Here is a 144179-nt window from a genome sequence, read left to right as displayed (position 1 = left end):
CAATTAGCTGAAAGTCCTTAACCTACAATTTGGAAACTGTCCAAGCCAGCTCCTAAAATTGTACAAACAAATTCCTGCAATATGTCTCAGTTCTCTTAATATATAATCTTCCAGTTTAAATTTCTGGTGTATCATTGATTTATAAATCTATGTAGTATGCTTTTTGTTTGTTTGCTACTTATTTTTTCTCTGAGATACCTATGAATCTCATGAATAAGCCAAATATCTGAAAGCTGAATCTAAATGTCATGGACAATGTGTAGGCTAGAGAATTACATATTAGATTTATCAGTCTACAGATCATTGTTACGGGTCAAAATATGATCCTCCAAAATATATCCACTGGAACCTGTGAATAATAACTTGTTTGGAAACAAAAGATCTTTACAAATAGATTTAAACTAAAATTTTAATATAAAGAGATTATCCTGATTTATCAAATTGGGCCAAAAATCCACTGGCAATTGCCCTTAAAAGAGACACACAAAGAACATACATAGAAAGAGAGGTGAAATGACTCCAGGGGCATGGGATGGAGTCATGAAGTGACAAGTCATGGCCATGCCAGCACAGAATCAGACCTCTGGCCTTCAGAACTGTGAGAAAATGCATTTATATCGTTTTAACCCACCCATTTTGTGATGAATTGTTGAGAAGTAATACAATCATGTTTAAAGCAGTGTTGTAAGGAGGAGTGGGCAACTCCACCAAATTCAGACAGGTCAAAGGACAGGAATGTTGAGAATTGACATTTATATTTGGTGAGTTGAAGTTAGTGATAATAATTGATTAAAATTTTTATAATAAAGACTCTTGTTTGGCAGTTAAGAGCTGATTTCAGTGTTCAACAGAAAATGGCCAGAGTGAAAGTAAATGCAGTGAGTAATGACATCTCCTGTGGCATTTTTGCTTTAAAGGGAAGCAGCAGAAGAAAACAATGGATAGCTAGAATAGTGAGGTCAGGATGTGTGTATATGTGTGAGTGTATGTGTGTCTCATGGGAGACAATGTATTATATTGGCTCACTGGTGAGCTGCCATCCTTACAGAGGAAATTATAAAATAATAAGCAACAAAAGCAAAAACAATGAAAACCTGTCCTGAATGTGTTATTAGAATTGATTTATTGAGATCCTGGGGAAAGAGGAAACTGCTATTTGACTGAGATAACTGGCAAATGGACATTAAAAACAGAGGCTTCTGGAACTTCTCTGTCTCACTATATTATGAAACAGCTTTTCTTTCTGAGAAGAGTAAATGATTTTGCTACTTTAATTATGTAATCAGACAAGCTAAGAGTTATCTGCCTCCATTTTCTACTTCAAATGCCCAATTTGTCCAATTCAAGAAAGGTGTGGTGTGTGCAAATTAGTTGTGGGTTATTGACAAATAAATAAGGTTGTAACAATGGTGACTTGTATTGTCTGCTTTGTTTCTATAATGGACAAGTCATCAATGTTTGTTTTTTTGGTCACTGAACTGGCTGGGCATATATTTCTCTATCTTAAAAGGTAAAAGTTCTGTGATAAGAAGAAAGACGAACATAAATATATTATTATTTGCCAACTGACTTCAGCATGTTTCATAAAGGGAGTTGACTCTGTTCTTTGGCCTAAGTTTAATGTTTATTACAAAAAAAAAGTAATGGGGTACACTTTAGGGCACCAAAAATAGATACTGTAATAAACCTTTTCTAGTAACCCTTTAATCTCTACTTAAAATAATCTTAAATATTTTTCATGGTGTAATATTGTTTCATGCTCTGCTAATGTGATTTCAGTGTTTTTTAATTCTTTTTCTTTCTTCCTTACTTCTTTCATCTCTCTCCTGGAGTTCCCCCTCTTCTCATTTCTCCTTTCTTTTATTCCTTTATTTCAGAATTTATGGGGCGCGGTAGAAAATATGCAAAATAATTTTTCCTTACACTTATATTCTTTCAGAAAAATAGGAATTTTTCAAAGGGGAAAACATGTTGACCTCATTTTATATCTTTTTCTGGAAATGGTAATGCTCAATAATGCCAAATTCCTATTATACATTTTCTTACCCTGTTAAACACTGAGAGCAAGACTTTTATTTTGCTGTCAAACTATCAAAGGACAAAAGAATATCTGTTTCAGAGAAAAGTATCATAAGAAACCCCTAAAATTGCATGTACCTCTTTCCTTTCCTTGTCCTCACACGAATCTATTCTTCCTGGGAAAGGTGTGGTCACTCTCAGTTCTGAATTTCAGAACTACTAGTGACTGTATATCAATCCTGTCTTTTCATAGACAAAGAAAGCATTGACATATGGCCAATATCCAGAGAGCTCTTTGGCCTGAAATCTGGATCATTCAAGTATTTCCTGGAATGGATTTAATGTATTGTAATGGCCCTAACTCAGGCCTAAAAGCTAGATAACAATACTATGGGCAGCAATAGCTTTTTAATTGGTAGATGATACAACTCTCTCCCTTGTGAGAAAAGGTAAAGGTTCTGCGGTGAGAATAAGAATACTGAACATAAATATGTGCGGTTAAAGGGAAAGTGGTGTCTATATGAATGCTAAAAACTCAGGCATGTTAATCATGGCCAGTGAGCTGAGGAGTAATGTGGCACTTTCCTTGTGCTTGGAAGTATACTGTTTTTTTGCCACATGATGCAAGAAAGGCAGAAGGCAGGAAAGAATCCTATTAAGAAACTTCCATGTCCCACCATTTATTCTTTTATCTTTAGGCATGTGGATTTTCCCTATACTTATTTTCTTTTTAAAATTCCCAGTAGTGTGACTATGCTAAACCTCCGCTGTGTTCTCTTCTCCAAAATACTGTATTTGGATAATATGTAAAATTTCTTAAGGAGCTTACAGTGGCAGATTATCCAAACTCTCTACATTTTTAGCCCACTGAATGTCCATAACAATTTAAGAGGGAGACCATTTTTAAAGTGCTAAAACAGTGAGACTGAAGAGTTTTCATATGATTCCACAGAACGTCAGTTGCATACCTGGGGTTGTATTCAAGGTGGGACTAGAATTCCAGTGTTCTTAATAGCTATAGTCAATGTCTGTGGGATCAATCTTTGTAAGAGAAATTTGTGTCCTTTTTACACAACTGTGGTTTTTATTTCACTAATATCTTGTTCTTTAAAAAGTTTCCAGTTTTTCCTTCTTCTACTCTTTAGGCATTGTGTATTCCAAGAGATGCCTCAGTATGCCTGCAAAAGGCCACATAACAGTTTCCTTTCAATCTGAAGGTTTGTTTTCCCAGAATAAAAGGAAATCTTCCAGGGTCAATGTTAACACTGATCCAACCATCATTATATGATATACTTCAAAAACACTTCAGTGACCTATAATTTATATTATGTTTTCCTGATCATTTCTCAAGAAATCCACATCTTGAATACTAGATTGATGATCAGACCCAAATTTCCTTATATTTCTGTGGTTCCCTAAACTGTACTATTGATTATTGTGAAACAAGGTCCATCCTCAGAAGCAATGTAATTGTGTGTAGCCACCTTACTTACATCATGATCAAAGGTTACACCTTGGGGTTGAAGAATGAAGTTCACTGAGATTGAGATTCTTTTTCTATTAAAATGAGGTGCTGAAATATACAAACTTTAAAATTATTTTTAGTTCAAACCATACACACCTTATATCATTTAGTATTGCTTTATAGATATGCAAATAATCACTGATTTTTCTTATATGGCTTTAGAACAACAAAACAAGCAGACAAACAAAACATTCTCTACTTTTGTATTAGCCAGATACTTGAATATGGGCCTTATTTGGTGAAAGCAAACTTACAGTAAAGAGACTATGTATACAATATTCTCTGTGGTTTTTTTTTTCAGCACTTTTACTTTTAATCAAAATTTTCATTTGAGGAAAGGTTTGATTCCCATCATACATTTAAAAATTAATAAAATTGTTATTTAAATATAATAATCTATAATATTTGAACATTGTGATGAGTGAAAAGTTTACCTTATTCATATTAGTGTATCTGTAAATAAAACCAATTTGGTATATCTCTAAACTATGCTTTGAGTGAAAATAAGTTTCTGGTACACTATTTCCTATAATTCTTTGTTATATTTGAAATAATTTACAAATAAAATACAACTTAAAACTTTTAGAAAGTAGGCATGAAAATATAATTAGGGGCAGAATTATATTTTAAGAGTAACTGGGTAAAAAACTGCAAATCCTCTAAAAATATTTATAGGGATTAGAAAGAAGGAGTAGCACAGAGACATTTTTTTTAAATGGATGAACAAAAACATAAATATGGACCACATGTATCCTAAATCATTTCAGAATATTGCTAAATATAATACAAAGTCCTTCAATTCACATCAAATTACATAACGTAAAAATAAATTGAACATAAAAGGAAATAAAGTGGAAAAAAACACCACACAAATGCACACTTCCCAGAAAGAAAGTCAGAAGGTTAAAACAGGCTATAACCAGAAAACTGTTGGGTAAAAGAGTTATTGAGCAGGTGCATATATCTTCTTCAATGCTGACCACATACATTTAAATTTCTAAATAGATCTTTTCCCTGTAATCCATTCAGAAATACATTTCTTGCTGTTTTTACCTCCCATAGATACTATTTTATACTGAAAGTGGTGCTTAGGAGACTATGAATAATTGAAAAGGAAGGATAAGGCATACAATAAAAAAGAAAAGCTGGCCAGTGTTCAGAAATAATTTTTTACAACACTGAATAAGAAACACTTGAATGCACTTGTGACGTTCCATTTGTATTAATATCTTAGAGCAAGAGTTTTCCATTTTTTTATAGACTTGACATCGTCTCCTCAAATAAAGCTTTACCCAGAAGCATAAACAAAAAAATATAAAAGCAGTATAATGTTTGTTTTAAAGATATTTTGTGGGAGAGTAGATCCCACTCATGTATAGGTAGACAGAAATACACACACACACACACACACACCCATGCACACACACACAAATAGTACCAAGAGGCCTAGTTTATCACTACCACTAAATTTTTCAAATATTTCATTTTATATTCTTATTTATCTCAATGCTTAAAAGCTAAGGGGAAAATACACATTCAGTGTAAAATAGGAAGTGAGAATTTTACAGTTGAAAAGTAAATGCTGAGTTATATATGCAGGAAATCAATTTACCTGTTAAAATATCAAGATATCAGAGATGAGGCATTAGTTAAATGATTCTTCACTTTTACCAAAAAGTCATATTAAAAAAATAAATAAATACTGTGTAGTGTGTAGTACTTAAGCACAACACGTGACATTATACATTAAATCACACTTTTTGCCAGAAAAAGTCCATACAAGTTTCCAAATAACATTTATGAATGCAGTCAAAATCTAATTTGAATTTCTATGTGTAAAAGTCATTTTCATGCAATGTCGTGAGTATAGATTCAGTTCATAAATTCTAAGAATTATATTTTGTACGTGTGTCACTTGTCTCAAGATTGTATCAATAGCTGAGAGGATGCATGTGAAGCACAACATTCATGCAAACTATCCACAGTAAGAATGCAATTATTGTTCAGTAAGGGACTGCACCACAAAATAATTCGGTAGAAACTGAACTAGTTAATACAACTATTTCTGGCAACATTCCCATGTGCAGTAATTTCTAGAAAAAAGTCTTGCGGTTTGTTTAAAATGGTGTGAGCACTTGGTAATGTAAAAAAACATAAACACAATAAAGAAAAGTATATTCTGCACAAGGAAAATGTTGATAGGCTCAAGAACTTTTTTCACATTATTTCCTTTCTGCAAATTCTTACCATTGGAGGCAGAATATAACCATGCTCAAAAGAATTTTTTTTTTTTTTTTTTTTGTCTTTTGTCTTTTTGTTGTTGTTGTTGCTATTTCTTGGGCCGCTCTGGCGGCATATGGAGATTCCCAGGCTAGGGGTTGAATCAGAGCTGTAGCCACCAGCCTACGCCAGAGCCACAGCAACGCAGGATCCGAGCCGTGTCTGCAACCTACACCACAGCTCACGGCAACGCCGGATCGTTAACCCACTGAGCAAGGGCAGGGACCGAACCCGCAACCTCATGGTTCCTAGTCGGATTCGTTAACCACTGCGCCACGACGGAAACTCCAAAAGAAGAATTTTTTATAATACTTTTAACATTCGAAAGTAGTATATAAATATCTCCAAAAATTTTTAATTTAAAATTTTTAGAAAAGGCATAGCATCTGCAAATTAGTTCAACAAAGACCTTATCAAAGAGAACAAATAAACCCAATTATATTTCCAGAAGCAATGACTATTTACCTAAATTACAGTCATCAGGAACACCAGCTGCGACTATACTCCTTAGAATTTGCTCTAGGCAACTTAAAGCTTAGAACTACTTTTGGGAAGGGGATCCAAGAAAATGAAATAAGATCACTAATTGTTGCATTAAGCTTATTGTGGTACAGGAAAAAAAAAGAAAAGTCATTGGTAAGAAGACATGTCCCACTAAAAGCCTGTATTATCTAAGTTTTAAAGGATCATATCCATAAATCTTTTATGCACTTTCCTGTTTTATTTAATAATGTTGCCTGTTTATGTCATTATGTTGTCCTGTGTTTATTGAGAACTCTTACTATTCTCATTCTCTTGCCCGCACATGACTCCTCTCCATATTCAGACTTTGCAGGGTCCTGAAAACTTTGCTACGTGTCAAAGTTACTTGAGAAGCTTGTAAATGATCCTCACTTTGAGGGTGCAACTCTAAAAATCCGATTCAGGAGCTCCGGGGCTGGGGGAACCAGAAAAAAACTATTCTAATAATAACAAACAACAATAGCTACAAAACAAAAATAACAAAAACACTCCAAATGATTCCGATACTCTTTGAAGTACAATCTTTGACATCTTCATACTGGTTTTCCCAGGTATACCTTTTACTTTTCACAAAATACAGTAATGTGTTTTTAAAAAAAATACCAAGTAATAGTAAGGACAATGTAAATAATCATTCTCCAGTCCACATTTCTGTACCTGAATGCTCTCTCCTTAGAAAGAACAGCTACTAATAAACACTTCAGCTCTTTTATCTCATCTCAGATTTTCTAATGGGTGCCTCTGTCTACAAAATAATGTGCCTATATTGATTTTCCTTTTCATCTTTAAGCATCATTGGTATAAATTATCCTATGATTGACAAAGGTGTAGTTCACTCAAATCATGCAAATTTCCTTAATCTCAAGAAGAGTAGATTACTAATTTAGTTCTGTGGGTCATTTTATTAATTCTATATTCAAATACTAGTTAAAATTTGGTCTGTTCTAGAAACATTTATGTATTTTCAGATCTACTTTATTCTTCTGTGTCAATTTGCTGCAAAGTTATTGGACAGGCTCTGTTTAAGTTTCCATTATTTGATTTAATTTTGAGGCCATGACCTCCTGAACAGAGGCAGCAAGTGTTGCAAGTGTCAGTCTTGGTAAATGCATGTGGTGAGCCTTCCTACACAGGCAGTGATAAGGCTGTGTACATGATCCATTACCAAACTCTGGATGAAGTGGAATAATTCCAATATATTATAAATATCTTGTATCTCATTTATCTATGTTAACTGGCTAAAGCTTTGTGCCTGGCTAGGACATAATTAACATGTCACAAAAACTTACTATAAAACTGTTCACTACTCGGAAGAATAAATTCACATTCCATTAAATAAGGATCATCACCACTTTAATGGTCTACATGTTGCATTTTAATAGCCATATAAGTAACCAGAAAATTAAAGAGGTCTTTTATCTAATATGTGTTTTCACATTTGAGTGTATTCCTGGCAGAAGATAACTGGGAGAGCTGCAACTGATCAGGTTCCATTAATGTGAGATTGCTTGTGAAGTAGTACATTTTCTAATATCTCGTGTGGGAATGTTATGCAAATTATTTGTAAATGTAAAATCCTCAAGAGCAAAGCTACATTAACTGTTCCTATTGCAAAGGTATGCTCAATAATTTACAACCCATCAATGGCTGAATTGGAAATAAATTGTTTCTCTGCAGTTCCAAAATGCAGTAGAAATGTAAACAGCACCATCTTCTGGATTAAACAAATTCTCATAATTGCTTTATAAGATGCAGTACACATGCTCTCTTTAACTGACATCTTACGTATTAAACATTACATGTGTATACTGTATGTTATATTTAAGTTTTACAGTTAATTTTAAAAATGACAATTAGAGGTACTAACTCAATAATGTATTGATGAAATATAAGTGCTTTTGTAAACATTAACTTGAATATTGAAGTATAATCCAAGTATACATACTTTAGAATATAATAAATAAGAGAATGCAGTTCTGAGCTTATTGACTTCATCCTCCTATAGCCATTGTCAATTTATGACATATCAGAAGTGGAGAAAAAAATCATTTCATAACTTTAACATTTCATTAAAATATAACATGGAAAACAGACACAATATCAATATGCAGAGTCAGTGCTCTCATCTCAAGAGGCAAACTCCAAAAAATGATTCCCTCAAACTCCAATAACAAAAAGAACATTATTTTACATTTTCCTAATCTCACTGATAATTAGCCTTAACAGGAAGAAAATACTTAAATTTGTGAGACCTTTATTCTTTGGCTCAAAGAGAGTTGTACCAAAAAACTAGGAAAATTAAGAGAGAAAATTAAGATGCAAATACTAGAAAGATAAATAACAATGAGAATATAACAAATAAAATATTTTATTTTTATTCACTCTGGTCATTCCCCAATGAATACTCTTCGCTTTCTTCGGTGTTCCATGGCTGGCCCTCACCTTTCTTCCAGTCATTAGGCATCTGCTGTTGCCAGTTTATTTCCACCTCAAGCTAGACAGTAGGACCTTGCCCTTTAAACACTGCCTTCTTAGTATTCTCAATGATATGTACGTGACTTTATCTATCTCAATTAAAAAAGCTAACATTAGATCAACTCAACCCTCCAACTACTTTCAGCTTTGACTGGGCTGAACAATGCAGTACAGAAGGATAAATATTATATGATATATATACCATTTTCATGTGGAATCTAAAAAGCCAAACTTACAGAAACAGAGTATAATGCTGGTTACCAGGAATTGGGGGTGGGGGAAATGGGAGATGCTGGTAAAAGGGTACAAACTTAATAGTTAGAAGATAAATAACTTCTGGAATTCTAATGTAAACCATTGAGATTATAGTTGGTAGCACTGGACTACATACTTTAAAGCTGCTGTAAGAGTAGATTTGAAATGTTCTCACCACAAAAAAGAGGTAACAATTATATAACATGATAGAGGTGTCAGCAACACTAAGGTGGTACGCATGTTGTAATATATCAATGTATCAAATCAACATGCTGCACCCTTAAAACTACACATTATTATATGTCAATAATACCTCAGAAAAGTTGAAAAAATAAAAGACGAAATTGTTAAAAATATTAAGTATGACCTTAATTCTTTGGGTTGAGTGTTACTGGCAAGAGATTTGAGGGCCTAGACCCCCATTTCCCTACCTTAGATGTGAATGTCTGAATGTAGAAGTTCTTTGGGTCTCTGATTCTGTCTCCAACTATTATTTCTTGAAGAAAGATCAAATGTAAAAAAAAGAAAAAAACATTACAGGGGAAAGCTGGGGGACAGAGGTTAGCTTGTGTATAGGCCCAAAGGGAAGATGATTTGCAGTAAATTTGAATACAAATAAATGTATATATGACAATGAGACCTAGGCATAAACAACAATTTAAATGAAAGCCTTAGAAATTTATACTTTTCTTTGAGGTCCATCAGAAGCCATTAAAGACATTTAAGCAAAGGAATTGAATTATAAAATTTTTGTTTCATGAAGACACTGTTTTCCAGTATAGAAATTTGAGTGAAACAAATTTGAGTGAAGTGAAGTAGGCTAGGAGAAAGAACCAGTGAGGAGTCTGTTTGGAGAATTATTAAGGTCTGTTGGTGATTTTGGCTTGATGATCGATGTAGGAAGAGGGTAGAGAAATGATCCTCAGATTTTAGTCCTATATATAGAGACAATGGTACCCTAAAATAAGTTAGGGAATGGAAAAAATGAAAATATATGGAGAACTCTGCTAATTCAATTTTGAAAATATGGAGCTTGACATAGACGCTATTGCTACTGTCTGCTGTAGATACTGCTAAAGTTGATACTGCCCCCCATAGATACCAGGAGAAAGGATCAAATGTCAGCGACAACATGGTTGTGAGTTCATTAAAACCATCTGGACCTCAGTTACAGAGAATTATGTCCATTTTGTTTGCTAACTGAATCCAGGAGAACAAATGAGGATCATCCACAGAGCATATCTGGGGCATATAAATGAAATGAGCATCATAGGTAACAGGCTAGCCAAAGAGAGATGGCCTCACAGGAAACCAGCTGCTGCCTCATGCTGGTGCTCTGTGTTAGCCATCAAACCTAAAGCCGTATTCTCCAATTTAGTTATTTTCCAGAAGGTGAAGTTTCAGCTCCTAAATATATTTTACACTTCTCAATTTGTTCAGAAGTCATGTAGGAAAAGATACTTATTTTTTTCCCTCAGAGTTCCCACATGTGGGAAGAATGTAGTTTGCAGAACTTGTAAGATCATCACAATGGCAGGTTAGAGCTGGTTTGTACATTTCATTACATTTTTAAGAACTCTGAGAGTTAACTGTTACATAACAGTTTTTATTAACATCTAACTCATAAAAGCTAGACAAATACAGCATATGGAAGTTCCCAGGCTAGGGGCTGAATCAGAGCTGCAGCTGCCTGCCTACGCCATAGCCACAGCAATGCAGGATCTGAGCCATAACTGTGACCTACACCACAGCTCACAACAATGCCAGTTCCTTAACCCACTGAGCAAGGTCAGGGATCAAAACCACATCCTCATGGACACTAGTCAGGTTCATTTCCTTTGAGCCACAATGGGAACTCCTATGCCATATTTAACAAGGCTTTCCCCATCAAAGTTTTCTACTGGTATTTTCATTCTTATTTTCCTTTTTATCTTTATTAATTTTTATAACTTTCTCCTTGAGTGACATGATAGTGATGTAGGTAAACCTGTTTTAACAAGTAGCTATATCTAATTCTTTTCTAAAAAGAAAAAAAAAATGATTCCTGAATGGATATATTTTTATTTATTTATTTATTTATTTTTATGCCCATACATGTTTCCATGGATAGGGGTCAATTTGGAGCTACAGCTGCTAGCCTATGCCACAGCCACAGCAATACTTTCTGAGCTGCTTTTGAGACCTAATGCTGAAGCTCACGGCAACACTGGATCCTTAATCCACTGAGTGAGGCAGGGATGGAAGTGTATCCTCAATGAGACTATGTTACATCCTTAACTCACTGAACCACAAGGGTAATTCCTGAGTGGATATATTTTGTCTTGAGACATCTTTGGAAATGCTATAAAATTTGGTTGTGATGATCACTGTACCACTATAAATGTAATTTAATAATAAAAAAATGCTGTAAAGATAAAAATAAATACATACACTTTTTTCAAATTGGTAGTGTATTTGCTAAAAAAGCAAAAGAATATCTAAAAGGGAACATATGATTTCTATAACTGTAATTGGGGCAACTGTATTTGAAATATAGTTTAATAGTTAAAACATAGGGATATTTTATATATACATAAATGTTTCTAATATATACAAACATAAATGTAAACAATTGTCTGGTTATACATATGCTGTAGCAGAGTGGTATCTAAGCAGCTGAGTGACATTTATGTTATTAATTTAATGGTTTTTAATTCCCATTTTCATGAAAATTTTTACTTTAGGATATACATTGAGGAAAATGCAAAAAATGCTAAGAACTAGGCAATAGGGAATATCTTGAAAATATGTCATAAGAAATTTTACTCTTACATTATCTCACATGATTTATGCTGTCTGAAAGAAAAAAATTAAAAACTTGAAAATTTGATAAATACAGATATTATAATTTCTAGGGCTATCCCTAAAATAAATAAAATCATTTAAATAACTGGTATTTATGTCATATTTAGAAATTTTAAGTTCAGAATAACTCCAGAATTTCCTTCAAAAAGACATTTTTAAGCCACTGACATCCATTATTTTTATCAAATCCTTTTTATAGAATACTTTGATCTTCTATTTTCCCAATTTTTATTTGGTTAAAGATAAAAGTTTTAACAATAAGCAGACATAATTAAAATAAAAAGAAATATTACCATCCAATATAGTTTCTAAATCAAGCATTGCTTGATTTGAATAAGCATCATTTTGGATAATTATGTCACCTATTAGACAGAAAATAGATTACAATTAAATAATATCATTGCTTATTATATCTCTGCCATTCTCTTTTCACAGGAAGTTCTTGACAAGGATAACTATTTTCTAAGCACAGATTTTTTTTTTTTATTGAACACATTTTCTTAACCATAATATTCAGTTTGTCTAAAAGATTGAACTTATAATAGTTTATATCTATTTTTACCTGTAGGTAGCAGCAAAATACTAATAAATCATGACAATTATCGTCTTTGCTATCAGGACTTTTATCATAAAACACATGCTTAAATGCAGGATTCCTTTATTCCTTAGAATAAAGTTACTTTGTTTTTCTGTAAGTTTATGCAAATGGATAAATAATTCTAAATTAATGGCTCTTAAATTGTGGTTTCCAAAGGAGTGACTTCAATCTTACCTTGGAATTTAATAGAAATGTAAATTCACAGGCCTCACCCTAGTTTTAGCACACTGTTTTACAAGCTTTTCAAGTGATTTTGGAGTATACCAAAGGTTGAGAACCACAGCTATAGGTCAGGGTTGAGCAATGGAACTTTTTCTTTGATGATGGAAATGAAAGTAGCCAGTAACCACAAATGCCAGTAAACTGCTAGTGTGACCAGAAACTAATTTTTAACATTATTTAATTTTAATTTAAGTCAAAAATTCAAATGTGAAAAATGGCTACTGTTTTGGACATCAGAAGCCCAAGTGAAACTCACAATCTAGGTGATTAGAATCATGGAAGATCAGATTCTAAAGGAAATACAAGCTTAATACGTCTTTCAACCACTACTAGAATCCTTGACGGTATCATTTACTAAAAGAAAAGAAATATAATAACCCATTACAATTTGATCTGAGCAAAATTATGATAATAGTAGAATTTATTACCCTGGAGAAATTTATGAAGTGAAATTGACTAAATAATGTTTATATTTTTTAACAAAAAAATTTATATCTGAGTGTTGGAGGCAGAAAGCTCAGATGATGCACAGACCATGTATAATACTCCCTCCTGAGTTGAGGATGGAGCCAGTGAATGTAATGAAATCATGTTTAGGGTTGGGATAAAGATAAAGGGATTTTGTTGATATAGTAAAGGTCCTTATACATTTGATAGTATGTTAATCAAAAGGGAGATTGTTCTGAATAAGCTTATTAGGTTTTAAGAAAGGGTCATAACCATGACCAAGTGGGATTTATTATTGGGATGCAGGAATGGTTCAATATATGAAAATCAATTAATATGATACATTACATTAAAATAATAAAGGGAAAAAACATGTGATTGTATCAATAGATGCATTTGACAATACTCTTTCATGATAAAAAATTTTCATCAGGGGAGGGAAGGGAGTGGGATAGACTTTGAATTTGGGGTTAATAGGTGCAAACTATCACCTTTGGAATGGATAAGCAATGAGATCCTACTGTATAGCACTGGGAACTATATCTAGTCACTTCTGATGGAGCATGATAATGTGAGAAAAAAGAACGTGTGCATTTATGTGACTGGGTCAACTTGCTGTATAGTAGAAAACTGACAGAACACTGTAAACCAGCTATCATGGAAAAAATCATTAAAATAAAAAAGAAATAAAACACATACAAGTCAAAAAGGAAGAAGTAAAATATTTTTTTCCACAGATGACATGTTCTTATTTATAGAAGATCCTAAAGACTCTACCAAAAAAGAAAACAAAAAACCTAAAAAAATGTTGGAATTAATAAACAAATTCAGTAAAGTTGCAGGATATAAAAAAAACAAACAAGAGTTCTCATCATGGCACAGTGGTTAATGACTCTAACTAGGAACCATGAGGTTTCAGATTTGATCCCTGGCCTCATTCAGTGGGTTAAGGATCCAGCATTGCCATGAGCCGTGGTGTAGGTCACAGACGCAGCTCGGATCCTGCGTTGCTATGGCTGTGGCGTAGGCCGGCAGCTACAGCTCTGATTAGACCCCTAGCCTGGGAACCTCCCAATGCCATGGGTGTGGCCCTAGAAAAGACAAAAAGACAAAAAACAAACAAACAAACAAAACAAACATTAGTTGCAGTTTCATATAGTTTAAAAAAAAACTCTGAGAAAATTAAGAAAGTAATCCCATTTACAATAACATCAAAGAGAATAAAATACTTAGGAATAAACTTAAACACACAAATTAACAACTAAGCATTGATGAAAGAAATTAGACACAAAACTATGGCAGGACATTTGTAATCATGGATCAGAAGATAATATATTCAATGCAATCCTTATCAAAATCCCAATGGTATTTTTTACAGACATATCCTAAAAGTCATATGGAACAAGAAAAGACCCGGAATAACCAAAGTAATCTTCAGCAAAAACAAAACTGGAGGCATTACATTTCCTAATTTCAAAATATATCACAAAATTATAGTAATTAAAACAACGATATTAGCATAAAGTCAGACATATAGATCAATGGAACAAGATAAAGAACCCAGAAAATAGCCACAAAGATACTATCAACTGATCTTTGACAAGGGTGCCAAAAATACATAATGGGGATCTTATGCTCTACATAACAAATGGTGTTAAGAAAATTGGATATTCATATGCAAAAGAAGGAAACTAGATGTTTATTTACACCATACACAGAAATTAACTCAAAATAGATTAAAGAAAACTGTAAGAAGTACAACATGAAACAAGAAACAATATCAAAAAATAAACAAGTGAAACCACATCAAACTAAAATCTTCTGCACAGCAAAGGAAATAATCAACAGAGTGAAATTAGAAAACAGCTGTTGTATAAGAGCATATATATAATGAACATTTAATATATACTGAACCTGCTGCTGAGTATTTTCTACTGATTAATCACTCATGAAAAACCACTGAATAAATACCACTGTTAAATTTTCTTCCTGCAGAGTGGGCAAAGAGATATAATGTAATTTATCCAAAATTACACAAGCAAGTAATGAGTCAAGGACTTGACAATAGGGAATGTATTTACAGAGCCTTGTGCTTACCTAGTTCTCTATTTTGCCTCTCAAAGGAACAGTTAATTTTTGGAATGTAGAATCAAAGCTCTCTCTCTCTCATTGAGAAAAGTGCTGAGATTATGTCTGAAGACAAAAAAAACATTTTAAATTGTAAAACATGGCATTTTAGGAGATGTTGATTTTTAGGAAGATTCTTGAAAGATGTAATTTTTGGATAAGTATAATGAATGAATGTTGCTTTAAGCCACCAGTTTTGCAGTAATTTTGTTATACAGTGATTAGTAATCAGTGCAGTAATAATCCTCCATATGAGTGTATCATAATTGGTTTAACTTTCCCCTCTAATTGGCCATTTAGGTTGTTTCTAGAAGAAGAAGGAGGAGGAGGAGAAAAAGAGGAAGAAGAAGAAGCAGGAAGAGAGGAAGAAAGCAATCAATAGGAAGGTGGAAGTTTTCAGGAAAAATACAGAATAGGAAAATAGTCTTATGAGATGTAAGCCACATTGAAAACAGAAAAATTCAATAAATATGAATAGAAACTTACAGCAATATAATATATAGACTTATGAAATGTGGTGATGGTTAATTTTATGCGTCAATTTAACTAGGCCACGTGGTACCAGATGTTTGGTCAAACATTCTGGGTGTTTTTGCAAGGGAGATTAACAATTTAATCAGTAGCATAAAGCAGATTATCCTGCATAAAGTGAGTGGGCCTCATTCAATCAATTGAAAGCATGAACAAAACAAAACAAAAAAAACCCTGATCCTCCCTGGAGTTAAGGAGAATTCTCCAGCAGACTGCCTTTGGAGTTCATCTGTATTGTTGACTCTTCTGGGTCTCTGTCTTCTGGCCTTCAGATTGGAATTGTATTATCAACTGTCTTGAGTCTTGACCCCAAACCACGGGCCCAAACTGCATGTTTAAAATTTCCAGTTTCTGCAATAGCGTGAATCATTTCCTTATGATGAACTCTCTCTCTCTCTCTCACACACACACACACACACACACACACACACCTCTTATTAGTTCTATTTCTCTAGAGAACGCTAATAAACACAATATCCAATGGAAAGGAAAGAAAAGCTTGAGCTATTTCCAGTTTTGAACATGAAGAATAGGCAAGTGACTTATTTTCCTACATAAGTATCAACCACAATATGGTATAAAATTTATGCATACACTGGCTTCAGGCATGAGACAACAAAAGGTAGAAGACTGTGATTCTAGAGAGAAAAGCATCACCAGAGGTAAGCTGCACATTCATAGCAATATTGTGCCTAGGGGCACTTTTCAAATTATAGTTAAGGAAATGACACTCAATCACAAGGCGATGTCCTTAATGGGTAAAATAAGTAGAGACTGGAGGCTGGGGTTCTTGAGGCTTCTAAAATTTGAGGGACAGTTAACCAAAGGAGTTAGTTGTACAAGTAGGCAGATCCTGAAAACTGTTTCCTTCAGGCTGTCTTTCAATGCCAAGTTACAATGAACAATATTCTTCAAAGTCTGGCAGAAAATTTTACTAGCAAGTTGTGAGTAAAATAGAAATTATGAAAGATGTACAAATGCATAGGTGATATCTTGTAACATTAGGTGAACTTGCTGTAGGACACAGAATTTTTTCAGTCACATTCACAATGATGAACCATTGTTTGGAACATGAAAGAAGTCTTGATAAAACTCAAAGAATTTTAATAACACTAAATCTGTATCCTGACAAAAATAAAATGAAATAAAAATCAACAGAAGTGGCACAGCAGAAACGAATCTGATTAGGAACCATGAGGTGGCAGGTTCTATCTCTGGCCGCCTTGCTCAGTGGGTTGAGGATCTGGCGTTGCTAGGAGCTGTGGTATAGGTCACAGACATGGCTCAGATCCTGTGTTGCTGTGTCTATGGTGTAGGTTGGCAGCTGAAGCTCCGATTGACCCCTAGCCAGGGAAACTCCATATGCAGCATGTGTGGCCACCACCCCCCAAAAAAAGAAAGAAAAGAAAAAAGCAAACAAAAAAATCAACAAAAGTATCTGGGAAATTCTGAAATAGTTAGAAATTAAGCAATACAGTACTATATAGTCATGAATAAATAATAATAATAGTTTTAAAACATTTGAACTGCATAAGAACATGATCAAAATTTGTGTGATGTATTTAAATTATTGCTTAAAGGAACTTTTATACTTTTAAGTATTAATATTAGATAAGAAGAAAATTTAAATCAATAGAGAAAGTTACCATCATTAGAAGCTAGGAAAGGGGAAGCAAATTAAACCAAAATTAAGTTAAAGTATGGAAGAAATAAATATGATCTGAAGTCAATAAGAAAAGGACAAATAAAACTGATAAAACTCTAGGAAGACTTAACAAGAAAAAACTGAAATCAAAGCCTCAATCAGGATCGTGATCTCAGTTAAGTTTCAACATCCACTTCCAACTTCACTGACCGTTGCTAGAATTACTAATAGAAAAAATAAAAACGGACATCACTACAAATCCTACAAAAATCAAAAAGGTAATGAGGAAAATTATGTATAACTTTATGCTAATTAGTTTTATGTTTAGAATACATGGATAAATTCCATGAAAGACACAAATTACCATACTAGCATGAGAAGAAAGACAAAGTCTTAGGTGTCATGTACCTATGAAAGAAATTGACATTCTAAAGAAAAAAAAAACTATTATTTCAAGGAAATTTTAGATCTATATTCTTTATAAGTAACTTATTTCAAATATTTAGTAAATATATAATGCCAACATTATACAAAGTAATTCAGGTACTGTAGGAAGAAGTGGAATCAGCAAAAAATTGACACCCATTACTTAAACTAAGATGATGTAGAAAATTGGATAAATATATGATGCTAATGGGCTGGAAGACTCAATATTTTTAAGATGTCTATTCTTCTTAAATCAACCTAACCATTAAAAAAAAAAATCCCATGCTAAACTGTGCAAAATTATGTGCTACAGAGAATTATATTAACTGGAAATATTTTAAATTAAAGTATAATTTCAAGTATAGTTAGGAAAAAAAAGGAATTAATTTATGTATATATATTGTTTTGAAACACAACAGATACTAGAGAATATCTGGCTGCTTTTAATAATATTAGGCATAATAACTGAATACTAATCAGGAATAGGTCAGTGTAAGGTTTTGGAGAAATCAAGTAGATTAGAGGTTAATGACAGTGAGTCTGGATTCCCAAATCCACCTTTGTCTAGTGTTACTGCAAGGAGTAAGGGAGATGGCTGTAAAGCACTTGGTCAATGTCCAGCACATACTACAGCCCCTTATATAGAGAGTTATCATTACTAATATTAATGTGAGAACAAAATGAGAGCATAGAGTTTTAAGGTTCACTTTAGTCAGACTTTGCTTTAGTTTGGGGAAGCAGAAAAAAGAAAGAAAACAAGGCCATTTGCATTAATCCAATGCATATTCTCTATCTGAATAAAATATATTCAGTAAAATTGTGTTTATTAATCATAATCAAATTCCTCACGATTTACCTGAATAAGTTTATCCATAATTCTACAGGGAAAACAACTCGGCATTTGTACAGAAGATTTTCTGCATGATTTTATTCATATTATTTCATTTGATCCAATTAAAATAATTATAAATCATGAAGATGTATTTTGAATTTGATGACACAAATTGGAGTATAACCTGTGTTTTATAATAACCTGTATTTTTCATTATTTAATTAAAGGCTGAGAATCAACTTACTTTGAAAAAGATTAAAGAAAATAAAAATTTTCTTTCATCAAGAAAACTTTTATCTTCCATAGCTCAATGCTTGCCCATTCCAAGAAAAGCCAAATGACCTTACCTTTTTCAGAAAGGCATTAATACCTGCTGTGAAAAATCTTTATTAGTGCTAATTGTTCCAGCAAGCAGTGAATAGGGAACAGCAGGCCTGGGGTTGAATGTGACTCTGTGTAATAAAAAGAAGTTCTATACTTCATAGGCCTCTAAGCATGCAGCTAACCCTCCTGATTACAAAAGGCACAGAGTGCCATTAAAAGGCATCAAGATTTCCTGAAGACAATTACAAAGGCGTATAACATCTGTTCTTAATCATGGACGACAGGAGAGAAAATGTGCTCCACATCATATGTTACATACAACAAAGGAGTCCAGCTGTGTGACGAAAAGTATGTGAAAAGGCAATGGCCAAGAAAGAACAGTGCAAAGGAAGCACTGTTACCACGACAGTGACCTATGGCAGTCTCTTCCAATATCTCCGTGGTGACAAGATCTGTTTGTTCTCCCACAAAAAGGGCCTGGGATATCTTCAATTATTGGTACTACTCATAAAAGACTACTATTTACAAGACAATTTTCATTTAACCTTCCAAATGACAATTTTTTTTAAAAAGTACACAGGGCAAAGCATTTTCTTGGCCCTTGATGCCAGGATCAAAATTACCTTTACCCCTTCCAGAAATCTACATCATTCCAAATTGTTTTGAATAATTCAAAACAGAACTATAATAGTCTAATAATAAATGTCAATATGAATAATTATTGCTGAAAATAATTACGTAAAATTGTATGACCATTAACACATCTGACCCCACTACTTCCCTCTCTTCCTTTCTCTGTCTCAATCTTCCTGAGTTTCAGCTACACTACCTCTTTGCTGTTCTTTCAACATAATATGCACATCCAATCTTTTGTGTAAGTTGTTCTGTCCACTTAGGATGTTCTTGACCCAGTCACCACCAAAGCTTGCTTCCTCATCACTTGCACACATTTACTAACATAGCACCTTTACAGTAAGGTCATTCCTGAAAAGCCAAATTATAACTGAACCAATTTCACACCCTGCCTGTCGTTTCTGATTTATTTTTTCACATAGCACTACTTGGCATCTAACATAATATTTTCTTATTTTGGTATTTATTATCTTTCCCTGGAAAACATAAGCTTTGTGATGTCAGGGGATTGGAGCTCTTTTGTTCAATGCTTTATCCTTCGCTCCCAATCATGCATGACACATGAAAAAAGCCAAAAAGTATTTCTCAAGCGACTGAATCACCTTAGGATTTTCTGAGTCCTATAAATTTTAATTGTCTAATAAAGGATTAATCCAGCATGTTTAAGGTACTTAAATAATGCACATTCCAATGACAAGACTGGCTCTTGACCTGCTCCAGGGTGATAACCCCTGAGCCATTTAAAATATCTGCCTGATGCGAATGTCTTTGTTGAGATGCTGGTCTATCTATAAATTATGCTGACCTGTAACTTGTAGTAAAAACTTATTTTTATGTACCTTGAATTTGGGGTCACTCTACATCAGTTTAACCTCTTGGGGATCTGGAATCCAGGTGCTTATTAGATCAGTCACATGGGTGTTCCATGTCTCCATAAGAGATGACCAACAAAAAACTGGCTTCAGGATCAGGAAGGACTGAGCTTCTCTGACAACAATTTCCAAGTGTCATCACATTGCTGCTGGGAGAATTAAATGTTGTCTATTTGATCCTACCCAGCGAGGAAAACTGGAAGTCAGCACCTGTTTTCTCCTGAGCTCTGCCCTAACATACCCTTTTTTCTTTTGCTGATTTTAATCTATTTGTGTCCTTGTACTGTAGCAAACTCTAATAGTGAGTATAACAGCTTTTTTAATTCTGTGGGTCTTTCTAGAAAATCATCAAATCTGAAGGTGATCTTGGAAACCTCAGAGACAAAAATTATATTTAAGCTTGGATAAAAACGAAATAATCATCACCTTGTACTCCAACTAAATATTTTTATTTATGAAACTCAATGTCTAAGATCCATTCTAGAAAAATTATAATTTATGTTAACTTAGGTAGGTGAAAAATGGTCTTCCTTGCAAAATAATAATTCATTGATTTTTGGTAAATAGGTATTACGGAATAATAAAATTTATATTAGTACAATAACAATATCATTAATTGATTAATTTCACTTTCTACCCTGAACTTATCTGGGAAATGTAATTTTCCATGCACATTCGAAATTAATCTAGGCCATACCATATGAAAAATAATGCAGAGTGCCTATTGCCATTTTCTCCCAATTTGAGTAATTTTCAAAACCAAAGTGGAAACATGTACCTAATAAAATATGTAAACTGCATTTTTGCAAATAATCTAGTCACTTATGATGGAGCATGATATAGTGAGAAAAAGAATCTATACATGTATGTGTAACTGGGTCACCATGCTGTACAGCAGAAAACTGACAGAACATTGTAAACCAGCTATAATGAAAAAAATAAAAATCATTATATTAAAAATATAAACTAACTAAATAAAAGAAATAAAAATCATCCTTGACTATGTCAGAATAACATATATGGGGTTTGTTTCTTTTTAAAATGGCTTATGTAATGTTCATGCAGTTCTCATACTTCTAAGGTAAAATAATTTCAATTGTCTTCATTGTGAACATAAAACACTGCACATCACTTTTCATTAAAACAATGCAGCAAAATCTCCCACTTCCAAGGGGGAAAACAACTGTATGCTAAGACTACTACATCATCGTGACTTACTGTTTTATAAACTTAGTGAATAAAGAGTTGAAATCCTCCCCCCAAAAAAACCCAGATATATACAATAGATAAATTTGTTGAAACTGTAAGACCACATTTTGTTTCAGCTTTTACACTAAGATCATGTGACTATGATACCATATAATCAGTGATGAGTCCAAAAGGGACTTGGATGTGCTACCTAGGTTTCAAGACCACATATATCATCTTGATTAATTTGAAGTAGCGAATGACTGTCTTAGATTGTTTGCATATATATAAAAATCCAATCAACTATATTTTGTATATTTGTGTGACACCTATACATTTGCTAAGCAAATTTGATTTTGTTGAATTGATTAAAACACAAATTATATAGCATGCTAATCTTGCAGACATGTGCATGCATTTGAGGAAACAAGTATTCTTAAGAACTTAGAATTTAATATGTTTCTTTTTTTCTTTTTATATTATAGTTGACTTACAATTTTTGTGCCATTTTCTGCTGTACAGCAGTGACCCAGTCATACATACATATATATATATACATATATATATATATTATTTTTCTATCATCATGTTCTGTTGCAAGAAATTGGACACAGTTCCCTGTGCTGACAATAGAACCTCATTGCCTGTCCATTCTAAATATAAGGGTTTGCATCCACTAACCACAAACTCCCAGTCCATCCCACTCCCTCCCCCTTGGCAACATAAGTCTGTTCTCCAGGTCTGTTAGTCCGTTTCTGTTCTGTAGGTAGGTTCATTTGTGCCATATTTTAGATTCCATATGAGTGACATCATATGGTATTTGTCTTTCTCTTTCTGACTTCATTTAATATGAGATTCTCTAGTTGCATCCATGAATATGTTCCCATAAAAATGAATGTATTTCATAATTATATGAATTAAAAATAGAGAAGCAAACATTCACAGGACTCTCTTTTTTCTAATTTTCCATAATACATCATAGACAACTTTTCTCACCTAACTCTATTGACCCTATAAGAAGGCAGAGGAAATAATTGTTTTTAAGCTCAGTAAAACTATAATGGTACATTAGTCTTATTTAGTATTTAGTGTATTTATACAAATACACTAAAAAAAGGGTGAAGGAGATTAAGAGGTATGAATTTTCACTTGCAAAACAAGGGAGTCACTGGTATGAAATGTACACTGTGGGGAATATAGCGAATAACTATGCAGGATCTTTATATGGTAACATAATTAGATTTATTCCAGTGATCATTTTGAATGTATAGAAATATTGAAACACTATGTTCGTAATAGAACAGTGCTGTAGATCAATTACACTTCCAAAACAAACAAACTCATAGAAAAAGAAATCAGATTTGTGGTTACCAGAAGCAAGAGGTGGTGGGAGGGGGGATTGGATGAAGGCTGTCAAAAGGTACAAAATTCCAGTTATGAGATAAATAAAAGATGTAATATGCATCATATATATAATTAACACTGCTGTATGTTATACATGAAAATTGCTAAAAGAGTAAATCCTAAGCATGCTCATCACAAAGAGAATATATGTTTTCTTTTTCTTTAATTTAGTTATCTATATGAGATGATGGGTATTCACTAAATTTACTGATAGTTATTTAATGATGTATGTAAGTCCAATTATTATGCTGTATACCTCAAACTTATATTGTGTCCATGTAAATTATACTTTAATAAAACTGGAAAAAAACATATAAAATCAATAAATATAAATAAACCGAGAGAGACAGTTTATTTATTTATTGGTTTCTTTATTCCTCTCTGTGTGTGAAGGCGCCCATACATGTGTGTATCCTCAGTTGAAAATTTAGAAATTTTGGAAGAGGAAAATTTAATTATCATTGTTTGAGAGCAGAAAACTGCTGACATAAATCCAAAATGTGAAAGACTCGGAATCCTGGAACATGTGAACAGTTACCTCAATAAAGGGATTCTAAGCCATTTATTCTTGCCAAATATCCTTCCAGATGTGGATACAGGTGAAAGTCTTTCTTATTGTCTGTAATTAATAAACCAAATTAGTCTTACATATAAACACAAAGATGCTGGCATGGGAGTTCCCATCATGGCTCAGTGGGTTAAGAACCTGACACAGTGTACATGAGGATGCAGGTTCAATTCCTGGCCACACTCAGTGGGTTAAGGATCCAGCATTGACACAAGCTGAGGTGTAGGTTGTAGATGTAGTTCAAATCCCTGCGTTGCTGTGGCTGTGCTGTAGGCCAGAAGTTGTGGCTCTGATTTGACCCCTGCCCTGGGAACTTCCACATACTGCAGGTGCAGCTGAAAAACAAACAAAAACAGTTTTACAGTAGTAATGAAAAACTCAAGACATGCCGCGGGAGCGGCCCAAGAAATAGTAACAACAACAACAACAACAAAAAAGACAAAAGACAAAAAACAAAAACAAAAACAAAAAAAACTCAAGACAAAACAAAACAAAAAACCATTTGGGGCCAAGGATTCATATACTTTTAAAATTAAATTATAAGGAAAAATGTTACTGAGAATACTGTGATTCCCACTCTTTTACCATAACTTCATATTATTTAAACAGGTACTGGAATGATGACATAATCTAAATTCAAGAAAAAACAAAATTCTACTCTGTATCAATCTATTCCTGCTGTCCTGGATAAAGAAAATTTAGGAGGACAAATAGCTGTTAGACTTTTCACATGTCTGAAGGGCTTCTAAATAATATTTACTTTTAAATCATTTCTAGGTATTTTATCTCCTCATCCCCAATAAAGCATAATTTGTACTACTGTCTTTAAATAATAACATTGACATATACATGACATATACATGGCAGACACTTTAATTTTATGGACATTCAAGAGATTCATGCACATTTCATAAAATAACATTAATGTTTTAATTTACATTATAATTTCTAGATTTTTGTCATAAACCATCATTCAAATATTATTTATGTTCCTTTTAAAAAGTGACGGTATTATTTTCAGTACAGGCATAACTCATTTTATTGCTCTTTGATTTAATATGTTTTGTACAAATTAAAGGTTTGTGACAACCTGGCTTCAATGGACGCCATTTCCCCAACAGTATTTTCTCACTTTGTGTTTCTGTGTCACATTTTGGTAATTCTATAAATATTTCAAAATTTTCATTACTGTTATATTTTTCATCATGATCTGTGGTCAGTGGCCTTTGATATTATTATTACAAAATGATTGTGACTAGCCAAAGGATCAAAGGCTTAGAGGATGGACAGAATTTTTTAGCAATAAAGTATTTTTAACCAAGATATCTACATTGTTTCTTTAGATATAATGCTGCTGCACATTTAATACATCACAGTGTAGTGGAAACGTAACTTTTAGATGCACAGAGAAATCCCCAATATTGTGTGAATCACTTTATTGCCATATTTGCTTTATTAGTGTGGTAATAACTAAAACCCACTAAGTTATAATTTAATGAGTATCATCATATTCTGTGTTGATATATTTATTGCTACATATTTTTTCAGGAAACACTAATGTATATATTTTCAGCTGTTTATCTGAAAATATCTGGATATATTCTTTCCAAGTTGAAATAATGTTAATTGCATAATCATAAAAGTTAATGTCATGAGTTTTACATATGATTACCTAATTAGCAATAAACATGTGTTCACAATGTTTCTTTTAGTAGGAATTTTTCTTAAAATATTTTTCAGGCAGTTTAAGAAAATTTCTTATTTAGAGAAAATTTTCTTATTTAGGTGTCATTAGAGCAATTATGAATGGATTCATTATTTATAGAATGATATTATTTTTCTCTGAGTTTATGTAATTTAAAGATGTTTTAAAAATAAAATTCAATTTCACATTTTGGTGCTGTGATTTTAATTGAAAAAAGTAAAGCATTAAAAATCATAATGAATAAGAGAAGGATTTCAGTTTACACCAAATGCTAAAAAAGAGATACGATTTTATTTTAGGAAAATATCATCCATATAAAAACAATTTTCTGTGGTCATACTGTGCACCTACAGGCACAATTAGAGAAAATGTATTTAAAGCAAGTAGTAAAAACTTGCAAAAGCTTTGAGTGAGGGGGAATACACTGACTTTTGTGCCACGAATACCATAACACGTGAAACGGTATCAACTCACTCCCCAATGTTCATATTTACATGTGACAAACATCCCTCTTTATTCATCTCCTTTTTCCTTATTAACTGATGGACCCGGTCCCCAATTCACAGATTAAAGAAAAGCTATGAGACAAGAGCTCAAATTTACAAACTTCTGTGTATCTGAACTCCTTATGTTCTCCTGGTTTTCAACAGAGATAATGTCCCTTACAGAGTTTAATGAAAATTCTTCTACTTTATATGAAGCATTACTCTACTGACTTCCTCTTGGTACCTTAGTATTTTTAAAAGTTTCATCTCTGAATTCCCTCCATTAAGCAGATAAATACATATAAGTATGCCCACCAGGAAAAAAAAACAACATGCAGTAGGAAAATGGATAAGCACATTGCAGAACATCCATACAATTAAATATTATTCAATATTCAAAGGATATGAGTTACAAAACCATGAAAAGACATGAAGGGATCTTAAATGCATATTTTCAAGTGAAAGAACTCAATCTGAAAAGGCCACATAACATTTGATTCCAACTACCAGGACATTGTGTAAAAGGCAAAACTATTGAGACAATACAATGATCAGTGGTTTCTAGGGACAGGGAGGGAGCAGAGCGAAGTAGAGTATAGGAACTTTTTAGGATAGTGAAACTGCATGATATTGCAATGGCAAATATATTCTATTACATATTTATCAAAACCCGTAGAACTTTACGACACAAAGAATTAACTCCAATATGAACTATGCATTTTAGTTAATAATAATGTATCAATATTTTCCCATCAATTATAACAAGTGTATCACACTAATGAAAGATGTTAATAACAGGGGAAAATATTGGGGGGAGGAGTATACGGGAACTTTCCTTTTTGATCAATTTTTCTGTAAATATAAAACTGTTCTAAAAATTAAACCATTAAGTGGAAATTAAAGACAAAATAACATATAACATTAAAACATAGCAACTTCTTTAAATTCCCAGATGTCTATAACTTGCACATCTTTTTCTTAACCGCCAAACCTATGTTGTTTCTATGTCCTCATTTTCTACTAAATTTTCAAATGCCTTTATGTGAGTTCTGATCCCTATTTTATTCATGGAAAAAACCTTTCTAAATTAGTGAACAGTTTAATTCTCATTTTATATAACCTAGCAACCAAATCTGGCAATACTGTTCTATTTTAAAAATTTCTTTCTATGTGTGTGTGTGAAATATCACATTCCCTTGCTTTTCTGTGAACATCATCTTTGGCCATTTCTCAGTAGTTTTCTTTTCAAGCTCATTACAAAAAAAAAAAAAAATGTTTACTACAGTAATATTAACCCTGGTATTTACGTGGAGTTCTCTTTTGGCACAGCATGTTAAGGATCCAGCCTTGTCACTAAAGCAGTCTAGATTACTGCTATGGTGTGGGTTCAGTCCCTAACCTGGGACTTCCACCTGCCATAGGCACAGCTAAAAACAAAGTTTACTCATAATCTTCCTCTCTATAAACTAATGTATTTCTATGTTGCTTATTCAAAGTGATTCTTTGTGTTTATTCTATAATTTTTCTTGAAAAAAATGCTTCTCATTATTTATGGGCTTGAACCATGCTACTCTTCTCATCTGAATTTTTGATCAATGATATGATTGACAGATCTACTTATGTGTTTCAAAGGAACATTAAATCAGGAAGTATATGCCAACCTTATTGTCTCTTTCAAAAGTCAGTCCTTTCTTTAGAAAAATCACCCTTTTTAATCACTCAAAAAAATAAAACAACAAAAGGTCATTCTGATAACATCTTTCCATTTTGATCCATATCTATCTAAAAGCTCTAGTTTCAAATAATGGAAAACTCTAGCTGGTTTAAACCAAGGAGTCAACATATTGACAGCTTTAACTTAATAGTTTGGAGGCTGGATGGAATATAGACATAGATCTTTTGAAGTATGATGTTTCTTAGTGAATATTTTTCTTTACCAGTACCCATCTGAGTTTCAACTGAAGATTGCAAAAAACACTAATAGCCATACACAGAAGTATATAGTTTAGTACTAGGACCAGGACAGAGGGAAAATAACTCTTCTGACAGCTTTTATGTAAAAGCTTTATTTTCTTCTGATTTGACGATGTCGGGTCACTTGAATAATCTTGGACCATAAACATACCCATGAGATAGTATTTTGTTAAACTAATCAAGGTGTATTCTTGCAATTATAACTGAGTTAATCATATGCAAGCAAAATAGCTGCTACAGAATATAGTAGGGCATGAGGACATTAAAAAGACAATAGCAATGTCCAGAATCTATCATTTGTCTGCTACTGATATATACCCTCCACATTCAAAGACCTATAAATTCTTTCATTATTTTAGTAGAATTTTTTCTCCTATTTATGTGTTATTAGTATATCAGTGATTATCCACTGGAACAGGAACATCTGATTTTCCAATATATGAAAATAGGTTGTGTATTTGCAGGAGCAATTTTATATTTTACACTAAATCGAGTAGTTTATTTTATTTTATTTTAGGGCTGTAGATGTGGCATATGGAATTTCCCAGGGAGGAGTCGAATTGTGCCATAGCCACAGCAACACCAGATCTGAGCCGTTTCTATGACCTACACCACAGCTCATGGCAACGCCAGATCCTTAACCTACTGAGAGAAGCCAGGGGTCAAACCTGCATTCTCATGGACACTAGTCACATTCATTTCTGCTGAGCCATGATGGAAACTTCTAAAGTTAGTATTTTAAATAAGAATATGTGTTACCATGTAAATAGGCAAGCATGATTGTAGAAAAATAAATATTCTCAAATATTAAGCAATTTTCTCCATATAATACTTGATAGTCCTTTAAAACACTTCAGAGGATATGTTATCAATAACATGTTAGCATAATTAATCAAAATCAGTGTAGCTTGGATATTATAAAAATTATGCTCCAATAGAACACCCTAGGGTGATCTTTATGGCTTAAACTGTGAAAAGGTATGAAATCATTTATAGTAAATCGTTTTTCAAAAGTAATTACCTTTTCCTTGTCAATTGGAAAAGTAGAAAGATAAGATCTATAATACATGAAATTAAATTTGACCTTCTTAGTGGATTACTAGCAATCTAGGATTTACTTTCAACATTTATTAAAAAGGTATTCCTTATACACCTATTTATAAAAAGTATTCAATATAGGAGAAACATAGTGACCCATTTTTTGAGTTCTGGACATCAGTTATCACATGCTTTTCAGATAGGCCCATGTGCATTTCCTAATTTCAACTCATACATAACAGATAAAAATGGGAATTCATTATTCTTCAGCTTCTTCTTTATATTAGTGATTGCATTTATCTTTCCATTCACAAAAAAATCTATTTCTCTTCAAATTTATTTATTCTTGTGTTATAAAGATGTTCAGAAGCCAGAAATAATATAAATGGACTAATTGCAAAACTGGCAATCATCTCAATTTTCTAATTCTTGCCAGATTCATAAGTTGATATTTTTTGCCAAAAAGAAATATTATTTTCCTTATTTTATTAATTGTAGATCACATGATTTAACAAAATATTTATATTTCATTGACAAACCAAAGCAATACTGCATGTGCCTCAAGGTATAAAATGTAATACACATTCTAGTAAAAGTATATTATAAAAGGTAACATTTATTGAGGATTTACATAAATTAGTTCAGGTCATTCTTTGATTAGGTTAAAAAAAAAAGTGAGCTTCTGAAAAATTTAAAGACCCAAGTATCAATGGCTTGGTTAACACAATATAATTCATATGAAGCCTAAATGAGAGATTCCTGATTAGGACTCAATTCCACTCAGTCATTCAGGGAACCAGGCTGATAAAACTTCTTCCCACTTTAACAGAGTATTGTCATGAGGATCAGTATCTAGCCAGCAGATGTAGAAGAGGGAGAGATTCACATACAGGAGGTTATGATGAACCAGCCTCTATTCACACTCCAGTGGCTCTAAATATGTCACGAGATAAGGCTTCAAAAATATGGAGATTTATTAGAAGAGGAAAAAAAAATGGTCTTTTTTGTGTGTGTGTTACTAGTTTCTACCACAGTTTGCCCTTCTATTCATCAAATATCAACTTCATCATTCTTTCTGCATACAAAACATTCTCCTTCTTTCCTTGATAAAGAATTAAGGTGTTTCCATCAAGTTGCTTCATCCAGTTAGATGCAGCTGTGGTGCTAGAACATATGAACCTAGACAACTTTGCTCTCAGCTTATACAATTTACAAAGGTGGGGCAGAAGTCATATCATGGTAATTAACTTCCCTATTTTGAAAATGAAATTTGGAGACTATATGGAAGAGTAAGGGTGAACTGAAAAGTGGAATAAGATTCTAGATTACAACCTAATTCTGCTCTATGGATAAAAAATATATATATCTTGTCTATTATTTTTGGATCCTTTGCTCAGCATTCTGGGACATGCTTTGCCCTTTTGTCTGAGCTTACATAAAGTGAGCATTGAGGCAGAAGGCTACCTCTGGTGGATGTCAGACATCTACAGACAGCCTCCTGTGCATGCAAATTTGAGATCTCAAGAGTATCTTTAAAATTGGTATAGTCAAGATATATTTCAGTTCCAGTTGCTAGTTTTGCTGGCATTAGAATTCCCTCAAAAGAATAGTATGCTTCTTATTTATTTGTTTTTAGCCAATACCTTGAGTCAGTAATCAGGACGGAATTCTCTGTTAGACAAATTTCTGAAATACATTTCATTTCCTTGTTTTGAGTTCTTTTTAACTCTTTTCCGAACAATTGACAGCTACTTTGAGACAATCCAGATTTGTGTGGGAAAGAAATACTCATAGTCATATTTTTGTCACAGGGATGATTCTTAATTGGCTGATTGTAAACATTTTTTTTTTCAATTTATTTTCTCTCTTCAGAGTGAAGGAGGAGACACTTTTTCTGTTGAGGCTGCACATGAACCGGTAGCTTCCTTTCCATTGGATGAGTTATTATCCCATTCATAGATGATAATAATGAGGCACAAACTATAGGTTATATAAAGTATCTTGTGTTCAACAGCTAGTGGTTTTGAAACTAAGATATAATGCAACCCATTTGCCTAAAAATAGTATTCCTTCCACACTGTCCCTTATATACATAATCTTCTGCCCAGAGAACTTTTATCTGTCAGGGTTCAAATACCCATCTATACAGTATAGAAGTGACAGATTTTATTAATCCTTACATAATCCTCATCAATTCTTACTATGGGTTTATTTAGATCTAATCCATCCTCTGTGTTTCAGTGAAAAACTTCAAATAAATGATATGCTTTGTATTATAAATATAGACAATACAATTTTCACTAAAAAATATGCATTTCAGTGTTAAAAAATTAAAATGTCCACATCTCATGCATGAGTATACAGTAAAAAAGTTAATTGTCTGGAAAGATAAGAAGGTCACAGTCAGATGTAATAATTACACAGACATGACTGAATTAACTGCTAATGATAATGAGGATAAACATGGACTTTTATTACTATGTGATATATGGTTTAAAATTGATTTTGCTTCACCACAGTTTTCAAAATGTCATATTTATAGTCAAGTGACCTTTTCTAGGAAACAAAGATATCTATGGTTATATAAATATTTTGCTAAATGATTTCATGCTTGGATAATTTTTTTTCTATTTGAAATTCATTACCTTGTATGCTTAAATGGCAAGAAATGTACTGTCTAAAAACTAGAAGTCACTTAAAATATTGATTATTTTCCAAAGTCAATATATGATACAAGATAATTAAACTGAAACAGAACAGTAGTTCAGAATTGAAGTTCTTAAATATACTTAGAATAAACACAAAATTACTAGCTTTTCAAACAATGCAGTATGATATGAGTGAGGTAGTTATATATGAGTTATATATATATATATATATATGAGGTAGTTACATAAATATATGATGATGACTCATTAATAAACAGTGTCAAAACCTGAGGAAATAAACATAGGAGTTCCTGCCATTGCTCAGCAGTTAATGAACCCAACAAGTATCCATGAGGATACATGTTCAATCCCTGGCCTTGCTCAGTGGGGTAAGGATCTGGCATTGCAGTGAGCTGTAGTGTAGGTTGCAGACACAGCTCGGATCCAACATTGCTGTGGCTGTGGCATAGGCCAGCAGCTACAGCTCCGATTTGACCCCTAGCCTGGGAACCTCCATATGCCACAGGTATGGCCCTAAAAAACAAACAAACAAAAAAGATAACAAAAGAAAATAAGCATATATTGGGAACATATCTAGGGAGATCATTTGGTGGCTCTGCTGAACTGGAGTGGATTTGATCAAGTCTGGAGAGGCTGAGAAATAATCTGGGATTGTGATGGTTTAGGCAATTGGGGAAACTCAATTTGTTATCTTTCTCCTTCCTGAAGCCACTGGAGTATCTTGAGAATATCCATCTCATAACAATGACAGGGAATAATTGCACAAGTACAAATGTGCAAGTCCTTTCTTAAAGTTTGTGCTTACAGCACATCTGACCAACAGTCCATTGACCAAAATAGGTCATAAGACAGGCCAGGGTCAAACTGGAAGAGCACCATGCATTTATAAGGAAAATTGTATATTATAAGGGTGAGATTTAGGGGCATTAAAATACCATGGTCACACCTCAGTTGAAATTATCCGTGCCCCTCCCACACTGTAAAATAGTCTTACACCTATTCCAGAAACCTCATCCGTCACTCTTCAGTATCACTGTCTGTGTGTGATTTACATCAGCTCTAGGTATAGCTTCTCTTGATCTGGAGATCTACAAACTAAAAGCACAAAATGTTGTCTTCAACAGCCAACAAATGGTGGCAAACAACTGTGATTAACACTTCTGTTTGAAACATAGAAGAATGGTAGCTACCTAGCCTAGCAACACTCCTCCACAGCAACTTTTCAATACCACCTGGCAACTGTTGCCAGGTATCCTACACCAGGGGTAGGATGTGCTTCTCATTTAGTTCTGCTTCTGCTTTCTGTGATTACATCCTCACTTCACTGGAAAAAATAGCTCTGCACCTTAGGATATTCTTTTCTTTTCCGTAACCCTTCTTAACTCTCCTTGACCAGTTGTGAAAATTATATTGAGAAATATGCCCTTGAGTGAACTTTCAGTGTATTTCTTACCAGTAGAAAACTAGAAATAACTATATTAGGCTTCTCTGGAGAAACAAAACAAAAAGGATATCATATATATATATATATATATATATATATATATATATATGATATGTGATATGTGTGCATGTATATGAGTGGGAGAAAGCTTTATAAAATATAAGGGATATTATTCATTTATGTCTAACACATTCTACAAATATTTCCTACCCAATTTATTTTATATTTTTTGGATTGCTTATAACTCTTGTTTTTCATATGAATTTTTGAATGTCTAATTTATATACTTTTTTTTTGCTATTGCATCTGAATTTTTTTATGTAGTTAGAAAGCATTTTTCAATATTTAAGTGATATAGAAATACTTTCACAGGAGATACTTGATAGGTAATTTTCCTAAGTTTTCTATAGACATAATTTTTTTTTGGCTGTGCCCATGGCATATAAAATTTCCAAGGCCAGAGATTGAATCCATGCTGGATTCTTAATCCACTAGGCCACCAGGTAACTCCCAATATAGTTTTTATTTATTGATTTTTTTTATTGAATGGGGTCAACTTTGCTAAACTATATATTCCTAGGAAATAATATACTTCATCTTTATTACAAATATACTTTCTTAGATTTCTACAATTCTCTTATACTTTCATTATTCTTTTTTTTTTCTGTACTGGATTTTCTCAATCCAGTAAAAACTTAGTTATTTTATTGACCATGTTGAAAAGTTTAACTATTCAAATTATAACAGAGCTAAACTTCTCTCATGATATTACCATCGCCAACATTCTTAGCTCCTTTTATACAACATAGAATAAAAGGATATATCTAAGAAGCAAAATATGGATGATAATCAAAGAGATAATAGAAGATTAAGGAATGTTCCAGATACTGGAATTGAAAGAAATAAATATTAACATAATTATAGTTAATATATGGGTGAAAATAAACAGAAAGATCAGCAACAGGGCTGAAAAAGAAAAGGATGTCTGAGAAATTACTGAATTCAAATTAAAAAATAATAAATTTGACAAATGATATTGAAGAAAGGATGAGACATCACTCCCAAGCACTTAGTGAGACATCACTAAATACACTGCACAGAAGCTGGCTGGAAGGAAAGATAACAGGTAGGTGATGTTCAATATTATTAAGTTGAAAGATTACAGAATTCTCTAGGATTACTACCATATGTTTTCTATGTAAGGATGCTATTCTTATAGAAACCTGAATGGCAAGTCCTCAGAGCCCACTGCTTCAAGAATAACCCTTGGTTATGCTGTGAGTGGATTGTTCTATATCCAGAATGAGGCTCTATTATTGTCTTTTGTTTGTCTATTTTGGGGAGAAGCTTGCATTCTTAATAAAGGTCAAGAATGTATAAACAAGGCAACACGTTTCCTTTAAAAGGCTTCATTCACTTTTCTTTGTATTACTGTGGAGCTAGAAGACATGACATTATTTATTCTAATTATTTTACCATACATTTTCTCTTTTTACAAGACCTCACACTATGGTAATGTCTTACACATTATATGACCAGGCTATGGTGCCCTTAGAAGAATCTAATATAATAACATGTTTAGCTAACTGTGTCTATCAGAGGAATGACTTGATAAAAACAGTTCATAAAACTCTAATAATCCAGTATTAAAATAAATGTATACTCTAAGAATTCATATTGCAATAGCAGAATAAAGTATGGTTGGTTATACACAGAACATTTGAATGGAAAATTTCCCCAAACCCCAAATCTTGAAAGTAATATGTATGAGTAATTAAAACTATACTCTGAAGTGTATTTTCATTAATGTCATAACTATGGTTCACATTATATTTTGTAGACTTCCCTAGAGGAGAAACTAACCCACATTGACCAGATGCATTCAAATTTCATTTGCAAATCACTCAGAGTAAACTCACAATTGAGCATAATAAAGTAAAACTGCAGTTAACTCCCTTATTTTGAATGGCTTTATTGAGGTTGATTGACATATATAAAGCTATAGATATTTAGTATACACTTGATATGTCTAGAGATAAGTATAAAATGATGAAACCATCATCACTATCATTGTTGTAAAGTCATCCATCACCTCTGAAAGTTTCCTTCCATCCCTTTGGTATGTTTGTTTGTTTGCTTGTTTGTATTTCCTTTTGTAGTAAGAGCAGAAAATAAAAGATATACACAAATATTTCAAAAATACAATACAGTAAATGTCTACTAACATTGATACTTAATTATTTAATAGGTAAATATCTGATTATAACTTAAAATATTAAAATTAATAGTTGCTAAGTAAAAAATGTGTCAGATTCAATGCTGGGTGTTGGAATCGGAGTTGCAGCTCTGTTTAGATCCCTAGCCTGGGCACTTCATATGCTGCAGGTGTGGCCTTAAAAAGCCAAAAAAAAAAAAGTGTCAGATTCAATGCTGGGTGTTAGAATACAAATTATGGAAATAATATATGCATCAAGATATATATTGTGTAGAGATCAGAATTCAGTTTTAGCAATTTTCATTTCAAGATGCTTTTGGAGATATCTAAAAGTATATGTTAATTATGAATTGATTATATGAGAAAAATCTCAAGAATAAAATGTAGTTAAGAAACAATGATTTACAAACCACACGACATGGATGACTTAGAAAAATTTGACTATGGATGAGATTGCTGTGGGAGACTATAGAAGAAAATAGAAGAGACTTAGAATCAAAATGTAAGGATTACTGGAGTTCCTGTCCTGGCTCAGCAGAAATGAATCCAACTAGGAACCATGAGGTTGCAAGTTTGATCCCTGGACTCGCTCAGTGGATTAAGGATCCAGCGTTGCTGTGAGCTGTGGTGTAGGTCGCAGATGAGGTTCGGATCTGGTGTTGCTGTGGCTCTGGCATAGGCCCGTGGCTACAGCTCTGATTAGACCCCTGGGAATCTCCATATGCTCTGGGTGTGACCCTCAAAAAAAAAAAAAGACCAAAAAAAAATAAGGATTACTGTTACTTGGGGATAGGTGCAAGTGATAGCAGTTAAAGAATAATAGAATGACCAAAAATAATAAATGAACTTACAAATCAATTTGTAAAAGAGATTTGCTTTTGAAATTTTTTTAACTTTATTTTTTTAAATTTTTTTATTTTTTGTCTTTTTTTTGCTATTTCTTGGGCCGCTCCCGCGGCATATGGAGGTTCCCAGGCTAGGGGTCGAATCGGAGCTGTAGCCACTGGCCTACGCCAGACCCACAGCAACGAGGGATCCGAGCCGCGTCTGAGACCTACACCACAGCTCACGGCAACGCCGGACCCTTAACCCACTGAGCAAGGGCAGGGACCGAACCCGCAACCTCATGGTTCCTAGTCGGATTGGTTAACCACTGCGCCACGACGGGAACTCCTGAAATTATTTTTACACTTAAATTTAGGAGAGGTGTGTGGGGCAGAAGCACAATTCAACTGAAATAAAGAGAAAGGGTAGACAGCCACTATGGTTTACTTTTTCAATATATTTATTTGTGGAGAATGGGGGAAAATAAAGTACCGAGCTTGAATACATCTGATTAGGGCATCTGGTTAGTGGCAGATACATTTTCCCTAATATTAAGAAAACATGGGGGAGTCCCCATCATGGCTCAGTGGTTAATGAATCTGACTAGGAATGAGGAGGTTGCGGGTTCAATCCCTGGCCTTGCTCAGTGGGTTAAGGATCCGGTGTTGCCGTGAGCTGTGGTGTAGGCTGCAGATGTGGCTTGGATCCTGCATTGCTGTGGCTCTGGCATAGGCCAGTGGCTATGGCTCTGATTAGACCCCTAGCCTGGGAAGCTCCATATACCGCAGCAGTGGCCCAAGAAATGGCAAAAAAAAAAAAAAAAAAAGACAAAAAAAAAAGTGAGTATATTCAACATAGATTGGAGAGAACTTATAAGGAGGTGATGTGAGGATTAAAGGAAGAAATAGTCAACAGAACAAAATAGAATGATCTATTTTATTAATCAATCAATAACAAATGATTTTATTAATCAATAATAAATCATCTTATCACATTGCTTTCTATCTGTGTTTAATCTATTTTATTTTCATTTGGTCTTTGTATTTGGATATTTGGAAAATGACCAAGGGTTTTGTAAAGTGTTTATGTAAATTTTAGACAATAACAAAATTGGCAAAACCAATTGCAGCTATTGTCCAAAATTTGAATAAACATTTCCCATAAGCTTTGGTTATTTATATTATAAAAAAGAAATGATTGTTGTGACTAATAGACATTAAAACAAAGCACATGTTGAAATGAGTCCATTTAAGTAATTAAAAGCAACATATAGAAAATATTTGAAAATGCTTTTTAATATTTTTTGATCTATATTGATTCTGCTAAGTGGCTTTTATCAAAGTTCCAAATTCAATTTGTATTTTGGAAGAAAAATAATCCATATGGTACTGAATTCTTTCCACTTATCTCATCACAATGTTTTGCATGAGATGTTTTCTATCTGTAAATATTCTAAACCTCTTAAAAGCCCTTTATTCCATGTTGCACAAAGCCATTTTATCTACAATTTAAGTCAAGGCTGAAAAGACTCAAATTTATTTGCAAATGAAAACCTTAGAGAGTTAGAATGAGTTAGAAATACTTCCTATTAAAATGTATTTGAATGTGTCTGAAAACTGTTATACCAGAGAACAATTTGTGACTTTTAACTTATTCTGATATGATTGCTAACTAGCAGTATGTATATTTCTTTGAAAGTATGAATATTTTCTCTCCTCAGTTCAAATATAGATGTTTCTGATTTATAATAATTGGCATCATTTTTGACAATGCATTGGGTTTCTCCGTATAAAATAGCAATAGTTTATAGGCTCTGCATATGTTTTTCTCTAGATTTATGAATGCAATATATTATACTACCTATGAACACTTATACATGCTCTTCAGACATTTTCCCTGTCTCAAGTTCTATATCATTTACTTATCTCATTGTTTTAGTTCTTATATAGATGATATTAAATTGTTAATTTTCCATCTCACACATTTGTTTCCTCCCCAAATATGTTAATTCCAAAAAGGTGTTATTCTTTACTTCTTTGTGTGTCACAAACTGACAAAGACCATGGTTTGTTTGGGAATGTGCACAATTACCATGTCACCAATTTCTTAATAACATATTTCTAGCCAAACAATTGAGTTTGGAATACAAGCATGAGAGTTTTACTTACCTGTGATCTATCAATAATGCCTCTCATCCAAGCAAAAGTTTTATTTATACTGTGATACAATCAATACAGGCCTGTGTGCAATACATTGACACACTACTATATTTGCATAAAGAAATGTGGAGACATATAGTAAAAGATTTCAGATTTCAAGAGACATGGACCAGGTTTCAGGGGGAAGTTATAAATATTTTTATATCATCACTACAAGTTTCTTGTTTATTTTCTGCCCTGTCCCCAGTGATTTATAATGTGGCAAATTTGTATGTGGGTTAAAATTATACACACACACACACACACAAACACACACATAGTAGTGAAAGAAAATTTTCTAGAATGTCAATGGTATTATGAGTTCAAAGTATCAGCAATAGTACCAGCAATAGCTTCAGAAGAAACTGGACATAAATCTTTGATATATGGAACAATTCTGCTGATATTACTCAACAGCAAATTATATCCACATGTCAAATGCAGCAAGAATATCAGTCAGCTCATATCTGTGCCATATACTTGACAAGGCCGAAAGATCAAGATATATTTAGGGGGAAATATCAGTGCTCTTTGTATCAAATATGGAAAACTCAGTGTGGATTCTATAATTTATCTGTTGCAATATTGGTTTCAGCAGTATAGATGTTGCTTTTGGTAATTGTAGTGACTGAAAATGCCACCCGATAATGATACAGATGGATAGAGGAAAGTAGCCAATATCACAAAACATCAAAAAGAACAATCTTTGAAAGTAAAAGGTAATATCTTCTATTTAATAATGATTTTAAAGAGGCAGGAACTTTTGAAGAGTAAATTAGGATGGAACTTCAAAATGTTAGTGATTATTTCAAGGCTCTATTTTTTTTTTCTTCAAGCTGTTGAGGACTGGGAAATATAGAATCATTTTAGTTCTATTCAGGAATTAAATTAAAAAGCTACAATTTACTAGGCACTCTTGGGGGTGTAAGAAATATGGAGATCAAATAGACTTATTCTCTGTTCCTCTGATAGTGTAGAGAGTCACTTAAAGAGATTGGTATTTATATAATGTTATATGTACTATAATTATTAAAATAGAATACAAATGTTTTTAGTCTTAGTGAAATGGTTACTTATCTGAGCCTTCGAAGATGAGTAGATGTTAGAAGGGGCAGAGTCCTACCTAATCAAAGTTGAAAGTAATAAGAATTAACATTTATTCAATGCTTTCTTATGGTTGATATTATTCTAAGTATTTTACAATGATTATTAAATCCTCAAAAAAACTCTATGAAGTGATCCTGTTAGGATATCAATTTTACATATGGGAAAACTATAGCTTAAAATAGTCATGTAAGTTGCACAAAATCAAATGCTAGTGGCAGAATTGGACTGAAAACCCAAGCAGATTGATCCTTGACTCAAAACTTTTAGAATATTAGTAAACAGGTGATGGTGAGCTGAGTACATTTACCTTATCCTAATTATTTCTTTCAATCATTTAAAATTTTGTTAAAGTATAGACAACACAGCAAGGTAGAGACTTAAGATCTGATTATCTTGTGCTGGAAAATTTTGAAATGATTTAGGATTAGAGGCTAGGACATCATTTAGAGATAATCACATGTGAAATATGAAAGGGTCTGACATGTGATGGATACAGCACTGAACAGAAAGGGGAACGTATTTGAGATACAGAGATTAAAATTTCCAGGAATCAATGTTTTATCAGTTACAGAAAGTAAGTAAGGGATAAAGTATGACTGTGTAGATGATGTTAACTTTAACGGAGAGGGGAAATAGAAGCATAACAAGCCTGCGGTGTGATTTGAAAGACTGGATAGAAGTAGATGCTTTGAGTAAGTTGAGATTGAAATGTCTCTTGAACATTTATATGGATGTGCCTAACACAATTGAATGTATATGTCTGAAGAAAAGGGAGAGAAAATGGTTTCTGAGTTAGATTTCAATTCCCTTTAGTTTAATTTGATGAATATTATTGAGCAAGTAGTATACTCTAGTCAAAAAAAAGAGATGAAAAGACTAATAGGAAATCATCCCTGCTCTCAAGGATCTAAATATCTATGAAGCTTCATCAGTATATGGGTAGAACATCAATTATATTACTCTATGATAACAGATTGAATGAAGAAATGGACCAGGGAGTTCCCGTCATGGCGCAGTGGTTAACGAATCCGACTAGGAACCATGAGGTTGCGGGTTCGGTCACTGCCCTTGCTCAGCGGGTTGACGATCCGGCGTTGCCGTGAGCTGTGGTGTAGGTTGCAGACGCGGCTCGAATCCCGCGTTGCTGTGCCTCTGGCGTAGGCCGGTGGCTACAGCTCAGATTCAACCCCTAGCCTGGGAACCTCCATATGCCGCGGGAGCGGCCCAAGAAATAGCAACAACAACAACAACAACAATAATGCCGAGGGAGCGGCCCAAGAAATAGCAACAACAACAACAATAACAACAACAACAAAAGACAAAAAAAAAAAAAAAAAAAAAAAAAAAAAGAAATGGACCAAGTCCCAAATGAAGTAGAAACAATGAGGAGATTGATTAAAATGGTTAAATGATTACGAGGAAGATCTAGAAAATGTAATGTTTGGGTATACGGTAGTGGAATTTCAATAAGGGAGAGGTCAACAGTGCCCTTCACCACACAATGTCGACTTGCAGCATGCTTTTTAATAATTCTCTGTAGTTGTTCCTCTTTAGCAACATTTGTTCACAATCTTAGAATCTATTTATCCAATAATGCACTCTAAGTATGTACCAAGAATAACACTGTTTATCCTGCTCCTTCTGGTTGTATTGGTATTCCATTGCTTTCAATGGAAGTAAATGCAGCCAAGGCCAAATTCCAGCTTGTGGGAAGAGTGTGTCCCCACAATATAACCTTTATCAAAAATCACATTAAGAAATGAAATCCTATTTCAGCTATGATCCAATTTCTTAGAGTCAACATGACTAGAAAAGCACATATGTAAGACTATTTTTTATAGAAATGTAATCTAATTGGGTAAAATAGTTTCTATCTAATTATAACTCTTATATTTATTCTAGCACTTTTAAGAAGGAAACATTAAAACTTCAGGTTATTATAGGATATATGAAAAGAAGATACATATTTTGAGCCTTTTGCACATATAGACTTATCAGGCATTTATAGAACTGAAATCTAAGATTGCGAGATAACATAAAGTAAAAGAAATGCATATATCAAGAGATAGGTATCCCCAAATATGCCAATTAAAATCTGTTACTGAGAAAAACTTAGCATTTTATTTGGCATTATATGTTATGTGGGGAAAAATATAAAGACTTAATAAATAATGAAATAATAACTTTTTCCAACATGGTAAAATTATATATATTTCTAGGTAATATAATACAATTAGTAATGGTAGTGAACATAATATTAATAATAATAAACTGAAATAATCAATTGTAAGGGCAGAGGAGGTCATTAAAACTAGCTTCTAGATATAACTTTGGCCAAATAATATGAGATTATTAAGTGTAATTGAATTATTTAATTTTACTTTATTATTATTTTTTAAATCAATTGCAGCAGCCAAAAAGAAAAAAAAATAACATTTACCGAAATAATTATTTTAAATACTTTTAAATTATTTTGAAAAAATAAAAGCTCAGAGTAGGTAGAGGTAGGTTGAAAATAAAAGCTCAATTAAAAATATTGTTTAAGGCATAGTAGAGAAGATAGTCAGAATTATAAGAAACTATGTTTCATTCATTCTTTCATTGATGAAGCACAATATAAGCATAAACAGACAAAGACAAAGGGATTTTAGCATTAAGATTAATGGTATGAGAGAATAAGAAGTCATGCATTGACTAAGTTTGTTTGAATGAAATACCATTGAAAGAGAAAATGCAACTTGATGTAATATGGCATAACAATGTCTATTTCAAAGGAGGTAAAATTGCTTTCTGTGTAGATTAAGCCATCTACAGAGTATCGTGTTCATTTTATATGCTGAGATTTGGAAGCAACTCAAGAAAGTGGACAAGTGAACAGATGGATAAAATTTTGGAAACAAGGTTGTTAATTGAGTTATGATGAGAAGGTTAGGGAAGTTAACATTTAGAATAAGTAGTTTCCTCCAAAATTGTGGATAAACTATGTAGGAAAGGAAAAGACTTATTCCTAGGAGTCCCTGTTGTGGCTCAGCAGGTAAGGACCCCATGCTCTCTCTGTGAGGATGCAGGTTTGATACCTGGCCTTGCTCAGTGGGTTAGGGTTCAAGCGTCGCTGCAAGCTGCAGCGTAGGTCACAGATGCAACTCAGATCCGGTGTTTCTATAGCAGCTCTGATTTCACCCCTACCCCAGGAACTTCCATATCCCACAGGCGTGGTCCTAAAAAGAATAGAAAGAAAAAAAAGAAAGGAAAAAAAGACTCATTCCTTTTTTCTCCAGAGGGAAGAATTAGAATGAGATTTGTAAGGAGGTATATAAAAAACTCATCATGAAAATTCTAAAATGACAGCCAACTAATAATAAAATGTATAACATGGAAAAATTGTAAATTTTCCTTTACTAAAAAGTGTTCAAATGAAATCAATTTAGTCTTTGTATTTGTAGAGGAGACATTAATTTTGAAATATTACCCTGTATGATTTGAAAGTTTCCACATTGAGAGCTGGTAAAAATCAAAAGGTATACATAAAAGTACTTTGATTTATGTTTATGTTTTATCTGGTACATGTGCTTTAATTTATATCAGTCAGTTTGAGGTGAGGGTTAATATATTAGTTATTGTCATTGATTGTTTAAAATTCTAGACACAGACTTGAATTTCTTCAATTTTCATTTAATGAATTTGAGCTGATTCTATTGAAAATTTAAATAAACAGTACACACTGAGTATTCAGAAAAAATGAGCTATATAGATATGTGTTTTACATTTACATAATATTTTCAGAGAAAATAAGAAAACATTCTGTAAAATGGAAAAATAAAGTGATGTAGCATGTCACCTCTATCCACAAGCAAATGGAAATAATATTTAAGATAATCTGTAATAAAAATATTTAGGTATAAAGAAATTGGGAACTCAGTGATGAATAAGCTGGAAGTTGACATCACGGGGACAAGGAGCTGATAACCAGGGGAAGGGTTTTGAGCACATGCTGGGACAAGAGAGTCAGCTAATGGCCAGGATAAGTCACAGAACAACAAACAAACTCATCCAAAAAAAGCTGGATCTCCAAAATATACTGCCATTTATATAACAGGAACTAAATATATCCCTACTCAGTGGGCCTGGTGAAGCAGCAAGAAGATATACTACACACAAAGAACTCTGAGAAAAAAAAAAATATATATATACATATATATATATATATATATATATGTATTTTTTATATATATAAAAATTCCTTGGAGTCAGAAAACTCAAATCTGTGCAGGAGGTAATGAACTGAATATATTCCACCCACGATTACAGAAATGCAAATGATGAAAAATTAACATAAAGTGGTCCAGTGTTGTTAAAAACTCCTGTGAGAATGCAAAGAAAGTCTATATCTACTTTACAAGACAAAAAAAAAAAAATTTGTCCAATAAATGTAGAAGACCCCATCAAAACAAATGGCAAGCAACCAAACAAATCCATGTAAACCACAAACTATGCTTGTAATAAAAATAATACATACTGATCCAGCAATCCTACTCTTGGACATATATCCAGAAAAAATCATAATTCCAAAAGATAGATGCACCCTAACGTTCACTGCAGCATTATTCACAATAGCCAAGACACAGAAGCAACCTAAATGTCCACTGACAGAGGAATGGATAAAGAAGGTGTGGTACATATATACATATATACAATGGAATATTACTCAGTAAAATAAAGGGTCAGTTAAAAACTTCCTGACATAAAAGAATCTGCCATCTTGTAAGAGAAATAGGACATGTTTACAAATAAACACAAAAGAAAGAAGAATGTGATCAATGTCCCTGACTGATTTGAGAAAGAATTAGTTAAGATTTCTCATGATATTACACTTAAATTACCTGACTTTGTCTGTTTAGGCAACTATGACAGAATAAACTGGGTGGCTTAAAAAACAGACATTTATTTCTCATAGTTCTGAAGACTGGGGAGATCAAAGTACTGACCTAACCAGTACCTGTTGACAGCTCTCTTCCTGACTAGCAGAGGGCCATCTTGCTATATCTTTACATGATGAAAAGAAAGAGGTCATGTCCCTCAAGTCTCTTCTTATAAGAGCACTAATCCCATAATTAAGGCTCCACACTCATAATGTAATTAACTCCCATGGGCCCAACATCCAAATATTACATTGGGCATTAAGGCTTCAACATATGAATGGGGGGTGTGCATAAATTTTCTGTCCATAGCACTGTCTTTCAACTAGATATATAATTTTGACAGGTGGAGAAGAGGGATAAAATCAGTTAAAGTAGGTGAAAACAGTAGATAACTACTAGCAACAATATTTTATATTCTACCTACACCTACCTCTCAAAATTGTGAAATATGAATTATTTAGCTATAAATAAGACTAAAACCATTACCAACTATCTAGAGTTAAATGAATACAGGTAACCTAATAATGTAAAAAGAATGAAAACCTTAAATGCATTTCAGAGAAGAATTTTTGTCTACAAAGATTTCCATGTGATACAATAATAGTGCTTTAAATGGAATTTTATATACAAATGATGTCTGTGCTTTCAAAATTATGTCTTATGCAAATGAATAGCATTTGAAAACAACACCTTAGAAAAAAGAAAGTAGAAAAATATCCAATATCTGTCTAAATTTTTTCAATTTTGCTTTAAGAAAGAAATTACTTTCAGAAACAATAATGCCACTAATGATTAAATCAATAAGAACATTTTGGAGAGTTAATAGAACCTTCAGTGAATAGCACTTCCAAATATCACTATTAGCTTAGTTCAATTCACATATAGAGTCATTACTGGTGGCTGAACCTATACTCATCACCTGATTCTAATGGATGGGAGGTGATAGAAAGTCAGTTTCAGAAAATGCTGCTGAGTAACTAATCGGATTGTATTAAAAGTATATAACATACCATCACAGCCAAAACCTCATTTCTGCACATTGACCTTCTCCTGCCAGATCTTATGGAAACATATTTCACACATATTCGTTGCTAATGAGAGATGTGATTTTTAAAACTGGTATCTCAGCAAAATGCAATTTAACACATAAAGGGTAATACTTTATATCTATTATCAATTTGACTCAAAGAAAACACTAAATAAAAATACTACCAAGATAATCATGTTTAACATAAGGTAAAAGAAAAAGCACTTAAAATGAAATGATAGGAGAAGGATAAAGATGGTGGAGGAATAAGATGCTGTACTCACCTTCTCCCACAAACACATCAAAAAAAAAAAAAAAAACACATCTACATGTAAAACAATTTGCACAGAACATTTACTGAATGCTGGCAGAAGAACACAAACCTCCAAAAAGGGCAAAAAACTCTTGACATAACTGGGTAAAACAAAAGAGAGAAAGAGAAAAGGAATCAGGATGGAAATAGCCGAGAGGGAGTTGTGAAAGAGCAAAGGAACCCACACCCTGGGAAGCCACCTAACTGACTGGGAGATTAGCTGAGATGGAAGGATCTCAAAGTTGCCAAGAAGAGCACAGCAGCTGGACTGAGGAGGGCAAAGTAGAGAGAGCCACACAGATCATCTGCACCACTGCCCCTGGACACCACAGACTGAGATGCTTGGGCAGGGGCTGGGTGCTGAGACTCAGTCTCTGGAGGTCAGTTCTGGGGAAAGGACTAGAGTTAGTTGTGTGGAGACAGCCTGAGGGGCTAAGGAGTGGTGTGCCACAGGCTGGAGAGCAGTGAGCTACCAGCTGGGGAGTGGAACACCACAGCTGAGGGAACCTAGGAGGAGGACTGGACCCTCAGGAGAAGCAAGGGGAAGGGGAGGGGGAGAGGGGGAGGGGCAGACCACCATAGGAATCTCCCTGTGCACAAGTGGGCTCACAGAGAGAAGGGTGCCTCTGGTGCAGGCAACAGTCAGTGAGAAGCCACTTGCTCAGGTGATGGAAGACCAGGCACTTCTGGTGGTGGCCAGGTACTTCTAGTGTGGATTAAGGGCAGCAGGGGGTTAAGTGTGATGTGGTGCCTCTTCTGTGTTCTACAGGTGGCAGGGACAAACCAAAGCAGTCATCTCAGGAACCAGATGGAGGCGTCATCTGCCACCACTAGGGGTCTGTGAACAGGCACCAGCTGTGACCCCAGTCACCTTAGAGCTTGGCAAAACAGAAGGCACTGCAACCAATCGCCACCCATTGTTGCTCTTAGTCCCATGGTAACATAGCCACCCTGCTGCTGCCACTTCCGAATACTCTGGGCAGCACCCAGATGCTTCATCACTGTCCCTTCCCAAGACCCTGCAACTAAGAGCAGCTGGTGTAGCACCTCCTGCATGGGCTAAGTGGGACAGGGTGCTTCTTGCATGGTCTACAGGTGTTGGGTGAAAACCACCACAGTTATCTCTGACTCCGGAAGTGGGCATGGGCCACTGACACAAGGGGCCCCTGAACAGGCACCACTTGCAGCTTCATCCAACTCAGAGGGCACCACAGAGGAGGGCATTGTGACTGAACACCACCTGTTGTTGCTCTCACTCTTCTGGAAGCATACCCACCCTGCTGCTGCCACTGCCAAATGCTCCGGGCAATGCCCACATGCTTGATCACTGTCACTTCTCAGTATCCTACAGCTAAGAGCTACCTGTGCAGCACCTCATGTGTGGACTAAACAGGATGAGGTGCTTCTTGCATGGTCTGCAGATAATGGGGGCACAGTTATCACTGACTCCAGAGGTGAGTGTGGCCAGCTACCACTAGAGATCCCTGAACAGACACCACTTGTGGCCCCAATAACCTCAGAGGGAACCACAGAGGAGGGCAAGTGACTGAACACTACCTGTTGTTGCTCTCACTCCCCTGGGAACTCACACACCCTGCTGCTGCCACTGCAAAATTCACTGGGCACCTTGTAAATCTGCCTAAGGCTCATTACCACTTCTCAGGGTCCTGCAACTAGGAGTATCCTGTGCCACTTTCCTGCAGGTCCTTGATGCTTTTAAGATCACAGCAAGAAGACACTGACTACTAACTCTACACATTGCTTCTGTCTCCCTGGATACACACTCAGCACCCTGATAATAACAGCCTGCTCACATCAAAGAAAGAGGGAGCAATTATCCAAACTCCAATCCCCAAAATGAATAGTAATTCCCCCCCAAAATACGAAGGGATGCTCTTGCATAGAAGTAGCCCTCCAAGACTACAGTTTGGCTTTCCTAAACTCACAGACAAAGAAAAACATAAGCAAGATGAAGAAGCTCAAGAACCGTTCTCAGTTAAAAGAACAGGAAAATTCACCTGAAGCAGTAATCAAGGAAACAGACCTCTGCAGTCTGATAGACAATGAGTTCAAAAGGGAGGTAGTGAAAATACTGAAGAATTCCTGAATATCAAGGAATTAAGAGCTGACATAAATACTAATGCATATTACTTTAGAAAGGAACTTGAAAATATAAGGAGGAACATAGAAAAAATTGAAAATTCATTTGCAGGAGTTCCCATAGTGGCTCAATGGCTAACGAATACAACTGGGAACCATGAGGTTACGGGTTTGATCCCTGGCCCTGCTCAGTGGGTTAAGGATCCAGTGTTGCCATGAGCTGTGGTGTAGGTCACAGATGTGGCTTGTTGCTCCGGTTGGACCCCTAGCCTGGGAACCTCCATATGCTGTGGGTGTGGCCCTAGAAAAGGCAAAAAGACAAAAAAAAAAAAAAAGAAAAGAAAAAAGAAAATTCATTTGCAGAGATGCAAACTGAGCTAAAGGCACAAAAGAGCAGAATGAATATTGCAGAGGAACGAGTTAGTGACTTGGAAGATGGAATAATGGAAATCACCAAATCAGGAGAGCAGACGGAAAACAAATGAAAAAATATGAAAGCAATATAAGAGACCTATGGGATAATGTAAAGCATGCCAATCTACACATAATGGGAGTTCTAGAAGGAGAAGAAAACGAAAAGCAGATTGAAAATATATTCGAAGAAATTATGTCTAAAAACTTAAAGGAAACAGATATCAAAATACAGGAAGCACAGAGGGCCCCAAACAAGTTGAAAACAAATACACCCACACCAAGCCATATTATAACAAAAATGGCAAAAGATAGAGGATTCTAAAGGCAGCAAGCGAAAAACAAGGCATTAATTATAAGGGAACCCCATAAGGCTATCAGCTGATTTCTCTGCAGAAACACTGCAGACCAGAAGAGAGTGGCAAGATATATTCAAAGTTCTGAAAGGAAAAAAATTTGCAGTGTAGAATACTCTATCCAGCAAGAATATCATTTAAAATAGAGGAGGAAATAAAGAATTTCTCCAACAAACAAAAGCTAAAAGAGTATAGCAATCCTAAACCCATTCTAAAAGATATACTGAAAGGACTCTCTAAATTTAAAAAAAAAAAAAAGAAGTAAAAAGAAATAGGATGGAGGAAACTGCAATTGAAAACTATCAATTAAATAATCCAGCATAAAGATCTAAGAGTGGAAAAAAAAAAAAAAAAAAAGAACCTCCTGTAATAGCAATGATAAACTCAAGGAACAGCAAAAGGACAAACATGAAGATGTTAAAAAAAGGACTTCGAAATCATAGAATGTGGGGAAGTAAAGTAAGAAAATATAGGCTCTTTTTTTTTTTTTTAATAATGTCTTTGAGCCTATATGACTATCAGGCTAAAGCAAGCAGATATAGGAAGGGGTTAACATACTTAAAAAACAGGACAACCACAAATCAAAACCAAATATTATATTCACAAAAACCAAAAAGAAAAGTACACAAGCATAAAATAAGTGGAAATTATCCAACCAAAAAAATAAAGGAACAAAGGAGAAACGCAAAATCAACTGAAAAACAAGGTTTAAAATGGTAATAAATACATATTTATCAATAATTACCTTAAATGTCAATTCACCGAATGCTCCAATCAAAAGACACAGAGTAGGAGTTCCCGTCGTGGCGCAGTGGTTAACGAATCCGACTAGGAACCATGAGGTTGCGGGTTCGGTCCCTGCCCTTGCTCAGGGGGTTAACGATCCGGCGTTGCCGTGAGCTGTGGTGTAGGTTGCAGACGCGGCTCAGATCCTGCGTTGCTGTGGCTCTGGTGTAGGCCGGTGGCTACAGCTCCGATTCAACCCCTAGCCTGGGAACCCCCATATGCCGCGGGAGCGGCCCAAGAAATAGCAACAACAAAAAGACAAAAAGACAAAAGACAAAAGGCAAAAAAAAAAAAAAAAAGACACAGAGTAGCAGATTGGATAAAAAAGGAAAAACCTACAATCTGCTTTCTACAAGAGACTTATTTTAGGGCAAAGGACACATATAGATTGAAAGTGAGGGGATGGGAAGAGATATTTCATGCCAATGGACAAGACAGGAAAGCAGGAGTTGCAATACTCATATCAGACAAAGTAGACCTTAAAATGAAGGCCATAAAGAAAGACAAAGAAGGACACTATTTAATGGTAAAAGGATCCATTCAGGAAGAAGCTATTACAATTGTCAATATATATGCCCCCCATAATAGAGAAGCACCCAGATACCTACAACAAATACCAACAGACATAAAAGGAGAAATTGATGGGAATACAATCATAGTAGGAGACTTTAACACTCACTCACATCAATGGACACACCCTCTAGACAGAAAATCAATAAGGTAACAGCAGTCCTAAAGGACACAATAGAAAAGTTAGACTTAATCAACATTTTCAGGACATTACATCCAAAAAAATCAGAATATACAGTCTTCTCAAGTGCACATGGAACATTCTCAAGAACTGATTACATACTGGGGCACAAAACTAACCTCAACAATTTTAAGAGTATAGAAATCTTCTCTGACCACAATGGCACAAAACTAGAAATCAACCACAGGAGGAGAAATTAGAAAAAACTAACTACATAGACAGTAAAAAACATGCTACTAAAAACCCAATGGGTCAATGAGGAATCAAGAAGGAAATTAAAAAATACCTCGAGACAAATGACAGTGAAGACACAACCATTCAAAATCTATGGGACACAGCAAAAGCAGTGCTCAGAGGGAAATTCATAGTGATATAGGCCTTCCTCAAAAAAAAAAGAAAAATCCCAAATTTACAACTTAACCCACCACTTAAATGAATTAGAAAAAGAACAAACAAAACCTAAAGTCAGCAGAAGGAAGGAAATCAAAGATTGAGAAAGGAAATCAATAAAATAGAGATTCAAAAAACAATTGAAGAAATCAATCAAACCAAGAGCTGGTTCTTTGAAAAGGTAAACAAAATTTACAAACCTCTGGCCAGGCTCACCAAGAAAAGGACAAGAAAAACCCAACTAAACAAAATAACAAATGAAAAAGGAGAAATCACAACAGCTACTGCAGAAATACAAACAACCATAAGAGGATACTATGAACAACTAGGCCAACAAATTTGACAATGTAGAAGAAATGGACAACTTTCTAGAGACTTACAGCATGCCAAAACTGAACCAAGAAGAAATAGATTGACTGAACAGACTGATCACTAGAAATGAAATTGAGTATGTCATAAAAACACTCCCCACAAATAAAACTCCAGGACCAGATGGCTTCACAGGCAAATTCTACCAAGCATACAAAGAGAAACTTATACCCATCCTCCTTAAACTTTTTCAAAAGGTTCAAGAAAAAGGAACACTCCCAAAGACATTCTATGATGCCACCATCACCCTCATTCCAAAAACAAAGATACTACCAAAAAAAGAAAACTATAGGCCAATATCTTTGGTGAATATAGATGCAAAAATTCTCAACAAAATTTTAGCCATCCGAATCCAACAACATATAAAAAAGATCATACACCACGATCAGGTGGGATTCATCCCAATGCACAAGGATGGTTCAACATACACACTCAATCAACATCATACACCACATTAACAAAAGAAAACTCAAAACCCACATGATCATCTCAATAGATGCAGAGAAACCATTTGACGAAGTCCAACATCCATTCATGATCAAAACTCTTACCAAAGTGAGTATAGAGGGAACATACCTTAACATAATCAAAGCCATTTATGACAAACCCACAGCCAATATAATACTCAATGGAGAAAAGCTGAAAGCCTTCCCACTAAAATCTGGAATAAGACAAGCATGCCCACTCTCACCACTGTTATTCAACATAGTATCGGAAGTCCTAGCCACAGCAATCAGACAAACAAAAGAAATAAAATGTATCCAAACTGGAAGAGATGAAATTGTCACTGTATGCAGATGACATGATACTATATTTAGAACACCCTAAGGACTCAACCCCCAAACTAATTGAACTGATCAACGAATTCAGCAAAGTAGCAGGATATAAGATTAACATTCAGAAATCAGTCACATTTTTGTAGACTAACAAGGAAATATTAGAAAAACACAAAATACAATATCTTTTAAAATTACACTCAAAACAATCAAATACCTGGGAATAAACATGACCAAGGAGGTGAAAGACTTATAAGATGAGCACTATAAAACATTAACCAAGGAAATTATTGAGGATTCAAAGAAATGGAAAGATATTCCATGCTCCTGGGTTGGAAGAATTAATATCACAAAAATGGCCATACTACCCAAAACAATCTGCAGATTCAATGCAATCCCTATCAAGTTACCCATAATTTTTTTTCACAGAAATAGAACAAACAATCCAGAAATTTAGATGGAACCACAAAAGACCCACAATTGCCAAAGCAATCCTGAGGAACAAAAACCAAGTAGGAGGTATAACTGTCCCAGACTTCAGGCAGTATTACAAAGCCGCAGTCATCAAGACAATGTGGTATTCGTACCAACACAGACATACAGACTAATGGAACAGCATAGAGAACCCAGAAACAAACACAGACACCTATGGTCAATTAATCTTAGACAAAAGAGGAAAGAATATAAAATGGGAAAAAAGACAGTCTTTTCAGAAAGTGGTGCTGGGAAAACTGGACAGCTGCATGCAAATCAATGAAGCTAGAACACACCCTCACACCATTCACAAAAATAAACACAAAATGGCTTAATGACTTAAATGTAAGACAAGAAACCATCAAACTCCTAGAAGAGAACAGAGACAAAACATTCTCTGACATCAGTCTTACAAATGTTTTCTCAGGTCAGTCTCCCAAAGCAACAGAAATAGAAAAAATAAACCAACGGGACCTGATCAAACTGCCAAATTTTACACAGCAAAGGAACTAAAAAGAAAACAAAAAGACAACTTACAGAATGGGAGAAAATAATTTCAAATGATGCAACTGAAAAGGGCCTAATATCTAAAATACATGAATAACTGAAACACCTCAACAGCAAAAAAGCCGACCACCCAATGGAAAAATAGGCAAAAGACCTGAAAAGCATTTCTCCAAAGAAGATATACATATGGCCAACAAGCACAGGAACAAATGTTCAGCATCACTGATTATTAGGGAAATGCAAATCATAATTACTATGAGGTACCATCCCACACCAGTCAGAATGATCATCATTAATAAGTCCACAAAATACAAATGCCAGACAGGGTGTGGAGAAAAGGGAACCCTCCTGCACTGTTGGTGGGAATGTACATTGGTACAATTACTATGGAAACAGTATGTCAGTAGCTCAGAAAACTATAGAGGTACCTTAGAAAACTATATGTAGAACTACCATATGACCCAGCAATCCCACTCTTGGGCATATATCTGGATAAAACTTGCCTTGAAAAATGTACATGTACCCAGCACTATTCACAATAGTCAAGACATGGAAACAACCTAAACGTACATCGATGGATGAATGGATTAAGAAGATGTGGTATATATATACACAATGGATTACTTACTCAGCCATGAAAAAGAACAAAATAATGCCATTTTTAGCAACATGGATGGAACTAGAGACTCTCATACTAAATGACATTAAGTCAGAAAGAGAATGACAAATACCATATGATAGCACTTATATCTGGACTCTATTATACGGCACAAATTAAGCTTTCTACAGAAAAGAAACTCATGGACATGGAGAACAAGCTCGTGGTTGCCAAGAAGTAGAGGGGAGGGAGTGGGATGGACTGGGAATTTGGGGTTAATAGAAGCAAACTATTGCCTTTGGAATGGATAAGCTGTGCGATCCCTGCTGTATAGTACTGGGAACTACCCCATCTAGTCACTTATAATGGAGCATAATAATGTGAGAAAAATAATGTAAATAAGTATTTGTGACTAGGTCACCCGGCTGTACAGTAGAAAACTGACACTGTAAACCAGCTATGATGGGAAAAATAAAAATCATTAAAAAGTAAATAAAATTAAAAGAAAGGATAAAATATGGAATGGGAATGCAAATCAGATTTCATACATATATATGTGTGTGCCTATTTATAGATAATAAGCATATACATACACAGTATTTATATGAATAATCATATATAATATAAAACACAAAGATATAATAATGTAATAGACTTTAAAATACAGAAAATGCAAAAATATATTTAGTTTGTAATTAAAACAGAAGCAAAAAAAGGTGGAGAAAGAAAAATAGTAAGTCCAATTCTCCCAGAAAGATATCGGCTATAGGGGTAGAGGAGCACTGTGCTCCTGGCTGTATCTGCCTGGAATGGAGATTCAGTCAGGTTGACTTAGGGGTTGGGCTGGGGAAGAGTGAGTTGTAATTCGATTATGATTTTTGCTATTCCTACCGAGTTTCAATAGATTTTCTAAAATATATGTTTCTTCATTTATTGTATGATCTTAGAACAATTTCCAGGGATTTAAATGCTTTATTATTATTATTGAAATCTGGCCACTCATGCTTGTTTCACTCCTCATGGCATCTCACACTACCTTTTTGGACATGGAATTCCTATATAAAATGTTAAAACAGTTGAAATAATACTATCATATTTATTCATGAAATACACACACATTCTTCAGATACAGCTGTTGGAATAAAGAACACTGGGGCTTCCATCACCACATCCCCACAGCTTATTTGTTGGGTGGAATATCTATACTGGTAAACACAAGCTGAAAAGGCCAAAGACTACTGACACACGTGTGCCCTGCTCCTAAAGACGGAGTGTCACTCATAGAGAAGCATGTCACTGACTCTGCCCCCAGCTCCAAATATCTGGCTCAGAAGTTTTCCCCAGGGGAAAAGTCAGACCATAAAATAGCTTTGAAATTTTTTCAAAGAAACTGACTTCATTTAAAGCAAATGTGGAGTAGTTCAAGCCTAAAGGTACTTTCAAAAAAGGAGGGAGTTTGGTGGGATGTAACTAACAACAGTGTGGGAACTTCATAAAAGAGATAAGTTAACAACCACAGCCCAAGTAATTTGCCAAAAAGAAATATGTAGAGAGAGCTAAGAAAAGCCTTCCTGGGGTGAGGAAAAAAAAAAAAAAAAAAAACCCTCAAAAATGTGTCTCAAGATTAACCTCTGAAAAAGAGTCTGCATTTAATTGGTATTAGATTAATAGTAATGAAACTAAATATCCACAAAGAAACCCAGCCTATATAGCTTCATTGGTGATCTCTACCAGACATTTAAAGAATTAATACCAATACTTCACAAACTCTGCTGAAAAATATGAGAGAAAGGCACTTACAAACACATTCAATGAGGCCAGAATTACCCTAATACTATAACCAGAGAAAGGCATGACAAAAAACCCAAAAAAACAAAAACTACAGACTGATATCTCTTATGAATAGAAACAAACAATCTAAACAACAACAACAAGAAGAACAACTATGTGTGTGTGTGTATATATATTTGTCTTTTTGCCTTTTCTAGGGCTGCTCCCATGGCATATGGAGGTTCCCCGGCTAGGGGTCTAGTCAGAGCTGTAGCCGCCAGCCTACACCAGAGTCACAGCAACGCGGGATTCAAGCCGCATCTGCAAACTACACCACAGCTCACGGCAATGTTCGATCCTTCACTGAACAAGGCCAGGGATTGAACCCACAACCTCATGGTTCCTAGTCAGATTCGTTAACCACTGAGCCACAAAGGGAGCTCCTAAACAAAATATTTTTTGCAAGTATTTCTATTATATTTTAAGCAAGTATTTCTATTATAAATTGAAACATTCTTGTCATTGAATGCTAATCTGTAGATGGTCAGACTCAGAACTTTTGGTTAATGATGAGGTATGACAATTAATATTATCAATGTCAAAGTAAAAAGATCACATTGGATGAAAAGAAGAAAATACAATTGGAAAAATACTATAATGGTTTGGCCATCAAAATGTTATGGAAAATTTTACCAATAAAACTACATTGGGAGTTTCTGATTTAGTACTATCAAAATAAGAATTTCACTTTTCTCCTCTTTCCAAAGTATTTTTGAGCTTTCATCTATATCCAACATTATTAAAAATGATCAGAGGAGTTCCCACTGTGGTTCAGCAGGTTAAGAACCCAACATAGTGTGTCTGTGAGGATATAGGTTCAATCCCTGGCCTTGCTCAATGGGTTAAGAAACTGGCATTGCCTCAAACTGCAACACAGGTCACAGATGCAGCTCAGGTCTGGGGTCACCATAGTGTATGTTGGCAGCTGCAGCTCTGATTCAAGCCCTAGTCAGGGAACTCTCATATGCCACAGGTGAGGCCATAAAAAAAGAAAAAAAAAATTGAGACATTTGATGTTAAAACACGTTACCAATAAAAAAGGAGTAAGTAGATGCAAATAACACAGCTATTGGTTCTCCATAGAGCATCAGATGAATTATTAACATTCTTACTCTCAAGCGCAAAATCAGTCATGACCCACTTAGTACAGATATTGAATATTTCACAGTTTTAGTAAAATTATACAACTTTATCATGAAAGTAACCATACATTTATTATCTTGTCCTATTTATGATAAAAAGAATGGGATTTAGAAAGAGAACTGAGAATATAGAAAAAGTGTGGCAAATGATTTCATAAGCTGCCTTGGTACAGTTACAGAAGTATAATTGGTACATATCATTAAATGTCAGCTTTTAGCTATAGTAAATATAATTTACACAGCAGAAAAGAGTGATTAGAGTCAGATCACTGAGAGGCTAATGAAAAGAGCCATCGGCACAGATGTGGATTGTTCATTTTGCAAGAAATCAGAGAAATGACAAGTGCTGAAGGTGTTTCTACATGCACTAAAACTCATCGCAGACATGCTCAATCATGCCCTGGAATACAGAGAAATCTAATCATTTTTATTAAATAACTCAAATTCTATGGCCTGTGTTTGACTTACATTCTGAAAGGTATTGAATTTAGTCATTCAATGCTAAGAAGTTAAAGTATGTTTCATAAATTGGGCTTGTAAGAAACATTAACAAAAGAGGGCCTTAGCAAAACAGAACAAAATAGATGAATGGGGCTTGGTAGGGAAATAAACCAGAGACCAAATTGCAAAACTAAATTGCAAGAGCAAAATAAATAAGATCTGATATGCTGTTGAAAATAACAGTTGATATATTTGTTTTGTAAATGATGTCCTCTAATAACTATTTAAAGGAGTTATTTGAAAAGTTTCATGTTTTTTTGTACTTCAGTTAATGAGATTGTAGAACTTAAAACATTGCCTAAGGAAGAGAGGATGAAAAAGAAAATTATGCTTCTACAGCATCTTTCGGTAAATGAGTGCTATTGCTTAATCAAATAAAATTGAAGCGCAAGGGAAATCAGAGGGAAGCAAAACCATCTGAGAAAACTCTCAGAAGGACATTTGAAGGAAACCCAGAACACAGGAAAGAAGTAGGGTTGACAGCAACAACTCTTTCTTGTTAAAAGTATATTTATCTGTTTCATTATCATGTATATTTTTAGATAATAAAGAAATCAATTGGGGTAATAAAATCCTTTGGATAACTCATTATTTAAAATTTCATTGAAGTGTTTAATATTTAGGGGAAATTTTAGGCAAGGTTTTAGAGAATCTTCTTGAATTACGAAACTTTTTAACATTAATCTATAATGCTATTATTTGAGAGAATACGTTTTCTAACAATAAACACATTTGCACTATTCTTGGCTACAGTTATTTTGTTATTTTTGATTTGGAAAGTAAAATATAATTTTAATTACTATCAGAAAAGATTAAAACGTAATTCAAGAAATTAAAATGATTTAATAAACATAACTGAATCACTTTACTGTAAACCTGAAACTGACACATTGTTAATCAACTATACTCAAATAAAAAAATTTAAAAATAGTGATTTAGATAATTACAATAAACAAAGAATCAAGCAAAAGTATAGCAACAGCAGCAACAAAAGCAAAGTAATTAAAAAGCAGGTGTGAAATTAAAACAAAGAAAAATAAAAAAGAGGAAACTTCATTGCTTGAGTGTAAGCCAATGAATGAATTAATTAATCTAAAGCAGAGAATGGAAAATTGAGACAATATCATTCATTGTAAACACACCTGGAAGTACTCAGGAAAAATACAATGGCAAAGAAGAAAATAACTGTACTAAAATTTGCATGAGAGAAATTTTAAATAAGTTAAAGCCCACCACAGAATGCTTTATAGAAATGGTATTAACCCTTTCAAACATGGAAAATATGTTTAATACATGCGAGCCTGAATACTCACATGAACAGAAAACAAAAGCAACTTACTTTTTAATCTATATAGGTTAAGCTGCACTTTATGGTATACAGTTCTATGAGTTTTAAAACATGCAAAAGTCATGTATCTACAACCACAAAAGTCCCTCTTGCTTCCCCATTTAGTCTATCCTCTCCCACAGGCAACTACTTCTGTGTCTCTTCCAAAATGCCACATGAATGGAAACAGCATGTTGCCTCTGGTTTCTTTTACTCACTAAAATGCGTTATGATGTTGTGTGTATGATATGTCAACACTTGTTATTGCTGAACAGTGGATTTGCCATAGACTTTTTGTTAGTTTTAAGAATTTACTGGATAAAGAGTATTTAGGTGTTTCCAGATTTTGATGATCCATCAAGATGCTACACCCTTTGTATGAATATGTTTATATTTCCTTTATACATAAATAACTAGGAGTGAGATTGCTAGATCATGTAAATACATGGTCAACTTTATGTGAAACTTACAAACAATTTCAAAAATGGCTGTTTTGTTGTATATTCCTATAGGATGTGTCAGAGTGCCAGCGATTCTGCATCTTGGCAGCACTTGGTTTATGATAAGGTTTTGTTTTTTTCTCTTTTCTTTGATTGTAGCCATTCTAGTATGATGTGTATAGGGTAAGTGTATGTCATGTGGGTTTTACTTTGCACTTCCTTGATGACTAGCGATGCTGATTATCTTTTCATGTGTTTATTTGCAATGTGTGTATCTTTTTGGTACAGTATGTGTTCAATTTGTTGGCCTCTTACCATTGCTTACTTTTTCTTTTAGGTGAATACATATCCACAGGTCCACATATTGGGATAAAATGTTTGCAAGTCATATCTGACAAAAAATTTAAATATTTTAATATTAAAATAAGTTAAAAAGCAAAAAAGAAAAAATATGTGTTGTGGTAATTAAGATGATGAGTAAAAAGGATTACACTGAAAATAATGATTGTAAAAATAATTTTTTTAGTGATATTTCTTAGTTTATTAATCTGACTAGAGAGTGATCAAATTCTTAAAGAATCTCTTTCTTAAAGCAGGTTTTTTTTTCATTGAATTTGTGTATCATGTTATTGTTTTCAGTTTAATAGTTTTCAGTTTTAATTGTTTTCAGTTTTCTTCTTTCTATTGTTTTGTATTCACTGTGCTCTTTTATTCTTTCATTTTCTTTTTTCCTTTTTTTTTTTCCCCTGAAGGTCACACCTGCAGCATATGGAAGTTTCTGGGCTAGGGGTCACATCAGAGATGCGGCTGCTGGCCTACACCACAGACACAGCAACACTGGATCCGAGCTGCATCTGTGACTGATGCTACAGCTTGCAGCAACACTGGATCCTTAACCCACTGAACAAGTACAGGGATTGATTCTGCACCTTCACAGACGCTATGTCAGGTTCTTAACCCACTGAACCACAACAGGAACTCCATTTTTTTTTCTGCTTTCTTAGGTAGACACATAGACTACTAATTTGAGGCTATATTTCTTTAATAATAAAAGCATTAATGATACAGATTTCCTTCTACTCTTATTTTCATAAATTCCATTAATACTTTATATTATTATTTTATTCAGATAAAATATTTGATTTCACTTTAGGTCTTCCTCTGACACATGGGTTTTGAGAATCATATTATTTAATCACCAAATTGGGGGATTTCCCAAATATCTTTTATCAATTTCGACTTTAATTCTCACATAGCCTGAAAACATACATGAAGAGAAAGCACCACTGTAGTTGTAAGTTATAACACAAGTAGTTAGAAAAACGAAGGCATTTTGAAGTAGTGTTTCTGTGGGTTGGTGTTCAAGAAACACAAAAAAAGTACTTTAACTTTATTGAAACAAATCTTTGGCTGTTTTGAAATTCTACTTAGACATAAACATTGCCATAACAGGTGATCATGAAGTTTTCTATATCAATAAGGTTAAACATCTTATGTATATGTATGATATGTACCACTAAGCCTAAACGTTTTAGTTACTGAGCTCCTACTTTCTGCAAAGCAGGTTTTCTTAACCTTGTCCTTATTGGCAGTTAAGGCCAGATAATACTCTGTGGTTGGTAGTTTTCCTGTGCAATGTAGAATATTCAGCAGCATACCATTTATTTTCGTTATGTGCCAGTATCACCCATTCCCACTTATGACAACTAAAAATGACTCATGACAACCAAAAATGCCTCCAGATAAAGCCAAATGTTCCCTGGGGGCAGAATGATGCCTGTTGAGAGCCACTCCTGTTAAGAAATTTAGTCTACATGTAAAATTAAAAGAATACCTTGAAATCATATGACTTAAATTTTTATAAAATAAATGCAAAATGTCTTCACTTTAATATGTCTTCTCTGCATTGATTACATAGGTTCAGGAAACAGAAAGGATTCATAAGACTCTTCAGTGTCCTCTCATGGAAGTCTTTAACATGGATACAGGATATAGTTCAACAGGAGAAAAAAAGCACAAGCATGAACTGGACTCCCAGGTGCAGCTACCCAAGTCTCTTTCTCTGTTGTGGGGAATGTTCTTTGTCTCTGGATTATGAGTTCTCAGAGTGTTCAAGAGAAGTTTTGATTTTTAGGAAACCTCAGGCAAGAGTTTCTCAGAGGGTCTCTTATATCCCAGCGGTCACATAGCCATGGCAGACTGTAACCAGCTGCAGCAGGCTTAAGGCACCAATCTATACATCTCTAACTCATCTAAGCCAGCTGTTCCAGAAGTGTTTCAAGTTATAAACAGCACAGTATACATCCCTAGATAACCCATCTTATCTTTGTTGTCTAAGGTTCAGTACTGACTTTGGGGCATTCTTAGAAATAAGCATAGAGCTGTCTTAGTGCAGCTGTAAGAAAACTATATTTTACACTTCCTCTCAGAACAAAACAAAAACAAAGACAAAGCCCTTTTCTTAAATCTTTCTGTTTTTCTTATTGGCTTTAAATTATCTCTTTTATAACCACAGTTTTTGGTATAATTCTCCTCACTCATTGTCTTAAGTTTTGTCTATTATGAATAATGCATCAATAAACATCAGTATATAAGTCTTTGTTTAGACATCATGAACCACTAAGACATAACCATGAACCGCTAAGATATGATATATTGGAGTTCCCGGTGTGGTGCAGTGGAAATGAATCCAACTAGGAATCATGAGGTTGCGGGTTCAGTCCCTGGCCTTGCTCAGAGGGTTAAGGTTCCGGCATTGCCGTGAGCTGGCGTGTAGGTCACAGACATGGCTCAGATCTGGCTTTGCTGTGGCTGTGAATAGGCCGGCGGCTATCACTCTGATTAAACCCCTAGCCTGGGAACCTCCATATGCCACGAGTGCAGCCCTAAAAAGACAAAAAGACAACAACGACAAAAAAAGATATGATATATTAGGAGACAGCGACATTTTGGAGAAACAACTTTTTTTCTTGAGCTACAGATATTTTTTAACACAGCTCTTAAGAGTTGGAGCAAATTATACTCTAAGTAGGTGAAAGAATGTTCCTGATTAGTACTATTGGGATGGGAAAGGGGAGATAAAAGTTGCCATTGAAGGAAAAATGGCTGAATTTGAGCACTAATTAACTATAAACAATAAAGACAAGTGATTAGTCAAAACAATGCCTGCAGTTTTACACATGTGAGATTGAATAGTGCTGGTAGAGGAGATCCTGTCGTGTACCGTACAGATCCCCATTCAAGAATGAAGACAATTTTCTCTCGGGTTCTGGGGTTGCTTATCCCTCACGTCAGCTTTCTTGGGGTAGTGACTTGCCTAAAGAAGTTGCCTTGTGCTAAGGCATGGACCTGTCCAGTGCAGCCCAAATATATTGCCCCATTAACATGGTAGCATAAGGAGACATAAAATTGCCAGAATGAGTGAAAACCTGAAGCGTTATACTGAGATCCACATAAAGCTGTGAACCCTTTATTAAGTCTGCATCACAAACTTCCATCTCCATCTACTGCTGCTTCTCTCCTCTTCTTCCACAAATCCTAAGCATGCTCCCTGTTGAAATTCCAGCCTCTTCATCTCTGTCATGGCTCTGTGTCCCTGGAAAGCTAACCTACAACAGTTTTAGCAGTTGTGTAAAAGTGATATGACAAGGTGATTCTTCTTGGGGGCAGTAGAGATTTTTGTTGAGTATTGAGATGATGGTAGAATTTTGAAGTTAGGGTTTCATGGGCATTGGTATTCTGGCTCTGAATTTTTTTGAAACACAGTCACCAGAGTAACTGGGTCAGAAATTTGGGAGTCATCCTGGACTCCCTCCTGCATCTTGTCATTGCAAAGTCCTATCTACATTTTGTAAAATTTGGTAAAATTTCAGTTATGAGTGTCTCCTCTTCATCCCTCTATTGTCTATGTTCTTGTCTTGAGAATGACTTTTTAAATTTGATTGCCTCATATTATTTTCTAATCAATCCTCTATACATTAGCTAATGAAGTGGTCATTCTAAAATTAAAAATTCATCTTGATACTTCCAAACTTATTCTTTTGTGACTTTCCATTATCTATAGAAGAAAAGAACTTATGGTTCTCTGTAAAAGGTACTTGGGGAACATTCTCTTTCTTACGTTGCCGGTCTCTCTTCCTATATTTTTCCTACAACAGCTTATTTAGCATTTGTGGAGTGTTTGCTATTTATCAGGACAGGAATTGTCCTAATGGTTTTACATGTGTTACTTCATGTAATCCTTACACCCTTATAAGCCTGATAAACTACTGCAGATACATGACTCTATCTCATATTGTTTCTTCCACATGCAGTAACACCCACTTCCTCTTGTGTGCTATGTGAATATTGACTAATCCTCTCAAAATTTGTTCATTTATTACCTCCTCTATTAATACTTTTTGCTGCCGCTTTATATATTAGTGTTGACTTACTCCTCACCATTAATTTCAAACATTTCAATCATAAAAGCTTTAAAGAGTCACTAAAATATTTTAATTGTTCACCTCCCTACTGAACTTTTAAGCATATGATGATGAAATAAGTCATATCAAACTGTTTCTCTTCTGCAATACAAAATTTTTAATGAGTTAAAAATACATAGAAAATACCACTATCTTATTTCTTCCAACAATGATTAAAGTGATTTTCTTAGCAGTGTATAGTTACTAACAGAACCAGAGAGATGCACTGTGTTATAGTAGCAAACATTTGGATTATTATTATTTTTTTTTTGGCTGTGTCCACAGCATGCACAAATTCATTCTATCCAGAGATAGAACCCGAGCCACTGCAGTTATAACACTGAATCCTTAATTTCTAGGGAATCCAAAAGTGTGGATATTAAAACCAGTCAGAGCTGGGGTTTAAACCTGGTTTTCGTCTTTCATTAATACATGGATTCATCTATAATTCTTTGTTATAATAACACTTTCCTCTTTAATATAATAGTAATGGCACTTTATTTTTTTCAAAAAAATCTGAAAAGTAGGCTCTTTAATCCATATTATGTATAGAACATAAGTCATAAATAACAACTAGGTATGCTTGATTTCACAAATGAGCTTTAACTCTACCTTCCACTATTTCTGGTTGAGTTAAGGCAAAACCGGTAGTCAGAAATGCTAGTTACCACATGTGCTATGAAACAATGATTCTATCTTTCAGATTTGTTGAGAAATATATAATCAGTCTCAGGATTAATGGTGCTAGGCAGGGTCCAACTGACCTTAGCTGTGGGCAAAGTTTTCCAGGTATCAGGGCTTGGGGCTGCTCCTTTTGGCAGTAACCCAATATTAGCCCTAAAGTAGGAAGCCTCATGCAAACCACAAGTTGATAGTCAAACTTCCTCTAATGGTACATACAAGTGTGTCATGTAGGTCCAGAAAAACCTATGGCTGCTGGAACTGAATCACTACACCATCTACTGCTTCCTGTCTTCTTCTTCCACAACCATTTAACCTTCTTCCCCCATTCAACCAAGTTCCCCTCTACTTGTGCTTCTTTTTTTGTTTTGGATCACATCTGCAGATCTTTAACTCACTGTGCTACAAGGTAACTCCTCCATTTGCACTTTTATCTTCTGCAATTTAATAAAATTGTTTTGCACTTTCATATGGATCATCTCAGTACTCAATTTAAGTGAAATTCAAGAAGAATTTTCAAGAGCAATCTTGTAGAGCATGAAACATTTATATTAAAAAATATAAGAAATGCAAATCAAAACTACCATGAGATACCACCTCACACCAGTCAGAATGGCCATCATTAATAAATCGACAAATAACAAGTGCTGGAGGGGCTGTGGAGAAAAGGGAACCCTCCTGCACTGTTGGTGGGAATGTAAACTGGTACAGCCACTATGGAGAACAGTTTGGAGATACCTTAGAAATCTATACATAGAACTTCCATATGACCCCGCAATCCTACTCTTGGGCATCTATCCGGACAAAACTCTACTTAAAAGAGACACGTGCACCCACATGTTCATTGCAGCACTATTCACAATAGCCAGGACATGGAAACAACCCAAATGTCCATCGACAGATGATTGGATTCAGAAGAAGTGGTATATATACACAATGGAATACTACTCAGCCATAAAAAAGAATGACATCATGCCATTTGCAGCAACATGGATGGAACTAGAGAATCTCATCCTGAGTGAAATGAGCCAGAAAGACAAAGACAAATACCATATGATATCACTTATAACTGGAATCTAATATCCAGCACAAATGAACATCTCCTCAGAAAAGAAAATCATGGACTTGGAGAAGAGACTTGTGGCTGCCTGATGGGAGGGGGAGGGAGTGGGAGGGATCGGGAGCTTGGGCTTATCAGACACAACTTAGAATAGATTTACAAGGAGATCCTGCTGAATAGCATTGAGAACTATGTCTAGATACTCATGTTGCAACAGAACAAAGGGTGGGGGAAAAACTGTAATTGTAATGTATACATGTAAGGATAACCTGACCCCCTTGCTGTAAAGTGGGAAAATAAAAAAAAAAATATATATATATATATATATATATAAATTATCACTTTTACAAGAATTTAATATCAGCTGATAAAACTACTATAATTTCAATCTTTCAACTAGATTTACATTCAATGTTTTCCCCATTTTCAGTAGATATTAATAATAATATTAATTGTGAACATAAAAACATATTTTCTATCATTTCTGAACTGTTGTTTAACTTAAAATTTAAAAATAAATTGATGTAACATTGAGCTTATTGGATATTAATTATCTTTATGAATTTCTTTCCTTAATACAACTGTCTATAAAGAATGATTTGATGAATATTTTTTGTATTAAATTAAATGTATTTAACTTTCCCTCTATTAAAAAGAAAAAACAAAAATAGCTAAAGTCTACTTGGACTACATTCTTCTTTTAATTTATACAGAGGCAGTTCCTAACTATTCTTTGTGATATATTTCTTTTTTGTAATTTAGTTTCATTGGAGGATAGTTGATTTATAATGTACATTTTCAAGTGTACAGCAAGTTGAATCAGTCATATATACATAAATGTGATATATTTTTTAAAGCATATTTTCTTACAGAAAAGTGGTATAAAATTTATTATTTTCATTCCATGAGCAATGAGAAGTATTCCATGGGACAGAAAAGATGCAGTTACTGTTTTGACACTAGATGGCATTCCTGTGTAATCAGAAGAGCAAAGGGCTACTACTGCTGCTGCTGTTTCTCTGAGACATGTCATAAATTCAGAAGTGAATGAATTGCAGCTGAAAAAAGCTTAAAAAGGCTTTTCTTCAGGAGAGAGGGTAAATAAACTAATTTTGTATCATGTTATTTAGTTTGTTGGCTATTATGAAATTAAAAACCATTATTCTAACTTCATAAATTTTGTGTAGATTCTAACTACTAAAAACTATCTTTTTGTTTTTTTATCTATGATCTCTACTTCCATTTAAGTATTTTTGTTTATGTTAACAGTGCAGAAACATATTCAACTTTCTATACAATATTAATGTATCTCCTTGAAAAATTAATTCCAACTGTCAAAATTAAGGATTATTTTAGGTTTATTATTATTATCAAAAGTTTAAACAAAATATAGGAGCCTCTTAAGATTATTATAAAATTACACTTCTAAAAAATATCCCATTGCTTGTCATTTGTGTACAATGGTGAAATAAACCACTGATTTAATACGATGTGCCCCTTAACATCATGTATATATGTATATGTTGTTGTAAACACGTAGGTTCTTGAACTGTTATATAAGAAAGAAAAACCACAAGAAATGATAATGTTTGTGTTGACAAACTTGGAGAGAAAAAAAGAGGGTCTGTGAAGGTTGGAATTGAGGGGGTCGATGGGTCAGAAACCTGTAAGTTTTATTCATAGCATACCAGTAGACATGCTCAATGTTAGATGTAAACACATATACATACAATTTAATAAAATTCGGTATTTTTTCAAAATTATGGTAAAGAGGAGTTCCCATCGTGGCTCAGTGGTTAGCGAATCCAACTAGGAACCATAAGGTTGCAGGTTCGATTCCTGGCCTCGCTCAGTGGGTTAAGGATCTGGCATTGCTGTGAGCTGTAGTGTAAGACACAGACGTGGCTTGGATTCGGCGTTGCTGTGGCTCTGGCATAGGCCGGCAGCTACAGCTCTGATTGGACCCCTTGCCTGGGAACCTCCATATGCCACGGGTGTGGCCCTAGAAAAGACCCAAAAAAAATTATGGTAAAGAAAATAATACTTACTGTTGTATTTATTCTCCACGAAACAAGAAGATCATTAATTTCTGCAATAAGAGAACATCTTTAATGATGTTATGTGTCCAGAACATCTCAAATATTAACTCTAATTTTCAGAAAATTCATTTAACTCAATTCCACCTCCATCACATTACACATGATAAACATCTGAATTGAAGAATTGCTAATCATGCGTCACCAAATACTGGAGTCGGAATTTGAACTGCAACCTATTGCACCACAGACAGTGAACCTTCCCCTACGTAATTCAGCATGCTAGTTACGGGACGGATTGTCCTCCCCACAAACTCATACGGTGAGGTCCCAAAGCCCAGTACCTCAGAATTGGACCATATTTGGAGATGGACCTTAAAAGAAGTAATTAAAGTTAAATGAGACCATATATGGTGGTGGTGTTCATAGATAATGAGAGATAGCAAGGATGCAGGTACACAAAGGAAAGGCATGAGGGGACGTAGCAGAGAACAGCCATCTGCAAGCCAAAGAGAGAGGCTTCAAGAGAAACTACACTGTCGACACCTTGATCTTGGATTTCTAGCCTCTAGAAACTGTGAGAAAATAAGTTTCTGTTGTTTAAGCCAGCTGCCTGCAACATTTTGTTCTGGCAGCCCAAGCAACAAATATGATGTTCAAAATATTATTCTTAACATTTAATAGAATCCAGTTTATAATGATTTGCTATATATTTAAAGCAAAGAATCTTACTGCAAACAAATTCTTAAAATAATAAAATACTTAAAATACTATATATACAATGACAGTATGTATATGAGAGTGAGATGAGAGTGAGAGCAAGATCAAGAGGGGGGAGAAAGAGAGGGAAAAAGGACTACTCTGCTACTTTGTCATTTATTTATAATAGTTCTTAGCTGGATAAGAACTATTACAAATAAATCTCAAACATTATTCAGTTTGTTTGTTTTTCTCTTTTTTACAGCCAAACCTGTGGCATATGGAAATTCCTGGGCCAGGGACTGAATCTGAGCTGAAGCTGCCAGCCTATGCCATAGCCACAGCAATGTGGGATCCAAGCTACAACTGCAATTCACCCTCGCCACAGCTTGTGGCAAGACTGGATCTTTAACCAACCCATTCCAACAGAAGTTCTTAACCCATTGAGACACAATAGGAACTCCTATTTGGTCATTTTTAATGCTTCAGAAGTATTTTTTTCTGGTATACATTCAGGTAAAAACTAAGATTAAAAAGTAATGTTTAAGTGAAACAAAATATTTTAAAAATCTTATATAAATTGTCTGAAACATTAAATATGCATTGGAGATTTCAAATATTAAAACAAAGCCACAACTTTATCAACATTTAACATATCATCCCCTAGAAGTATTTAAAAGCACTGATACCCCAGCAACAATGATAATTCTAACCACAGTCTATAAGTTTTCCCACTAAATGTGTGGATGACAGCTGATGCTAGATCTGGCTCAAGCAAAGTACAAGGTGAGCGTAATACTTTAGGATGAATCAAAAGTAAAGAACTCCGAGACTAATGATTCACTCATACAGATAAAGAAGTCAACTTAAAGATCCTAGTACTTGTAAATTTGTACAAATTGCTAGAGCATCAAAATACTAATAATTGTAATTGATTGGAACAGATTGAATAATTTAAAATGTATAACTCCACAGAGAGACTTCAATAAAAGAAAGACATAAATCAAACAACAAAAATCACAATTAGATGTCTCTGATTATATCAGTTTCTTAGTCTGAAAGTTGATATTAAATAAACAGGCAAGCTCTCAAACTACTATTCGATTTAAAATATACTTCATTCAGTAAATAACTCTAGGAGTTCCCTTTGTGGCTCAGCAGTTAACGATCCCAACTAGGATCTATGAAGGATAGGGGTTTGATCCCTGGTTTCATTCAGTGGGTTAAAGATCCGTCGTTGCTGTGAGCTGTGGTGTAGGTCACAGATATGGCTGGGATCCCATGTTGCTGTGGTTGTGGCATAGGCTGGCAGCTGTAGCTGCAATTCAACTCCTAACCTGGGAACTTCCCCATGTCATGAGTGCAGCCCTAAAAAAAACAAAACAAAATTAAAAAAATAAACAACTTAACAACTTCAGATGGTTAGGAAATCACACTCTCATGACAACAATGCTAGTCAATAAAAGCAAAATGAATCAGAAGGGGAAAACTGCCAATGAAATCACTGACGCAGAAAAGAACCATCAACAGTGCTAAACCCAATAGGTGAAATACTGGGTAAATAAATAGTCACAGCTTTCCAAAGTATTATGGCATAGATTACATACTATTTCTCAACAAAATATGGTAACATTGCAATAAGGAGACAAAATGACATTATTCATCTGTTGGTGTTATAACATTCAATGTGAATCTAACATCTTTCTTTGGGAGCTAATTTCCAGTTTACAGAAACACAGAAGACAGAGGAATGTATTAAATTACAGTTTCCAAAGATGATGGAAATCTAGAAGAGAGAACTTTCTCCAAATCAAGTGTTCTCGACTTTCCGAAGAGCAAATATGGAAAAAAAGCGGGGGGGGGGGGTAAAAGCAGGCACTAAACTAAATTAAATAGATTGAAGAGACATAACAAATGAAATGTGTGGTCATTGGTTGTACTTTATGTTTGGAGCAAAAAAACAGCTACTAATGATATTTTGGAGAAAAGTTGGAGAGACTAGAAATGGAATGTCTAATAGATAATATTAATTTTGTTAGAATGGTGATTAAGTTGCAATTAAATATGAAAGATTTTTCTCATAATTTGAGCATATTTGCTCATGGTTTTAAAGATAAAGTGTTATGATAGTTATAAGTAAATTTGGATATTTTAGTTTTCCAATATTTGTTTCTAATGTATATAACAATTAAGCAAATATTGCAATATTACAAAGCTATTGAATCTAAGTATCGGTATACCTAAGTGTTCATAGTACCATCCTTTATGTTTTTATTTTTGGAAATTATTTTTATAACAAAAATTAATGTTCCTCTGATGATTTTATGATTTATATATAATACAGAACATGCACAGTATAAATAGCCACATTTAGAACATAGAATAAATGAGAGCTGTTTTCACTACAGGGATATTCTTAAATCCAGTGTTCTAACACATACGTAACATGTAATTTTCTAGCTTCACATGCTTAATGTTTACTAAGAGAGAGAGGAAATGTGTTATATCTAATACATGTAGTCAGCTAGAGGAGTTTTAGTTAAGAATTCCTTCTGAGTGTTTTATACCAGACTATCAATCATTTAAAGACTTTGAAAAAACAAGTGTCATTTAGCATGGGTTTAGATGACAGAAAACTAATTTAATGATTTGAAGCTATGCTCTCTGTCATGTCAGGAGTGTACTTCTCAGAGTTCATTACCAGCTCTGCATGAACTGACATAAAATTCAATATAGTACATGCCCCATGGTATTCAGTTTCAAGGGGCAGGGAGTACTTCGCCTGATTAGATGACAAAGAGGGAGGGATGGCAGGTGATTTGCTTTTGGTGACCTCTAAGTCTTTCCTATTACTTATTCTCTGATTGAGAATGCACACTAGGTGAGCTCTGCTATGGCAAATAATGATAGTCACATATGGCCATTGCATTTTTATATTACTTGACTTTACTTAATTGTATTCTATGAAAAGCAATTGATGATTTTGAAAATAAACTTTATTTTCCATAACTGCAAGATAATTCCCCACCAAAACAGAAATGCTTCTATAATATTACTGAAATATTCACTCTCTGATTTTCAAGAACTACAATTCTTTTCTCCCCCATATATATTTCACAATGAGAGAATAATCATTTTAAAATAACTAAGAAGTACTAACATGTAATGCACTTGCCCATAAGGATCCCTCTCAAGAACTATCATCAATAACTGATCAGGCCTTGAGAACAAAATATATACATTTCCTGTCACATTAAACCTTATCACATTTAGAAATTATTTATAGGAAATTCTTTCTCATTAAATTATTTCTGAACTGGTTATCTTCCTTGCGGGGGGCACCTACTTAGAAGTTCTGAAAACAAATATACACTATTCTTAGTAGTGATAAATATGGAATTTTACAAGCCCAGTTTTATTGATTCATAGACATTATTGCAAGATAATTGTGGTTTGTGGATTGTTATGGACATAAACTTTCAAAAATGCTATTTGACTCACCATACGGAAAAAAAAAAAATGCTATAGACATCAACACCCCCTATCTACTTATCAAACTAAACTAAAAGGTCTTACTTCCACGCTAATGAGGCTAATCGATTTTCCAGTTAATAATGGTGATAGTATTAGTCACACACACTAACTCTGAATGCAGCTGGGTAAGTAAAATATGTTTTTCTTCTTTCAAACTCATCCTTGCCTAAAGTATGTAATGTTCTACAAGACTAAGTGTAAACAAGTTCTATTAATTTTCAGCAAGTTACTGTTCAGTGAAATAAAATTGCTATTTGATTGTAACAAGGAAAACTCCAAACAGAGCATATAAATCAACATTATTGGCAGTTGGAAAAGACACACTGCTTAGATTACAGTTAGCGACTAGGGAAATAAATGACCATTTTAGAAGTTTTAAAAGCACTTGGAAGAGTAAATGAAGATAGCTTTTGAAAACTGCTGATGGGAATTCATAATGGAGGCCTGAGTTACATAAACATTTATTTTCCTGATTTGATCATTCTAAAAGGGAATAAAGTTGGCTGAAAAGAGATTTCCTTATATGAGAAAAATGCTAAAAAAACATGAGAAGATTCAAACAGATTTTTGCTTGATACTAAGTAGGTAGCAGAAAAATTTTAGTTTAAATCATATCGAATTTGAAAATTGGAGATTTATCTAGATGTCCAGCAAGAAACTCCCAGATATTTCCTTTATAGAATATACTGTGTAGGATTAGGAAGGGTGACATGTTAAGAGCATTAGCTTGTCTTCGACACTAGATATAGCTGCATTCGAATATAGTTCTGTAAATCTTCTGTCTTAGTTTAGTAATATAAAAATTATTAGGTTTCCTGTTCATATGTTATAAAATCATGTTTGAAGGTATCTGGGATAGAAAGTGTATTCAATAAATGTGCTCCAGGGTATTTTTGCAACAGCCCGGATAATGAAGGCACAAATTAGATCAATGGTAGCTAAGAAGGAAACAGAGGGTACATATTGAGGTGGGAAATAGAGTGTGCAGAAAGGAGGATTTGGAAATACACTCTCTGCAAGGGCATGAGGTATTTGCATTCTATTTTCATGTTTTGTTTAAGTGTAACATATAAAAATTTAAATTTGAAGTATCAGGTCACAGACACTATTCCTTCTGGAAACTATTCATTTGAAGTAGAATTCAAAGCAATATGTAGAGTAGCATATTAGCACACTTGTAATAATATAAATAAACAATTGGTAATAGTTAAGATTTATATTACAGCTGCTGAAAGAATACACAATAAATATAAGGTGAAATTTCTTCCTTTAGGTAGGAGTGAAATTAATGCAAATTCAACCACAGTTATTTAATATTGCCTGTATATATATATATTTTGTACATATTGATTGTTAAATCAGATGAGACATAATGTAGGTAGACAACATAAGTAGATGTTCAGAGATGAATAAGTGATTATTAGAGAAATAGAAAATTTTAATATGATCTATAATATAAATTTGGACTTAAAAATAGGTAGCAATTTAAATAGATGTCAGACTTATTAACAAAAAGAAAGTTAAATTTGAATTTGGATTAATAATAGATAATTTATTACTACAAGTAATAAATATACAATATTTTGCATATTCTTATACTAAAACTTCTTCACTGTTTATCTAAAATTCAAATATAATCAAATAACTTATGTTGTATCTAGTAACCACAAATTAAAGGAAAATAGCAGTCCAAAAGGGAAAACACATAGTAAAATGAGGTGTGATAAACATGTCACATAAATATTGGGGTGAAAGTATATGTTGTAAACAGAAACATAAGCCTAGAGAGGTAGAAGTCCAGATCTGAACAGAATTATATGTTGGGTAGAGAAATGTAATTTCTTGAAGTTAGAATTATGAGACCATATAAAAGTTTTGCTCAGAAGATTAATAAAAATATATTTAAGGATAATCTATCTAAAAATTGATTTTTTTTTTTTGTCGTTTGTCTTTAAGGGCCGCACCCATGTACATTGGAGCTGTATCCCCTGGCCAGTGCCAGAGCCACAGCAACACCAGATCCTAGCTGCATCTGTGACCCACACCACAGCCCACAGCAACGCCAGACCCTCAATCCACTGAGTGAGGCCAGGGACTGAACTGCAACCTATGGTCCCTAGTTAGATTCGTTTCTGCTGCGCCATGATGGGAACTCCAAGAAATTGATTCTTAATGGATTGGAAAGTTAAAGTCAGGAGTCAGAGAAGGGATTTAAGAGAGTAAACTAATTGAACTGATTGACACCTTCAGCAAAGTAGTAAGATATAAGATTAACATTCAGAAATCAGTTGTATTTCTTTACACTAAAAATGAAATACTAGAAAAGGAATACGAAAATACAAAACCTTTTAAAATTGCACCCCAAAAAATCAAATACCTGGGAATATACCTGACCAAGGAGGTAAAGGACTTATATGCCAAGAACTATAAAACATTAATCAAGGAAATTAAAGAAGATGTAAAGAAATGGAAAGATATTCCATGCTCATGAGTTGGAAAAATTAATACTGTAAAAATGGCCATACTACCCAAAGCAATCTACAGATTCAATTCAAGCCCTATCAAACTACCCATGACATTTTTCACAGAAATAAAACAGACTATATTACAGTGTTACAGTAATCACAACCATATGGTACTGGCACAAAAACAAAAATATAGATCAGTACAGAAAGCCCAGAGATAAACCCATGCACCTATGGTCAACCAATTCATGACAAAGGAATAAAAAATATACAATGGAAAAAATGGCAGTTTCTTCAATAAATGGTGAAAGGAATACTGGACAGCTACATTAAAAAAAAAGACACAAAACTAAACTCAAAATGGACCAAGGACCTAAATGTAGGTTGGATGCTATAAAACTCTTAGAGCAAAACACAGGCAGAACACTCTTTGACATAAATCTCAGAAATATCTTTTCTGATCCACCTTCTAAAATAATGAAAATAAAAACAAAAAACAAAAAAAATTAAACAAACAGGACCTAATTCATCTTAAAATCTTCTACACAGCAAAGGAAACCATAAACACAAGGAAAAGACAACCCACAGAATGGGAGAAAATCTTTGCAAACTAAGTGACTGACAAGTGATTAATCGCCAAAATATACAAACATCTCATGAAGCTTTATATATTAAAAAAACCCAATCAAAAATGAGTAGAACATCTAAATAGACATTTCTCCAAAGAAGACCAACAGATGGCCAGAAAGCACATGAAAAGATCCTCAGCATCACTAATTTTTAGAGAAATGCAAATCAATGTTACAATGAGGTATCCTCACACCAGTAAGAATGGTCATCATCACAAAGTCTACAAACAGTAAATCCTGAATTGTGGTGAAAACTGAATCCTTCTACACTCTTGGTGGGAATGGGTACAACCATATGGAATGTAAATGGTACAACCATATGGAAAACAGTATGGAGGTTCCTTAAAAAACTAAATATAGAACAACCATCTGATCCAGCAATTTCATTCCTGGGCATCTATCTGGAGAAAAGCATGATTCAATAAATACAAGCACCTCAGTGTTCACTGCAGCACTATTTACAATAGTCAAGACATAAAAACAACCTAAATGTCCATAGTCAGAGGACTAAATAAAGAAGTTGTGGTACATATACATAATGGAATATTCTTCAACCATAAAAAGAATGAAATAATGCCATTTCCAACAACATGGATGGACCTGGAGATTATCATAGTAAGTGAAGTAAGCCAGGCAGAGAAAGAAAAATATCATAACATATAATATCACTTATATGTGGAATATAATAAAATGATACAAGAGTATTTTTTTATAAAACAGAAATAAACTCAATGATTTTGAATATAAATTTAGGATTACCAAAGAGGAAAACATGAGCAGGGAGGGGTAAATTGGGAGGATGGGATTAACATACACACACTACTATATATAAAGTAAATAACTAACAAGAACCTACTATACAGCACAGGGAGGTTTACTCAATATTCTGTAATAACCTATCGGGGGGGGGAGGGAGAATGAATATATATGTATGTATAACTGATCTACTTTGCTGTAAACATGACACTAACACAACATTGTAAGTCAACTATACCCCACTAAAATTAAAAAAAAATAACTGAAAGGTCTCTGATGGTGAAATATTTAAATCTGAAACAGATTTTCACAATATGGCTTTATGAGCAGATTAGATACTGCAGAATAAAAGATCAGCAAACTTAAAGAGAAGAAAAGAAATCAAGTCTGTACTTCTTTACCCAGTCCATCCTTCCTTTCCTTCCTTCCTTCTCTCTCCCTCTCTTCTCTCCTTCTCCCTTTCTCTTTCTCTCTTTTCTTTCTTTCTTTCTTTCTTTCTTTCTTTCTTTCTTTCTTTCTTTCTTTCATTCTTTTTCTTTCTTCTTTCTTTCTCTCTCTCTCTCTTTCTTTCTCTCTCTCTCTCTCTTTCTTTCTTCTTCTTGGTGTACAACATAGTGATTCAATATTTCTATACATTACAAAATGGTCACCATAATAAATCTAGTTATGACCTGTCACAATATAATTATATTACATTATTATCAGCTGTATTTCCAAAGCTGTAAATTGATGTACATGAATATACATGATTTTGAACTTAGAAATAGGAAACTCATTATAGAGTTGTCAAAAGTTGGTTGAACGAGTAAGTTAGTGGAGTCTGCATCATAATAATAAGGGATACATATGAATGGTGATTTAACTTTCCAATATTGATGAGCAATAATTGCTAGTAAGAATAATGGAAAACTTAATCTTTAAAAGTGTTCTGACTTTTCCCTCTGATTAATGTTTTATTATCTAATCTGTTTGCAAAGATTTAATGAGGAGAAATAATTATGCCTATAAAATGGTAAATTAATTCTGACCATAAAGTGATTTTAACTATATGCTATATATAATTTAAACTGTGATGTGCTTTTATCACATTGTTGATTTTTACTACCTTAAATTTGGCTTTACTGGCAGTGGTAGTTTTAGCAGATTTTGCATTTTTTATAAACCAATGCTAATTCACTTGACTGACTATCTTGCTCATGACAAAGCAGTCTTTTGTTATCTATGTAGACATACATACATATGATATACACATATATAGCTATACATATAGCTATACATGAAGACTTCCATCTTTTAATTTCATACACCTGATTATGAAATGCTGGGTGAAAAAATAAATACTCATTGGAGGAGTATGTGTAATGACCTAGATAGCAGATGTCATGGGTTCAAATACCCACTCTGTCACTTGCTAAAAATATATTCAAATATAAAATCTCTATACATCACTTTGCTTATCTGGAAATAGGGGTGATAATATCTCACCTGATCGTTAGGAAGAACAGAAAGTGTCTTAAAGTATGTATGAGTCTGGCACTGAGAAAGTGTAGCTCTCGAAGTCATTCTACAGGGATTTGTTATATTGCTATTTTTTAGAGAAAGGATTTTTAATGCTTTAATCTGTCATTTGCACGATTGTTAATTCTACAATGTTTTGTCCAGTTTGGATATGAGCACAATATGTGGAAGCCATGGAATATCTTAATAAAATTGCTTGCCTAGTGTATAAAGAATTGTGACTGTGTTCCAGGACTCCAGAACTCCCAACCATGCCCCCCCAACAGAGCTGACATGGCATGAATTTGAATGTTTGGCCTGTGTATGTTTAATTAATTAAAAGCTCAGCAAGTGAGTCAAATGTGCATTCCTAGTCAAGAATCATGGTTAAGGTTAACTTACATAAGGATTTTCTGACAATCAAAATTTAAGATCACTTCCTTGATTCCTATGTTTTCAACACATCAGTTGGTACTTTTGTACCAAAAGTGACAGAATTTGTTTAATTCTCTTTCTATTAAACTTCTCAATGAACTTTGTAAATGATAAAATTATGAATAAATCCCATGGGTCATTCTTTTTTAAAATATTACAATGTTTTCTGATCATGTTTAATGGTTATAATATCTTCTTATATTTTTATAATTTTCACACTTTTTTGTTCCAGCACCAGAGTTCAACAAGTAGTGACTTCTGAAATTTTGAATAAAAAATGTTTATTCACTTAAAATATTTAAATTTTTCTGTCACTCATCTATTTCATCCCATGATAGAAATTATTTACAATATATTCCACATCTGTAAGCTCAGTTCCTATGTTCCTCCACAGGATGACAAAGTTATTCAAGCAATATTTTAAGTATGAATAAGTTAATCTTTATAAATACTTCATTATAAGGAGCTACTGATAAAGATATTTCAAAATCCCCTTTCTCTCTTTTAAACTTTTTAAAGAGACTCACCAAAGACTCTCCAATCCCATTTCCTCTTCTTTATCATCTTCCTGCTAATTTTCCTGCCTCTTTTTTCAGGTGAGTATGACCCTAAGAGTGGAGAGTGAATATTAGCCAAACAAGTGGGAAAGATACTGATCAAACCATTCAGATGCATTTAGTCATGACACCTTGCACAGTCCTACATCTTTCTTCTTTCCCATCAGCCTACCTGTCAGAAGAGCAAAGGAGCTTAGGTCACTGAATGACTGGGTGCATGATAGAAAAATCTCCCAGCTGATCTGAATTGCATCAGCACATAAAAAATGTAAAGTTTTGTGGGTGTGGGTGTGTGTGTGTGTGTGTGTGTGTGTGTGGTATGCCACTAAGACTTCATCGTTATAGTTACCATTGTTTCAGTTACCTGACAATATCCATTGGGCAATATATGCCTTAAAATCCCCATTGCTCAATAAATGATTATTGCTTATTTGATGAAAATGAATTGAAATTTACCAGATAATATAATAACCTTTAACAAATCTCTTAATAAAACAATGAGAAAGATAAATAACATTTTACCTCTTAAAGAATAAGTGACTTTCTCATTCATTAAAATACCTCCTCCAGGAGTTCCTGCCCTGGTGTAGCGGAAACGAATCTGACTAGCATCCATGAGGTTTCGGGTTCAATCCCTGGCCTCGCTCAGTGGATTAAGGATCCGGTGTTTCCATGAGCTGTGGTGTAGGTCACAGACACAACTCGGATCTAGTGTTGCTGTGGCTGTGGTGTATAGCTACAGCTACAGCTCGGATTAGACCCCTCGCCTGGGAACATCCGTATGCCGCAAGTGTGGTCCTAAAAAAAGACAAAAAAAAAAAAACCCCAAAAAACCAAAAACCTCCTCCTATAACTACATGATAGATTTTAATGTGGAGGTAAACTTAACAAAAAAGCATATTTTTTTTGTAATTTTCAAACTTTAATTTTCTTGACTTACTGAATTATCACAAAGGTGAATCAACTTTGTACTTCATCTCATTAAAAAAGGGACTTAATGACACAAAGAAACTTCAGATTTTCTCCATTCAAATTTCTTTAGCTTATATTTTCTCACTTCTAATCAGTAAATGTATTTGGAGGTTTCAGAATATGTCTCACACAAAATTTTGCAATATTTACATTTGCTGAATTGCTCTCATTATATTGAGAATAGTCAAAACCTTATGCACTTACATGATATTGACCCAGCTTAGAAAAGAGAAAATGAGCTGAGAAAATATAAAAACTGCTGACTAGCTCCTCTCTCTTTTACTAAGGGCAAAAGGAGAAAATATGAAGAGGAATTTCAGCATGAAGGATTTGGAATTACTTCCTGTCAACAAGGACCTTAAAATATATGTTTTTTTGATTGAACAATAAACTTAGGTAATAAAGCAGTAAAAAATCCAATAACGTCTGATTACACAGATATTTTATGTACCATAAGTAAGTCAATACACAATTTAAAGCAAAAACAAAATCACCAAATTTTACTGTACCTTAGGTTAAATATTTTGACCATTATACTTTGCCATGAATTGCACATTAATAATTGCTAATCACTGTGTAATATGATGTTTGACAAAGGTTTTAAACTATTTTATTTGCTATTTGGATGCACAGTGCTTAACAGAAGTTAATTCAACTTATAAATCTTTCATAAACCTTTTATTGAAGGGAATACCAACTCCATATCAGACATAAAATGTTAACAATATATTTCCACTTACTACATAATAATTCATTCTCCCAATTACAGAGCTGAAAAATGTTTTCTGCAATTATCTGATTGTATGATGCAATATTACTTGTCCTGTTTCTAACTAAAAGAAAATGACCCTATTTGTTTTTAATGGTTTCTGATATATATACTAACCTAATGAAATTGAAGCAGAGGAAAAAATAGGCTATATTACAATTTCTGTCCTAAAGTGTCTTATGAAGAAAAGAAAATATGGTGCAATTAATCTGATAAGCTATCTTCAGTGGTGCCACCTCGGTGAGAGACATTCAGATGCAATTAAAAGGCTCAATATTCTCTTAGGGTAATAACCTTGATGGAGGTTGTTGATTAAACTATTAAATGTGGACATACAAAAATATAAAAGTAGAAATAATCAAGGACTTATTGCACTGTTAATTTAAACTTATATTTGGGTGAAATAATTGGCTAAAACCTATGTGGTTCTTAAATCTGTTATAAGAATACATAATTATTGATACTCTTGCTAACTTTTTCCTTGATCAGGGCATGTTAACATTTCTCATTTGTCTTTTAGATATTTGCATGAACTGGTGAGGACTCATTATTCCACATTAAATAAACCTGAAAACTGTGATATCTATACCAAATGGGCAACTGAGGTTACATGGTAACTAGGTGGCCAATACTTAAATGTTAAGTTTCTATTAAAGCCCTTTAACAAGTCAAAAGCTGCTTCTCAAAAAGTGATTGTATCAGTGAGGATGTGCCCCCAAATTCTAAGGCTATGCTTTTGATTCACCTATAAGAGCCTGCAAAAGGCCCCAAATAACATTTCTATCTGCCATTGACAGCTTAGGCACAGTCAGATCTGCTGACTCACATGGCTCAAGTGGAAGAATAACTTGCACACTAAAACAGACCTGCTGTAGAGTGCAAAAGTATCAGTCCTTCAGGTCACTAGGTAAGTAGGCCATAGTGTCATCATCCTTCACGCTACAAAGAATTTGTTGATGTGCTCCATATCACTGGGGTCCTGGAAATTACTTTCAAGTAGAAGGTCTCTGAAATTTAATCAAATTTATTTTATATGCTCTGATACACAAACACATTACCAGTATATCTAGAGTAGTGGGTACTTCTAGCTCACTGTGTCCAATCAGCATGATACCATCCATGTAATGGACCAGCATAATGCCTTGTGGAAAAAAGAGGTGATCAAGTTCCCTGTGAACTAGGCTATGACACACACTAAGAGCCAATGTACTTTTGAGGTAGCATAATGAAGCTGTATTACCCATCTTGCCAGCTGTAAACAAACTGCTTCCGCTGGTCTTTACAAACAGTTATCAAGAAAAACAATTTCTAGATCATTAGTTGCATATTCAAATCAGAGTATGAGTAGGTAAATTACTCAAACTATAAAACAAATCTGGAAGAGCAGCTGCAATTGGAGTCACCAAATGTTTGAGTTTGTAATAATCCAATGTCACTTTTTAAAACTGATTTCTCTGTTTTCTGTGCAGAGATGTCATCTTCTTTTTGGCAAGGTTATATTCTGTATTATACAAGGTAATAGCCCTTGGCCTTGATCAAGGCTCTCAGGGTTCTCAGCTTGAAAAAAAAAGAAAGGAAAGGGAAAGACAAAACCAGGCACTTAACATTTGGAGGAACCAGTGTAAGGATAGGGATGTATTTACAAAAACAGCTAATTGATCATAACGTTTCTAGAAAATATACAAATGGGCAGTTCACTAATTTCTTACTTGATTCATATAGGCAGAAAAGTTTTAGGTTGCAGGAGCAGAATTTTAACTTGAATCACCAAAACAGAGAATCATAGGCCTTCAATAAATTCTGAGACTTGTGCCAGTTTACAGGCCTAAACCCCCGAAAGAAAGAAAGGCTGGGTCCACTTGAAAAAGTAATTTGCGACACAGATAAATATTTATACTATTTATATTTCTATGAGCAGCCTCCAAAGGGACATATGACAATTTGCCAGGGAAATTTTACATTAGGAAATAAGACTTTTTTTTAGGGATTCCTGAACTCTTGCACTGAAATAACACTAATTCCAGGACACCTCAGAAGTTATTGTGGTCTGCCAGTCAGAGAAGAGGTTTAAGGAGGTCAAGTGATCCACAGACTCTTAGCTCAGGTCCATCTCACAGTGGGTTCAGGAGATCCAATGAACCTAATGTCTGGTATTTCTTTAGTTTTAGAATGTATAACTGGAATAGACATACACAACAATTGACATAATTCCCACATGATTTGGGAGCTTTTATGGTAGGAAAGGAAGGTAGAAAAGGACTAAGAGTTACGTGATTTGAATCTAGTTTATTTTTATCCTGTGACTAGATACATTTTTATTTTTACTATACTTGTTAATAATTTTTGGTGACTCAAAATAGCAATTAGCATTTATAGGCTTTTAGGCACAAGTTCGTTGTAAAGCCATTTTTGGCCCATTTGCAAAATAATCCTTTTGGGTCTTTTCTGGTAGGAGAGCCAAGTACAAACCACTAGAATAGACTCTCTCTACAAAAACAGTAACTCAAAGCAATACTGCCTTCCTGGAAGGAATGCTGAGATTAGAACTATTATCAAGGACTTGAGAGATTCAGGAGTAGTGATTATACTACATTCCCATTCATCTTAACTATTTGGCTTGCACGGAAATAAACCAGTTTTGTTCGTTTGTTTGTTTTCAACATAGCTCACATTATATATCTCTTACTGGTACTGGTTCACTGGTTAAGCCCTGTCTGATATAGATTTTGGTACCTGGAGTGAAGTACTGCACTAAAAATTCCTGAAAATATGGAAACAGCTTCAGAATTTGTTGTTCTGATAAAGGAAAGAGTAATTGATAATCCTGGATTTATTTGGTTCGACTACTGGGAGAAACATGGATGTTAAAGGCATTGTAAGTGAAGTCTCAGAAGGAATTGAGCATGACCGAGAAAATCTGTCTCATCTTAGAGTATCTAAATCATCTTAAAAAGACATTTTGGAAGTAAGAATTCAAAAGTAAATGAACACATTACTGGAAATGGAGGAAAGGTTATTCTAGTTACATAATGGCAAAAACTTGCTAAATTGCATGGTAGATATGTGGGAAGCAAAACATTCAGGCAATGAACTTGTGCATTTAGATGAAATTTCCTAGTAAAGCCTTGAAAATGTATCATTTCTTCTTACTATATATAGTAAAATTCTAGAGGAAAGAGAAAAATTGTGGGGAAAACTGTTAAGCAAACCGGTCTTTCATTATTTGGGAAATTTTGAAGCCTATCCAAATTGCAAAAGATTTTAAAATGAAGTGATTTACCGTCAGTAACATGTGCTCTTGAGAGAAAGTTAACCTTTAGCAGGTGTCTCTGAAGTGTCAAAATGCCAGAGCATTCAATCACACAGAGTACTCTTTGAAGAGGTGATGTGGTAACAGCAATAGAGGGAGAGAAGGACAATGGAAGTAGAGACTGGATTGATATAAGGCCATGAGCCAGAGAATGCAGGTATTTGTAGAAGCTAGAAAAGACAAGAAACAAATTCTCCCCAAGAGTCTCCAAACAGATCACAGACTGCCAACATCTTGATGTTAGCCTGCGGACTGGTGATAGTACTTCTGAAAGCAAGAACTGGAAGATAATAAATCTGTATTGTTTTCAGTCATTAACTTTGTGATAATCTGTTAACAACACAGCAGGAAATTAGAACAAGGGCCAGTATGAATTCTGTTAATTCAGGAAGGTATATTGGGAAAAAAAAACAAAACAAAACTCTATTATTACTATAAAGTATACAAATATAAATTATTTATTTTTGTGTTCTATAAACTGTTATTCTCCCGACATTTTTCCAATAAAATTTAACAAATAAAAATAATTGATGCAATACCCAACTGTTCTTCAAATTTTTAAATATCAGTTTTACTTTTATGTTAATGGAAATATTAATCTTACTGATTAAGCTCTTGTCAGTTGCATCATTTGAAACTATTTTCTCCCATTCTGTAAGTTGTCTTTTTGTTTTCTTTTCGGTTTTCTTTGCTGTAGAAAAGCTTGTCAGTTTGATTAGGTCCCACTGGTTTATTTTTGCTCTTATTTCTGTTGCTTTGGGAGACTGACCTGAGAAAACATTTGAAAGACTGATGTCAGAGAATGTTTTGCCTATGTTCTCTTCCAGGAGTTTGATGGTTTCTTGTCTTACATTTAAGTCATTAAGCCATTTTGAGTTTATTTTTGTGCATGGTATGAGGGTGTGCTCCAGTTTCACTGATTTCATGCAGCTGTCCAGGTTTCCCAGCACCACTTGCTGAAAAGAACATCTTTTTTCCCATTTTATGTTCTTTCCTCCTTTGTCTAAGATTACTTGACCATAAGTGTCTGGGTTTTTTTCTGGGTTCTCTACTCTGTTCCATTGGTCTGTTTTGGTGCCAGTACCACACTGTCTTGATGACTGTGGCTTTGTAATATTGCCTGAAGTCTGGGAGAGGTATGCCTCCTGCTTGGTTTTTGTTCCTCAGGATTGCTTTGGCAATTCTGGGTATTTTGTGGTTCCGTCTAAATTTTTGGATTGTTTGTTCTGTTTCTGTGAAAATATTATGGGTAATTTGATAAGGATTGCATTGAATCTGTAGGATAGTACAGCCATTTTTACCATATTAATTTTTCCAACCCAGGAGCATGGAATATCTTTCCATTTCTTTACATCTTCTTTAATTTCCTTCATTAATGTTTTATAGTTCTCAGCATATAAGTCCTTTACCTCCTTGGTCAGGTGTTTTCCCAGGTATTTGATTTTTTGAGGTGCAGTGTGAAAAGGTATTGAATTTCTGTATTCCTTTTCTAATATTTCATCATTAGCATACAGAAATGTGACTGATTTCTGAATGTTAATCTTATATCCTGCTACTTTGCTGAATTCAAGTAATTTTTGGGTTGAGTCCTTAGGGTTTTCTATGTATAGTATCATGTCATCTGCATACGGTGACAGTTTAACCTCTTCTCTTCCTATTTGGATGTCTTTTTTTGTTTGTTTGTTTGTCTCATTGCTATGGCTAGGACTTGCAATACTATGTTGAATAACAGTGGTGAGAGTGGGCATGCTTGTCTTATTCCAGATTTTAGTGGGAAGGCTTTCAGCTTTTCTCCATTGAGTATTATATTGGCTGTGGGTTTGTCATAAATGGCTTTGATTGATTATGTTAAGGTATGTTCCCTCTATACTCACTTTGGTAAGAGTTTTGATCATGAATGGATGTTGGACTTCGTCAAATGGTTTCTCTGCATCTATTGAGATGATCATGTGGGTTTTGAGTTTTCTTTTGTTAATGTGGTGTATGATGTTGATTGAGTGTGTATGTTGAACCATCCTTGTGCATTGGGATGAATCCCACCTGATCGTGGTGTATGATCTTTTTTATATGTTGTTGGATTCGGATGGCTAAAATTTTGCTGAGAATTTTTGCATCCATATTCATCAAAGATATTGGCCTATAGTTTTCTTTTTTGGTAGTATCTTTGTCTGTTTTTGGAATAAGGGTGATGGTGGCATCATAGAATGTCTTTGGGAGTGTTCCTTTTTCTTGAACCTTTTGAAAAAGTTTAAGGAGGATGGGTATAAGTTTCTCTTCGCATGTTTGGTAGAATTCACCTGTGAAGCCATCTAGTCCTCGACTTTAGTTAGTAGGGAGTGTTTTTATGACATACTCAATTTCATTTCCAGTGATCAGTCTGTTCAGTCAATCTATTTCTTCTTGATTCAGTTTTGGTGTGCTGTAAGTGTCTAGAAAGGTGTCCATTTCTTCTACGTTGTCAAATTTGTTGTCATACAGTTGTTCATAGTATTCTCCCATAGTTTTTGGTATATCTGTAGTACCTGTTGTGACTTCTCCCTTTTCATTTCTGATTTTGTTTATTTAGGTTTTTCTTCTCCTTTTCTTGGTGAGTCTTGCCAGAGGTTTGTCAACTCTCTTTACCTTTTCAAAGAACCAGCTCTTGGTTTGATTGATTTCTTCAATTGTTTTTTAATCTCTATTTTATTGATTTCCTCTTTGATCATTATGATTTCCTTCCTTCTGCTGACTTTAGGTTTCATTCGTTCTTTTTCTAATTCATTTAGATGTTGGGTTAAGTTGTCGATTTGAGATTTTTCTTCTTGAGGACGGCCTGTATCACTATTAATTTCCCTCTGAGCACTGCTTTTGCAGCATCCCATAGATTTTGAGTGGATGTGTCTTCATTATCATTTGTGTCAAGGTATTTTTTAATTTCCTTCTTGATTTCTTCATTAGCCCATTGTTTTTTTAGTAGCATGTTGTTTAGTCTCCATGTAGTAAGTTTTTCTCATTTGTTTTCCTGTTGTTGATTTCTAGTTTCATGCCATTGTGGTCAGATAAGACACTTGAAATAATTTCTATACTTTTAAATTTGTTAAGGTTAGCTTTGTGCCCCAGTATGTGATCAACTCTTGAGAATGTTCCATGTGCACTTGAGAAGAATTTACATTCTGATTTTTTTGGATGTAATGTCCTGAAAATGTCAATTAAGTCTAACTTTTCTATTGTGTCCTTTAGGATCTCTGTTGCCTTACTGATTTTCTATCTAGAGGATCTGTCTGATGTTGTGAGTGGGTTGTTAAAGTCTCCTGCTATGATTGTATTCCCATCAATTTCTCCTTTTATGTCTGTTAGTATTTGTTGTAAGTATCTGAGTTCCCAGGGGATTGAGAGCAGCAACAGCTTGTGTTTGATTGCAATGCCTTCCTCAGAGGTGATTGGAACTGCAGGTGGTACCTGTTCAGGGACCCCTATTGGGAGCAGGCCATGACCATCTCTAGAGTCAGCGATAATTGCATTTGGTTTGCCCCCGCCACCTGTAGACCATGCATGAAGAAACCTGTCTCAATTAGTCCACATATGAGGTACTGTACAAGGTACTCCTAGTTGTAGGATCATGGGAAGTGACAGAGATCAGGCGTGTGGGTCCTGCCCAGAACGTTTGTCAGTAGCAGCAGCAGGGCTGGTGTGTTCCCTGTGGTGCCCTTTAGGTGAATGGGGCTGCAAGTGATTTTTGCTCAGATATCTCCAATGGCAGTGGGCCATGCCCACCTCTGGAATCAGGGATAACTGCAGTGGTTTGCCCCTGCTGCCTGCAGACTATGCAAGAAGCACCCTGTCCCACTTAGCCCACACAGGAGGTGCTGCACCAGTTGCTCCTAGTTGTAGGGTCTTGGGAAGGGACAGTGTCCCCCAGAGCATTTGGCAGCAGGGGCTGCAGGATGAGTGTGTTCCAGGGGAGTGAGAGCAACAACATATGGTGCTTGGTTGCAATGCCCTCTTTTTTTTTTCTTTTTTGCCAACCCCTGAGGTGGCTGGGGTCACTGGTGGAGCCCACTCACAGGCCCCCATTGGTGGCAAGCCATGCCTCTCTCTGGCCTCTCAGATGACTGCTGCAGTCTGTGCCTGCCACCTGTAGATCGTGCAAGAGGTGCCATGTCACACTTAGCCCCCCTAATCCCTTAGACCACACAATAGGTGTCTGGCTGCTGGTAGCCTGCATAAGAAGCACCTAATCTCCCTTAAACAAACAAAAGGCTTCTGCTGCCTGTAGCCTCTGCAGAGCCACCCTGCCCTCTAAGCCCAAGGGCATGTGAGCTCCAGCACAGGGAGTTTCCTATGGTGGCCCGCGGCTCCTCCTCTCTCCTCCCTAACAATGGTGGCTTGTCTCTCCTGTGGGTCTGGACCTTCTCCAGGTGCCCTCTGCCATGGTCTTCCCCTCCTTAGCCTGTGGTACACTGCCATCCCCAGTTATCTCCCCAGGACTGACCTCCAAAGCCTAAGTCTCAGTGCTCAGCCCCTGCCTGAGCATCTCAGGCTGTGGTGTCTGGGCCTGTGGTTCAGATGGTCTGTGCAGCTCTCACTCTGCTTTGCTGTTCTTGGCCCATCTTCTGAGCTTTTCTTGGTGACTCTGAGGTCCTGCTGACTCAACTGATCTTATTGTCAGTTAGCTGGCTTCCCAGAAGGTGGGTTCCTTTTCTCTTTCATGGCTTCCTTTTGGGAATGCTAGTCCCGTCCTGATTCCTTTTCTTACTCTTTTTTTCTTTTGTTCTACCCAGTTCTATCAAGAGTTTCTTGACCTTTTTGGAGGTTTAAGTTGTTCTGCAAGCATTCAGTTGATGTTCTGTGTGAGTAATTTTACATGTAGATGTGTTTTTTTGATGTGTTCGTGGGAGAAGGTGTGTGTGACCTCTTACTTCTCTGCCATCTTGCTCTACCTCTACTGTGATATATTTAACTTTCCTCTCCTGCAAAGATTTTTGAAAACAGTCCTTTGATAAACTGTGAATTTAGCACATATACCCTCAGGGAAAAAACATTTATATCACGTATTAGTTTGCTGGGGCTACCATAAACAAACAAACAAACCATAAAAAGAAAAAAAAAAACCCCACAAGTGGAATGCCTTAAACAACAAGTACTTATTTTCTCATAGTTCCTGGGGCTGGAAGTTGAAGGTCAAGGTGCCCACATGGTTGGCTTCCTCCGAGGCCTTTTCCTTGGCCTGCACATGGTCAGCCTTTGTGGCCTCTATAGTACATAAACTGCAGCATATGCTGTTGTTCCTCTGTATATGCAGGCCTCTGGTGTCTCCATCTTTTCCCTCTTCTTATAAAGAGACCAGTCAGACTGGATTAGGGCATAACCTTAATGGCCTCATTTTAACCTAATTACATTTTTAAAGTTCCCTCTCCAAATATAGTCATATTCTGAATTACTGGATTAGGTCAGAGCTTCCACACACAAATTCAGAACAGACTTCAGTCCATAATATATGGTAATAAGCATTATTATTAAAACATCTATCTTTCAAATTACATTATGAGTTGAAAGATATAAATATACTATGATCACTCTTTACTGGATCTTTTTAAAGAACTTTTTCACTGATACATATTTGTTTTATTTTACCACTTTCAATTATTGTATAAAAAGACAGAAAATTAAATATATAAATACGTATTTTAGTTCATTTCATAATTTATTTTAAAAGAAAATCTGTGATAATTCCTTGATAGTCCAAAAACAAGAAAAACGACTCATAAAGTTTGAATTTTGACTAATCCCTTTTATTAAAAACTTTTAAGTAATAAAATATGTGGTGAAACTATTCTTGCATAAAATAACGACAGTACGAGTTATCCAACTAGATCAGACAGAAAGTAGAAAAAGAGATAGGAACTCTAGGACTAGAAATAAAAGGAGATTCTGAAACTCCACAAAGAGTTCACAGAAACCATGTGGAAAGTTGGGATTTTCCCAGACTAACAAAATCAAGGGCTTGGGGAGGGAGTGGGGGGTGATGATGGTGGCTTTCTAAGAAAGCTTGCATGGAATACAAAAACAATTATGGTTGTTTAATTTGTTATGGATTATTAAATTGAACAACCTATCACAAATAAAAGCATTTTTCACAGCTCTTGAAAACACATAATTAACATCACAGTGCTTCCTTATATAATCAGATTAAAGCTGGCAACACAAATGCTTTCGGAAGGAGTTTAAAGATTAGAACAATCAAAAATGTTATATAAGTAAATGCAGTAAAATGTGCTCTCTGCTCTGATAAGGTTAGATACCATGAGGGTTTGGGGGAAAGGGCAGGGCTGGGCTGAGGAGAGGTTTTCCAGGAAGTATGCTAATTATAAGAAGCATAAAGAGAGAGCATTTTACTTGAAAGACAAATCTTGAAGAGGCAAATATTGTTATAAGATAGTAAAAGATTAAGGGTTTGAGAATGACAGTAAACTGCAGGGAATGAGACCCTTTTGTCAGACCCTGAGGTATGCAGAATATGGGATATACTGTAGCTTCCCCCTAAAGATCATGTCCTACCTTTGCCATTTGCCACAGGTATCAAAGAGTTCTTTTTTCCAGAAGTCAGTCTTTTTCAGGCTTCCATGACTTATATTTATATTCTTCCCACTGGGAATTGCTTTCACTTTATTGCCTAATGACTATACATCTATGGGGGTCCACCTCAAACATACTTTCCTTTGAAAATTTTCATAATAACCCATAAGAACACTTCATTTTTCCTCTGTGTTCTCATATATCATGAAAATTTATTTTATTTGTTTTTATGCTGGAGGATAGATTACTATTTGAATATTTTTGTATGCAACTAAATGTCCTTTTGAACCACAGGGATCTAGTTTTATTATTATTATATTGCCTTCATATATAGCTATCTTCCTTTGTATTCATGTCTCCATTGGTACAAGTAAGGGAAGAACCATGATTTCCCTTGCTTCTAACCCGCCATTGCCAGGATTGAAGAGGGGGCTTCAAATTACATGCTTCTGGAAATATCCCACCCTCCCATCTCACCCAAAGTTTCAGACTGAGGAAACAGAAGGTTGGTGTCTTTTATCCTGCCATTTATTTCTATTGCATTTGTCACGAGAAACTCGGGGTTTCTGAGATATTCTTTATTCATAGGCTCTAAATCTCAAGAATGTCAATAAGTAAATCCATTCACTGTCCCCTCTCATCTTTAATTAGCTTCGAATACTTATAAATACCTGGCAGCCTATATATTTTTACTCTATTTGTCCATCTCCCTTCATTAGAAAATATATGACACGAAGGCAGTTTTTGTGTGCATTGTTCATAGCTATAATCCTAAAGAACTAGAATATTCCCTAATCCATATTACATATTATTGAATGAAAATACATATACTTAGAATAAAGTAGGGCCTTGATAAAAATCTGAGGAATATATCAAAGCATTTATTTTATATAGTACAGTAAAATAAACACAGGTTGACTCATATTAGACACAAATGTCACAAACAAGTAAAACCTAAATGCTTACTTTTTTTTTTTCTTTTTAGAGCTGCACCTGTGGCATATGGAAGTTGCTGGGCTAGGAGTCAATTTAGAGCTACAGCTGCTACCCTATGCCACAACCAGAGCAATGCCAGATCCGAGCCATGTCTGTGACCTATACAAAGCTCATGGCAATGCCAGATTCTTAACTCACTGAGTGAGGCCAGGGATCAAACCTGCATCCTCATGGATACTAATGGAGTTCATAATCTGTTGAGCCAAAAGGGGAACTCCTACTTTGGGTTTTGATAAAAGCAAATCTTTTTTTTTTTTTTTTTTTTTTTAATTTTTATTGCCATACCCACTGCATATGGAAGTTTCTGGGCCAGGGATTGAATCTGAGACACAGCTGTGAGAATTCCAGGTACTTTAACCCACTGCACTAGGCACCTCCACAAAGACCTGAGCCATTGCGGTCTGATTCTTAACCCATGGCAGGAACTCCTAAATCTCATTCATTTCATTGGATATTCCGAATTGATTAAAAAATTACTAGTTTACCTAAAGCTTGACTGACACAATTCCCCTAAGGTTATAATAAATGCTAGATTAAAAAAAAAAAAAAAAGTAAATTCAGGGATTTATATTAGTTTTGTTTTACTTATTTCCAACTAAATATCTTCCATGGATATAGTTATTTACAAATGGCCACTTCTGTATAAACTTCTGAGACATTATGTATTTTATATTTTAGATATGTATATTTTCATTTGGACACATTTCCCCTAATATTTTGTTCACAATTCATTTGACTTTACCATTGATATTTCTTGATTAAAGCATTCAATTTTATGCAATATTTTGTGAATATTTGGTCACTGAAAGGGCTATAATTTCCTGTAATGTAGCATACTCATTTATAATAAACTAATATTTTCTGTCTCAAGTACAAAAAGTAACAAGCTAGCCAGAAGCAGATGTCTCTGAAGATGGAGCTCAGATTTCAGCTATGTTTACTATCTCAAAAAAGCAACGGTTTGTTTTCTAAGTAGGTTATTTTATTAGTATAAATATCTTGTACTTGGAAATTATATTTATTTACATAGGAAATAAAAAGAAATCTACTTTAACAGATGTACTATTTTAACAAATAGTACTCCCATAAAGAATAATTCCTTTTACCTAATAATTTTAGACGGTCCTTAGATGTGTGTATAAAGGCTTTTTAGTTTTTTCCCAGTAACATAATCCATCATTTAATATGTTATTTACATGTTGGTGATTTTTTTGAAAAAACATATTCTCGACAGAAAAATTAAAAGCTATTATTTTAAAACAGAGACTTGCGGAGTTCCCGTCATGGCGCAGTGGCTAACGAATCCAACTAGGAACCATGAGATTGCGGGTTCGGTCCCTGCCCTTGCTCAGTGGGTTAAAGATCTGGCGTTGCCGTGAGCTGTGGTGTAGATTGCAGACGCGGCTCGGATCCAGCGTTGGTGTGGCTCTGGAGTAGGCCGGTGGCTGCAGCTCCGATTAGACCCCTAGCCTGGGAACCTCCATATGCCGCGGGAGTGGCCCAAGAAATAGCAAAAAAAGAGAAAAATAAAAAAATAAAATAAAATAAAATAAGTTGTGAACATATTTAAAACAAACAAACAAACAAAAAAAAAAAACCAGAGACTTGCAAAGCTAGTTCCATGAAAAGTTGGATATTTTCACTGTGATCCTCAAATTCTAAAAGGAATATCTATGATAACTCAGGTCTATTCCAGAAAAAAAAGTACAAAGAATTCAGTATACAGTAATGAAATTTAAGATGGTAATTTTAATTTGGCTAATACATAAAATGATTCATACTTATATGCAGAGACTGCATCAAACTTTTAATTTGTTTATATCAAGAAGCTAAAATTTAAATAGGAAGATCATCACACTATAAGAACTATAAAAAAATTAGAAACAGAAAACTCAATTAAACGTAGTTAGGAATGTCACAGAGGGTGCTCTCACACCTTGTGACAATAGCCCAGGACACAGGAAGAAGAAAGATTCCTGTCCTTTCTTGGCAAGGGCTAGCCAATGAAAAGCCATGGACTCTTTGTTTACAACAGTCCTCCCAACTGTCTTTTCACTTTTTAAAAGCAATCTCTTTCTCTTGCTTAAGGGGTCTCGTACATGGCTTACTATGGTTGTAGACCCAAATTGCAATTCTCTGCTGATCACAAATAAACCTATTTTGGCAGTCTATTTTTTCAAGTTAACAGTACAAAGTCTTGCCACATCACAAAAAAAAAATTATTAAAACCAAATTAACCACTAAAATAAATCAAAATGCAAGGGAAACCAGAAAAGCTTGACTTTTTATTTATTGTGATTCAACTTTAAGAGTATAGATGACTTTTTTTTTTTTTTTTTTTTTTAGGGCCACACCAGCAGCATATGGAAGGTCCCAGGCTAGGGGTCAAATCAGAGCTGCATTTGAGACTTATGCCTACACCTCAGATGCTGATCTGAGCTGCAAATGAGACTTATGCCTCAATTTGCAGCAACACCAGATCCTTAACCCACTGAGCGAGGTTAGGGATCAAACCCTCATCCTGATAGGTAATAATCAGGTTCTTAAATTGCTAAGCCATAATGGGAACTCCTTTATGATATTAAAAAAAAAAAAACCTCCTAAGTGCGTGCTTACAGAATTAGATGACAACAGAAACTTATACAGATAGCTTATTACTTTCTTCTTTGTATGTAGACCATTTTCATTATTTTTTTCATTTTGCAAGAAATTTAGAATTAAAGCCTACTTTAAGGGATCAAAAACTTTATAGTTTATTAAATGAAATAGAAAGGAGCCCTTAAAGTTTAAATTAAATGTATGGAAATGGAGAAATTTTCTATTCACCCATTTTATATGAAAACGCAATGCCAAATAGAACTTAAAATATTTAACATAAATAATATAGTATTAATTAGTAGATTCATAAAGTATCAGTGATGGGAATAGAATGGTTCTCATGGACCATTCTACTAGGTTTCAACAATCTTCTAAACTAGTGGGAACCAGTCTTGGCATATTTAAGGTGATGGTTTTGAATACGTTTATGTATTTTTTATCCCTTAATTTGACTTTTGCTAATTAGAAATTATTAACAACAGTATCTAACTCGATCTCTCTACATTGTAAAAGATATAACAACAATATAAAAATTTAAAATATAACGTTTTTAATAAAACAAAGGAGTTAATGTATACCATGCGGTTGTATGCTTAAAAAGGAGGAGGTTACCTTACTGACGTATAGGGAGTTGTACTATTGTATTTATAGTGTGATGAATTCACTAGGCAGTTTGAAAAGAAAGGATATGCTTGGAAATAGGAGTGTCATGACTGGGATGGCATTATGTGTTTAGAGAGCTTTAAAAGTATGTTGCTGATGATTCATTGAGTTAAGGAATAGAAATGCTTGAGAAAAACAAATACAAATATAGAGCTGCATGCGAATTCCACATAATTTCTTTATCCACTTGTTCAGCATATGTCTAGTAAGCACCAACTCTGAACCAGGAACTGATAAAGGTTTGGAGGAGTCAAACGATGAATAAAATGAATATGCATTTTTCTCACAAAACCTAGAGCACCCAATGGATAAAAGAGCTTATTCAAAAATTCATGTAAAATGTAAAAGGGCTATTGCAGGGAGTAGCTGGTCTGGTTACTTGTTGCTGCAAAACAAATTTCTCCCCAGCTTAGTCATTAAAAACAATTATTGTTATTGCTATTATCATTCTGCTTGTTTGACTTGATTCAAGTAAGTGATTCTCTATTGCAACTGTGTCAGATAGTGGCAGGGGCTGAATCAATTAAACACTGATTTGGGCTGGGAGTCCAAATGGCATTTGGCACTGACTTATTGTCTGGAAGCTTAGCTAGAGCTACTGACAAGCACACCAATGTGTGGTCTCTCCTTGTGGCTTTGACCTCTCACAGCATGGAGGCTGGGTTCTGAGCATGAGCATTTCAATCACCAAGAAGCAGAAAAGTACCAGACTATGTAAGGCTATACCTTGAAGTGCTAAATACTGTGGGTCAAAGCAGTATCTTGACTGTCCCAGATTCAAAAAGATGAAAAAGACCTACATTTAAAAAATGAAATCTGCTCTAGTAATCATAGAAGTTATTATCCAAGGGGGGTTACTTTTGATAAAGAGTGTATAGTTTTCCACATATTTCTGCTTTTATATCTAATTTATAATTCCCTCTGTTTCTGATAGCCCTTGCTATCTAGTGACTTAGCGGTTTCTTAGATCTTGCTGGATATGTCCTGGGCCATGGCATTGTAGGCCAGTATATCAAAGGGCCTGAAACAAAAGATTCTCTTTTTTAACTGAGCATTTTGCTTTAGTAATATGTCCTACATAATACCTTGATAGGGAAGTGTTAATCATGCTGCTTTTAGAATGGATACAGAGAGATGTGCTATCACTAGCCATTGTCCAATAATAATCAGTTTATTGAGCACACATTCAGTTACTACTAATTACCCAGAAGAAACTGAAAATAAAATTTAAATGTTTTTCTAACCCAGTGAGACTATTCTAATACAAGTTTCAAAATAATACTTACTTTGAAAAAGAGAAAAATTCAGGGAAATGCTAAACCAGACAGGGAGCTTGGAAAATAGGCACAAATTAAGATTATCCTGGGTAATCCAGACTATATCACCCTAAAGGATGCAGGTACATAATGCTAACAAAGTATATAGAGTAAAAGATACTGAAAAATCATGGAGGACATAGAAGTATTTTCTGACAAGCTAAGCATTTTTAACTTTATCCTCAGGCTATGTACAATTCAACCGTGAAAATATATAAAATCAGATTTGCATTTCAGAATCATAACTATATAAATACAGGAAATGGATTGGAGCAAGTATATACAGAGTGATAAAAGAACAATAAGGAAGCTATAACCATTTTCAAGACAATGTTTTATTAGGGGAGGGTATAAAAGAAAATGTTAGTGATACGAAGGAAGTAATAGGATCTTATTTAATAAAAATCTAGAATGAAGAATTAGAATTACTGAACATTTAGCATGGTACTGTCATACCACCTTTAACGTAACTGAGTTTTAAAGTTACATTCAATTTAATGAATGACGGCATTAGAAAATTAGAAATTCCAACTTTTCTTGATCAGAGACTTAAGTTCCAACTGCCTTGCAGAGCCTCTAACTGTTAATATTGGATATAATTCACCACCACTAACAACACAAAATTGATTTTTAATCAAAGCCAATTACTAAAAATGTCAACTCACAATAATTTCAGCCAAAAGTTCTGGTATACAGATATATTCTGGAATGTTTGCATCAAAAATGATTATCTAAAATAGATTGGAGTGGTGTGGTTTAAAGACTTTCATATAGAAAGAAGCCTCAGGCAGTAAGTAAATGGCTGATGTTTCCACATCACTCTTTTATAGAAATCATGGTCTGTTTGGAAGTAGAGTGATTTTGTTTTATTTTCTTGAATTTGAAGTTTTTGAGTACTAGATATGAAGAAATTCAAACAGTCCTTTCTTGAGGTCAGCGTGCAAGTGTACACACATTGTTTCTTTACAGTCTATATGGGAAATTATACGCTGGCTTGGTGGAAAGCTAGAATAATAAAAATGAGCAGCAAGGGAGTTCCCTTCATGGCTCAGCAGTTAACGAACCTGACTAGGATCCATGAGGATTCAGGTTCGATCCCTCGCCTCGCCCAGTAGGTTAAGGATCTGGCATTACTGGCAACAGCTCTGGTTTGACCCCTAGCCCAGGAACTTCCATATGCTGTGGGTACAGCCCTAAAAAACAAACAAACAAAAACAAGAGCAGCAAGAAATATATGTAGATGTCACCTCTATATGCTTAGTCCACTCCTTCTTCTAAAATAATTCAAAATTTCACTTTGATTGTAGTGTATTGGCATTACATATCAACACCCCCAGGTAATGCCCATAAAACACTTTAGTCATCATTGTCTAGTGATTTAAGAGAAACGGCTCTGTGCCACACCGCCTGAGTTTCAATTTGAGGTCCTCCATGTTCAAAAAGGAATGATGCATGGTGGGAGGGATTAATAAGGAGTTTAGGATTAACATACACACATTACTGCATATAAAATAGATAATCAGCAAAGACCTACTGTACAGCACAGGGAACTCTACTCAGTATTCTGCAATAAGCTATATGGGAAAAGAAACTAAAAAATAATGGGTGTATGGATAACTGAATCATTTTCTATACATCTGACACTAATACAACACTGTAAATCAATTGTACACCAATATAAAATAAAAATTAAATTAAAAAAAGTAATGATGAGATTAACTTCTCTAACTCAACTTCCTCAGGGATATAAATAGTCCCTGTTGTGATGGATCTCTTAAAGAATAAATGAGTTGATAAATATAAAACACAGAGAACACAGAATGGCTGGAGAGATAGAGTAGGGAGATAATCTAATTTGTCATCCAGCCTGGAACACCTGGAGAGAGAAAGGAGAGTATTCTTCATAGTTATCCTGGGTTGACTGAAAACTAACTGTTGTAGGTAAAAAGATTCACCCAATTAAATTTACTACACTTGTTTTGCAGCATCAATCTCCTATTACTCAAACTTTATTTCATGTATACATGCAACAAACAGTGTTATATCAGACACTGTTTTGTGCTAGTGATTAACAGCAGTCTTCACAACTTAGAAACTCTGCTGCTGTCACAGATGATGATAGATTTCAATAACTCTAAAAATTATTTAGTTATAATTATAATAATTTTACAAGGAAATAAGATCATGAACAACGTTTAGAGACACAAAATAATTACACATATCAAACATGAAGTAAAATGAAATTAATAACCCGATTTGCATTAATAATTTAAAGTTCCATGTTTCTGTAATCAGGAGGATTAATCTATATCTAGGTATTGTTGCTGAAGGTACTACAAGAAAGAAAATGTTGATTAATTGGGAAAACACATGGCTTGATTTACAAAACAGAGCTTTAAAAAATTATTGTAGTTGATCTGTTTACTTTTGTCATGAATGATAGATACAGTATTGATTCCAGCATGTAGTAAAGAAATCTATTTGAAAGAAAGATAAGTTAGTTATTAGTGCTAATAATATATTAAACCATATACATAAATGTGAATCTAGATTTACAATAATTTTTGCTTTTAACCAATGCAATTAATTTAGAATGTGCTAATAATATTTGAATAGAGACATTGATTTACATATGCAATGGTATTATGAGATTTAAGAATTATAGGATGCCATACTCTCTTGCTAATCAAACTGGGGAATGCAAAAACCAAAAACAAAACAAAATATTCTGCTTAATTATTCTACCAGTTTGTTTTTTTAACATTTGGCAAATATATAGTACAGACTTATACTGCTAATCATAGAACTGGAAAATATTTCATATTATTGAATTTGTTATAGAAACATTTCTTATGTCAGTCTTGAACTTCATAAACAGTAAGTTGCAGAAAATCTATCAGCCTAACACTAACTCTCGTCCTTAAAAAGCTTGTAAATATGCATATATGTATAACTTATGTCATATATATACATGTCTTGGTTGAAAGGTGGAAAACTACTGGCTCTGTAAAGGAAAATGTGTGCATGTGTGTGTTTGTGTGTGTGTGTGTTAAATGAGAAGAGTTAAGGAATTAGAATAAATGGTAATTCAGGAATTTATTTATTTTTTGTTCTGAAGGTATATTGTCAATGCTTAAGAAACAGGCAGACATAAAGAATGAACAAGATAAAGATGAGAGTGCAAAAGACAATGAAATTTTCTGTCAGGAAGAAGGGCATGTACGGAATCTATCATGACTGTACTCTCCCACTGACTCCTGTCCAACAAGAATAGAACAAGAAAAGGTCTGTCAATTACATCTAAAGTTCTGCTGTGGGACCAGTAGTAGGTGTTCCTGTCCTGTGACTGTTCTGCTTATAACCCCCATTAAATCAAAACCAGAGTGATTCATTCTCTGATCTATGTCTACATTTTCATCAAGAAATATAACAGCATTTCATTGTTCTTAGTTTATTGAGAACTAAAATCTAAAAATTTTCTCCAGATTGTATTTCTGACTTCCTAGAAGCAATTGGAAACGTCATTTACTCTTCTGCACACTCCAACTACACTATTTGTCAGGAGAAGGAATCTTCTTCTTTCTTCCCCAGGTACTTGGCTTAATTTATATTAGTACAGAACTTTTCATTTATATCATTTTTCATATAAAATTCAAGTTTTTATTTCATCTTCATGTACTTGTTGTCAATCGCTTCCCCTATTTTATTTCGTAGTAATATTTTAGGACCAATGGCATTGTAATCTCTGAAGAAATAGCTTTCAAGAGTGTATATGAATAGAGTATCATCTTTTGTTTTGCTTTTGCAGTCAGCAAATGTGAATCAAAGGTATGTATTTCAGACATTACATATAATTTTTCAGATGTCTCTAAACCTTATAAGGGAAAAGATTTATACATAGTTTTTTAAAGTTATTTTCAAATAACTAGACTCAAATACTATTGCGTGATATTCTTGGAGACCTTAGAATCTTCTTTGACAAACTTCAAGGAGTGGTATCTCAGACTATATTGCTATTAGGTATTAAACACTTTTAAAATACCTAAGTGGTATAACTGTCATATACATTTGCTGTTTCATTTTAATATTTAAAAATTGCAAATATCCACAATTATGGATGCCAATAATATCCCATAATTTGCAAAGTGAACTATAAGAAATATGTGCTTATAAGCCAGAGCAATCATACATTTATACAAACACATACTCAAGACATTACTGAACCTCAAGTTATAAAAATTTAAATATGTACATTTTCCTACTACCAAAAAGATATTTCCATATATTATTTATGCCACAGGGTAACAAAATAACATTTGTTTACTGACAAAATAAGACAGTGTTAACTGTTAATTCAAAAGGTAGACTGTAAATTGTAGTATTCTTACCTTCCCTTCACCTTCATTAAAGTTAAGACTTTCCATGAAATATTCACAATTTCAAATTGAGGGAGTAATATAGCATACACTATTTTAACGATAAAAGATCATAGTTTTTTGTTCATAGCTACATTTCAAAAAACGGTTATTAAAAAGAAATATAATGAGAGTATGTGATGAAACATGTTTTAACAAGATGATCTACCTCCTAGTCCAAAACAAATTTCAAATCAAAATTAACAAATTATACTGAATAAAGTCACATTAGCTTCTAGTATTTTATATATATTGATATACTGAAAATCTGATATAAGAAGGACTAAACAGATCAAATATATACAAAATTAAATAATAAATTAGTGTATATTCTTGCTTGGGGCAATTTATTTCAGTCTACATTTGGTACTTGCATCATAAACCAAGCCCACATTCTTTTGTCTATGAGGTCATACACAAGGACCTTCCCATGAAATCACAGGTATGACTTGAGGGAGAGGTGACAATGAATTAAAAGTAAGTATCATGGGAGTTTGAGCCACTTGCTTGTACAATCTAACAGAGTTTTAGATCTGCGAGGATCCAATTTAACACAATATTCAACCCCTTGGAAGTTTAGTAGCACAACCTGATTTTATGACTCAGCGAATCAAATAATACCCAGTTCATTAAGCAGAGCTGAGGAAATATCTGTTCGCTTGGTTCCCCACCATCAAATATTTAGAACCTACAAGGACACAAGTTAAAGCCATTTTTTTCCTGATCCTTAGAAACTAGACTATGATTGTCCTACAGGGCTTACTAGAGCACTTATATTTGTAGCTATCAGAAACTGTCAGGATCTGAGAAGTTCTAAGGCACAACTGGTGGAATGACTCACACTGCAGACTGAACTATCAAAAAGTTCTTCTGGCTCTTATTACTGATACCTACTCAAAAGTAGTAGCATCATCATTATTATTATTATTATTATTATTATTATTATTATTTTAGTAAGTGGTTCAATGCAGCATACATGTATGTGATAAAGGTTATCTCTGTAACACTAATAGGTTCAGCAATTATGGAGTTTCTTTTTGAGGCATTGGGTCCTTGAAGTTTCTCTGGAACTTTACCTAATTTTCTGGGATACATAAGAATTTACATGGACATTTATTATCTTTTGCTTATAAGCTCAAATCAGCACTATATCACCAACTAATGGGGTGGCATGATAACTTGTGCAATAGCAAAAGATTAAGGTAACAATGAGCCTGATTATGACACGAGCCTAAAGAACTACAACAACCCTGAGTTTAAACAGTAAAGTTTCCCTGATTTCCTTATAAGAATACATGTACCTCAGTGTTCATTGTAGCACTATTTACAATAGCCAAGAAATGGAAGCAACCTAAATGTCCATCAGTGGGGGAATGTAGTACTTGGAATACTACTCAGCCATAAAAAAGAATGAAATAATGCCAATTGCAGCAACATAGATGGACCTAGAGACTATCATATTAAGTGAAATAAGTCAGACAGAAAAAGACATCATATGATATCAATTATGTCTGAGATCTAAGAAAATGATATAAATAAACTTATTTACAAAACAGAAACATGCAGACTTTGAAAACAAACTTATGGACACCAAAGGGGACAAAGTGGGGGGAAAAGGTGACTTGGTGGTTTGAGTTTGGAATATGAACACTATTGTATATGGAATAGATGGTCAACAGGGACCTGCTGCATAGCACAGATAACTCTATCCAATATCTTTTGCTAACCTATATGGGAAAAGAACCTGAAAAAGAATAGCTGAATCGCTTTGTTTTTGTACTGCAGAAATGATCACATTGTAAATCAACTACACTTCAATAAAATTTTTAAAAATGAAAAAAAAAAGAATACTATGACTCCTGCTTGCATTTCCCATTTCATAAAGGGCAGGAAAAAAAAAAATTGTGTACCAAACAACAAAGGCTTGGTTGTCTGGTCCAGTAAAGATAAAATAACTAGTACAGGATGTAGAATTAGAGTCAACACCTGATAAAAAATAACATTAATACACACTCATTTATCAATATCTGTTTTACTTTAGAAGTCATATAGGAAAAGTCAGAGAAAGTAATAGGAAAGACAATTTCTGTACTTTTCATGTCTCAGTGCAGCAATGATATTTGCAATCTGTCACTTGTGTTATATTGCTTTGGTTTATTATTTTATTAGGACAAGGAAGTTCCAAAGGCTTCCACTTTTCCCTTTTCACTGTAATAAACCCTTACCTATGGTTCAGGGAATCTCACATAGAAATTCTGCCAGTTATTTCCCAACTACGTATTTAAGAACAGGAAAACAGTAAAACGTATGTTTGTGGGCACATTAAGATACATTTAGGTAAACCTCTTTTTATTTTGATCATCTGTGCTATTTATGAATTTATTTCAACTCTGTATTCACCCATCAACATATCTGTATTAATCAATAGTATTTATCAGAGCATCGTTCCTTTGAGGAATCATAGTGTTAAACTCTCAGTAAAAAGCACTGGAGGGACACTGCAGATAGATGACACTGTTCAGAGCTTTTGACTATTACAAATCTGTTCAAACATTCTATCTCTGTGAGTGTGTTTGATTTATATTCAAAAAGAGAAATTCTAAAACTATTTTTATTACAGGCTATTACAGAATCTAGGTTCCTGCCATCCAGTCAGGCTAACTTCTAGAAATACTTCTTTGGCAGGAACTAACTCAAACACTAGTTGGTGCAACTTTGTTCAACATTACATACCTTCCTCTATGAGATAATCCCTAATATTTTTTTCTCATAAATATCTCTTAGGTCCTGCTAACATAAATGGTAAAAATGTCGTAGTACTTTAATAGCTATTATATCTCCTTCCAAGAAGGATTTTTGTCCACTTCTCGGATGATTTAGTTATTATATTCTATTTATCCAGATCTAGTTGGGTCTTGATACAATGACAGCAGGGTGGGCCTTGAATAAAGTTAGTATCTGTGTACAAGCCAGTGCCTCTTTGTAGAATTGTACAGAGTCTACAAGTAAGGAGAAACTGGTCTCCTCTCCTTAGATTAGAAGAGGATGATATTAGCTGAGAAGGGAGGTACAGTGGGATAGGGATTTAATATGAGTTAGATTCATTAGAATTTACTCCAAGTGCCCGCCATCCAGTCTCCCAAGTTTTCTCAACTACTTAAATTCAGTATTAATGATCTTCAAGGCTGTGAGTTACATTCATTTTGTAATTCTTTATAGCATAGTCATATATATTTGGATTGGAAATTGGTTACATTGACCCTGGAGAAGATTATTTCAAGATAATCATAGAAGGTCTTTGGTCTTCCTACCTGATCTTTAACTGAGATTTAAAATAATTTTCTGGTCATTTGATTTCTGTAAGTTCTCCTGTATAATCAGAAGCTCTCATCACCCCATAGTCACTTTAATCATCATTTCCAATATGCCATTCTATAGCTTGTGTAGGTTTACCTCCTAAATCCTTGACTTCTGTAAGAACATCATTTCAGCCAAAATTAAGCTGTAACAAGTGAATATTTTGCTTCTGCACTCTCTTTGTCTATCCAAACCCAATTTACCATTGGTGATAAGACTTACTACCCTGAAATCAAACCAAGTCACATATGGAGTTCCAAATTTCTATCTTTGATGCTCTCTTCTGTGAAAATATGTCAAATATCTAATACTTTATCAAAAGAGAATCTAATGTTAAAACGTAAGTTTACACTATGTATGTATTTCAAATAAGGAGGATCTAATGCAGAAATTTTGATGATTAAAAGCTATTCAAAAGAATGGAAAGAGAAAGTATTTCTAGGGTCAGCTATTGAACACTAAGAATCAGAGGAGACAAGGATGCATAATGTCAGTTGCTTTCAACACCAAAATATTATTATTAGAAAGATACCTAAAATTCCATGGCAATACCTTAATCTTTGATTTACTGTAAAGCAAACACACCTGACAACAGTGGCAACTATACAAATAGGTTTTCATTCCCTTTAAAATTTTTATATGAGTATGTTCAATTATCAACATTTAACCTGAAGCTTGATTTTCAAAAGTGTCTAAGAAATGAACATGTAGGGATTTCAGCCCTTGTGGAATAAGAGAAGGTATACAAAGGCAAAAGGATAATATCTAGCACAGAGAAACACTGATTGTTTTAAGCAGATAATTTAGTCTATTTTATCTGCTACAGAAGAATGCCATATACTGAGTAGCTTATAAACAAAAGAAATCTATTTCTCATAGTTTGGTGGGGGGGTGGGAGGGGGCTGAAAGGTCCAAGATTGAGGCATTGACCAATTTTGTATTTAGTGAGGATCCAGTTTATAGTTCCCACACCTTCTTGCTGGGCTTTCACACAGTGGAAGGTACCTCTCTGGGACTTTATTTTTTTCTCTTTAGGTCCGCACTCGTGGCATATGGAGGTTCCCAGGCTAGGGGTATTATCAGAGCTATAGTCGCTGGTCTACACCACAGCCACAGTAATGCCAGATCTGAGCTGTCTGTGACCTATACCACAGTTCATGACAATGTCAGATCCTTAACCCACTGAGTGAGGCCAGGAATTGAACCTGTGCCCTCATGGATGCTAGTCAGATTCATTTTCCCCTGAGCCATAAAGAGAACTCCTCTGGGATTTCTTCTATAAGGGCACTAATGCCATTCATGAGGGCTCTATCCTCATGACCTAATCACCTCATAAACATCCACAATGAGGATTACTTTGCAAAACAGGGAATTTGGGGGACAAAAACATTCAGTCTATAATAGATGAGTTCTAAATTCTAACTACATTCTAAAATGATATGACTATTTGCTGTGCTAAAAGTAGATACGAGGAGCATAAGTAAAGAATAAGTGAAACCAGTTAGGGAAATTCTTTCATTCATCAAGGAACAGAAAGAGATAATGGCAGTTTGCTTCAGGATGGCAGTGGTGAAGTCGGTGAGAAATGTTCAAAATTCTGAAAAGATTTTGAGGATGAAACTAATAGTGCATACAGGTGAACTGGAAGTGTGAGGGAACAGGTAAAGTCAAATAACATTGTTTCACCTGAGCATCAAAGGACTGAGATGCTATTAATGTGGGTAGGAAAAAATGTGAATAGAGTATATTGAGGAAGACTACAACAACGTTAATTTGTATATACTAAGTTTAAGAAGTTTACTCAGAATGCTAGTAAGCATCTGGAGTAAATAATTGAATATTCAGCCTGGAGTTTTGAATGTGTAATTTGGGAGTCACTGACATATAGCTACAATTAAAGTCATGAGAAAGATGAAATAGCACAAATATTAGATGAATTTCATGAAGACAAAAGAAGATTGAAGCTCAGAATATTCCAACATTAAAATATTGGGAAAGGAAGAGAATCCAAGTTAGGAATGAAACCTTAAATTCAAGTGAAAAAAAAAATGAGTGAATTACTGAGGGCAGAGAAACCAACTATGACAAACTGGGCTAATAGGGCATGTCAGACAAAGGCTGAAAATTGACTATTCAACTCAGCTATATAAGAATGCCTATTACAATTGCCAAGAAAAAAATTATGAAAAAAATGTGGCCAAAAACCTGACTGAAATGGATTTGAATGAATATAGGGAGAGAAAAGGCTAGGTAGAAGTACAAGAGGTTTTTTTTTTTGTTTTTTGTTTTTCCCAAATTTCCTCGCATAAAACACACATGCATGGGGAGTTCCTGTTGTGCTCAGTGGGTTAAGAACCTAACTAGTATCCATGACGATGTGGGTTCAACCCCTGGCCTTGCTCAGTGGGTTAAGGATCCAGCATTGCTGTAAGCTGCAGTTTAGCTCACAAATCCAACAGCTGCAATGGAGGCCAGCACCTGCAGCTCAGATTCAACTCCTAGCCTGGGAACTTCCATATGCTGCATGTGCAGACCTAAAAAGAAAAAGGAATACACACACACACACTCGCATGCACACACTCACATACACATACACAGATATCACCTTCAACAAACTGTACACATTGTCATGAATCACAGAATATAATTTTATGATATCTAATCATTGATGTTAGTGGGGCTAATCTGACAGCTGAGGGTGAAAAAGCAAATAGAACAAAACTGGGAATTCCCATTAGCAATGTAATGACTATTAGGACTATTGCAATTTCCCAATTTTTGTGTGAGTGAGTGTGTGCATGCATGTGTGTTTTATGTGAAGAAGTTTGGAATAAATTCCAAACCTCTTTTACTTCTACCTAGCCTTTTCTCTCCATGTTGGAATGACCGACCAGTGGGAACCTGCTAAATACCACAGGGAATTCTACCCAGTATTCTGTAATAATCTAAATGGTAAAAGGATCTAAAAAAGAATGGATGTGTACATATGTATAAGTGAATCTTTTGTAATACAGCAGAAAGTATCACATAAATAAAAGTTTAAAAAATTTAAAAAAATAGTCCTAAATAGCTTAAAATCTAGACAATACCGTCTAATATTTACTTCGCCCAAAGGGAGATTACTTAATAAGCTTGGGGTATTAAGCAGGTATAGGAATGCAATAGCCAAAGCTAGGAGAAGTCTTCTTAAAATTCCTTTTGTTGATAAATGCCACTGGGCCAAAGACATACTAGGCCTTATTGCCTTGCACCAGTTTTCAGAGATCTTAGAACTATCCAATGGGAGATCTTGTTAAGAAAAACAAAATTTAAAAAAAAATATATATATATATATATACATACACAATATAATGTGAATACATAAATATAGGTTAGCTGTTAACTTTTATAAATATCATTCATGTGACCAATGTTTTAGGCTCTTGAATCTTAATATGAAGATTTAACATGTATACTCTGCATATTTAGTATTAAACTATCATATATTAGTTATTAACTATAATTTTGTTTCTCTCTAGGGGTAATGCTGTTAAACCAGAAATATTTTCCAACTACACATGATAAAATCATAGGCTCTCTGTTCCTACAGTGACCATGTTCTTTGGATTCTAACTAAACATAAGGGCAGAAAAAAATGTCTCCTCACATCATCAGAACATAATGGATAGACGTAAATATAAAATTTTACAACATCAAGCCCTTAACTCAATTCCTTTGTAATAAAGATACAATCTTTTATAATATGGAAAGTTCGGAAGGGACTGCTTCTATTTCTAGCACTGTAATGTATGAACTTGCAAATAAATGAGATATTTAAACAGTGATTCTACCATTGATTACCATCAAGAGAGCATCTTGCAATTCATAAATCCTAGTGAAGCCTATTTTGCAACTTGTCATCTTTTGTAAATCACATTTTCTTTGTAAAAAATAGAATATGTTGGAAAGACAAAATAGCAAAACATATTTTAACCAATTTAAATGTGGAATACATTGAACTTTTCTATTTGAAGTAGATAAAATTAACATTTATCAGAAATATAACTCAGTTATAGTTACAGGGCATTTGAGCATATTTTCTAAATAAAACTACCATTGATGTGGACATGTCAAATGAATATAAATCATGACTAAATGTAATCATCTAGTCTTTGTTGTGATTAAATACTTTGGGGTTATGATTTATTTAGCTTACATACCTAGATATTTTATTTTGTAGACATATGTTATGCTCTTAATCTAACTAGAATAATTTACTAACTCCCTCTTTTTGCCAAGAGTAAATGAAGGAAAACTAATATAATTTCTTACTAAGGGGAAGCACTTCTATAGAAAGCAGTCATACAAATGTGATATATACTATACATTATGCTAGTAGGCTTCAAATTGAAATAAGAAATAATCTAATTATTATTTCATACAATCTGATTTGTGCTATTCTATACAATTCTTGAATTGCTAAGAAAAGACAGATATCTAGCTAATTTCTTGATACTGTTTTGGTCCTCAAAATGAATGTCTTTGCTTAAAGACATATGAGTGTTGGGAAAGAATAATATTAAAGAATAATCATCCTTTCGTTTGGCAGGTTTTTGTTAACCTAGGAAGGAAATATGACTATACGTAGGCTTGACCAGCCAGGGGTGGATTGCAATAAGTAACCCTGATAAGAAAATAGAGACAGATCCAGAAATAAAGACAGCATCCTGTGTCCAAGGGTGAAGATTCACTTAGAGGAAACTGAATATGATTTCATGAGAAGAGAAGGACTAATTAAAAATATTCTTTTTTAAAAAATGAGTATCTACAAGAGAACTTTAACTATTTTTATTATAGGTCCTTTCTTTGACAATCCTTAAGAATCCTTATTTCAGTAAGAACCTTTATGTGTTAATGTTAACATTTATGGTATCTGGGTAAAGGACGCATGGGAATTAATTCTCTGTCCTATCTTGGCAACATTTTTATATGTCTGGAATTAACTGAAAATGAAATTTAAAAGTTAAAACAAAATATAAAAAAAACACCCCACAAAATTACAATTGCACATATCTGCCTTAGAACCTGTTCCCAGATTTTAGTTATGTAGATAGATAGGTAGTAGGATAGATAGATAGATAGATAGATAGATAGATAGATAGATAGATAGATAGATATACTGGTGTATAAGTGTTTACAAATGTTATATTCTCTTTTGTATCGATCCTTTTATCATTATACAATGCACTTTTTTATTATAGATATTGTTTTAAAGTCTACTTTGTTTGATATGAGTACTGCTACTCAAGTTTCTTTTGATTCGCATTTTCATGGAATATCTTTTCCATCCTCTCACTTTCTGTGTGTTTTTTTCGATATGCAGTAGTCTCTTGCAGGTGTTATAGAGATGGGTCTTTTTTAAAAAATCCAATTAGTCATCCTATGTCATCTGATTCACTGACATTTAAAATGATTATTGCTGGGCATGTACTTATAGGTATTTTGTTACATGCTTTCTGGTTGTTTTTGCAGTTCTGTTTACCTTGGAGTTTCTGTATGTTGACCTATATATGATAGTCATTCAAGTTCAAACACATTCTAAAAATTCAACAATTTTTACACTTTTCTCCAGTATATTATGTTTTTAAGGTCACATTTAAGATATTCATGTTGATCCCTTAACCGTTTATTGTAGTTATAATGGATTTTACCATTTATTGTCTTCTAACTTTCAAACTAGCTTATTTAAATGGCTGATACACAGCTTTCACTATATATTTGCCTTTACCAATGGGATTTTTTCCTTCCCAAAATTTTTTATTTTTTGTTGTGGACTTTTATTTTTCATTTAAAGAAACGAAATATTTAATTTAATACTTAAGTATTAATATTTAATACTTTAATAATTCTTGTAAGATCAGTTAATATTAATGAGCTTTTAGTTTTTGCTTGTCTGAGATGCTCTTTCTCTCTCAATTCTGAATGATAATCTTGCTGAGTACCATATCCTAGTTTGCAGTGGGTTTTTTTTTCCCCTAGTACTTTAAAAATATCATGTACTCCATTATGGCCTGCAAAGTTTCTGCTGAAAAATTAGCTGATTGCCTTACTGAGGTCTCCTTGTATGTATATCTTTTTTTCTTGATGCCTTTAAAATTACTTTTATCTTTAAAATTTTTTCTGATAGGTCCTGGTGTGGGTCTCTGTGGTTCATCTGGTTGGGTCTGTTCCCTTCTTCAGCTTCAGGAAGTTTTCAGCTATAATTTTATTTAATACTTATTATACCCCATTTCTTTATCTTTTTTCCTTTCAAGACACCCATAATGAGAATGTCAGTACTTTTGATGTTATTCCACAGGTTCCTTAAACTAGTCTCACTTTTTTTCCAATTTGTTTTTCTTTTTGCTATCCTTATTAGGTGATTCCCATTATTCTATCTTCTAAATTGCTTATGTCTTCTTCTATATCACCTTATTGTCTATTAATTTTCTCTAGCGTATTTTTCATTTCAGTTATTATATTCTTCCTTTCTGACTGGTTATCTTTTATACATTCTAGGTTTTCATTAAAATTCTCAGAGTTCTTCTATTCATTTGTCCAGTTCAGTTAGCATTATTATTATTATGCTTTCAATTCTTTATCAGGTAAATTATTGAACTCTGCTGCATTACAGGTTTCTTCAGGGTGTTACTTACCTTGTTCTTTCATTTGAAACATATTCCTTTGTCTTCTTGTTTTGTTGAATGCTCTCTTCTCTTTGAAATTTGGTGAAACAATTACCTACCCCAGCCTTAAAGGTGTATCCTTGTGTGGGATCATCCTTATACAACCTGTGTATGTCCAGTGGCTTTGATACAGAACTGAATCTGAACTGAGCAGCAGCCACATCTTGGGAGAAAAGATGTGCTGGTAGCCACACCTTCATAGCAAGTAGGGCTGGAGTTGTAAGGGCTTGAGTCAGATCCAGGTGCAAGCTTAGTTTCTCCTATGATCAATGAGCATCACTTTCCTCTCAGAAGTAGGGGCATGATCCAAGGGGCTGAAGGAGGAAATCTAACAGAGTTGAGTTTCTTCTGGGTGTGATGACAGGAAGCTAGGTTGGGGCTGGAGTGGCTAGAGCCACAACCCTGAGGTGGCTCCACCCACCCCCAAGGGTGCAGAGGAACACATGCTCCAACAGTGACAGTTTGCTCTGGAGGTAGCCTAGCTCTCTTCTAAAAGAGTGGGCAGGGATGAGCACTATGGAGGTGGCAATCTCCACCCTGGCACTAGTCTCGATACTTGTGGAGTGTATGCACCAAAGTACTTGCTGGCAATGGCTGCCTCCATCCTTTCCTCCATGTGTGCTCACTCTTTTTGGCAACACATTTCCTTCAAATATGCATTTTTTTTGGGCAATAACAGCCTCTACATTAGTAAGATCAGCACCAACCAGAGCAAGAGGGCTGGGGCAGGAGCCCAGTGCTAGCTGGAGCATGCACTGCTATGGTCCTGGTATGACAGCCAGAGCCCCAGGCAGGTCTCAATCTGCAGCCTTTGCACTGTAATTGGGAGTAAGCAAGTCTCTGTGTGTGCTAAGAGTGAATCCTCAGTTTCTTACAGCTGTCCCATAAGCCCTGCTGTTTTTCAAATTAGCTAAAGGGGGGTTTTCTTTCCAGTGTCAGACCCTAGTGCTAGGGGGCCTAATAGCTCAAACCCCTCACTATTCAGGGAGCAATCCTGAGCTTCCTTCTGTGATATCCTTCCTTCCTGATATCTTCCTTCTGTGTCTCCCATTAGGGGTGCTGGTCCCTATAATCACTTCTTGCTTCCTACAGTGTGGATCTTTGTAGCGGAGTTTGAAGAAGAGCTATTCTGCCTAGTCCCCAGATTAATTTCAGTAAAAGTTGATTTACATGTAGTTATAGTTTTGATATTAGGTGAGCCCAAGGATCCTCCCATTCCACCATCTTGCTCTTGCTCTGATCCATAGATAACTGTTAATTAATAAAAAATTTATTGTGTATGTGTATGTATATACATATGCCTGCTTTAGTTTGAGTCTCTTTCCCTTAAGTAGATGGTATTTAAACATCACAGGTAGTAAGTATTACGTATCACAGATGCTGTGATGGTATTAAGCATCACAGTTTCTGTTTGAGAGGGTACTCATCATACCAAATCTTCTATAAAAATCCATTTATTTTAAAAATCCAGTTTATTAAAAAAATCCTTTGCAAATATATGCTGTGTTTACACCATATACTAGGTATTAATGTTAGATTACTGAAAACAGCAACAACAAATTTGGTGAAAATTTATCCAATCCTATTTTCTTTCTTAAAAGAATAACCAAATATATATATCAAATAATTTCACTCAATTTTACAAACACTAGCTATGAAACACATATGCTTGTGTGTTTGTATGTATATGTACATGTACACGTGTAATTCATCATACATATGCATATCTATCATTTGTAAAAGTTGGTCACGTTATATTGAAGTGAAATGGATCCCCTCTTATTTGACGACTTATTTTGATATTTTCCCAAATTGTTTGTCTGGGTGAATCACAGTGCAACTATCCCTTTGACTTAGGGGCTTACTAGCATAAAATGAAGTGTTTGAATGTTATGCTGGACCTGCCAAAGGGAAAAACGGTTCTGCTTTTGCATGTTTAATTTTATTACTTTTCCATAATCATTATTTTCTGGCAATAGTGCTTAGGTATAAGGAATTCCTTTAAGGTAAAATTTATACATTTTAAAATGGAATGGCTGATCTGAAAAGTAGGTTTCTTTGAAAAAAGCTAGACTATATAATATTATGTATTCATTGAAAAAGAATTTAATTTAGATTGTTTAAGTATAGTTTATAGTCTGCCCTTCACTTGACTTTATCAATAAGTTCTCTCTCAAAATGTAGAATATGATTTCCTAGAAGGAGTGCCAAAATCTATATAACAAGTTAGTGTTTTTGGCCAATGAGGTACTATATGAAGCGTCTAGTGTATATAGCTCACAGAATATTTTAAAGACAGTGTATTAAAAGAATATCTTTTTAAATAATTTTTACTGTGTTATTTTCAAGGTTTTTTCTTTCTTTCCTCATTATTTTTCTTATCATTTTATTCTTCCTTTCCTTCTTTCCTTTACACTTAATTGATTAATGTGATTTGAATATTTCTTTTTACTTTTTTTATGTTCTAATAAAAAACAAAGACGTTTTAATAACAAAGTGGGAATTTTTACACATATAGATAAAAACAGACTAGACAGATAGATAGGCAGACAGATGATTATGGAAATTTGAACACATTTACATAAGGACCTAGAAATATTGTGTGCAAGACACAGTTGATATGTATGTGCTAAATCTAGCTATGATGTTCAGTCTTTTCTCCTCCTGGACAGTCATCCATCTAGTAATTTATTTTATTAAAACAAAACAAAACTGGAGTTATCTACCATGTACCAAGCACTGTGCTTAACCCTGGAGAACAAAATTTCCTATAAGATACAGACCTAAAAATCTTAGAGATGTGTACTCTCAAGGAGGATAAAAACAGGTGAAACAATCATCTTAATGCAGAGAAAACTAATAGCCAGTTATCTTCATATTGTCTTATCACTGCAAAACAGTGTCTGTAGGCCTAGTCATCACCTGCCAAGCATTTTGATTAACATTTGACATTTTCAAATTTAATTAATCTTCAAAGCAATCTATGATTTTGATATCATTATTTCATCTACTCTGTACTTAAGTGAGACCCTGAAGTTAAGGATCTGACCTCAGGACATTCAGCCAAACAAATGCATGTGCCAAGTAAATAGTGCTCTCGGACCCAATTCTAAAGTGTGTGTAGGCTTCCCCTCACCAACGAATAATTATTTGATGCCAGCAGAGTGTCAAAGAATTCAACTCAATTCTCATACTGTCTATTGGAAGCCAGATGCAGATTCCACAGGTAAAGCGCTCAGTCCCACAAGACCACCCTCCTCTTGAGATGCTGGTCTCAAGCCCAGGTTGTTTTAAGTTAGAGGTTCCCAGAATCCTGTCACTGAGTTTGATTAATTTACCAAAAAAAAAAAAAAAAAGCTCTAAGAACTCAGAGAAACATTTTACTCACTAGATTACCTGTTTATTATAAAAAATAGTAAAGGATATAAGTCGCTCAGATGAAGAGATATGTAAGACAGGAGAAGGAAAGAGTTCCGTCCTTGTGCAGCAGGAGCCCTGCATGGTAGCCTGTGGAAGTGTTTTGTTTTCCCAACAGAAGGGAAAGGGCTCCATTTCGGGGATTAAAAAGCTGTTCTTTGGTGTTTTTCTGGAGGCTTCATTACTTGGTCATGAATAACTAAATTATTGGCAAATGGTATCTGAACAAGCTCAAGCCCCTCTCCTCTACCTGGAAATCGAAGCATAGGACAGAAACCTTTAAAAATGTAGTTGGTTCTCCTGAAAGACAGCTTCCATTCTAAGGTACTGCTAAAATTCACCTCATTTACATAACAAATTACACCTTATCATTCTTAACAAATGAGAAATTTCAAACATTTGGAAACTGTAAGCCAGGAACTGTGGAGAAAAAACAAACATATGTTTGAAATTGTGACCATTCACAATACTGCATCAAGTTTTGAACTGAAGCTATGTTGTCCCAAATTTCACGTTATTAACTATTTCACTACACTGACTTTCTGTAGCAGAAGATTAGGTTATATTTCCTCTTCAAAGATAATTTCAATTTTTTTTTTAAATGTAACATATTTAAACGTTGGTTTCTGATTTTTATAGTTGCATTCCTGAGTAAAGAAAATTTTGCTGATAGAAAGGGCCTATCATACCAGACATTCAGTGGAAAATTCAAGGAAATGGTGATGTAATGAAATTAAATTGCTTCATAAATATGATAGGGATATTTGTCCATTCTGGACTTTACCCAGGGGTTGAAATTCCAGAGAATGCCCCAGAAAAGGCTACTGCTGGAGAACAGAAAAACTAGAAAAACTTGCAATGATCTTATGGGACTGGAATCTTTAAAAATTCATGAAAATAGAGGGCATTCAATAGGTAGGTGTGTTTGCCAAAAAGCATATGTTAGGCATGATTATGGCATTTACCGGATTCTGACACTAGCAACCAGAAGCTAAAAATCTAAATTAAATACACACTGAGAAATAGAGAGTAATTTTCTGTAGAGAAAAACAATATAACTGCAAGACAAAGGGATTATGATAAACAAAACCTGTATTTTGGTGGGAAAGTCTAGAGAGCTCTATCCATGTAACAAGAGTGAATTAGAGCAAGACTAAGCCTTACAAAAGGGAAAATCCTGGTTCAACTAAATTTATTTGATTAATTTGGCCAGATCCTTTGGAAATTTTTAATATAATGTCCAGAATTTTACCAAAAATTACAAATCCAGTCCAGAGACATACACAGTAAGTAAAAATCTAAAAGAAAGCATAATTGTAGCCTGATGTACAGGCGTACTGAGTAAATGAGTAAGTAAACAAGTATTTTAACCACAATTGATAAATTTAAAGTTTATAATAAAAAATTGAAAATACAGAAATACATAAAATATAAGTACGTATTTTTTAAAATATGAATAAAAAACTGTAGAAAGGATTCATTAGAACAAAAGTTTAGACAGCAAATTATAGCAACAATAAAATGAATGCCATAAGTATGGGAAAATTATAAATCTGAAATACAATAGACAAAAATCATTGGAAATACAGGGGTAAGAGACATCTGTGACAGTAAAATTTTAATATGTATAATTTTAATGCTAGAAAGAAAGAGTGAAGAAATAACTGCTGATAATTTTCCAAAGTTTATGAATGATATCTATACATAGATTCAAAACTCTCACTGAACTTTAAGCAACTGTCCCTAGGCAATCATAGTAAAACTCTTGAAAACCAAAGCCAAGATAAAAATCATAAAATCTAGTGGAGGAAAAAAATGTTATCCTCAAAGGAACAACAGTAAGCCTGACATATAACTCTTCAAGGGAAATTATGAAAACAAGATGGCAATCAAAAAAATCTTCAACATGGTGAATGAACATAAATGCCAACCTAGAATTCTATACTTAATGAATAAATGTCTGTAAAATTAATTGGTGATGATAAAGAAAACAAAAATAGAATACTGCTGAATAAAAATTTAATTAATAGTGTCACATATCTCAATCTATTGGTTTTGACAATCACACTATGGTTGTATAAGATATTAGCATTAGGGTAAGTTCTGTGAAGAGTGTACAAAAATTTTCTGTTCTTTATGGGGCACTTTTTCTATATCAAAAATTACTTTAGAGCCCTTAAAATATGAATATAATGATAAATCGACAAGTAAAATGAAAAATATGCAAATCTATAAATTTATTGCTTTAACAAACAGCCCAAGGAGAATAATGAATTTTTGAAACAATCACTCCAGATAAATTCAATCTAGACTAGCTGACCTCAAAGCTAACAAGCAGATGTATATGTTGGGTACCATCTCCTGGTACTTATTTCTGAAGGTGGTATAATAAATCACTCTAAATTGCATAAGATCAAAACAAATACATTTTCCTATTACTAGGCTTGAATGAATGACTTCTCTGAGACTATTCTGATTCTGATTTCTCAATTATTCTTTAGTAACTATAGGCTTAAGGTGAAGAGCTTTTTTCTTTCTTCCTCATGGTGACAGCATATGCACAAAAGAGCAAGTAGAGACAGACAAGAAATAGACTTCTTAAGACCTGAACTTAAAACTAGAAATCTGTCACTTCTGCCTAATTCTTTTAGTCAAAGTAAGTCATGTGGCCATGCTGAAAGTGAAGGCAGAGGAAATATATTCCACAATAGAGGTATGTAAACAGAATAATTAGAGCCAGTGATGCAGTCTATCATAGTACACCCTCTTAGCCACAAGGAGCTATGCTCCTCCTACATGGAAAACATGATCACTCCAGGACTCCCAGTGCACACAATCACAATGTGAGACTTAAAATCTAGGTCATTCTCAATTATATCAGATTCAAATATGACTCCTCTTGATTAGCTGGAATAAACAAGCAAGTTATGTGCTTTCCTTATCCACACACCCCACAAAAATGTTAAAAAATGAACAGAAAAGCTGCAACAAACTCTCATTCAACAGGAAGAATCATGGGAGATGTAGTAAGAGTCACTAATTCTTAGCAATTCTGAAATCTTGCTGATTAAAGGTTGGCAGGTTCTCCTAATAAAGGATGTTTTTTAATTTGGCCCTAATTTTACTCAATAGTATTGTCTCTGTCAATTGTTCTCCAAGGGTTTTTACGTTACTATCTTCAACCACCTATAAAGAGAACACTGGACGAACAGTATTACCTATTTGGTGGCAGGTAAATACTGTAAGCCTTCTTTCTTACTTTATAATGTTCAGATTTCTTCCAAAGAACATTTCAGATCTAAAAAATTTTATTAATCTGTTTGATCAGAGGTAGATATGTTTCCCAACAAAACATTCTAAAAACAGTATGGCTTTCTATGCATTTGATTCTATTTAGTCGACTAGATAAAAGCTATATGTAAATATTCTATTAAATATATGCTTTATCTTCTGTAACAATAAAAAATAATCAGGGTACTATGGAATAATGCCCTATACTTTTTAGAGTCCCCCCCCTTTTTTTTCTAGTTAAAGAGACTACTAGAGGCCACCTTTAGGTGAGCTACATATTTTCACCTGGTAACCATATAACACTAGGTAATATTTTGTATCTGGTCTAGGGCCATATGCTATTATTGAATTTGAAAGTCCTTTACTTATTTAAGAATCTCAATATGAGAAGTAGTTTTATTTTATTTTCTGAAGATTGGTTTTTATATCTTATCATATGCAACTAACAAGAAAGAACTCATTCTCAAATATTCTAATAACCATGCCTCTGTTGAGATTACACTATACACATTTTCAGTCTTTCAAGTTGTTGTAGATTTAATTTTATCAAAAGTTTCAAAATTTGGAGTTCCCGTGGTGGCTCAGTGGTTAACGAATCCGACTATGAACCATGAGGTTGTGAGTTTGATCCCTGGCCTTGCTCAGTGGATTAAGGATCCGGCGTTGCCGTGAGCTGTGGTGTAGGTCACAGACGCGGCTCAGATCCCACATTGAGGTTGCTCTGGCATAGGCTGGCAGTTACAGCTCCGATTAGACACCTAGCCTGGGAACCTCCATATGCCGCAGGTGCAGCCCTAAAAAGACAAAAGACAAAGAAAAAAAAAGTTTCAAAATTAAATAATAAAGGCCAACTTTTTTCAGTCTCTTTAAACAATTTTTTCACCATTTCCCCAGCATCCATTCTTTATGTGGTTCTAAAGACAATGACATGTTACGGACTTCTATTGAGCTGTATCCTAACTTCCAGCATTATATTTTAAATCTGTTAACAATTTTGTCTAGCAAATAAGCCCTGAACAAAGTGGCAAAAAATAAAAATATTTATTTTCACTTATGCATCTATACAGGTCAGCACAAAGACAACGGAGGGAGAATGTGGTCAGGTGGACAGCTTCAAATCAAAGATAGTTTCAAGTATATATCTGTGAATAAGTTTAGAGTCAGCTGTTCTTAGTCATGGCTGAGGTGACTAATTTGAAGCTTATTTGCTCTGTGTTTCTTATTCTCCTGAAATCAGCATAATCACCCAAGTGTGTAGTCCTAATGGCATGGCGTAAATAAGTACCAGTCAAGTGAAAACAAGTCAAGTGTAGAAAGCCAAAGTCATGAGCATACTGAACGTCTTTACCTGAAATAACTTCAAGGTCAGTTATACGGTAAAGCGTGTGGACATAAGGAGGGCTGACCAATGGGACAAAATTACAATAAAGATTTACATAATTCTCAAGTTTTCTTTTTTCAAAAGTATTGCTTATACCCATATTTCTGCCTGAATAGTTGGTTTCTCTATATTCTATTGTAACTTAATATTAAAATCAAACTTTCTATGTGAAGCAGTGCAAAACCTTTTTATTTCTAACAAAGTTTTCATGACTTTCCCATTTAGAAATGATGTTTTATCTTATTAATCCTTGCAGTATTGCATTCTCATTTCCACTGTGATTGTACTCTTTAGAATTTTGAACTTTATCCATTTGTATTTATTTATTCAAATCCAGTTCTTATTTTAGGTAAGAAAGAAAGAACTGGCAAATGTTTTTAAACTTACTTCAATCCTCACTAATATTAGTCTGATAAAAAGTTTACATGACTTTGAAACTTCACCTCTGAAGTGCTTTACATGACTTGGAAAAAAGATTTCTAAAAACCATTACACAATTCATTGCCTTATAGCTAACATGACATTTATAAACCAATTCAAATGAAGTATTACTATTGTAAGAATTTCATTTTGGTATCTAACCATGTAAAAAATCATTTTAATCATAGAGTCTACTCTTCATATATCTAGCAAACACATTGTATTTAATCTATTAATAATTTTACATATCTGATGTTGACTCATGTTCTAAGCAGACAAATAATTGTTAGCAAATATATGCTGAATGATCAAAAATACACAGTTTTAGATAACATGAGGTGCTAGGCAGTACATTTACATAAGTATCTGTTGGCAACCACTAACGAATGCATGTCACAGCTCAATATAGAAGTGTTAGTAATTTGTCTGGCAGCCATACTCTTCCTTTAGATTGCAAGCTATTAAATGTGATGTTTTTGAACTGAAAGGATTTGCTTTTTTATTACCAAGCTTATATTATGTGTCATCATTTCATATTCTGATAGCGTGATTCTCTCATCTTAGATTAAGTTTCAACAGCAATTTAAAATCACTAATAAACCCTGGAAAGAAATTACTATTAAAGAAAAAAGAGAAAAGACGGTGCTATTTGCTGCTGAATTTAATTTAAAGAATCCATTTAATCAGCAAGAAATATTTACCGAGTAGTGCATTTCTTTATGTCAAAAGTAATCTTTATCATGTTGGATTAGTAGCCATTAAGTTATACTTGAAATATTCATCTTCCCAACATAGTTTTTTATGCAGATACATTACAAAATCATATAAATTGCTTGGTTAAAGTAATTCTGCACTCTGTATCCAATCTCTTGTTACTCAGATGTGACTCAATCAATCATAAACATTTTTTTTAATTATTATTACACATAGATAATAGTCTCTGTTTGAAGTTAATACATAAGACATAGTGTCTGCTGTCAAGTTTTTACATTATGAATACATGAAGTTGATTATATTAGGCACTGAGATAAGATTATATATAGTATCTTAGAAAAAAGTATTTGGCACAGAGACATTTTTCTCATATAGAATATTCGCTTTACTTCTCTTTGTAGGGCTAGATAAATAATAGATTGTTAAAATATTATATAGATTCTTATTTTTTAAAATATCAAACTGTCAAATGATTGTCTGCAACAGTAACATCCTTAATAATTTTGAGATTATACTGATCAGAGGGTGCTTTCTAAAGAGAAAGATATGGATATATTAACATAGAAAGAGAGGTGGAAAAAAATCAGGATAAGTAATTTTATGGGTTAAGTGTGTAAGAGTCGAGAAAGGACACGGTTTATATAAACGTGGCTGTGGCTGACGGACCCTAGAATGGTTCCTATGAGACCTAGCTCGTGATGTCCATGTCCTTGTGTGTTCCTCTTTCCTTGAATGTAGGTGGGATTTGAGACGATTCTACCCAATATCTAAGAGCATATATGATAGGATGCACACATTGATTAATTGTAAATGACTATTTTGCAGGGGTATCAATCATATTACAAGAAGATTCTATTTTCTTTGCTAGCTCATAAGTCTCAAGCTGCCATGTGCATCACCTTTGGAAAGGGCATCAGGCAAGATGCTGAGGGTGGTTTCCAGTCAACAGCTAGCAAGAATGTGTGGTCTTCAGCTTAGCATCCTGCAAGAAACTGAATATTGCCAACAATCACGTTATCTAGAAAACAAATGCTTCCCCAGTTGAGCTTCATATGAGACTGCAACCCTGGTCAACACTTGAAATTCACTTTTGTTAGACCTTGAAGCAGAGGACTTAAGTTGTTTCCCGACTCTGACTCCCAGAAACTGAGATAAACAAATGTTGATATTTTAGTGATTAAGTATGTGTAGTATTTGCACACTGCAACAGACAACTAATACAGTAACTAAAGATTTGAGACTTACATAAAGCAAGCTTATTATAGAACAATGAGAAAAATCAATAGATTATTGGTATTTGGAATGTTCTCAAAATGTAGAGGACTAGGAATGCCAGTACTGAGTGTGTACTTTCCTATAAGCAATATGTTTCAGGGAGATAGATAACATTTTCATGAAATCTTTTGCTAAATATAGGAATGAGATAAATAATTTAAATAGTTTCATCATGAACATGATAAAGAGATAACCATTTAAGAGGATGCTTAAGAGGCTTATAAAAGAGTTGAAGGACAAAGTAGAATCCTATGCTAGGCTAGAGGCAACAATGAAAATAAACAAGACAAAAGAAATTTCCATAGTGCAATTTAGAGGTTGTTTGTATGAATGGGGAAAAAAAGAAAATAAATACAAATTTTAAGACTCTGCTTGAAAAATCTACTTTTAGGCTTTGATATTAGAAAAAGAGGTAACTGTAAGGGGAACTGCATTGATCTGTTAGGAGGAAGATCTGGAAAGAGAATATGATGAGTTTACTTTATCATGTTACATTTGAAATACCAGCAAGGTACTTTTAAATCCCTATATGAAAAGGGACTTAAAAGAATATGACTTAAGGTTGAAGCTGAACATGTATATGATGATCATTAGGACTTGGGCAATTATGAAAATTGATATAATAAGATAAAAGAAAGAGGAGAAAAATGCCAAGCTGAGAAAGGGACAGGAAAAAAGGCCTGATCTTAATGTAATCAGGAATAGAGACATTATTAAAATATAGTCACTACTTAACATAATATTTTGAATTAAGCAGAGAAAAACTCAATAGTGAAAATATAGAGAGTTGGTAGCTTTGAAGATGAAGGAAAAGATTCATGAGCCAAGGAATGAGGGCCATCTCTAGAGGACAGAAAAGTTATCATTTCAGCCCTTTGACCTTAGACTACTTCTCCTGCTCCAAGACGTGGCTTTACTCCTGAACCATGATTTGGTATACAACTCCCAGTTAATATGCTTTCTGCCACTCTCAGTAAGTACTCTGTATAATTCAATTTACCCAGAGATATACTTTAGATCTTTTTGACCAATGTCCCCCCAGGGTCAACCCACAACCAGAATCCAGACCACTCTGAGAATCCAGCCAAGTAAGAGAAGTCTTTCCAAGTTTCTCCATAAAGTCCTTAACAAGGAAGGAAGCAGCAGTAACTCTCGCCCACTGAGCCCCTAGCTGCTCCTCTAAACACCATAATATGCTGGAATTTCCTACCAAAGAAGATCCACCACCTTTTCTGAAAGTCTGGTTCATCTAAAACTGATCAAAGTCAAAGCAGAAGATGCCATATGCTGGTCATGAAAAACAGAAGTAGAGAAAACAAAGCAAATGGTATTGAAAGTCTGCTCCTATGCCTAGTTCTGCCTCTGAGTACATGACCTTGAGCAAGTCTATTGGTCCTTTGTGAGTCTCAGTTTAGTTATCTTTCACAGGAGAATAATATGTGTTCTACAAACCATATAGGATTGTCATGTATTTCAAGTAAGAGAAGTATATCAAAATGATTTCAAAAGTTTAGATTTGTGTACAAATACAAAAGAGTTCTGAGTAGAACTCTTAGTAATGCAGAGACAGTTACTTAGTTCCAAAGATTTCCATAACCTAAATCATACTTGTCCTAGGTGTATAATCTGAACTTGTTTCTTGACACTTCATTGATGGGAAATATCCAAATAATTGTTATATTTATTTCACTACTTTCTTTCACATAATTTTTCCATTCAATCAACATCTGAGTAATTTGACCATATATATGGTCAGCAAGTCCACTGCCTTTCTCTGAGAGAACTTAGAGATGGGCAGAATGAGTACAGAAGAAAAAGTAAGCCATTCCTTTTGTATTTCCATTAGAGATCTTGACTGTAATCACTCTTAAACTCTACAGCTTCTCTTATTGGTGACAATATTTTCTGTCCAGCTTTCACTACCACCCTGGACACAAATCACCTCAACTGGTAGACCAATTACCTGGTTGTCAGTAGTTTAAGCAACCTCAGACTGTTTATATCGTGTTTCACTTCTATCCAAATTTTCACAGTAAGGTCAGCCAGAAAGTGCAGCCGTCCCACTGTACACATAGCCCTAAGTCATGCTCCCTTCTGCCTACCATCCCTCAGCCTGGATCAGGAGCTTATGGCCTTTATTTTCTGCCCAAATACATGCAAGCCCTATTATTTATTCTCCTCCCCAGTGGTGGAGTAAATGTAGTTTGCCAAAATCAAACATAATTCCTATCTTCTAGTTCAGACCTAAGGAATATCTAATATTTCCAGTAGAATCTTTTCCCCCACCCATTTAACAAAACATGATTTGAATTGTACTTTTGTTCTTTGGTGGAGAAGAGTTTCTAGCTTTATTGAGCTATATAATATTGTGCAGATTTAAGGTGTGCAATATGTTTATTTGATATATACAGCCAAATGATTACCACTATAGCATTATGCAATTATCATTTATTAATTGTGGTGAAAACATTTAAGACTACTCTTTTAACGACTTTAAAGTACACAATATAGAATTATTAATTATAATCATCATGATGTACGTTAGATCCCCAGAATGTATTCATCATATAACTAGAAGTTGGCACCAAAAAAAGAGAATAAAATATGATAGTTCTACATTTTCTTTTTTATAATATGTGTGTTATTTTTATAGAAAATATTTCCTCCATGACCTAGCTTTTATACCAGACAATTAATTAGAAAGAAGAATTATATTAAATATTGTTTCATAAATTTCAATTTATACACTGTACTTAAATAAATCATAACAAATCAATATATTTTAATGATATCAGTGTTATGGACTGAATTGTGTTTCCCTCAAATTTATATGCTTAAGTCTCCTTAATCCACAAGTCTACAGAAAGTGACTATATTTGGGGTAAAGTTTTTAAAGAGGTAATTAAGATTAATGAGTTTACTGGGGGTGGACTCTAATCCAATCTGATTAGTGTCCATTAAAAAGAGGAGATTCTTATCACATTCACAGATACACACAGAGAAAAGACCATGTGAATACAAAAAGAAGTCAGCTATCTCCAAACCAAAAAGAGAGGCTCTAACAAAGAAACTAATGCTGCTTACACCCTGATCTTGGACTTCGAGATTCCATATATGTGAGGAAATAAATTTATGTTGTTTAAGCTGTCCATTCTATGATACCTCATTACAGCAATTCTAGAAAAGTAATGAAGTCTACAGTCAATAAAGCAAGAAAATATTTGTTTAAAATGTATAACAGAATACTAAATTATTAATAAATATTCCTAATTATAAAGAAATCTGGTTTCAATATGATGTTTCTGAATAATTTTTCTCATGTCTTCTCCTATTATATAAGAAACAATATTTTTAAAAATATTACATGAGAATCATTAAGCTACAAATTTCAGATTTTTTCAGAAGACAAATTTCCAAAGATACAGTAAGTATTAGTATCACCTGGCTAGTCACTTATATGTGAAATCTAAAATTAACTCTTAGAAGCAGAAAGTAAGGTGGTCATTGCCAGGAGATGGAGGGAGGAAGAAATTTTGAGTTGCTTTTCAAGGGATATAGTTTTGTGCAGAGGAGAACAAATGAGACTCCATAGTGTATGAATTTCTTTAGCTCTAAACTTTGTGCTCTGCTGCCTCTGCTTAGTCATGATAGCTCTACAACTTTGGAAAAGCATATTGACTATAGCCTGAAATATACATGATGGTCCATCCCCAAGGCTCTGTCTCTTAGGCTTGATCTTTTAAGGTGTAACACTTTTCATTCATATAAAGATAAAAAGTTTCAGAACAGAGAAGAACATTAGTCTTGCTAGAAATTTGCAGGGTAATTGTGACCAGACCTACACAGACAGTGGAAGAACAAAGGATTTCAACACAAACATGTTTTCAACAACTAGCCACAACCCCTTTCCTTTTAATATAAATGAAACCTAAATTTTAACTCAAGTAAGATGGTTCTTTGGGACAAGAGTTCAAAATCTACTTGGTCTGCTGTCTTTCCAAATAGAGTCGTTATTCCTTGCCCTCATAACTTCTCTTTTGATTTATTGGCCTACCATGTGGTAAGAAGTTAAGAATTTGGACTTAGTTTTAGTTATGCAAGTGAGAAAGGAAGACAAGAGTATAGTCATTTTAGAAAAGGACTGAGGGATCGACCTTGGGCAATCTGGTTTAATAGGCCCACTAAAACAAAGCCCCCAAAGGCTTGGGCTTCAGAGACAATAACCAAAGAACCACAGGAGTAAAAGATTGGCTCTATATCTGTTCCACTGATGTATGTAGTAGTTTCCAAAGGACAAAAGCAGGGCTATGAATCTGACACCTGGTGGGATCACCAAGCTCCCAATTCCCTGGAAGATACAGATAAAGGACTGACACACATTCTTAAGCTGTTTCTGCAGGAAGCAGATACCCCACGGGATTAAAACTGCGGACTATAAGCAAGTAAACCCTAGACCAGTTGAAACCAGAAGGTTGGCATTGCTTGGCACTTCACCTTGATGTCAATCAATCTGATCAATATCTGACAGAAATTGATGAGATAAATAAGACTGTCTTTAAAAAGAACTTCTGTGGATTCTGATTGGAGCAAATTATCTATTGCCTAAATTTAAATCCGTGAATATAAAATTCACCACTCCAATATCATATCTTTATGTGAAAGCCTTTTAAATTAAGTTTGTTAACAATTTCAAAGATCTTTAGAAAAATTATGTTGAGAATTTATGCATCATATTTTCATACACTTTTTAGAATAAATCATCAAAATATATGTCTTATAAGCTTTTGTTAGGCACTTTTTTTTTTTTTTTTTTTTGTCTTTCTGTCTTTTCTAGGGCTGCACCCGTGGCATATGGAGGTTCCCAGGCTAGGGGTCCAATCGGAGCTGTAGCCACTGGCCTACACCACAGCCACAGCAATATCAGATCCTTAATCCACTGAGCAAGGCCATGGATCAAACCCACAGATTCACTAACCACTGAGCCACAATGGGAACTCCAAGGCATTCTTAATGATGAATCCTACAGAGGATTTTATTATTTTAAACATAAGATAGATTTTTTATTTCTTGTGCTATATTATAGCACTAACTATTTGATACTATGGCTCTTACATGCTTGAAGTAGAATTCTTATTTTGGTATTTCCCACCTAATTATAGGCACTTGAGTACACCTGTTTCCCATTTCTCATCTTTAAAATGAAGATAATGAAAGTAATTGCTTTTGACATTAGGAACATGCATATTAGGCATGTAAAAGAGTTACAATAATATAAATATATACATGAAAAATTTATTATTTAATAAATAATAATAATTTTATTATGTGCCTTTGCTTCAGATTTTCATATTTTTTTTCCAGACAAAATTATTTTGGCGTGTATTAAAAGTTAACCATGTTAATCATTATGTTTATGTTTCTAACATAAATTAATGAGAAGAGATTTTTTTTTTCAGCATAGAAACCAAGATTGAATTGGGAAAATTTTTCATCCTAGTTATTAAGAGGTTATTGATCTGACTGTAGTGCATTTTTTGGTGGCATTTTAATAGATTGTATTATTATTCACAACTCTTGATACTTGTTAGCTGTGGTATTCTGTGTCCTTGCCCTTTGCTCTGTGATGCTGATGCATTCCAGCAGAGCAGAAACAATGTGCATTTCCACCTCATCAACCCTGATCTTGATCATGAAAATGCCTTGACCAACAGAATCTGTTAAGAGCATTGTGTTCAGACAATTAGATATTTTAAGCTGTATCACCTTATGCTTCCTCCTCTTGAGCTCTCTTCAATAACAATATAATGTCTAGAGAGCAGATGTTTCTTCAGCCTAAATCCTAAAACGAATGAACTTATGGAGTCCAGCTGAGCCCAAGAGAGATGCAGACACCAGAGGAGGAAATAAAAATTGGTTTTTTGTAAGCCACTGAAATTGGGCATTAATCATTACTACAGGGATAACTGATTAATGCATGTCCTAAAGGCATTTATGTACAGACAGGGAATGAAATCTATATATTAGAGTAAGAGGAAAAAGAATGAAGCATAATTTAAACAGTAATTAAAATTTCTTTTTCCCTGAAAAAAAATGTTAGAGGTAGTAAAACCTATTGAAATAAAAAGACATTTGGTAAATGATAAGAAATACACAATTTTTTGCCTCCTGTTAATGTAGAACATGGTGGTTAGTTTTATATGTCAACTTGTTTGAGCCATGGTGCTCAAATATTTGGATAAATAGCATTCTGGATGTTTCTGTAAAGGTAATTTTGGATGAGATGAATATTTAAATCAATGGATTTCAAATAAAGCAAATTGCCCTTCATAGTGTTGAGTAGGTCTCATCCAATTAGTTAAAAGTCTGAATAGAACAAAAGTCTGAGTTCCTTAAGTGAGAAGGAATTGTGCCAGCAGATGATCTTTATATTTGAAATCCAGCATCAACCCTTTTCTGGTCTCCAGACTGATGACCTCTGACTTGAACTATAGCACCAAATCTTCTCCAACCTGTTGGCCCACCTGGCATGGCAGACTTAGAAGCCTCTATAAACACATGAGCCAATTTATTAAAATAGATCTCTCTCTCTATTTTTTGGTCTCTGTTTCTCTCTTTGTATCTCTTTCTGTCTATTTAAACACACACACACACACACACACGCACGCGCACGCACATGCATGCCCGCGCACCCTATTGTTTCTATTTTTCTAGGGAACTCTAACTAATACAGATTTTGGCACCAGTAGTGAAGAATAGAATCATAAGAATGAGTTTTCTAAATTTATTTTAGAGTTTCTAGAATTAGCTCTCTACTCTGATTAGCTTTATAAATACTAACAAATCTATTTTCAGGAGAAAGAGAACATTGATAGCTCATCTTACAATATGACTATAGAAACATGCAAAATACCATCATTGGATACTCCCAATAAAGCACTAATGAGGTTTGGGTTTGATTGACCATATACATAATGACTTCAAACAATTTTGTCAAACAAATGAGTAAAATGAGATTAGCTGGCTGCTTCTAATGTCTCTGAGCAAAGTAGAGAATAAAAAGATGAGCTCAGGGATTTGAATTTCCAGTTCAAGTGACACAGAAATGAAAGCTTCTACTCCTGCCCTGAAAGAGACGCTTACCTCCTATAGTTACATGGCTGAGATTGTTAAAGCCAGACCTATAGTCTCATCATGTTGGTGACTGAATTACAACACAAATTGAATTCCCAGGATCTCAAGGTGTCTACTGCTAAAATTAGAACATTAATTAGGAAGGTATGGCATACCAAAAGTCAGAATGTGGAAACCAGAGACATTAAGTCTCTAAATTCTGATGAGACTTCTTTGCCAATACCAGCAGCCTCTCATAGCCTAAAGAAAATATAACAGCCTCCCCTGAGGAGGAAGCTTCCTTGCAAGACACTGCTAATAAACATCCAACCCCTCTATGCTTCTAGAGCTATAAAATCAACTCAAGTCTTGGGAAGTTCCTAAAAGTTATGTACACAACTTGACCCAGGAAGAAATGTGCTACACTCCAAAAACTGCATCACATTTATAATTTATATAGACAGAAATTTGAGGAATTTATGTGGAAATCCACATTAAAGATGTGGCGTAATAATGGAAGGAACACATAGTTGGATCAGGACAAATGTATTGATACGGGCCCACTATGCAGAGAGTTCTGCATTTATTATTGCAACTTGGAGAATGAGAAAGGGCTCTATCCAATTGTATGCTTGGTTGGTTGAAGCATGGACAAAAAGCTGGCCCACACTAATCGATCTTAAAATGCTGGACTGATTTGGTTTACTGTAGAGGAAGGGATTCTAGACTTAAGGAGATTGGGATGTTAAGTGGATTTATCACTTAAGAAAACTTACCCATCCTGAGAGATTCCAGAACACAAAACATCCAACATTACTGAGAGAAAGTACTCTGTGATTGCTCTTCTTTATAGGTAATACCTACCACATCCCCATCCAATTTACCTTTGGACCTGCACAGAGAACAAACTGATCTTGGAGAATGACAGTAGATTATCATAAGCATAACCAAGTGGTGACTCCAATTACATCTATTTCACCAGATTTAGTTTCATTGCTTGAGCACATTAACACACTCTGTGATAATGAGTATGCAACTACTGAGTGGGCAAATTTTTTTTTTTTTTTTTATATCCCTCCTGACAGAGATCATCAGGAATAGTTTGCTTTTAGCTGGCAGGCCAACAATACACCTTGCTATCCTCCCTCTGGGGTATATCAACTCGCTAGCCCTATGCCATAACTTAATTGGATGTGATCTTGATCACCTTTCCCTTCCATAAGATATCACACTGATCCATTACATTGATGACATTATTCAGAGTGGATCTAGTGAGCAAGAAGTAGAAACTACTCTGCATTTCTTGATGAGGCATTTGTGTGTCAAAAAATGGAAAATTAATCCAACAAAAATTCAGAGCCTTCTACCTCAAGTGAAGTTTCTACGGGAGTAGTGATGTGGGGCATGTCGAGATTATCCCCTCTAAAGTGAAGGATTAATTGTTGCATTCGGCCCCTCATACAACTAAAAATAAAAGCCACAATAGCTAGTGAGCATCTTTGGATTTTTAGAGACAACATAGTCCTTAGTTGAATGTGTTATTCTGGCCATTTACCAAGTGACCCAAGAGTTGCTCATTTTGAGTGGGGTCCACACAAGAGAAGGCTTTGACAAAGGTCCAGGAGGCTGTGGATATTGTTCTGTTGCTTGAACCGTCAGTAGCCAGAAAAGAGGCTGTTTTGAGCCTTTGACAGGTTCCTATAATTGAATCACAGTGCTGTTCCTCAGGGTTCAGAAGAAAATCCCTGCCACCCTATGTGGGTAACTACTTACTTTGGAAAAACAGCCTTTGGCCCACTGCTAGGCCTTAACAGATGCTGAACCCTTAATCATGCACAAGCAGGTTACCATGTAAATGAGCTTCCAGTTGTGAACTGAGTATTATCTAACTTAGGCAGAAACTAAGCTGGCCAAGCACAGACTCTGTTATCAAATGAATGTGGAAATATGAGATTGGCCTGAGCAGGCCCTGAAGGTTGCAGTCCATTTTACCTTATAATATAGAGATGATTCTCAGTAAGTACATTTTATATGTTAAGTACCTGAATTATAAAGACATATTTTAAAATTCTAACAATTTTATATTTAATCATATCCAACTGTTTACCATTTAGGTAGTTTTTTGTTTTTGTTTTTGCTTTTTAGGGCTGAACCTGAACCTGTGGCATTCAGAAGTTCCCAAGTGAGGGGTCGAACCAGAATTACAGCTGCCGGCCTACACCACAGCCACAGCAATGCAGGATCTGAGCCTTATCCGTGACCTATACTACAGCAACGCCGGATCTCCCACCACTGGGTGAGTCCAGGGATAACCCACATCCTCATGAATACTAGTTGGATTTGTTTCTACTGCCCCACAATGGGAGCTCCCAGCTGTATTTTCTTTTTTCTAATCCTTTATGGTTCTTGGCTTGATAAAGTATAAAATTTTTATTCCAATTTTTATTAGCCTTCTTAGCCTGTCATAACAAAATGCCATGGATGAGACAGGGAAGAAAGTCTAGATACGGGGAAGTTCAAGATCAAGGTACCAACCAATTTGGTTCCTGATCAGAGCTCTTTTTCTAGCTTGCAGATGACTATCTTCTCCCTGTTTCCTCATGGCAGAGAAAGAAAAATCTCTTTATTTTCCTCCATTTATAAGGTCACTAATCCTCTTGAGTCAGGCCCCTACCCTATGACCAAATTTTAACTTTAATTACCTCCAAAAATCCATATCTACAACTGGGATATATAAATCCATAGACAGTCGCAGGGGATTAGGTCTCAACATATGAATTTGGGAGAGGACACAGTTCCATCCATAGTACCAGCCAAATTCTGAATTCCCTGAGCAAGTGATGTTTCTGGAAGTTCTATAGTTACTCTAAGCAGAATTCCATCCTCAATTGACTGAATAAATCTTTTACAAATCTATATGGAAAGTTAAATATAGAGATCATGTCTCTTCTATTTAGGTATTTTTTGTTGCTATTTTATTGTCTTCCTCTCCATTCTCAAAATCATTCTTATTTTAATGCTATTGTAAATAAAAATGGAAATTTCCCCAAATAGTCTACTTGAATAAACAATGGCATCAGAGGCAGAAGCACAGCAGGAGACAGCCAGCAATGCACACATAGGAAAACTCCTTGTCTGAATGAGAAGCCCACTGATCTTGTCTCCCTCTCTTCCATGCACACTCACATCTGTAATCAGAAGCTATGTGCAATGCCTAGGAGAAGCAAACACTGTCTGACCTGCAAAAAGAGGTCTTTAAACTTGAATTTTAAATATTTAGATTTTCTCTTATCTACATTTTGTTAATTTGAGTAGGTAGTACAGACAAGTGTTAAAAAATGAAATTATTAAAAAGAGTAAAATGAAGAATAATTTACCATTTTACTTCATTTCTAGAGTTTTATAGAACTTTTCCTCAGAGGCAGTCACTATTCATACTATAACTTGCCCATTACTATAGCTGAACATTTATTCAAGTGAAAGTTCTTGTGTGAATTCCATTATTTTTAAATGATATAATGATAGATAGTCTTCCTTCTTAAAATCATTTAGTATCATTGCATTTCATTTATGTAGAGCTTCAAATTATTCAATTAGAGGCATCAATTATAAACTTATTCTTCTACTGATAGAACTTAATATTGTGTGCTTGTGTACTCCTATTACACAATATACCTCAAGTGCCCATCTTACAAATATTTCTTCAACAGTCCTCTAATAACATTTTGGGGGTCATCTGAAGTGAAACTAAGATACACTAAGTCATAGTATAGTTGGGAAAAAACGAAATAGTACAATCACAGAACTGGAGTAAAATATAGATGTATTTTTTATGCATGCCCCCCAAATTTAGCTTAAATATATGCTTAAAAATGACCAACTCCTTGAACAAATGGCTTTTGCCCTATTTCATTTTTGTTAGAAACCACTTCCTTATACTCAGAAATTTGGGAAGAGGTGTATTTTTAACCCCTAAACAAGTTTAGCCCTGAAATATTTCTTCTTCTGGGGTTGTAATCACCATTTTGGAACTCACCTACTGTTTTCTTGTACTTTTTACTCCCTAGTTATCCAAATATTGAATCTTTTTTACCCTATCAGGGGTTAACTAAGCTTATGTGAAGCAGGATGAGAAAGTGAGAATCAAAAAGTTTTACACTGAAGTACCAAACTGAAAGATACTTAAACATTATATTAACATATCTATATCATTTTATGGACTGTGATAATTTTTATCAACCATCTCTTTGCAAAGCTTTCAATTTCCCAATTTGTCACTGAACACATCTTTCTTTCTATTCTTATTCTTTTCCTCTATCTTCCCCCTTTTCTTCCTTTTTCTTCTCTTATCACGCTCTCTTGGTGTCTCATTTCTTCACTCTTCTCTGAATGATGATCTGAAGATTAATATTTCTCCCTATATATTGATAAGCTTAGCTCTTTCTTATTACTACTTCATTCTAGGGCCATCACACATATATAGAAATGTATAAATCAGGTAACTATCTAAGTCAAATGCCATTGATTTTTGATTTTCAACGCCTACCAGCAAAAATACCTCTACTGAACTACTGAACTTGAAATAAAAAGACTTGTTTTAGTAAACCAAATTGTCAAGCATAATTTCTCCCTTTTAGTGTCCATAAGCAAATTGAAGTCATACAATATACAAATGTTCATCCAATATGCTCAAAATATAACTTTCACACCCAGCTCCCTGCTTAGAAATAGGCTACGGATATAGCCAGGGAGTTTTTTGTTTGTTTGTTCATTTTCAGTTATCATTCTTCTTTAAACATGTTTATATATATTTCCCCTTTGAAAATACAGGAAAAAATTTTGACATAGAAACACTAAATTATTATCAATGAGCAGCAGAGAAATAAAGAGGTAAAAACTAGATTCTGATGCAATAGTCATAATTACAAAATCTCATCTGCCATTGATACTTAACATTCAAATTTGACCACATCAAGAGTACATGTATTGTTTTGTTCTTTCCATAGAGTACAAAGCTACAAAGTTTTATTCATTTAAAAAATATATAAGACTCTGTTAATTTTTTCATTGTTGCCAAAGAGTAGAAGGTTTTATAATAACAAACTATCGCTATTGTATTAGCAGGTATTTTATAATAATTAAATTGTGGGATTTAAAGGAGACAGCTTCCATGTTCTGGCAACAGCTAGCTGTGTGGCTTGGGGAAATTACTTAAACTCTCTAATTCTTAGTTACCTATTTAAAATGAGAACCAAAACAATGCCTGTCTCATTTGATGGATGCAATGATAAATGGTCTAGAATGTATACAATATTTAGAAGCGTGCTTAGAATACAAGAAGTCAAAAATAGTTTTAATTTATATAAGGCAACACTTATTCTCCAGTTAAAAGTAAATAGTTCCATGGGAGGATTAAGTACCAGATAAACAGAAAGACAGTGTATACATTAAACTGAGAAGAAATGTATGGGAATATGGGTATAAAAACAAAGTATTAAAATTAAAAAAATAAGTATATAACTTTCATTCCTGTATTTCTATATTCCTAAATATACACTTAAAAATACATTGCAGGAATCCAGGCAGAAAAAATAAAATAAGTATTTAGCATTTGATTTTTACATGAAATGCATATATTGTATGTAAAAATAATAAAAGTATGTAAAATTGTGATTTATTTAGACTTGATATTTAGAGTTATTCATATCTGAATTATTTAAATTCAGCTTACCAGAACAACACTTGTGTATTTGAAAGATAGCAAAAATATGTGACTACCATCTAGTGGTAAAACGGGAGGTAAGCAATAAGCTGTGAGAGAAAGGGGGTTAAAACAGGTCAGGGGAACACACAGCCAGATAGACTATAAGGAAGAATGAAGTTATGGCCAGAGTCAGTAAATACCAAAAAAGAGCCCAGGCCTTTATTAGAGTGTGTATGTGTGGTTAGACAATAAAACATCTTAGCTGTAACAAAGGGGAATAATGTACGCCCTGATCACATTTCTGTATAGTGAAGATACTGACAAATTTTAGAACCCTAAAGGTTGAAATGTCTGGAAATTAAACCGCTCATGCCCATATCGACACAGAGCAACAAATGCTGTGTTATTATGAAAGCTAGCTTGACATGGGGAAAAGGGAGCAAGGGACTTGCTCTGTAATATACAGAAGTAAGCACTTTGCAAACTGTGCTGCAATAGAGCAATGAAGCCTCCCTTAAGTACATATAACAGCAATCATTACAGAAATAATGATTTGTTTGGAAAGACACTTCTTCAATTATCTTAAAAATCCAGGTGAAAAAAAAACTGAAGCTTAGCCAAGAATTCAAATGTAGTAAGACATGAAGCAAAAACTCAAATTTTAGATTGGTTACAGAATACAAACTCAGCAAATAAAACATGCTTTCTCAAAATATACAGTAATAAAATCTATTTAATGTGACTGTTGTTCTAGTGCCTAAGGAAATAACAAGTGTAAATATCCTGCTAAAATAAAGTTATGAAAACCCAAGCTGTTTCAAATGAATCAAAATCAGCAGGAGATGAAGACTCTCTGCTCCATTTGGATATTACGAACAAAAACTAAAAAAATAAAAAGGAATAAAGAAAGAAAGGAAAAGAAATAAATACACACATATTCAAAAGTTAAAAGCATATTTTAGCCAAAGAGTTAAAGGTTTTTCCTAGATATCTATATGAAAATGAATTGATAATGATAACAAAATTAACTGAAAAAATGCATTAAATATAGTCTTGTATATTAATATATGAATATGAATATATATTATGCATACATCTCTTCAATGTCTAGATGCCACAATTCACAGAAATGTCTGTCATTTTAACAAATTTGAAGTATCAATCTCTGTTTAGAGTGATGAAGATTCATAAAACTTCAGTAGAGTCTGAGATAGGTATGAGGCGATTCAAGCCAACTACATAGTCAGATGGTATATAGTCTTCCATGAAATTCTAACATCAAGGTCAGAAGGTTCCTGGAATCTCTCTTAGATTCAGTGATTTGCTGAAAGGATTTGTAATTTACTGGAGGCTATTATAGTTATAGTTTATAACAGGGAAAAGACATAGATTAAAAACAGCCAAAGGAAGAGATATATAGGACAGAATTCTGGAGGATTTCAAAATACAAAGATTTTATCATCCTTTTTCTGCAGAATCAGGGATCCTGGAGTTGTTCAGATAAGCATTAGCATGTCCTACTTTAATGCACCACTTATATTCCCACAGTGGTTCCCATAGGGTGGGGTCCCAAATGGATGTCCCTTCAATAAACAAGTTTTATATTTACCTTCTGCCTGACCACATGGCCATTCAATTGGCCAACATCCTTGAATTAGTCAAACACAAACATAAGGGCAGATAGCATACAATTTAACCCACTGAACTAATTTACTTTTACCTTCCTCAGTCAGAATGTCAACCTTCTAAACAGGCTGCTGTCCATTCACCTTGGAACTTACATCCTTAAATGAAAAAACTTTATTGTTCACAAAGAACTGGCCATAGGACACTGCTCAAGTGGCCCAACTAACCAAAGTATGACCGTGGTATCTAACATCATCTCTGGAGTTCTAGAGTCAACCGTCAGGGAGAAGAGTCTCCCTGCTCAGGAGTATCTCCTCATAGTCCTCTGGGAGCATGTTCTGCAGAAAAGATTTCCTTTCTATTATGGAACTCATGGGCACTGTCTTCTCCATTATAGTCTCTTTGAAATCATCCAGGGCAATATATGTTTTATAAATTTTAGGATTATTTTAGGCTTATTTTCTGTCCCTCACACAGAAAGACAAGTTTTGATTTTTTTTTTTAATACTAAGCTATTAATTTTTTCCCAAGTGCAAATTTTCTGGTTCTAATCTCAGTTCTGTTGCTGGGTGGCACTCAAAGTCTTTTCCCATAAGCTCCAGTCTGCATTCCACATAAGATTGTGGTATGGTGAACTGACAACCTACGTGGTTTCAGGCAATCTTATGTGCTCCCATTTAGCATGTCCAATAACTATTGGGGGAAGTGTGGCTTTACATGTCTTTTGTTTTACAGTACTAGGCAGGAGGAGCATTCCACAGGCAGACACAATATCCATCCTTATCATATATTCAGGAAAACAAAACACAACTACCTCTCATAAAGTCTATTCAAACATATCAGTTTTAATCTAAATTATTTACCCTAATCCCATCAACCTTTATATTCCTATATCCTTTTAATCTAACTGTAGCTCCTACTGGAAACTCTTCAATAGGTTTTGAAACTAGAATGCATGGTGATGCTATTTCAAGAAACACCAGAATTTATTCACCTCCCCAATCATTTTACCCATTCATGGGCATATGACCTTGGATCCATAACAAGGGGTGGGGCCAAAAGAGTCAGGCCAACTTCTCAGCACTTATCTTGCTTACATTCAGGACCAATGACCCAGGAATTTGGACACTGGATTCTCATTATCATCTTTGCCTTATGGCTTTCTAAATATCTCCAAACTAGGATTATTAAGTAGACTTATTTAATGTTCTTCACTATCAGGGCACCATTAGTCTACCTACTTCCAAGTGCTTTCTTAAGACTGTTTTGGAGTTCCTTGGTGGCCTAGCAGTTAAGGATTTGGCATTGTCACTGTTACTACTCAGATCACTGCTGTGGTGCAGGTGTGATTCCTGGCCAGAGGCGTGCCCCCCCCCCCCAAATAAAATTCATTCTTATCCCACTCCTCATTAAAAAAAGACTATGTTTTTAACCCCATTGATATCCACTATATTCATCCAATTTCTTAATAACTGTTAAATGATTTCTATTCTGCTGGGATAAAAATCTTGGCTCTCCAGGCTCTCTTTCATGATTCTCTTGCATAGCATTCTAATCTTCTTCACTATCTGATATTTTAACTCAATGTTGTCCCTTTAGTAGTGGCTTTGAAGCTAGAAGCTGATGCTCTGAACTGCTAGGATCCAAGCATGGCCCAATATCAGGATCACCCCAACATTCTCTTTTATTTTCATTGTAGTTATTACAGAAAACAATAAGCAGAAGATTACATATGTTGCTTGTTTCTTGTTATTTGAATTTCCCTACACATCCATGGAGTCAACAACTCTTAAGTTAGATTCATCATTTCTAAATTCAGTTGGTAACATTAACCTCCAGTGACTGATTACAACATAGCTGAAATTCTATAAAATGGTCACCTCACGGCCATCCAGGAATTGGATTTGTCTTCTCCCATTGTCTCATCCTCCTTTTTTATAAATTACGTATTTGAGTCACAATCATTTTAGTAAATTTCACATCTAAACCCAATGCCCAGAGTTAAGCAAACTGTAATGTTTGAGGGCACCTAGTCCTCCAGAAGACTGACTTCACTTCTAAAACCAAGTGCACATTGGAAAATTTCAGAAACAATTTTCTAGAAGGACTCAAATAACTTACTGGAAGCTATTATTCTCACAGTTAAAGTTCATAACAGGGAAATGATATAGGTTAAACTCAGCCAAAGGAAGAGATACATAAGGCAGGATGTGGTAGGATTCCAAATACGGGCTTTCTGTCCTTTCTCTGTGGAGTCAGTCTCCTGACTTTGGGGTGTCAGAGTGCAACAATATTGAGGACTGCAAAACAATGAGACTCACTCTAGCCCAACTTCAAGTTTTTCTTTGGTGCTCTGTTAGGTGTTCATGACTGATTTATCCTTTTTTCATGTGAGTGTTAATCAGCCTCCAGGTTGACTTATGCTTCATGACCTGAAATCCTACCCTTAGCCATACTGTTGGCTTCTTTGTATGATCACCCTTGATCATGAGAACATGGTCAGTCCCATCCTAAAAAAAGTCTCCTATGGGTTATAACCCTGATAACTTCATAGGGGCTGAAGACAGATGTCAGACCTTTCCTTGGGGAAGGCTATATATACTGCACAATACCTCATTACAAGGTTTTATACTAGGAGTTTGGTAAAGATTCATATTATAAATATCTGTGATGACATGATTGGTTTACAATATTGGACTTCATTCCAAGAAAAAAAAAAAAAAAGCACTTTTACCATGCCTTACATTATAAGAGACCTGGGCATATGCAAATACATATATTGTGAATATACTGTAAATACAGATTTACAGATATGTATATGATTAAAATAGATCTTTAGATTTTTTCTAGTAACTATATATGCAATTTATTTGTGGAAGGTAAAAACAGAATTTGGACAGATAATTGGAAATCCATCAAGTCACTGAAAAATCCAAGTGAAAATGGATGGCCAGAAATGTAGGAGAATACATATGTCTACAAGAATTATCTAATACATGATATTGATGACAAGCTCTATATGTAAATATATTAAACATGATATTACTTTATATACACATTTTGTATTTTGTTCACATATTATGAATTATTTTGTAATGCTCTAGATAATGTCATTAGTGTCAAAAAATGGAAATTTTTTTATGGTAAGGACAGTTTCCACTGAAAAATTTAGTCCACAAAAGCAGGTATGTGATTTGCATATGGAAGACCAAATCAGATAGGAACCATGTGTCCATTTGCACATACACAAAAATTGCAGGAAAGTATACATTCTCACTCACATTCCTGGGCAAAGCTTGTTTATATCAGTGCAGGGCAAGGGTGGCAATAGAACCAGGCAGACTAAGAAAGCTTGCTTGGTCCACCAAAACTTGTCCTGATTTTATACAGGACAGTGGAAAAAACTGACACTTGAAAGGACCAATTCTTCCAAAGTTGAAACAGAAAAAATGCTCTGGTTAGAAATAAGAATACTTGGAGTTCCCATTGTGGCTCAGTGGTTAACAAATCCGACTAGGAACCATGAGGTTGTGCGTTTGATCCCTGGCCTCACTCAATGGGCATTGCCGTGAGCTGTGGTGTAGGTCACAGACACGGCTCGGATTCCGAGTTGCTGTGGCTCTGGCATAGGCCAGTGGCTACAGCTCCGATTTGACCCCTAGCCTGGGAACCTCCATATGCCATGGGTACAGCCCTAGAAAAGACAAAAAGACCAAAAAATAAATAAAAAATAAATATAAATAAATAAATAAATAATTATATTAAAAAAAAAAAAAAAAAAAAGAAATAAGAAGACTTGAATTTCTGTCCAGGATTCTCCACCAATCACTCGTTACAGGGTGTCTTTGCAAGAACAGTTAAATGCTTTCCATATTTGTATTCTTATTTCGAGACTGACTCATTTTGAAATGAGAAGGCTATCTTGGATTATCGAAGTGGGCTCTGATGGTCTTGAGCTTTACCTGTGATCCTGCAGAACAGTGATAGTAAAAGAAATCCCCGATCCTTCTGAGTTCTGGGAAGTGTCTTACTAGAGAAAGTCACCCTTCCTCATGAGACTTAGCCAAGATGCAGGGGGTGCCCCCCTTGTTCTTGTATAATAAGACCAAACACACACTCTCTATAGTCCCATTGTTTACCTCACAAATGATTAATTGAACTGTTCTGACCCAATTAATCAATTGTAACAATGCTTATAAATCAAACTTCAGTTAAGAAACTTTCCTTTCAGAGAGAGATCAAGAAGGCAGAACTGGAAGACATGGAATTCACCTCTACCCACAAATATCCATAAATGGAATAATCTACAAATGGAATAATCATCACAGGATAGCCTCTGAACACTGGAAGAACTGAAAGGTCAAGAGGGATCTCCATGTAAACAGATAAAATGAAAGAAAAAAAGAAAAAGGTGGAAGTGGGTTGGAACCTGCATCACTGGGTGCAAGATGAAGGAGAGGAAAGGTTGTTGTACCTGGGGGAGTCCCTTCACCAGCGTTGAGTCCAGCTGGGACAGAAAAGGAGCTTAAGAGACTTAGAGGAAAGTACAAGAGCCAGTCTGTGGTAGCCAAGACATAATGAGATCCACACAGATGGTCCTTGCAACCACCCTGTTTACAGATGTGTGCCTACTGATATGGGTGGGGGGCTAGGTACTAGAGCATGGGGCTTGGAAAATAGATTTGGGGATAGGACAGCTGTTGGCTGTGTGAGACCATCTGGAAGAGTGGCAGGATGGCATGCCACAACTGGGAATATTCAGGGAGGAGTCCTGGGCTGCCACAGAGGCTAAGTGCCATTGTTAGGTGGTGTGCAACAGGTGGGATTGCCGTTTCAGCCTCTGTGGGCTCTAGAAGAGGCACCCACCTGAGCTGGACTGCATCCTAATATCGCAGCCTCACCCCCTCCCACTTGAATAGGCTTCTGTGCATCTGCTGCCTCTGGGACAGTTGCTGGTAGGTTATCCACAAGTAGAGGTAGGGCTGAAGTAACAGCTGAGCCCCAGGGGATGTGTAACTAAGGAGGAAGAGCTGAAACCTCTCCTCCTAATGTTGTGAACCACAGATTTATACCTCCACTGCTGGCCTTAAAAATTCAGTGCTGGTAGAAAATTCAAATGCACAATGAGTGTTCCCACAGCTCAAAGGGGTCTGGCTTTAGCAGCTGTGGGCTTTGTGGATACAAACACATGAAGGTTGGGCCAGGCCAGTCTTAGGTGCCCCCATAGCTTCCACAGTGGAACAAGTTGCATAAATACTACAGTCGTGGGTCCTGACATCAATGGATCTGTACTGGTGATCTGATGAAAACAACACCTGAGAGACACCAGGGTCAATTACTGACATAGCCATGGTTAAGGTGGGGCTAGCAGTAGTGGCAACAATGGCATATTTTTGGGCCCACGGAACAGATGAAAGGTGACAAGATAGAGCACATTCCAGGTGAACACCTTCAGCAGAGGAATACTCAGGGGCTTCTCTCCCAATTAGGGTACTGTAATCTACCTACCTTACTCCACAGATTAGAAACACAGCTCAGAAACAGATCTAGAGCTTCCATTCCAACAACTAGGGAGCACACCCTGCCCCTTATAGGGTTGTGACAACACAAAGAAAATAGGAGGCCCTGCTCAATATCCAGTGCAGGCTCTGGTTACCACAGCGCACATACCATACAGGATAAACACAAGGAGGAACACTCTGAGACACATATTAATCAAACAGACAAAAATTAAATATAAAGAAAAATATACTAAAAGCAATGAGGGAAAAACAACAAAATACAAGGGAAACCCCATAAGGTTATCAGCTGATTTGCTAGCAGAAATTATGCAGGCCAGAAGGGAGTGGCATGATATATTTAAAGTGATAAAATTGAAAAACCTAGAAATAAGAATGCTTTACCCAGCAAGGCTCTCATTCAGATTCAACAGAGAAATCAAAAGCTTTACAGACAAGCAAAAAAAATTTAGCACCACCAAACCAGCTTTACAACAAATTCTAAAGGAAATTTTTTCAGTTGAAAAGAAAAAGCTACAACTAGAAACAAGAAAATTACAAATAGGAAAGCTTGTTAGGTAGGATGGGATAGGGAATTGGACCAGAGTGAGTCAGAACAGGCCATTAATTGTTACCAAAAAAAGCAAGCTTGCAATCAAACAGTAAGAACATCCACAGGCACAACACCAGGGGAAACTCCAGGGCAATTCTCCATAACCTGTCACCCATGCAAATGAGGTAACCTGCCTGAGACCATCAGAGGATCCAAAGTACCCCATACAGAGATCAATCAATGCTTAGCTCTTACTCACAGGCAATGGGCCAGAGAGGGAAGAATTAGTGTGCCTGGGGCAGGAGAAATCAGATCTCCACTCAGGTCTGCAGTGTGGGAATATAAAGGGAAACCCAATTGTGAAAGCAGCCAGTCCCTACTCCCAGGGTTGCCATTCTCCCTCCTGAGAGTACACTTGACTTTAATAAACCTGCTGCAACACTTCGGTTCTGGCAGATCAATTGGGCTCAGCTGCCATCTCCAAGGCAACGCTGGTGCAGCAGCAGTGTTTTCATTCCAGCAGACTGGGTGACACCCCGGTTAAAGTACCTAACAAGAGCTGTAATGCTTTCCAGCTGTGGCAGCTCCTGAGCTGTAACACTGAAGCTGTAACATTGTTGCTTTAAAGGGGTTGCCTTCAGTTCTTCTGATGCCGCTGTGGCAATTCTCAGCTGCAATTCTTCTGCCTAAAGAGTTTGCTTGCATTTCTAACACCCACCATTTCAATTCATTGTTGTCCCATGGGCAGGAATCCAGGAAATGACACAGCCCTAACAAGTTCGCCAGTAAAGGAAACATAAAATAAAAGTACGAAATCAAATAAGGTATCAAAACAAGAAATTGTGAGAAGAGGAGAGAATGGATGTAGACTATAGAAAATGCATTTGAAATTAAGAAGTTGGCAACGTGAATCAATTTTGTATAAATATACATATTGTTTTGTGTATATAGATAGACAGATAGAAAGAATGCTATATCAAAACCTCACAGGAACCACAAATAAAAATATAGAATAGATACACTTATGAAAAAGGAAAAGCAATCTAAGTACAACACTATAGATAGTTATCAAATCACAAGGGAAAACAAAAGAAAAGGGAAGAAAAAAGTCCAACAACAAATCCAAAACAATTAGGAAAATGGCAGTATGTACATATATTTGATAATTATCTTGAATGTAAATGGATTAAATATTCCAACCAAAGGAGACAGATTGGCTGAACAGATACAAAAAGAAGACCCGCGTGTATGCTATCTATAAGAGACCCACTTCAGATATAGGGACACACATAAACTGAAAGTGAGAGTTAGGAAAAGATAATACATGAGAATGGAAAACAAAAGAAAGCTGGAGGAGCAATAAAATAGACTTTAAAATAAACAATATTACAAGAGACAAAGAAGGACACTAACTAATGATCCAGAAGGCAAGCCAAGAAACTGTAACAATTGTAAATATATATGTACCCAATTTAGGAGCACCACATTATATAAGGCAATTGCTAACAGCCATAAAAGGAGAAATCAACAGCAACACAATAATAGTGGCAGACTTTAAAACCCCACTTACATTAATGGAAAGATTATCTAAATAGAAAATCAATAAAGAAACACAGGCTTTATAATCACTTAAATAAGCAAGCATACAGATCTAAAAGTGGAAGAAAAAATACTGTAAAAGTGATGATAAACACAAGGAACAGCAAGAAGACAAACATAAAGATGCTAAAAAAGAACTTCAAAATCACAGAATATGCAGAAGAAAAGTAAGAAAATCTAGACTCTTTTTTTTTTTTGGTAATGTTTTTGAGCCTCTATGACTATCAGGCTAAAGCAGGCAGATATAGGAAGGGGAAGCCACAAATCAAAACCAAACATTATATTCACAAAAACTAAAAAGAAAAGTACATAAACATAAAATAAGTGGAAATCATTTAACCAAAAAATAAAGGAAGAAAGGAAAAACATAGAATCAACTGGAAAACAAGGTTTAAAATGGCAGTAAATACATATCTATCAATAATTACCTTAAATATCAATTGACTGAACGCTCCAATCAAAAGATAGAGTGTCAGATTGGATCAAAAAGCAAAAATCTACAATGTGCTATCTATAAGAGACTCACCTTAGGGTAAAGGATACATATAATTGAAAGTGAGGGGATGGAAAAAGGCATTTCATATCAATGGACAAGACAGGAAAGCAGGACTTGCATACTCACATGAGACAAAATAGACTTTAAAATGAAGGCCATAAAGAAAGACAATCAAGGACACTATTTAATGGTTAAGGGATCCATTCGAGAAGAGGATATTACAATCATCAATATATATGCCCCTAATATAGGAGCACCCAGATACCTACAACAAATACTAACAGACATAAAAGGAGAAATTGATGGGAATACAATCATAGCAGGAGACTTTAACACCCCATTCACACCAATGGACAGATCCTCTAGACAGAAAATCAATAAGACAACAGAGATCCTAAATGACACAATAGAAAATTTAAGACTTAATTGATATTTTCAGAATAGTACATCCAAAAAAATCAGAATATAAATTCTTCTCAAGTGCACATGGAACATTCTCAAGAATTGATCACATACTGGGGCACAAAGCTAACCTCAACAATTTTAAGAATATAGAAATTATTTTAAGTATCTTACCTGACTGCAATGGTATGAAATTAGAAATTAACCACAGGAGAAGAAATGAGAAAAAAACTTACTACATGGAGGCTAAGCAACATGTCACTAAAAACCCAAGGTGCCAATGAGGAACTCAAGAAGGAAATTAAAAAATATCTCAAGACAAATGACAATGAAGACACAACCATGACAAATCTATGCGATGCTGCAAAAGCAGTGCTCAGAGGGAGATTAATAGCGATACAGGCCTTCCTCAAGAAGAAAAATCTCAACTTGACAACTTAACCCACAATCTAAATGAATTAGAAAAAGAAGAACAAACAAAACCCAAAGTCAGCAGAAGGAAGGAAATCATAACAATCAAAGACGAAGTCAATAAAATAGAGATTCAAAAAAACAATAGAAAAAAATCAATCAAACCAAGGGTTGGTTCTTTGAAAAGGTAAACAAAATTGACAGACCTTTGGCCACTCACCAAAAAGAGGAGAGAAAAAACCAAATAAACAAAATCAAAATGAAAAAGGAGAAGTCACAATGGATACTACAGAAATGCAAAAAACCAATACTATGAACAATTGTATGACAACTAATTTGACAACCTAGAAGAAATGGACACCTTTCTAGAGGCTTACAGTCTGCCAAAGCTGAATCAAGAAAAAATAGATCAACTGAACAGACCGATCACTAGAAATGAAATTGAATATGTCATAAATCACTCCCTACAAATAAAAATCCAGGACCAGACGGCTTCACAGGCAAATTCTACCAAACATACAAAGAGGAGCTTATACCCATCCTCTTTAAAATTTTTCAAAAGGTTGAAGAAGAAGGAACCCTCCCAAAGACATTCTATGATGCCACCATCACCCTAATTCCAAAAACAAAGATACCACCAGAAAACTATAGGCCAATGTCTTTGATGAATATAGATGCAAAAATTCTCAACAAAATTTTAGCCAACCAAATACAACAACATATCAAAAACATCATATACCATGTCCAAGTGGGATTCATCCCAGATTCACAAGGGCAGTTCAACATATGGTAATCAATCAACATCATACACCACATTAACAAAAGAAAACTCAAAACCCACATGATCATCTCAATAGATGCAGAGAAACCATTTGACAAAGTCCAAAATCCATTCATGATCAAAACTCTTACCAAAGTGGGTATAGAGGGAACATACCTTAACATAATCAAAGCCATATGTGATAAACCCACAGCAAATATAATACTCAACAGAGAAAAGCTGAAAGCCTTTACACTAAAATCTGGAACAAGACAGGGATGCCCACTCTCAACAGTGTTATTCAACATAGTATTGGAAGTCCTAGCCACAGCAATGAGACAAACAAAAGAAAAAAAAAAGACATTCAAATTGGAAGAGAAGAGGTTAAACTGTCACCGTATGCAGATGACATGATACTATACATAGAAAACCCTAAGGACTCAAACCAAAAACTTATCCAAATAATCAAAAAATTCAGCAAAGTAGCAGGATATGAGATTAATATTCTGAAATCAGTCACAATTCTGTATACTAACAATGAAATATTAGAAAAGGAATACAGAAATTCAATACCTTTTAAAATTGCACCCCCCAAAAAATCAAATACCTGGGAATACACCTGACCAAGGAGGTAAAGGACT

The sequence above is a fragment of the Sus scrofa genome, chromosome 16 (genome assembly GCF_000003025.6).
Source record: "Sus scrofa isolate TJ Tabasco breed Duroc chromosome 16, Sscrofa11.1, whole genome shotgun sequence".
Classification (NCBI taxonomy): Eukaryota; Metazoa; Chordata; class Mammalia; order Artiodactyla; family Suidae; genus Sus; species Sus scrofa.
Note: the sequence above shows the minus strand (reverse complement) of the source record.